Genomic DNA, 136,737 nt, shown 5'->3' with positions numbered 1-136,737 from the left:
CCGACACACTGGCGACGTTGGAGGAGAAGGAGGACCGAGGAGGACGAGGAGAAGCATATTCCATAACCAGCATGCAATTCGGTGTATCGAAAATAGATTATTCGCAGTAGATATATTCATTTAATATAATCATTAATTGTCTCCACCAGGCCGAAGGCATGTGGGGAGAGTATGTTTTGCACTCCGTCCGTCCGTGTGTCCGTCCGTCCGTCCGTCCGTGTGTCCGTGTGTCCGTGAGCAGCTAATCTCGGCCACCGTTAACCCGGTCGATGCCAAATTTTGCACACACACTCCCTGGATGCCAACGAACCTCTGCCCCAAACTTTCCAGAACGGCCTGTTATAGCGCCACCAGGAGGCCGCTTTGTGCAAAACAAGTTTTTGCACAGTACACCTACAGATTTTGTCCAAACATCACGCAAATTGGTACACAGTCTCTCTAGAGCCATTCAACGAAACCGGTCTTTCAGATTTCTCACACTCCATCCTGATTGGTTAAGATTGGCTTCCAAAGTTCACAGGAGTGCTCAGTTTCAAACAAAATGCTGCAAATCATCAACACATCGCGTGATTTCCGTGAAATTGTGCACCCACATTCCCACTAGGCCGAGGACAAAATGCCACATCAACAATTTCAACTCAGCCTCAAGGTGGCGCTATAACTGCCCGAAAAGTGTTTTACCTCTAACTGCACGGATCTGTGGATAACTTTGTATGCCAACTCCCTAGAGGCCAAGGAAAAACCTTTGCCTGGAATTTTTCACATCTGCTCTTTATAGCGCCACCAGGAGGCCGACATATGTAAAACACATTTTCTATTATTACTCCTTCAGATTTTATCCAAATTTCACGCAAATCGGTACACATGATCTCCATAGTCATGTGATCAAGGCAGGTTTGTTTGATTTCTCATATTCCATCCTGATTGGCCACGATTGCCTCCTACAGTTTTCAGAACTAGACCGCTTTGTACAAATCGCCACAACTCCTCAACGCAGCGTCCGATTGCGATGAAACTGTGCATGCATATTCCCACTAGGCTGAGGAAGAAATCCTGGTGGAGACCTGTGCCCAGAAGGGCACTTTTTCTAGTTATATAATCACTTTTCCACAGTGTCCACAATGTATTGTAGATCAGAGTTGTGCATCACCGTTAGAAGGATCTGTAGTTTGACAAGTAAGACGCGCAAACGCGGGAAGCGAACGCAGCTCGTGTGTGTGTGTGTGTGTGTGTGTGTGTGTGTGTGTGTGTGTGTGTGCTACAGCTGCGCCCTGTGTGTGTGTGTGTGTGTGTGTGTGTGTGTGTGTGTGTGTGTGTGTGTGTGTGTGTGTGTGTGTGTGCTACAGCTGCGCCCTCTGGTGGCGGGCGGGTGGTGTAACAGCGGGACACACACACACACAGACATTCAGCCCTTGCTGTCATAGTAAGTGGCTCACTGCGTTCGCAATAATTGAGATGGTTAGAGAGATCATATTTTCAGCAAGAAATTTAACTCTTTTAGTATTTCTCCAGTAGGTTTCTAATAATTAGAAGCCCCCCAACAATGTTGAAAGTAAACATCACTCAGATGAACATAATTCAAGATGTGCAGGCAACATTCATTGTTCAGCTGAACTTTGAGATTTTTTTGATTCGGAGTGAAATTAAGCATTTATGTGGAAATAAGTAGGCTAAGACTGTATTATTTATCATTGCATATGCATAATATACTTTGTCATTTGAAATGTATATTTTACATTATCAACATTACGGCAGTCATAATACAGACGCCTACTGTCATAGTGACAACAGCCCCATGAATGAACTGTTATAATTGTGCCTGCCTAGTGCCTACTGCCTAGACCTACGTCAATGCTTCTCAAACGTTGTTACGGGTTGCTAATGCTTACACTATTTAGACTACTGATATTCGGGGTTTTTTTACATTCAGAAATTGGGACGCCAGGACAAATGATCACTAGCAACCCCAAGGTTCAAAAATTATGCTTCCGAAATCTCTTGATTTCGATTCCGCAAAAAGGTTGGTTATTCACCACCCTCTCTGTGCCAAACAAAGCAGAAGCCCTTTTTAACGATAAGTCTACAGTCTTCAGTAGGAGCATAGTGAACATACTATCCAAGTCATGGTTGTCGAAAAGGTGTCATTTTCCTGTTTGAGCAAATTTGACATATATCTACTCTTGAGTAGGCTAGTTCACAAATTATTATTTTTTACATTTCCATTAATTCAAGGCTTCATGGGGTGTGTAATTGATAGAAAATAAGTAATGTTTTGGGTAAACTACTCCTTTAATAAAGAAAAAGAATATAAGGAGAGTATAACATGATGCTCTCTCCAGAGAAAATAAGATGGTTGTAACAAATTGATAGGCTACATTTAGGCCTATATAAAACACATGAAATATAAATAACCTTCTTTTCCAGTGGTCTGAAATAACGCTATTTAATTATTTCACACTTGATTTTGTGGTTGTCTCATATGAATAGATCTCACGTAAATGGATTCTGTACTGTCTCTATTTCCTACTCTGGATTGCCATCTACTGGTCAAATCAGATCTGTGCCGACAACTAACCAGCATGCAATTCGGTGTCGTAATTGAAAATAGATTATTCGCAATAGATATATAAATGTTATGTTATATACCGGTAATCTCTTTTTTTAAGGCCTATTATGTTTTACCTGTGTGCGTAGTTATAGTGTCCCAAAACGCACATGTAGGTCAGAGTTATGCAACACCTTTAGTAGCCTAGAATCTATAGTTTGATACGTCAGATGGTTAGAGAGATCTTCTTTTCAGCAATCTCTTTTAGTATTTCTCCAGCAGGTTTCTACTAATTAGAAGCCCCCTAATAATGTTGAAAGTAAAATATAAATCAGACAAACATGATTCAATTAAGAATTAAGATGTGCAGGCTGTAACATTCAGCCAGGGATGATGAGGGGTCCCTTTAGGACTTCAGTAACGTTAGTAACTTTTTCTTTTTACATTCGTAAATTGGGACGCCAGGACATACGATCACTAGCAACCCCATGGTTCAAAAATTATGCTTCCGAAATCTCTTGATGTCGATTCCGCAAAGAGGTTAGTTATTCACCACCCTCTCTGTGCCAAACAAAGCAGAAGCCCTTTTTAACGAACCGCCCTCATTTCCCCAGTAGGACAACAGTGCACATACATCCCAGTCATGGTTGTAGAAATAGTGCGATACAATACAAAACTATTTTCAATATACACACGTGTAGGAAGAAAAAAAACAAACATAGGTCATATCATGCTATTTGTTTATGTTTATCGCTCGGTATCGCTTCAGAAATGTAAAATGTTTGACCAGCACAGCAGAGAGCATCCTGGGTAATGCGTTATAAGGTGTTCATTGGCTGTTTGTTGTGCGGCTGCGAATTTCCAACGTATGCCTAAATTAGCCTTCAAACTAAACACATGACAGTGTAAATTATGGAGTCAGTTCAGTCTCAAAAGATTCACAGTAAATAATACAGATTTGTAACTCACAAATTCAGATTTGCAACTCACGTGAGTGAATTTGTGTTTCACATTTGTCTTTTGTATCCGTGTTTCGCATCTGTGTTTTGTATTTGCGTTTTGTATTTGTAATCTGCATCTGTGTTTTGTATTTGTGTTTCAAACACAGATGCGAAACACGGATACAAAACACAACTGAACTGACTCCATAGTATGTGGGCTAGCCTACTCTCGTAGATGTATTTGATCGATTTTGACATTTTCAATCTACGAGAGTCTAGGCTTCATGTCCCTGAGGGCGGAGGACGGAAACCAGCTGAGTTTAGTTAGGGCTTTACTGGGCTTACCTTAGGGCTGTACAAATGAAAAATATAAGGTGCTTATCCTGATGCTGCACATGTTAGAGAGGCCTGCGTGGTGATCCCGCAATGTATCAGTCCGTAGTTTTCAATAAAGAAGTGTTTTAATCCCGTCTGTGGCCGAACGCCATTTCCCCCCTCGTTTACTTCCTGTTTACGTTTACCGTAATTCCGGTTTTTAACAGATGCGCCCCCTCACTATCGCTATTGTGAATTCCCGACAGAATCGGCAACAATGCCCTCTCGTAGATTGAAAATGTAAAAATCGATCAAATACATTTACGAGAGTCTAAATCTTAGGATATATTTGAGCTGCTTTTTTCACTGACTATTAAAACTAGTCCAATCTGACTCCTTCAAAACCGCTCTCAAAGGGCACCTACGGATGGCTGCAATTCGAAACTGGCCTCTGTAAAATCTGAATCCCCCCCCACCCCCCCCCACCCCATTTTCCCTCACTGTATATTGTATCTTTTCCCTTTTTTGCTTCCCATATGATGAATTTAGCTTCATAGAAATGTCTATTTGTATGTCTCTAAATGTTTGTATGTCTTTAAATGTTTTGATGAATTGAACAATGTGGACCCTGTTGTAAACAAGTGTAATGCTTAATTGGGTCGTCCACTCACAGTTGACAGTCTTTGTATTGAGTTTGTGCTTAAAATGTACTGTAAATTCTACAAACTGTTAATAAATATTTCAATCAATCAATCAATCTGCATGTGTAAAATATCGCAGCAAAATAGATTAGAATAGTTATACATCCTAGTACAGACAATCCTGGTCTCTAAACTGCCTCCCCCTGGCCAGCCGGGGCGCCTGATGGAGGGGAAAGGAACTGGTTGGAATAACGTGCTCCTTCCACGCGCTACGTCCAACCAGGGAAACTCCCCCCTGTCATAGTCCAGTACCTGCCTGTAGACCCTATCGCAATTTGGTGTTGGGGGAATTTCTCACTTGAACTGAGTCAATGGGTCCCTAGACATGAAAAATCAACGAGGTGCTCGTCCGCCATAGTGCCACGAATGGCGCAATGGCCACATCAAAAATGGCCGCCATCGGCTATGATGAAAATCCAACCTTTTTGTTTTTTTGTGTTTAAGCACATGTAAAACATTCATTTTGACTAATTGGTGTGTGGAATTCATTTCTGATATTGTTTTGATGATGTGGGGTGATTTTGACCTTGAAAGGTCATAGTCAAGGTCATTTTGCTATTCCACAGACCTTGACCATAACTTGTCCATTTTTAGGAGTAAGAACAGGAACAATAAGTCTATTTCAACTAAATCTGACTCTTAAAATTAATTTCTGATATTGTTTTGACCATTAGGGATCATCCTGTCATTGAATTATTGATGTTAATGTCATTTTTCAATAATTTGATTATGATTCTTTAGTCGCTTTTATTATATATTTTCATGATTTGTTTTCTTTACATAAACAAAATACATGGGCATGAGAAAAACAACAACAGCACCATATGTGCTGTGTGAATAAGCCCATTGTACAAAAGACTCTGTCCATGGCCCAAATGAGCCAATTCATTGCTATGGCAACCCCATAGTGGAGGATATTAAGTCAATATATCATAAGAATCGTTCACTTGATGGTACAAGCACCAAATTTGGTACACAAGTGCTTCAGAACCTACTCTCTCAGAAAAGTACGTTGTCCACTTGAAAAAACTAAATGGCCACCATTTTTCAAGATGGCCGCCAAATGAAAAGGGCCTTTTGTGGCGGTTCTGGACAACCGTGGGTCCGACCAACTCAAGACCGGGCACTGCACTCCCTGTGGGTGTGTGGAACGTGTATGTCGAATTTGAAGTCGGTGGGGCGAACGGTTCTCGAGTTACGTGGATTACAGACGTACAGACACACACAGAATTTGTGCAATTAGCAGATCATTGGAACGGTTGTTCGCTTGGTGATACAAGCGTGACATTTGCCGTGAACATTCCTTTGGTCAACTCTTTAACTTTTTAAACCGAGCCATCCAAAAATCCAATATGGCGGTGATATTTCAAGATGGCCACCAAAATTAGACTGGTTTTGCATTTCTGCATATATTTGGCTATACCTTTGTGATGTACTGTACCATACTGTATAATACTGTACGGCACTGTAGGGCACCATACTGTACCATACTGTACCGTACCGTACCGTACCTTACTGTATGGTATCATACTGTACCATACTGTACCTTACTGTATGGTATCATACTGTACAATACTGTACTGTACTGTACTGTACTGTACCGTACTGCATGGTACCATACTGTACCGTACTGTACCTTACTGTATGGTATCATACTGTACCTTACTGTACTGTACGGCATCATACTGTACTGTACCATACTTTATGGTATCATACTGTACCATGCCGTACCGGACGTTACTGTACCGTACTGTACTTTACCATACCGTGTGTGTGTGTGTGTGTGTGTGTGTGTGTGTGTGTGTGTGTGTGTGTGTGTGTGTGTGTGTGTGTGTGTGTACGCACAGGGAAAAGGGGAGGACCCCTTTTGGTTTTGTTTTCTGCATCTTCCTCTGTGACCTGCCACCTTCATGTCATCTCTCACAGCATCCTTAAACCTCGTCTTTGGCCATCCTCTTACCTGACAGCATCCTTCTCCCAATGTACCCTCATCCCTCCTTTTCACATGTCTAAACCATTTCAACCTCACCTCTCTTGCTTTATCCCCAAACCTTCTAACCTGGGCTGATCCTCTAATTTAGTCATTTCTGATCAAGTCCTTCCTTTTCACTCCTAATGAGAACCATAGCATCCTTAATTCTGCCACCTCCAGCTGTGCCTCCTTTTCATCAGTGCCACCGTTTCCAACCGTACGGCATGGCTGGTCTCACTACCATCGTATACTTCCCTCTCACTGGTAGCCTTCTGTCACAAATAACTCCTGACACATATGTCCCATATTCTCAATACACTGGCTTCACTTGCTAGAACATTTCCATCTCTATACTCACCTTAACCTGTTACACTACTGTCTACTGTCTGGTCAATTGGTACAAATAATTGTCTCCCTCCCTCACCATCTCTCTTTGCACTTACTGTACATCTCATATACTTTATCTTAGCCCTGACCACTTCTTAGCCCACACCACCTGACCACCACCTCACCTCACATCTCTCTCTTCTTACCCATCATCTAAAAAAAACCCAATGGGCATTGCCCATTGACATATATTCAAGTCTGTGTGTGTCTGTACATCTGTAATCCACGTAACCCGAGAACCGTTTGCCCCACCGACACACACGTTCCACACACCCACAGGGAGTGCAGTGCCCGGTCTCGAGTTGGTCCGACCCACGGTTGTCCAGAACTGCCACAAAAGGCCCTTTTCATTTGGCGGCCATCTTGAAAAATGGTGGCCATTTAGTTTTTTCAAGTGGACAACGTACTTTTCTGAGAGAGTGGGTTCTGAAGCACTTGTGTACCAAATTTGGTGCTTGTACCATCAAGTGAACGATTCTTATGATATTGACTTAATATCCTCCACTATGGGGTTGCAATTTACAATTTACAATTTAGGCATTTAGCAGACGCTCTTAATCCAGAGCGACTTACATTTAAGCAAGAACAAAAGCATGGGAATACATCACATAAAAGCATTTATCATGAAACATGCGTAAGCTAAGAAAGTAACAGTGGAATATCTAAATAATGAAACTATGCATACACTATACATATAAACTATACATATTTACTACTATGCTATACATATGTACTATGGCGTGCTATGACTATATACAATACAATTATATTGCTGTCTACATAACATGCTATAAGTCTGTGTCAAATGCTATCTAAGCCAACAGAAATGCTATCTAAGGGGTTAGGGTAAGTGCTATGGGCCATGATGGAGTCTGAAAAGGTGGGTTGCCATAGCAATGAATTGGCTCATTTGGGCCATGGACAGAGTCTTTTGTACAATGGGCTTATTCACACAGCACATATGGTGCTGTTGTTGTTTTTCTCATGCCCATGTATTTTGTTTATGTAAAGAAAACAAATGTGGTGATCCCGCAATGTATCAGTCCGTAGTTTTCAATAAAGAAGTGTTTTAATCCCGTCTGTGGCCGAACGCCATTTCCCCCCTCGTTTACTTCCTGTTTACGTTTACCGTAATTCCGGTTTTTAACAGATGCGCCCCCTCACTATCGCTATTGTGAATTCCCGACAGAATCGGCAACAATGCCCTCTCGTAGATTGAAAATGTAAAAATCGATCAAATACATTTACGAGAGTCTAAATCTTAGGATATATTTGAGCTGCTTTTTTCACTGACTATTAAAACTAGTCCAATCTGCATGTGTAAAATATCGCAGCAAAATAGATTAGAATAGTTATACATCCTAGTACAGACAATCCTGGTCTCTAAACTGCCTCCCCCTGGCCAGCCGGGGCGCCTGATGGAGGGGAAAGGAACTGGTTGGAATAACGTGCTCCTTCATCATCATGAAAATATATAATAAAAGCGACTAAAGAATCATAATCGAATTATTGAAAAATGACATTAACATCAATAATTCAATGACAGGATGATCCCTAATGTTCAAAACAATATCAGAAATTAATTTTTAAAGTCAGATTTAGTTGAAATAGACTTTCTGTTCCTGTTCTTACTCCTAAAAATGGACAAGTTATGGCCAAGGTCTGTGGAATAGCAAAATGACCTTGACTATGACCTTTCAAGGTCAAAATCACCCCAAATCATCAAAACAATATCAGAAATGAATTACACACACCACAATTAGTCAAAATGAATGTATTACATGTGCTTAAACACTAAAAAACAAAAAGGTTGGATTTTCATCATAGCCGATGGCGGCCATTTTTTATGTGGCCATTGCACCATTCGTGGCACTATGGCGGACGAGCACCTCGTTGATTTTTCATGTCTAGGGACCCATTGACTCAGTTCAAGTGAGAAATTCCCCCAACACCAAATTGCGATAGGGTCTACAGGCAGGTACTGGACTATCAGGTGTAAAGGAGCAACTTGGACACTCAAGCATGAAGGAAGCATGAGTTAAGTCCGTTGCTCCCCCCAGGTTGGCGGAGGGTGTGTAGAGCCCAGGATCACATTAGATGATTGACACAGGGGTGAAAAATGGGTTACAAAATCGTGGGATAAAAAATATATAAAAAATAAAAAAATAGAATAGTTATACATCCAGGCTCCGGAAGAGGGCACCAAATCCTTAATCCTAAATAAAGAAAGCATTTATTCAGTCAAACAGTGAATACCTTCCTTAGGGCTTAGCCTTAGGCCATTGGTTCCCAACCTTTTTATATTGAAGTAGCCTACCACCTAAGAAAATATTTGGCTCTCCAAGTACCACCAAAATAAATAACATTAATTATGTATTAATTTAGTTAAAATACAGGAGCGTATACGGTATACCTGCCCTTTTTGTTCCATTCCTAAGCTCTGACAAAACTCAGTCTAATCACTATTCCGACAAATCTCAGTCTAATCACTAATCAGCACAACTGATGATATTTCTAATGTGATTAATCAGTTTTTCATCTTCTATTAACGGATAGGTGTGCACAATTTCATTGTGTTGCTGATGTCTGAGGCGGTTGGGAAATCAGAGTTAGGCTTGTTTCCAATTCCCTGCCCCCATCCCTGGTTTGGGGGTGATTTACCTACGTTAGGGATAGTGTAAAATAAATTTAGGTGGGCTCTCCCACAGTTGTCAGTCAGGCTCACATTCCCAGTTCCATTATAATATCTTTTTTAGGAATTCAACTCCCACATTTTCTACTGATTTTGCCTACATGGACTTATGGTATTGATTTTTTTTTAATAGTGCCCCCAATGTTTTTAATTTGTGATATTTTATATAAAAGACCTCAATTGGCCATGTATTGTTGAATTTATGATTTATATATTTTAAAAATGTAATATACCCAATGTTAGTGATAATATTGAACAGGTTTTTCTTTTACATGGCAGAGTGGCCTTGAAGTTAGCTCTGGTCCATATCCTCAAGGACTTAAGACCTCAGCTCAGACCTCAGACCATTCCACTTTTGAATATGCTCATTTGACAAGCGAGATTCGATCAGGACTTACATGTCCAGGTGTTGTTTGGCAACCTTTAATTTTATCCCTCATCTCCTCAAAGACCACCAGTCTACCTACTGTAGGCAACATCAGATTACCTGATTAAATCTCATCTTTTTAGCCATTAAATGGTGCTCAAATATTTAGGGAACCACCAAAACGTTTAAGTTGACATTTAGATTTTTTTTTAAAACAAAATTCCCTTCTGGGGCTCCCCAGCACAAAACATTCAGATGAGGTGCAAAGTTTGAAAACTGATAAACAAAGACAGCCGAGGACATGCATCTCACAAACAGGACTTTATTCCATTTCTGAATGCAGCACTTTGTGCACCACAGACAGAACAGACCATCACACCACACCCTTCAAATTTACACAAGAACAGAACAAGGGACTCTTATAATACAAAAAAATATATATATATATTGGTCATCAATTTAAAGCCAGGTTTTGTTTGTGATCTGTGGGACCTTCCTCAGGTATGGTTAACGATCTGGCAGTGGAACTCGGGCAGAGTTATAGAGAATACAGCTTCTTCATTGTATAACTCCAGAAATAGGAGAATGTAGGAGATGTCACATAGTACAGTGGTTGTGCATTGACCAGTCATGTTACTCCTTGGTAGCCATGTGGGCCATCAGGTCACAGACACGGTTGCTGTAGCCGTACTCATTGTCATACCTGAGAGAAGCAAAGAAAAGTAAATTAAAACATTGCAAGTAGTCATGTTCCGTCAGTCTACATTACCATTTCGGTCTACTCAGGATATATGATAATCTACGAGCCATGTCATGTCTCTACCGGAATAATGTCAGTTCACTATGTCAGCACTGTCATAGAAGTTTCATGTGTGTGATGTGACAGGAGCCTGTGACAGGCTTGAGTTAGCGCTACTGCATGTTTGCATAGTAAGTGTGTGTGTGTGTGGGGAAGGGGGGGGGGGATATGGACGTTTCTACTCTGCCACAATGTTATGCTGCCCACACAGGCAGATGCAAAATATACAAAGATGCTAAGCTACACAGAGTCAGACACTGCATTTGTGGCCGTTAAGCAGCAGGACGACGTTGTTAGCAGCTCAACCACTGAAACCAAAACAAACGTCCAACACAGATACAAAATTAAGTGCGTGTGTGTGATGTGACTACCACTGCTGGTAGTGTAGTACTCAATAGTCCATCAGATGGAGCCCTCTAACCGTGTGTGTGATGTGACAGGAGCCTGTGACAGGCTTGAGTTAGCTACTGCACGTTTGCATAGTAAGTGTGTGACCTTCGGTTGCAAACGTATAGTGTAGGCAGGAAAAGGTTGGTCATGTTCTGTGCCTCTAAAGCGAGCAAGATAACCAGACTTCGGAGAATAGACAAACATTAGTGTAAACATTGTGACATGTAGCGACGTTTCGCACGATTGTTATGAAAAATGATTTTACCATTTTAGGGATTGCACTTACAGCACTTAGAATTTGGGGAATTAATTAAGTTAGAATTTCAGGAAATTAGTGTAAAAAGCATGATTGTTTGCGAGGGTCATACCATGAGACCAACTTGACAAAGTGGTCGTTGAGGGCAATGCCAGCACCGGCATCAAAGATAGAGGAGTGAGTGTCACCGTTGAAGTCTGAGGACACCACCTGGAATGAGAAGAAAGAGTTACCCAAACATTAAAGTCTGTAAATTGGTCATTTCAGCAGCATGTCTGTTCTAGTCATGGATGAGGGCCACAGCACAAAAATAAGTGCTATTCACATATAAAACTGGGCTTTGTTGATCCTTTAGGAAAGTAGACCAAAGCAAACCAAGAACAAGGACTAGTCGCAAAGTGTGGGTCAGCATGTACCTGGTGGTCTGTGTATCCCAAATATCCCTTCATGGGTCCCTCAGCAGCTGCCTTCATCACCTTCTTGATATCCTCATACTTTGCCTGCCCAAAAAGAAAAAAATCATATTGATTAGTCATTTTGATCTGATGACATGCAAAATATGATAGGAATGCGTTGTACAACCGTATGGTTAGAACAACAAATCCAAAACACAATTAAATGTTGCCAGCATCGATAACCATGTTAGAATGTAGTGGGTGTCATGTGTCCTGCAACTCACAGGCTTCTCAAGACGGACAGTCAGGTCAACCACAGAGACGTTGGGGGTGGGGACACGGAAGGCCATGCCGGTAATCTTGCTGTAAAGTGTGGAGATGAGACACGGTTAGTTATTGGCTTACTATAGTATGCACCATGTTTTACATTTTAATATACACGTTTGAGTCTTAAATGTCTTTGCAGAAATGTGGAATCTGAGATTGTCCAATATTTTCAAACACCAAATGGTTCCATCAAAAACAGCCATTTCAAATAATTAATTTCATAATTGAAAGTAACCCCACAGTATTCTTATTTCCTACCAAGAGTCATTTCAAAAGATATTATAAACTACAGTTAGCAATATGTAGTACTACACATTTCTGGTAACCAAATTAATTTGGTACTGACCCATTAAGCTCAGGGATGACCTTGCCCACAGCCTTTGCGGCACCAGTGGAAGCGGGGATAATGTTCTGGGAAGCACCACGGCCATCCCTCCACAGCTTACCAGAGGGACCATCCACGGTCTTTTGAGTGGCAGTGACAGCATGGACTGTGCTCTGAAATTAGGAAAGAATCATTGATTTACAGCATTTCTTACTTACTATACAATGTAGAAACGAGGTCTGCATGAGCGACTGGCATAGGTGTCAAAGCATAAAATTGGGCTTCAGTCATACACTTTGAATGGAGACAGTGCTAGATTCATGGGTGAGTGATAGTTCACATTGGGATAAGTCTGCTTTGTAATGCCATGCGTGTTTGGGCAGCATGTCCATTTGGTTTTGGCTCCGCTTACTGCCCCTTTTCTTCTGTGATACGTGCATGCATTTTAATCCTTACCATCAGACCCTCAATGATGGTGAAGTTGTCATGGATGACCTTGGCGAGGGGTGCCAGGCAGTTGGTTGTGCAGGAAGCATTGCTATGGACAAAGAAACATACAATGTCACATTGTAACTGGTGCGCTTATTCAGATGTTATACTGTTCATAATGTGTATAGTGTTCTCTAAACTAAAATTTTTCTCATCAACATTGACCAGGCTGTATTTTATTTACCATTGATATAGTTTGGTTCATATTTGATTTGCCTGAACCCCAAGAAGAATAGTCTCCTCTCCACTAAGCTGTAGATTAGTGGGGCTCCTGACCTTAAACATCTTGTGCACAAATAGTCAATCTAAAAGAAAAAAAGTTTCATTCCTCACCTGACCACCAGGAGGGAGTTGTCATACTTTTCGTGGTTGACACCCATGACGAACATGGGGGCGTCAGCGCTGGGCGCAGAGATGATGACACGCTTGGCACCACCCTTCAAGTGAGTCTGGAGGATGAGGATAAGATGGAGAACATCAGGAGGAGATTTGTGTGTTCATTTTGTCTCCCAATTCTGGGCTTATTATACATGTCGAGTGCGACACATGGCATAGCTAGACCAAACAAACGTGCATGAGAGGAGGAAGTACTTACGGAGGCCTTCTCAATGGTGGTGAACACACCAGTGGACTCAACCACATATACGGCACCAGCCTCACCCCATTTGATGTTGGCAGGGTCCCTCCTGAAGAACAAGTAGAAGGCAGGATTTACAGACTTGACACAGCATGTGGATAGTGAAAATATCTTTATTCATAGAAACCTTGGTGCACTGCAGCAGTATGCCAGTTTTAATGTAGATTACTTGGCACAGTAGTTGCACTAAATTTCATCACTACTCAAAAGCATGTTCAAGCAAGGAGGGTGAACGCACTCGTGGAAGACTGTGATTTTGTGTCCATCGATGACCAGTTTGTCACCCTCAGCCTTGACCTCACCAGGGTAACGGCCGTGGGTAGAGTCATATTTGAACATGTAGACCTGAGGGAGACATAAGGAATGTATATTATACACCTAAATTGTTGTACAATGAACGTAAAGAACCTTCTCAAATTTTCAATAGACTGATAGAATTTTTAAAATACAGTCACCAGTTAAATATATATCAGAATTTTGTTTGAGGCCAACAGTCATGCTGACATGGCTCATGATCTCGCATCTTATTATTTTAGAGTCATGCAGGCTTCCGTGTTATGGTTACCATACACATTCATCGAGTAAAAGATAGTAGAGCTAGGTACACCACAGACATGCCACATGGTCTTCAGTGTTTCTCTATCTTATCTCAAGTCTTACACAACCATCCAAAATACATGAACGGAACTCATTGTGGAAGAGCGCTGTAGAACATAATAAAAGAGGATATCTTGTGAAAGACTTTGTTCAGGTAGACCCATTTGTCTTTGTCAATTGTAAACTTAAATTTCAACTACATCACCAGTGCCACAGGCATGCTGGTTGACTCACCATGTATTCCAGGTCGATAAAGGGGTCGTTTATTGCCACAATCTCCACCTTCTTGGTCAGGAAACCAGCGCGGGTGACCAGACGACCAATACGTCCGAATCTGTGTGGGGAAAAGGCAAGCAATTAACATGTTCCTTAGTCTGCCCAGTGCCCACTAGATGGTACTACAGTACAATTTACACTGAAGCACTTTGAAGTGCATTCAGCCATGTTTTGTTTCTCACGCTCCTCGATCATTTCATGCCAATAAATTCTCAAATTCAAATTTATTTCTGCTGTCAAATACATTTTCCGTAGATGCCAAGGAAGCCAGAGGGGCACACTCATGTCTGATTAAACCCCAATAAGACATTACAGACCGAATTGAAAGATCAAACTTTAGCTGAAACTGGACCGCGCTTTACACATGTCTTTTATACAGGAAACATAAGTTCCAAGGTGACCTAATAGCACATGCAAAAAAGGAGCAGGGTCCAGGGGGAGTGGCGCAGGAGGGAGGTGTGTCCATGTTTCAGAGGGAACAAGCAAGCAACATTCTGTGGGGCTAAAGTCTGTATGAACATCTAATGTGGTAATACTGCCTGTGACGACAGCCAACTGTTTGATCAGTTTGGCGAGAGTTACTATTTAACTGTGAGCCAAAGCCCCTGTTGGGAGATACTGTGTCCTCATAGGAGGACAGAGGAAGGGGACAAGGAATTGGGGAGATGGGCAGAGAGATAAGAGATTACAAGGATCATATTGTCTCAATAGTAGTCAGACACTCAGGGTCATGTGTGCAAGAAAGTTGTTCAGACAAACTTATACAGTCCTGTTCAGCTCCAACATAGACCTGCTTTTCCACTTGCAAGAGTAGGAAAAAAAAGCAATGCCCCCATTAACAAAAATAACTGTCCACAGGTCCATCAGCTGAGGGCCAAAAGTTCAAAGATCAGCTAGAACAACAAGTTAACAGTCAGCTAGGTGACTGCCCCCGAGTTTGTGTATGCATGAATCATGTACCCTCCTCATGCAAAACAACTTAAGGACAGTGTCAGATAAGGATGACTAATTAATTCAGATCCGACACAGCAACCAGAGGGCCTCAAACAGTCATCAAAAAGTTACTTAGCTAAAGATAAAGCACTTCTACACAAGGTTGGCTAGGTGGCAGTCCCTGGATTTGTGTATGCAATCCATGCATGTACTGTACTAGCTCTCCTCAAGATTGAATTATTACTAAAAGCATTCAGAATGATAAGAGACCTGTAGTCAGACAGTGAGCACAGGGCCTCAAACCCTTCATCAAAAGGTTACTTAGCTAAAGATAAAGCACTTGTACGCAGACACAGAGGAGTGGGGACTCGTGGCCAGAAAATGTCTGAGCTAAGCCATTATCTACACTGTGAGCCATTGCTACATACCAACGGGTGTATAAATAAATCATGACTTAAAGCCAGCAAACCTTAACCCATGATATAACTAGCAGGAGGTTTAAGTAGCCATAGCAGCAAAGCCAGTGTACACATCCTCCTTTGGTAGAGTTCAACAGGTGCAATATTGATCCAATCACCATAATAGTCTACAGCCCAGTGGTGTGGGTGTGAACCATATAAATGTGAACTGGTAGAAATGTAAAGTTAGAAACGCTCTTACCCATTGATACCGACTTTGACCATTTTGCCTTGGTTGGTATAGTCCTCTGAAAAAGTAAAAGGTCATAAGAGGATAAGGGGGTGTGAAGACATGGAAAGACACCATTTTAAGAGTAGGCCTACACATTTTTTAGTTGATGCATAAAGAACAGCAGCTATAGCTACAAAAAGGAGAGGCAAGGCAATTAAAGCCATCCGTCAGCAACTGCAATAATCAAATAAAATGGATTTACAAAGATAACTATACAAAGTTGCAAGTTTGCAACTAGTTCCAATTAGGCCTAGATTTGTAAAAGTTGTACAAGTGTGTATTTTGTCATTGCAACAAGTCACTTGACAGTAAATCACTAGCTAGCTACTCATGCTACTTTGAATGAAGAGTTCAATGACACTTCTTTTTAAATTAGATTGCCTGTGAAACACATTCAAAACCTTTCCAGCTCTTTTATAACCTCGCCGTTTCACCAATCAGCCAAAAGATCAGGGTGAGTTCTTCATAGTGATATCGAAATGCAAGCCATTTTAATTAATTAATTACCGTTTGCGAGATACTTCAGTCTGTCTTGGGACTCCGGGTGTGAGTGGTGAAGAACGGGGAGATTCCGTGTGTTTTTATGAGCAACACCGGTGATGCCACGCCCACCATGACCCCGCCCCCTTTGAATGTCAAGGTCGTCAGCCAACACGCACACACACACACACACACACACACACACACACACACACACACACACACACACACTTCTAGAAAGTTCATTTGAGAACAAATTAGGCATATTAGATCTCTTTAAGGTCCCATGTCCTCTGATTTTATACAGTATGTCTTTTTATGAGTCCAAAGTCTTCCCAGCATTTCATTCAGCTGACAATTAATGCGGTGAATCCGGGAGTGTAGTCACAGTGGCCTGACTTCACTGTGACTTCTATTGCAGTGGAACACTGACAGTCATCACATATAACACTGTTTCTCACAGAGCTCTGTGTGCACACCCCAAACATTTACTGCACTTATACTGCCTCTGCACTGTATGTGGCCGGCTCTCACATGAAACAATTGCACCCACATTTACTTGAATGTGTTGATGCTTTGCAGCATATTTTGGTATTAAGGTTGAGATGAGGACACAGACATGATGTAAGTCATGGGGGGATCTGGGGTAACATATTATGGGGTCCCTGAATGACCTTCTCACTATAAAGACAGCCACAGAGAGACGGATCAAATCGCTGTTATGAGGATGCTGACATTTAATGTCCAAAGACCATGACCCTTACAAACTTAGACGCACTCTCTCTCTTCTTCACTGAGTCTACCATCTCCTTCTCAGAATATTGTTGACATTGTTGTCTTATGACATGTATAGATACAATTCACTACTCTTGGCCAGGTCTTTAATAATTCAATTTTTTTATTACAGAAAGGTGCCGTTTATTCCTGCATTGCTACAGAGTATGCTGGGTTTTAGTTAATGAGATAATGGTCTAAGTTTAAACCACAGTGCTATAATGAAGCATATTGCAAGTATCTCCCTAGTTACATCCGTGGGATAGCCAGCCTCACAAGCTGCAGGTCCCACCTCTCGATTATTGAAACATTATACCAACAGCTCAATACAGATTCACATCCCATTATGCACTGGGCTGCAGTCAAACAACTGTTGCCATCTGAAGTGATGGAAGGACTCAGTACTCACATTCTTTACTTAACCTGCAACACCCGGATATATTTCTACTTGCAAAAAAGAGATTTCAAACGTATTACTACTTTGTACTACTAGGACTTATCAAAGGAAATTGTAAAAAAGAAAAGTTTATGCACATGTATAATAATTATTACAATAATAATAATAAATTAATAATTTACATTTGGGGGATATCTTTCACAATAATAAATAAAACATGTTCTAGACATTCTAATGATCACAACATATATATATTACAGGCATTTTACTTACTTTTATCAGGGTTAAAGGTCATTAAAAATTGCAGAGATTTTGAAGTTGTGTGAATTTCTGCCTCTGGGGGCAAATTATATGCAAATATCATGACCAATGGCATTGCAAGACTAAACAATGAACATCAATGATGATGTTTAGGTGAAAAAAATGTTGCTAAAAAGCATTGCTGGGGTTTACATACTCATTATGCAGAAGGTCCCATGAACTTGTGAAACAACACATCATGATGCGACAAGTTGTGAGATTGTAGATCTGCTATTTTCAAATAGCTTAAAGGAGAATTCCATACTAAAAGGCTTTCTTACCTTTCTTTGTAGTTGTTACGTCCCCACCAAAGAGGTCCAGGTGTTATTTTGTGCAAAAGCTCCTTATTGGCTATTTCCCCTACCATAAGCCCTAAATGAATTGCATTGAATTGAATGGGAATTGAATGGGGCTATGGGGTGTTGTGCTAATTCGCTTATTTCCATCGCTCAAAATGATAATTTCTTTGTATATATCCTCTCTTCATAATGTAAATAATATCCCAAGCGGCACACTTTACTACTTCTTTCGATGGAAATAAGCGAACTAGCATAACACCCCATAGCCCCATTCAATTCCCATTCAATGCAATGCAATTCATTGAGGGCTTATGGTAGGGAAAATAGCCAATAAGGAGTTTTTGCACACCTGGACCTCTTTGGTGGGGACGTAACAACTACAAAGAAAGGTAAGAAAGATAAGAAAGCATTCTAGCATGGAATTCTCCTTTAAGTATAGTATAGGGCTGAAGTGGTTGATGTATGTTTAGTAATAATAAACAAAATCTGCAAAGTAATGTGTTACTCAAGCTTTCAAATGATTAAACGTACTAGGCTATTAGTCACTGAGATGTATGAGTAAAAGTATTTTGTAGCCTACTTAGTGCTTGGTTACTGTCTACTGTTACTTCTGTCTTAATGCAGACGACATACAGCGACAGGGTACTGTTTCAACAAAGCATAACATGCAACAGATGCATTCTGCTAAGCATGCTCTCTGCACAAATATTTATCAGAGGGGGTCTGCTCTGTGGATACCCACCATCACCCTGAACATGGCTAAACATACCAGTCTTGGCCTTGTGCCCCGCAGCTTAAGGTCACAGAGGGGACGAAAAGGTCAGGCTAAGATTAGACTCAGGCAGGCTGAATGTCTGGTGACCAGTACACAGTACACTTGTATGAGTGTATAATGTACATGACCTGGCTTTACCTCATGGAATAACATTACATTCTGTGTTCCTAGGACATATGAACTAAGCTGAACTATGCTGAAACTGCTCTGCCTTCTACTTACTCCATATGGAAAAGGAGATAGGGCAGAATCTAATATTTATCATTGATTAGAAAAGATTAGTGTTTTTGTTTCCTGTAGTTCAGTGTAAGGGCAATTGTGAAATACTGGTGTGAATTTGCATATATTCCTGTAAAAGTCCTGCAACTATTGCCGCAAAATGTGCTCAATCTGAAGGCGAGTCTTATCTCTGAAAGCGCACCCAAATTCACGAACAATATCATGTGATTCAGTATTGATTTGTGACGATTTAAATGTCCAATCACTTTTGCATCTAGGTGGTAGCCAGGTTTACAACTAGATTGCTCCTTGTTACATGTATCTTTAAAAGTCCAGTAAAGTCTAGAAACTTGTCTCATTATAGGAGGACTCAGCCATGATAAACAGGCTTAGACTGACATCTAGTGTGCAAGGTTCAGAGCACAACAATTCTCACACGAATAGCTCCCTTGACATTTAAATGAAAAAGGGGTACTGTGGTGGCTGGATTTGGTACCAGCATGACCTGCCACCAAAACCAGCCTGTAGTAGCAGATGGACAGTGCCATAGGCTACCCCACTTTTCACCATTAGATGTCAGGCCTCACACAGACTTTGGTTTGGGGTAAATAAGAGTAGTCTAAGAGTAGACCTACAGAAAAATGTAACAAGAATAAAACAACTGCACCCCAAGATTTCTTCCAATAGCACATAAGGACAATGATCCATCTCACCTATCTCTTAATTTACATCATCCTTAATTTATTTCCTATTCACCAGTAATGCTCTAATGCTCATTCTTGTCATTGATGTTGATGCAGTCCCTGTGTTGCTCAAACTGACTGTGTAGCTTAAACTGACTGAGTTTGTCCCGGTACAACGAACAGAACACCTTACTACCGGTATAACATGTTTGAATCCATAAGCTTTGCTATGGTATTTTTTGTAAATATTGGGTGAAGGGCTGAAAAATATAAAACATTTACCGGTACTCCCAGATATCTCATTTGTCCATAATCAGCCCTAGAGAAACCCGTTTTGAAAGGATTGGTAGGGGTTTGGTTTGATTATTATTGATTATTTGTCAAATAATCAGACATACTTTAACCTCCTCGAGCAGTCAGAAGATTTAATAACAGCTCAATAGTAACATGGGTGAAAAGGCTCAGCAGTAACAAATTGAGTTCCTATTATTTAAGACATTTCTATTGTAATGAACAGTACCGTCTTGCTAGGCAGAAAACAGAGTGGAGAGAAAGGGGATGGCAAAATGGAATAAAATTCACCACTAATATTTCTATGCATGTACGGGCCCCTATATTTCTACATGAGACAAACCAGACTAAACACAAATGCCAAATGCATTTATTCATGCGAATTATGAATATGTATATCTAAAGTATAAAACAACAGTGAAGAGAAACAAAAACTACAGATGTCATATTCAAATACTCAAAATACATTACACATTCAGTTACAAACAAACTACCCCTGGCCTACACACAGTTAACATTTATTCACCTAAACACTGTTCTAGACAAAGTCTGAAATACTTAAAGTGCAAACGTACCATGAAAACTCGAATGGATGGTCAAGTGTGATAACAATTTGTTGTAAACATAGCTCCCACGCTCTTAAGATTCCGTGTTGATACTTGGATGGAGTTGGTGTGTGTGTGTGTGTGTGTGTGTGTGTGTGTGTGTGTGGGGGGGGGGGGGTATGCTACAGGCTCTTAGAAGTGCTTCATCGTGCTTGTACGTATGTTTATGTTTATGTGTGAATCTGTGTTTCCTTGTCATAGATCCTATGGAGAATGGCACTGCAGTCTTATATTTATCTTGCTTTTCTGTCCACTTAACAGCCCAGTCCGCTCATGGAGCCGATCCGGTCCAGTTTCAGCCCGAAGCATCCTCGGTTCCACCCACCCCTCCGTGACCTCTCCGCCGGTTCCGCCCGCTTCTGATTGGCCAGGGCCCCCTTGAGCAGGCGGAGCCACGGGGTCTCGGACTGCAATGGCACGTCGGCCCATTTGGGGTACTCCGCTACCTTGACGCCCCCCGTGGAGAACATGGACGGAGGTTCCTCTGATTGGTTGCTGCTGCTGCTCAGCATGTTCTCCAGGTCATCAAGGGTCAGAAGGTCATTGTAGCGGTCCAGGAACTGCCCCATGAACTACAATTTACAATTTAGGCATTTTAATAGCAGACACTCTTAATCCAGAGCAATTTACAGTAAGCAAGAACAACAAAGCATTGGTAATACAAATACATAGAAATAGTCATCAAGGATCATAAGTAAGTGAGAACCGAACATCCGTCTAACAGTAGAATATCTGTATATGCTATCTAAATGACATAAGTTTATCCCTTGCATATACGCCTGCAAGGTCGTCGAGGCAAGGGCAAGTGCTACGGGCTGAGGTGGAGTCTGAAGAACTACGCAGCGGAAAACCATAGACACACATAAACACAACCACACATATACAGTACATACTGTACAGAAACACAACCACACAGACACAATCAGACACACACACACACACACACACACACACACACACACACACACACACACACACACACACACACACACACACACACACACACACACACACACACACACACACACACACACAGTCAAACATAACGGCAACAAACACACTGTGCAGAAACATACAGCTATACATACAGAACAATCTCATTGGGAGCATGCTGATTCAATCAACGATACATTTCATTACTACTCCTCTCTTATCCTCGGTCTCTCCCACATCCTTCCTCCATTCTGCCCTTTTTGATTCCTCCCTCATACCATTTGAAGACATCTCTACCTGATTAGAGGGCAGTGGGGGCAGGACTTTCAGACAATTTGAAGAAATTTCTACTTTATTAGATGGCACAGTGAGGGGGTTTGGGGACGGGGTGGTGGTAGGGTGCCCGCATTATTTTGACTCGAGAGCTACTTTCAAAATGACCAGCTCAACAAGATCTACTGACCGGAAGAAATATTATAACATTGCTGAAAATAGTTTAAATATGGTATAGCGGTGCTGGCGTTACATATAAGACAAATGCACTTGGAATGGGAAATAGAGGGGGAAAAATGGAATAGGTAGGGTTTATTTTTATTTTTATTTGTAATGCTACTGACGTTTGTGCACAGCAACTCTTGAAAACAAAATATTTCATTGTGGGTTGGGTTGTGCTGATCAGGCCCTTTTTGATGTCAATCAATCAAGTCACCTTAATTCAAAATGTAATATTCTTTAGTGTCTTGTGGTCTACTTGCACAGCCTTTGTGATCTACTGGTAGATCGCGATCTAACTTTTGCGCACCCCTGTAATAACAGTATCATGCACACAGACTGTTTGATCCACCTGTGCATTCTTCAATTTGACAATTTCTTATTCTTATATTATAGCCTTACCCTTAAACTTATTTGTCATTTACCATTTTGAAAAACCTTTTAAAATAGTTCAAATAGCTGGTCTACATCGACATGTTGTGAGCTTGCAGATCGGCTATTTGAACTATTTAAGAAATGTATTGAAAATAGTAAAACAAAAAAGAAAAGTTCAGGGATAAGGGGCAAGGGGTGACGCAATATATAGCCCATAGTCTTTTAATAATCTATGAGCTCAAAACACACCACATTTTGGCCTGTAGATCTGCTATTTTGGCTGAATATTTGCCCCAGATTAGCTTCTCTATTCTAGGGTCCATATATGGTTAAACTTAGGCGATGATGGCATGCGTTATGCCAAAGATCTGCTGCTCGTTGATCGCATAACGAACGCCCATTGCCCATTCTACATGGCTACAGTCGTGCGTATGTACCTGCACAGCATCGGGGGACGGGTGCAGAGCGCGCGCCTCTGTTCTCTCCAGCGGTGCCAGCAGGAGTAGAATGGCACAAAGCAGCACAGGGCACAGCATGGCAGCGTAGATCTAGGACAGCCACGGATCACTGGCGGGGGTCACAGAGCCTGGGCACGACTTCACACAACACTGGCACCACCCACACACACCAGACACAATAGTTATGAGTGTGAAAAGGACAGCACTTGTGACACTGATACAGATTAATTGGTATACATGCGGCACAATGTTCTTTAATTCTGGAAGTTATATTTGATATTCTATTCTTGTGTGAAGACACTGTGTTGGAATGTTGCCACAGATACATCAAGGACATGATGTCCTGGATGGAAAAAGCTCAGCATAAATCAGAGTTTTTGCAGAATCAAAATTTCACGTGGCAGATCGGTCCACCATTATCAGTGGCAGCATCAAGGCATTGATACTGATGTCTGGAAAATGCCACAATAAACTTGGCAATGGACTTTCTATACAACTGCTGCATGGTTAGTTATGAAGGTGAATGAAAGGGATATTGATTCAAAAGTTATTAAAACGATTTACCTCTTTATCACGACTAAAGCATGCAATGTAAGTGACAAACAAGTCTGTGTATTAAAGATTGTACTGCTGAAATTCTGAAAAACTGCTCGTTATAGGCTATGTTATTTTATATTTGGTTATAAAATACCATATTACACCTGAGTCTGACCGTACAAAACAATTTGGCTCATCATAATAGTGCATAATTCTTTGAGAAGGGATATAAGACACTCACCTTCCCCTGTGTGATACGTCTTTCCCGACAAGTCTCTCTGTGTGTGAGTGTGTTGCTCTTACAGGCTCCTCTCCATCACAGTCCCTCTTCCTCCCTCAGTTACCTCTCACTTGTTTGCACCTGCTGAGAGCAGCATCACGATGTTTCTCTCACCAGGCCCCTCCCTCTCTCCTCCTCCTGATCTGTCCGTCTGTCTGTCACACTGATGGAAAAGCAAAGGATGAATTTGCACGCTTTGTTCACTTGGCAGAGGTTGAATGTTGGGGCATCAGGCCAGGGAGTGGGTGTTGTGGGGGGTGGGGGCTTTTCCATGCAGTGCCAGAGATCAGCCCCACCCACTGCCACCTCTTGTCATGGGAATGCCGTCATGGCGTTGAAGTGACTGTTATTTCCCAGGGTGACTATACAGGAATGCTGGAGAGCCTGTGCATTTCCCTGCATCCAGGGAGCTGGCAAGGAGGCCGAGTGGCCCCACTGACATCTCAAAAATAAAATAAAATAAACTGTGCTCACTGTACTTGAGCAAGGTCTGCTCAAGCACAGTGCATACCCAGTGGTGGAAAGTAACCTTAAGTACTTTAATCATAATTTGAAGGTACTTATACTTTACTTGAGTAGCCTGTCAGTTTTTCAATACTTTACTGTATATACGCTTCTATTCCACTACTTCTCAGAGGCAAATATTGTACTCTTTACCCCACTATAATTATTTGAAAACTAGTTACAAGTTACTTTGTAGATTTTGATTAGTAAACATATTTTATCCAATTAAGCCCTACTTTATAGGTTATTTGACAATAGCTGATCTACAAGCTCACATGCCACATTGCAAAGCATTGTGAGTTTGTACAATGCTTTTTAAACTTCTTATAGAACTTTTACTTGAACAGTATTTCTACATCGTGGTATTGCTCATTTTACTTGGCAACAAATCAGAGTACTTCATCTCCCACCACTGTTAAAATGAAATGTAGTTTGATCATGATTCATGGTCCATGCCACTGAAGAGCACTTCTTAGCCTACTAAATTCAAAGGGCAAATGACTGCTAGCTGGAAATGAAGGGTCCCAGTCATGTGCTGCAGCGCTCTAAATTCATTTAGGTAGTCATCACATTATGGTTGCTGTCGGGTGATAACCTTGTATGTACAAAACAGATCTGTTTATATTCCCTGTCAGCTACATTAAGGTTTCTACCCGAGTGCAATGTTAGGAAGGCATTAGCTGTTGAAAGACCTGTGCCCTCCCAAAAAAAGAAACCCACTATGACTCACCTGCACAAATAACCAATTTCAATGATGTATAATTTTAGAACTGTTCCAATTGTGTTGACATACTGTTTACTAGTACATCATCATTGTACCCTCTATGGCCCGCTCTCCCTGAGACAAGACAACACTACTGGTACGTTGTGTGTTCCTTACAAAGTGCTCCTAAACAAATTACCAATTTATATTACTTCACTATTAAACCTCCGTGTAATAGCCTCTCTCTCTCTCAGGACAAAATTTCATTACATGTTCCTCGGGTCAACTCCGAACTTTGTAAGACTGCATTTAGTTTTTAGACATGTGGAGTAATCGACAATGCACTTTATATTTATTCCCAGATATTGTATAGAGTTGGTTTCAATGACAAAACGTCAGTCTTTGCCGTGCCCCATACAAATATCACATGTTTATGTTAAGCAATTCACTGTGCCTCAATATTGCATCTTTACCTAAAATGAGACCTTAACAGTTTAAAGTTAAAGTAGTGTGATGTGAATTGCTTTATACACTACTTTAATATACATAAAATATCACAATTCAGTAGATATGTCATGTTGAGTTGATACATTACCCAGCTAATATGATATACTAGCCAGTTTTACTTCCCATACAAATGTTCACAGCTGTGTCTGGATTTCCCGTCACTGCTTTAAACACACCAACTTGTCTTATTCACATTAGCCTCTCCATCTCATTTGTCTCTGGTCCTTCCCAGGGCGTGTTGACCGCTCTTCTCTGCTGGGTAAGTTACAGTCTGTCAGAGCCATCTGCTCCCTGGACCCCCTGAAGCCAAAGTGCCACAGCTCTAGCGGGGTTACATACACACACACCAACACATGACCCAAACATATTCAGAAATAGACAACCATGTAATCCCCAAAAATGTGCGTCACACATCAAGGCACAGATTAATGTCTCTCTACATCACTGAGACAAGACAATAAATAGATTCAGTGTCAGAAACAAGAGGTAAAGACAAATTAAAGCTCACAACCGTGTGGAGGGAGGGGCGCTAATATAAAGTCTCTCATGTTGATTAGGTGATGTAAAACAAACTGTGAAAAAACATTAAACGCCATTAACAATATGATGTAAATGACACATGAAGTAATATTTCCCTTCATTGTCAATGAACAAACATTGAACTAAAGACAAACATTATACCCGTGTATAGGAGGGGCTCATACCCCAAAATATGTTTAGTCGAGGAGTGTATTTTGAAGGAATAGGTTTAGTTAATGGGAAACGAATGTTTGGGTAATTAAATAATTTACAAAACTATATATATATATCCCCATCTCGACACACATTAAGGGTTTTTGTTTTGAGTCAACGATGGCCATGGAGGCACAGGGAAAAAAGACACAAGACCAGTTAACGGTGGATAGTGAGGTCGTTAAAGGTTATTATTAATCTAAACGGAACAAAACAGCATTAAATATACATGGCCACCATGACTCAGTGCACGATTATTATCCTAGGATTACATCGGATTGGTGATGATAAGTGGTACAATTGAGTAGATAGTCAGCAAGGGCCTTTACATAATCAAATGCAGAGTGCCCCCCTCTCGTCTTTTGGGAGAGGAGCGTGTGGGCGAGAGCAGAGAAGATTAGCAACTAGGGTACGCGCAAGGAGGGTGAGCATAAATACATGTGATGTCAGCAAAGAGTGGAGCCTTTTTGGAGAAAAGTAGGCGGATGAATAACTGAGGAAGAGACTCGAAAGAGACCGATTACAAAAGGGTGGAGGAGAGCAATGGGAGAGTGAACATGTCAGGGTTGACAAGAAATAACATGCTGCCATGTTCAGCAGCAGGGAACAGGAAAGTGAATGCATTTTACATGAGATTGGTTAAACACTGACATTCAATGTGACAGAACAGGCAGAGAAAGAGGGGGGCAGGAAGAGAGGCAGGGAAGATTGGAAGAGTGAATTGAGGCAGTAACAGTGTCGGGGCAAGCTGTTGCTGGCCAGAAGGTGCACACCACAGCTGTCCAAACACATACTAGTGGACTTTCAGTTCTCCTGCTAATGAAGGTGTAAATCTAGCTGAACTGACCAACCCCCCCCCCCCCCCCCCCCCCCCCCCCCCCCACCCCTATGAGAAATGTAGCTTCAAAGTTGACAAGGATTTTCACACTGAGCTCAAAATATGTTTTATTCAGCTCATTACAATAGTGACAAAATGTTTAAAAAATATTAAATGCTAGGAAAAGGAAGTACAATACGTCAGATACTACATTGACAGAAACGGAGACAAACGGGTGAAAAATGTCAATAAATGACGGAAAGAATGACAAAAGCCAGCAGCTCAGGTTCTGAGACGAGCTCGTCGTGATGTGCGAGCTATCGGTGTGGTCACTTTGGGGGTCTCGCTCTCCGTCATTACGGCATCTGATGGCAAACAAGAAAATATCGTAAATATTTAGATTGGTTCAGTATACAAAACACCAGCATGTATCGCCCAACGGGCCACTAGCGGACAGGGCACCTAGGTTGCAAATGCAGATCCCGACGACCTTTGGTGCAGGTCACTCCCCATTTCCTGTCAGTCTACTGTCCTATAAAGACATAAAAGCCCCAAAAACAAATTGTTGTGCACTCACCTTCATCCTCCTCTTCGTCACTGCTGAAAGTGATGGCTTGCTTCTTGGACTTGCGGGTCCGTCTTGGAGTGACAAAGACGTCATCGTCACGTTGGGAGACTGAAGACCTTGGCGGACCTGTGTGACCGTGGGTAAATTAGACTGTCAGATCAAAGTTTCATGGCACAATAATATCCTTTAAGTACCTCAAATCCCCTGGCTATGAATTAGTTTGAACTGTAGTGGGTAGGTACCAGTACATGTATGCATGCATTGATAAAATTAATAATCAATGAAACATGTTCCTTACAGACAAACACCAGTTCAATTTGGCGGATCATAGGATTCAATACAAAAGGGACACCGACCTTTCTTGGGCCTCCCCCGGCCTCTGGCGGCTAGTGGTGTAGCACAGATGGACTTCTGTCCGGAACCGGAAGCCCCCTCCTCGTTGTCCTCAGGGCTCTCTACGTTCTCCAGCCCCCGCGTGTGGACCGCCGTCAGCCGCTTCTCAAACTCATCCACCTGGGCCTAGTGGTGAAGAGAAGCATAACGTCAGCATCATACACATGCACGATACTATGCAGCCAAACATTTGTCCAAAACAGTTACCCTTCAGGAAATGTGACTAAATGACTACATTGGAACACAATGTACAGTAGTCTCAAGCTCTTTAATACTTTATTGGTTTGATATGTATAAAACCCACAGACACTTAGCCACTTTCTCTCAGACATTTTAATATTGTGCAACTGTAGTACGTAGGGATAAGAAAAATAAAGTGAAAGGAGCCCCACACACACACACACACACTAGTGCTGCGTTTCATGAACAATTGGAACAATATGTAAAGTTAGCTCAGATGTTTTGGTAGTGATACAGACAAACAGAAATTGCTGATTTAAGCTTTAACCTTTGCTTTCATGAAATATCAGAGATCAGTTGGGTTTCCTAGGAGATTGAACATGTATACTATTGCTAGTTTGATCACTTCAAGTAACCACCCTAGGATTTTCAATGCACAACATGCCAATTTCTATTAGAATCGAAACGACGAAATCGCGGCGACTGAACTTTAATTCATGAGAGAGCAATAGTATGTGAAAATTGGCATTAATTTACAGCAGCAACAATAATTTAGGGGTGGAAAATTACAGTCTTCTGCAGGCGCATGGTGGATTGCCTTTTGTAGGAGTAATTGCAATTCTTTACACCTACACAATTTCCCTTGGCAGGCTGAACCTCTGCCGCTCTGACCTCTAACTCCAATAGGACACAAACAGACATTATCACATTGTCCAGTGCCCAGCTCTGAATGTCAAGCTTAAACCAATCAGATCGTCGTTTAATAGCCGATGGTGTGGTGCAAGAGGGTGAGCAAGCCACCTGTCAGATGATCTTTGCATGTTGAATGCATCTGTATACTTGTATTGTACGCAATACACATGTCTGTTTCATGAGAGTCCCATGGGACCCCCTTGAAAATGAGACAGCAAGGGGGCCATGCCTTCGATACAAATCTGAAAGAAAAGCCGACCCGTCTTTTAATTCTACTGGTACAGTTGAAGAGCTGGTGTGTTGTGGTACCTTAAACAGGGGTTTGGCTCCACGGCGGAGCTTAGCGGTGATGGAGAGCAGAGGCTGGTAGACGCCAGGCTCCGTTAGCTTGTCGCTGTAACACTCCCAGCACTCCTGCAGTCTCTTCAGGCCGCGCTCACACATGGACAGCAGAGACAGGGCCACAGCCACATCACACCACTGGCGCTCAGTCCTAAAGAGAGTAGACATGTGCACGTTAATTTGGGCACGCGGGTGGGTGCATATGAACGCATAAAGGGCTTTGCAAACGTGAAGCGCGGAACACAGGCGTAACGCAAGCGTAAAGAAAAAAAAGCCAAACAGAATCCAGGTCTGCTGAGTCACGGGCGTGTGCACGTAACGAGCACAACAAATTCACGGGACCGCGCTCACGTAAATACGCTTGCATTGTCGCACCGCTCATTGAAAATGAACTATAGGCGTGTTTTATTGCTCCCCGTTTGCAAGGCCCTTTAGTCAAACGATTTGTCACACACACACGTGACGTTACCGCAGTGATATTTGTTCTCTGCATTTGACCCATCTCTTGGAACGGTGAGCCGCAGGCCACAGCCGTGCCGCACTCGGGAATCATTTGATTTGACACTCCAATCCAAGCCATTGATGCCGAGTGCCAAGCAGAGAGGCAGTGGGTCCCATTTTTACAGTCTTTGGTATGATTAGAGTGGTTAGAGTGTCCCGTTTCAGGTCGGACACTCTAACCACAAGGCCACTGTCGTGGTTCCCAAACTGGGAGTCATCAAAATAGTGAGGGGGTACTCAGATGTCTTCTCACTCAGCATTAATCAAACCAATATACAGGTGTATACACAGTATCTGCACATTTCTAAAGGACAATTTAAATGCCAAATTGTCAAAACGTTTGGGAACCATTGCATTAGTGTGCCTGGCACACAAGTAGTCTTGACTGGAGAGAAACCAACTGGAGTCAATGATTTGACTCAAAAGGGGGGGAAAAACTGCATGAATTACATGCATAACGGTAACCTAGTCTGTGATGTCCATCAACCATTCATAAAAACTTGGGGGCGGAAGGGAAACCTGATTAGAAACATACAAAAAATATGGGTACAGTAATTGAAAAACCAGGACAGAGAGCCCCGGGCTTTCACCCATTTCTCCCGCCCAGGAATATGTCATTGAAGCAGCTATTGTGTAATTCAGAGACGTACTCGCTTTGTGGTCCAGGGACGGATTGGTGACGCACAGCCGAGCGGAAGACCCCAAGCAGTGGGAACTGAATTACAAGGCCAATATGGAAGGCGGAATGATTGTCATGAAAGCGGAGGGGAGGGGGGGGGGGGGTATGACTTTGAAAGGTTAGTGTGATACTTATGGATCATCGTGTGGGAATTCAATGTCTGACACTGGCAAGTGGATTTTATACATGACTTTGTTTACTGAAATCTGGCATCCAATTACGGTGTAAGATCAGCCATGGAGAGAAGAGGGGACATGGATAGAGTTTCCTTGTCTTTAACTGGGTCAAAAATTCAGCCATGATCACAACCGGCAAGTAGATAGCAGATACTCTACCGCCTGCTTTGGCATATGCCCTGTACGTCAAGTGGCATTGTATGAAACTACAAGGGAAATGACCAATATTACCATAATGGAGAATTGCAATAGATTGAATTTGACCAAGAGCTGCTGGTTTGTGGATACAATCACCTAATTTAAGTGCACAAATGTAACCAAAGATTTACATTTCTACACAGTCAGAGTTAAACGATGTTACTGTATAGTGACCATGAAGGGAAAGACAAAAAAAACAAAACAAGGGCAAGAAAGATTTGCTCACTTTGCAGTCCTGAAGCGCTGACACAGTTTCTCAACCAGAGACTCTGTCTGCCGCTCTTTGGTGATGTATGAAAACAGCTGCCTGAAAAGCAAACAATTTGGTACATTGAATCATGGCGCTCTCATATCAACAAGGTTTCATTTGGCATTACTCTCAAAAGTCTTGCGACTCAAGTCTGACAAGTCAATCTCACAGTGAGAACTCCTTAAACTGAGAGCCACACACACACACACACACACACACACTCACTTCATGATGGTATTGAAGTCTTCTGTGCTCATGCCTCTCTCTGGATCAGACAATCGGCTGATGATGTCTGGCAGCAGGTTGTAGATGGCGTTATCCTGAGGAAGGGTTGAAGGCCGTTAAGGAGACAAGTACTTTAGATACTGAGCAATGACAGCGTAATATATCGTGCCTCTTGTCTTTAATAATAAAGCTTTATCACCTTTTAAGTGATTAAGAAACATGCATTGATTGAAATACCCAAAAAGTAAGAAAGCTCATTTGTTCTGAAAGAAAATCTCTTTTCTGTTCTGCATAATAACACTTTATTTGTATAGCACCTTTCATGACATGAAATGCAGCTCAAAGTGCTTTACAGAGCAATAGAGAAAAAAGAAAAGCAAAGGCATGAAACCTTAAAATAAAATGGATTTTGGTCAGCGTGTACTGTGTACCATGTACCTTAGAGGCCAATTCGTTGAAGAAATTGAGGGCCAGACTGGCGATGTGAGGATGGGGGTCAATGAGCAGCACAGCCACCTCGCTGACCTGCCCCTTGACCTTCAGCACGTCTTTAAGCACGAGCTGGGTCAGCACCGTCACAGCAGTCTGTCTCACTGACGGAACGTCGTCACTCAGCCTGGAGAGAAGGAGGAGAAAAGGTTTTTATTGGCAGGGCAATTTAAAGTGGACTTTAATCATATTGCTTTTAAGTTTCTGCATGTCGTATAGACACGCAGCTCCTGCATGTTAATGTATGTTACAGAGACATGCAGCTTCTGCATGTTATGTTAGACTTTAATCTGCTCTGAAGAACGCCATTGCCGAAGACGTCAGTGTTCTCAATATGAGAAGGCTGTTGCCGAAACGTGTCTGTGTTCAATATGAGGAAATTGCATCTGAGCCAGTTTTTCCTTTATTTTGGAGTGCCGCTTTTTTCACTTTGCTCTGTAACATAACATGCAGAATCTGCATAACTCATAAACCAACAGAGACACACAGATTCTGCATATTATTGTCCCAGACATCAGTTTCTGCATGTTGTGTCACAGAGGCCAGAGTGGCCTGGATTGGAGACAAGATCACAGCACTTTATGGATTGGCATTTAGGCATCATGGAAAAGTATGGACACAGCCAATAACCATGAATTAGTTCAATTTTGTTGTGGTAAATTAATAAAAGTATGCACAATGCTGCGATGTTGACGAAACTTACATAGCTACCCTACACAGTCGAAATAAGATGCTCATCAATAAACAAAAAATATATTGACAGTACTGTACAAGAAATTTCCTGTTACCAGAACAATTAGCAATTCCCGTTGAAGAGTACTGCCACAAAATGGCTATCGTTGGCTCATTTAAGAAGACAATGGTAAATAAATGGGATGTACCAGTAGTGTGGCATTCTGAAATAAGTTTTAAAAACAAGCTTGGCATACAGTACAAAAGAAGCTCATTAACCGTTTGAGTGGCAGAGCAGGGCTCCTGGCAGAGGATCAAACACAAGACCATGGCCTGTTAATGTTGACGTCCGCCAATGCTTGGTTACAGCCAAATCTATGGCTACGTTAGAGAAAGACTCAGCCATAAAGAGGGCAATTAGTTTTAATGCCCTTATCAGGAGACTCCAGGGCAGGCGGTTGGAGAAGTGTGGCCTGACGGAGGTGTGAGCGTGGGAGACAATTAGAGAGTACCGTGAAATGCTTATCGCATAGAGAAATGCAGAGGACGCCGCCAGGTGACTAATACTGAGAAAGCACAAAACGTTTCATACATCTTGAAAAGCCTCAGCTACAGAATATAAGCTGCAATTATAATTAAGAAGCACACACACACACACACCATAAAAAGGAAAGCAGTAGTTCTGTTGTTCTGTGTGGCGTTCATGTAAAGCGGGAGGCGAAGCAGACAGACAGTCATTATGCGTTTTTTTCCTCTCATTTGAAATTCCCTTCCCAGTGTGAGCCCCCCCCCCCCCCCCCCCCCCCCCAACCTTCACCCTCAATTATTCTGCCCACCCATCCACGTATAATTACGCCAGACTACACATTATTTTCAGGAACAATGTGGAACACAGTAGTAATTACGCAGTTGTGTCCAATTCTTAACGTGACGATGGTGGTGTATGTGTGTGCGTGTAACCATTGCGACCACACACATACATGGAGATCCCTGAACTCTCCTGAGTTGGTGAATCATAGATGCCCATCATAGACGTCAACTACCCTGACAACATACTGCACTACTAGTATTAATAATTTAACCACTCCAACACATCCATTTTCAAAATGCGACCAGCTGTCATTAAAGAGAAGGGAGAAATAAAGGAGAGAGATAAAAGAAAGGGAGAGAATGAGTGAAACGAGGGAGGTACGTACTATAATGTATGTTATATTCTGTCATGGTTGTATAAGATATGAATTTTTTTTATCATCATCTAATCACTTAGGTATCCAACACCCCCTTGATCGTTCTAGTCACGCTCTCTCCATTTAACCTGACCCAACAGCGATGTGTGTGATATATACACACACACATTTGGTGCTTCATTGTGGAACATGACGCACCAAACCTTCGCTGCTTATAGTATGCCTGTATTAGTGAGTGGATATTAGTGAAGACAAGAGTGGTTTATTTGTCAGACAGGTGGAGCTGATCACAACACAGACCGTCCGAGGGGGCACGACTTGCGGGTGTGCCGTGTTTACAACAAAGCTGGTGTCCATAGTTGATTTCCAAGAGTAATAAAGTAAGAGAAAACAGACAGCAGGCCGACAGCTGTCTGAAGTGGCCATTACATTATCAGGCTTTCCCCAAAGTAATTTGTATGAACTGTGTCACTCACGAATCACCATAGGTTCATAAGATTATTTTTAAGCACAAATTTGTTTTCGTGTATACTTTTAGATCCAATAAAAAAATTCCATAACATGCGTGGCTCTCAAAATGGGGTCCTTGAGGGGGTTCCAAACGGACCCTTACAGGTATGCAACTCTGAGACCCTTTCCACAGGTTCACATTGGCCGGTTCAGTTCTTTCATATTTTCCATTTTGTCTACATAATAACCATTTGCATATTTAAAAATGTAAAATTTGTAATACAATAAATCATTGTCTTCGTGAAAGTAATCAATTGGGGAACAATCCAATAGAGGTATGGTTTTGCACACTCAATTCATAATTAACGTTCCAATTTTGGAGCTCTGGCTCATGGACTAAAAACCAAAAAGAACTGAACCGGTTCCCATTGGGAACCAACCGGTGGAAAAGGGGCCAGAGTGTACAATGGGAACTAAATGAAGCCTTCTGTGAACCAAATGAACCCTTCTGTGGCGTAAGGGTTCATTTGGTTCACAGAAGGGTTGGTTCATTTGGTTCCATTTGTACATAACTCTGAGTTATGGAGGGGGGAATGTAGTGTAGCTACAACTCAGTAAAATAATGTAAATGGTACAGTATAAAACAGTAGTAATCAACTGAAGCATACAAAATCATTTCCCTAAAGGAAGAGGGGGACCATCTCTTCCTAATCTGAGGGATTATTAGGAGTCACAATTAAGACGATGTTGGTGTGATGATGAATGAGAGGCAAAATGGAAAGCTTTGGAAATTAAAAATCAATCAACATCCCTTTTCAGTCTTCCTACTATTTTGGACCCATTCACAATATTTACTTTAAATATCTGGTTCAAAGTGGTGAAACAGTTCAGAATGGAGAGGACAATCAGGGTGTTGAGGTGGCCCGCAGCCCGCTTACGATCCAGGTCTTAAGCCTGGTGTGTATGATCAAACTTTCAGGCGATGGGCTCTGTATGGTTTTTCCTCTTTTAGTACTTCCATGGATGGTAATGTGTTTTTGAGTTCTGAAAAACTGATAAATATGTGCACGTGTATAGATAAGGACTTTTTTAGATACCTTCAAGTACGAGAGTACTTCATGGGTGAGGTGAAAGCTTCTGAGCTGGTGGCCTCAAACAATTCTCATACAGGTTTTTAATACAGGCATATAAACATGAGTCCAAAAGAGCTAGTGTATACAATGCCATGGTTTCAGCTAGGACTAACTCCACAGAGTACATTAAAACCAATTGGGAAACTACAGAGGAATGGGAAAATATGTGCAAAATAAAAATTACGTCTACCAACTCAAGAATGTGGAGAGAATTCTGTTGGAAGAACCTAATGAGATTTTTTATAACATGCTGGAGACAGTGTGGCCGGATACCGGAGAACTCGTACAACAGGACCCACCAACGAAAGAACATTGGATGGACATTACTGAGGAATCATATGCGATGGAAAAACAAACATTCATACTCAAGACTGCAAGAGGATAAGTTCTATAAAAAGTGGGATCTCTTCTTCCAGCCTATCGATAATGTATGAGGAATTCAATGAATGTATCCTGTAATGATACAGAGATCTCCATGTGGGACACAGTGGTTCCCAAGTAGGCCGATGGCCGCCGGGCACGTACAGGTCTAGTATGAAAACTGCAGCCTTTTATTCTTTAGTTTCCTTTGTCTCTTGCTTCGTTTTCCCCGTTTTCTTTTTTGTATAGTCTGTCTTTTTTTCTCTTTCCCATTTGTTGTAGGTCTTTTTATCAATAAAAATTAAGTGATTTTTTTTTGATGACTGTACAATACATCGTAGCGGCATTGACTGACATTAAATGCTCATTGAACGCAGGTGCAACCCTCTTACCTGGCATAGAGGTTCTGTGTCCAGGGCTCCAGGATGTTGGGGAAGCGTACAGTCAGGTCTCCCAGGGCCACGATGGCGTTGGCCCTCACCACGGGAAGACTGGATCGCTCCAGCACGGTGAACAGCAGACGGATGTGCTCCTCGCACACAGACGGACTGATCGAGGAAGGACGATAAACATTTTGTTAGTATAGCAGTCCGTTTTATGTGTGACTGCAGTACAACACACGTCATGATTTATTGTTAGACTTGTGCATAGGTTCGAATTAATTATATTTATTAGGACAGAACTAAAGTGAAAAAAATGTAGGTATGTAAGCAAATTTCATATTTGAAAGCATTTCTAAATACAGGTTTTGTCCAACCGTAATTTAAATGTTTTTATTTGCATTATTTCACCTGATCATCATGAACTGAGAGAGCGCCAGGCAGGCAGCAGTCGTGAGTTGTGGATGGGAGTAACGTCCAGGTGAGCTGCACACTCTCACCAGTAGGGGCAGGAACTCAGAGAGCAGGTTCCCCTCTAAAACAGTGAAAACACTTAGTTTTTAATAACAAACGGGAACACACACAGCCAGTAGGTTCTTCTTTAAACAGTGAGAACATTTGCGTCTTATACCACAGCAGAGAACAAACTGTTACAACACCAAGCAACATTTTCTAGAAAAAGCCAAGAGCATGGCTCGCTGGTGCGTGTTAAACCGTCATCAGGCAGAACAGTGTCCTTACCAGCCAATAGTTCAGTCTCACATATCTTCCTGATGAGCTCTGCCTCTGCGTCCTCGGCAGAGGCGCCAACCAAGCCAAGCTCCTCCTCCACAGCACTATCATTGGCCTCCTGCTGTTGGCACAACACGCATAGAACTATTACTAAGACTACTCCATCGACCCATCCCATACACTGCAGCTATTCATCCTTGGAATGCTCTCGATATTTCATAGTGATAGTACACAGCTGCAGTGCATCCATCATTCACCACGCTGAAGTGATGAGCCTAAACACATCCGCATCGTATACCAAGTCTGCCTGAAGGACAGAACGCAAGTGGTGCTGCCTGGCATCATTCCCTTTTATGAATGATGCCATACCAGCTTCCCAACACCTCATACCCCCAATTCCTCCATCTTTAATAGTACTTGGCCCTTACATTGCTGCTACATTTTGTTTGTGCCAAGTTACCTTTGATTTCCTGGAGGGTCCCTTTTCCTGTCTCTCCTCCCTCTCAACCCTCAACCTCCTCAACTCCATGCTGACGCTGCGCTCTAGGTGAGACACCTGCCAGAACGCTACGCAGCCACTCAGGGACAGCAGCTGAGCCAGACACACCGAGTTCACTGCAGGGGACAGAGGCACAATGATACAGGAGATTTAAAACAGGATTCGCATGTACCTGTGCCATGGACCTTTCAGTCACTCTAGCTTCAGTTAGAATTGTGCAATAAAAAAAAAAAAAAAAGCACTTCACCTTCACTGGGGTCATCGTGGTCCTGAGATCCACACTGCGATTGGTCACCATCCTTGTCGTTTTCCCCGGCAGTCTCTGCGATCTGATCCAATAAGAGGCGAGCGCACCGATGGAGAAGGTGGGAGCAGATCTGGTCGGGGGACTCCGCCAGGAAGTAGATGAGACGGACGGCCTGTTCCATGAAGCTCTGCCAATAGGGGTCCTCCATCACCACACCTGGAGGACGCAGGGAGGGAGTGGAGACAGTCTTTTAAAATTACCAAGTTGAAGTTAGTTTGCAGCAAGGAATAAAACATTAGCCCATGACTGATGAAGACCGCATTAGGTCGAAACGTTAGTCGTTTTCTATACTAGCACCGAATAAAAAGGCTTAAAATGTCCGTGCTGCTCCAGTGTCCTCTCCTTCTGCAACATGTGTCCTTGTTCCTGTGATGCACCAGACCAGCCGTTCCAGGCTTGAGGCATGTTGGACTCCCTTTGTTCTAAAACATTAGCCCATTAAGACCCAAGGCCGATTCTACAAATGTTGTGGATCAGTGGACCCCCACAATTATATGCATTTGGCCACAGAACCGCATCTCAAAAGATTGTAAGAGCTGCATGAAAACTCCTTTATATTACCGCTTAATGTTCACACCTGCCCCGGCCTCCCTAGTAGTGCGTTTTACCTTCAGCAATGGCCTGTGTGAGGCACGTGAAGAGCTGGTGGTCCTGGGGCAATCTGAACGGGGCAGCTTTAGATTGCTGGAAGAATGAAATCAAAGTCAAACATCTACACTGTATTGAGAGATGCATGAATTACAAATGACATAACCACCACCGGAAAAGGCAAATTCTACAAAATTACCACACAACGAGTTTCCCCAACAGAGTCTACATTTGAATATAATCAACGATGAATTTCCATGTCATTATTTCTCCCCAAAAATGAATATAGAAATGGTCATTAATTGCATGTAGTGATTCATCTCTTCCGTGTGTAGCAGTGTTAATGTGTCATGTTCTTACCTTGACATGATCTGTAATGCTACAGATGGTGATGACAGAATCTCTGGCCAACAGGAAGTCTTCAGTCACTTTCTCACCCAGAGCCACAGAACACAGAGTGTCCAGATTACTGAGGACAACCTCCCTCTCTGCCCTGTTAATGGACAAGACATCAAGTCATTCAGCAATGATGGCGGCCGTTCTGACAGTTTAGGTTAAGTGTTACTCTCTGCCAACATCCGCTTACACACGCTGGCGCACAGAACCTCCTACACCACAATTAACCTCTTTACCTTCAGTTTCATTTATCAGTGAAAATGACTGCTTTGAAAAGGGTGCACTCCATAATTAACCATACAAGAATATTGTAAAATTGTGTGATTCAGAAAGAACTGGCTGGAAATATCAGACACCACAGTGTGCAGTTGACTCCCAGCGCATTTACATTTGTCTTAAAGGTTTACCAGTGTAGCAGGATGTGAATGAGATTGTGTTCATTTCAGGATGGACACTTCAGGTACTGCATTGACACAAAATTGACATCTATTCAATCTTCAGACCTGCTAAAAAAATTAAATGAATCAAACACCAGTTTTAAAGGTAGAAGATGGAGTTACAGTAGGGCAAATTTTCTGTTTGCCTCATGCATTTGTACACGTATAAAGTATAACCATAGCCATTTACAAGTGTACATCTTTACAACACCAAGTGCCCACACAACCACACGCCATGGTAAGGCTGGAAATTTCTAGTCTAGATTTTCATGCATCAACTGCATGTCCTCTGTTGGCCTTAAGTTCCCAGCCCCAGCCTGCTGCCCGAATAATGTGTGTGGGAGGCCCGGTTTTAGCAGAAGCACACACAGATAAACGGGTTATAAATGTTGCCTGGCTAGAAGAGAGGCAGCACAATGTGGGAAGACTGCAGATAGTTCCCCCCCTCCACCTCTCTCATCACTTTTCCCTCCAGAGGTGGCCGTCTTTGAGAGGATTTTTAAAAGAAACAGTTAAAAGTGCTGGCGTCCAGAGTTCTGGTTTTGACTAACCATATCTTTTTCACTCAGACAGCTGAGGCTAGGGGGCAAGCAATAAAAGGTTCACAGGAGTAAAGCTAGACGTGCTACCCTCTTCGAGCTGAAAATACAGAAGCCGTTTTTCCCTCAGAATAAGGCAGCTGGCAGCCATCAGATTATTAAAGTGTCCATAGCCAACTGAATCGGGTGTCTTCCTGCCTTCATTAAAGTGATGTTAAAATCTTTGGTTTGGTAGAACCTTGGGATGTATAGCTTACTGGCCATGAGATAAGTCAAAAATAATGAGTCAATCTATATCGATTACACCTAGTCTATTCTAATTATAGAACATTGTGTGAGGAAGGGGGTCCAGTGGGAAGGCTGGACAGACACGCATCTATTATAGAGCATTGTGGTGGGGGGTCCAGTGGGGAGGGGGTCACCCCCTAACCCCCTGGACACACATCTATTATAGAGCATTGTGGTGGGGGGTCCAGTGGGGAGGGGGTCACCCCCTAACCCCCTGGACACACATCTATTATAGAGCATTGTGGTGGGGGGTCCAGTGGGGAGGGGGTCACCCCCTCCCCACTGGACACACATCTATTATAGAGCATTGTGGTGGGGGGTCCAGTGGGGAGGGGGTCACCCCCTAACCCCCTGGACACACATCTATTATAGAGCATTGTGGTGGGGGGTCCAGTGGGGAGGGGGTCACCCCCTCCCCACTGGACACAAATCTATTATAGAGCATTGTGGTGGGGGGTCCAGTGGACACACATCTATTATAGAGCATTGTGGTGGGGGGTCCAGTGGGGAGGGGTCACCCCCTAACCCCCTGGACACACATCTATTATAGAGCATTGTGGTGGGGGGTCCAGTGGGGAGGGGGTCACCCCCTAACCCCCTGGACACACATCTATTATAGAGCATTGTGGTGGGGGGTCCAGTGGGGAGGGGGTCACCCCCTCCCCACTGGACACACATCTATTATAGAGCATTGTGGTGGGGGGTCCAGTGGGGAGGGGGTCACCCCCTAACCCCCTGGACACACATCTATTATAGAGCATTGTGGTGGGGGGTCCAGTGGGGAGGGGGTCACCCCCTCCCCACTGGACACACATCTGTTATAGAGCATTGTGGTGGGGGGTCCAGTGGGGAGGGGTCACCCCCTAAACCCCTGGACACACATCTATTATAGAGCATTGTGGTGGGGGGTCCAGTGGGGAGGGGGTCACCCCCTAACCCCCTGGACACACATCTATTATAGAGCATTGTGGTGGGGGGTCCAGTGGGGAGGGGTCACCCCCTAAACCCCTGGACACACATCTATTATAGAGCATTGTGGTGGGGGGTCCAGTGGGGAGGGGGTCACCCCCTAACCCCCTGGACACACATCTATTATAGAGCATTGTGGTGGGGGGTCCAGTGGGGAGGGGGTCACCCCCTAACCCCCTGGACACACATCTATTATAGAGCATTGTGGTGGGGGGTCCAGTGGGGAGGGGGTCACCCCCTAACCCCCTGGACACACATCTATTATAGAGCATTGTGGTGGGGGGTCCAGTGGGGAGGGGGTCACCCCCTAACCACCTGGACACACATCTATTATAGAGCATTGTGGTGGGGGGTCCAGTGGGGAGGGGGTCACCCCCTAACCCCCTGGACACACATCTATTATAGAGCATTGTGGTGGGGGGTCCAGTGGGGAGGGGTCACCCCCTAAACCCCTGGACACACATCTATTATAGAGCATTGTGGTGGGGGGTCCAGTGGGGAGGGGGTCACCCCCTAACCACCTGGACACACATCTATTATAGAGCATTGTGGTGGGGGGTCCAGTGGGGAGGCTGGACAAACATCTATCTATTGGGGGGGCAGTGGGGAGGGGGTGACCCCCTCCCCACACATCTATTAGAGCATTGTGGGGGGGGTCCAGTGGGAAGGCTGGACATTCATTATAGAAGATTATGTGGGGGTCCAGTGGGAAGGCTGGACATTCATTATAGAACATTATGTGGGGGTCCAGTGGGGAGGGGGTCACCCCCTCCCCACTGGACACACATCTATTATAGAGCCGTGTGTGTGGGGAGGTCCAGTGGGAAGGCTGGACACATCTATTATAGATCATTGTGGGGGGGTTGAGTCCTCACATAGCACAGCAGATGATAAAGTTTGCTGATAATATCTGGATTAATATCATAGTCCGGTCACTATAAAACCCAAGATTCTATTAAAGTTCAACATAACTTCCACGACAGATTATATGACACACCACCATCCTACATCTTTCCAGTATTAAAAGACAATTTCAATGTGGGTGGGGATAAGGCAAGAACACTTCAATGACAGCCACCAGCAGCACCAGTTAGTCGAGAAATATACGACTTTCTGATCCTGTGTACCCGCGCCTTTTTCTCATCACAGGGCTCAAAATGGTCAGCTTTTACTTAGTTTTATATATATATATATATATATATTAAAAAAAAACGTTGAAAGGGGTTCTAGGGTGGCAGTTTGACCTCCATGTACAGAGGGTGATCCTACACTATGAAGATGAGGCATGTAAATACTTAATGTCTACCAAGTGAGAACCAACAGAGAGAACAGCAACAGTCCAAATCCTACACGGGTTGTGCTTATAACCACGCACCACTTCTGTGGCCAACGCAGTTGTAGGCAAGTGCCTCTTGCCTACAACTGCACTACTCGTGTAGGCTTTCAAAGGACGCGAGAGAGCACCATTTTATGGCTGCTAAACGTACAACAAATGTCTTGGTCAGGGTTAGAAATAAAACTCAATATCATTCCAAGTGCTCTGTGTTTCACAGTCTCTCAGCAGCATTCGTGACACATGCACATTTGCGTTAAGACTCTTACCGTGCAGCCATGCCAAGCAGCAGGACCGCAGCTCGCCTGTGCAGGCCGGTTGTGTCCCGCTTACCGGTGAATCTTTCCCACAGAAGCTGAACCACAGTGGACTGGAGAGCGCTGCCACTGCCGAAGAACTCTTGTACCTACAGAGACGGAGACGGAAGGTTCAGAACAGTGAGCCGTCTGTCAGAGCCAACAGGTTATGTGCATTGTACGACATGCTGCAGAAGAGACGTAGCACTGCACGATTTACCCATTTATTAATGAACACAACCTGTGTCTGTCTGCATACTGTGACTAGGGATGTGCATGACTGCCCAAAATCAAAGTAGATTAATCAGATAATTAAGCAGAATAGTCTACACCTTGGAGTCATGCATCTGCATCATGCCAGTTATTTTTCGACACAAAAAAATAACTAGGGTGATCATTTTAGCCATTGTGCAACTGGCAAGCAATCAAGCGAGAAAGGGTGTTACAACTTACAATCTCATCTAGACACTGGATAGTCCCCAGAGATGCATCCACCATGAGCACAGAGAGACTGTCCACCAGAATCTGAGCTTTGGCCCTGTGGAGACAGGAGACTTCAGTAGTGAACAAACCTCTAATAAAGACACCAATATTAACACAGGGCTGTCAACCCAAGGAAGTCGAAGATGTGAGAATCCCTTCTGTGACTTTTCAAAACTTTTCTTTTTTTAATGACACCCTGTTAACGGGCTATAGAGAACTGCAGGATGTTCCAGGCTATCCCAAGTGTAAATGTATCTCGTCTGGCTCTCTATTCAGTAAGCCAGTACTCATCAGTCCTCTATTCATCGCAACGAAGCATGTCATTGAAGACAGTCTTGGTTTACTTCGACTTGATTTGAAAGAGTCACGATTCATAGTTAGGACTCTGTGTAGATAGATTTCTCTGCTTCCCCCGGGAGCGTCTGTTGAATAACTAAATCATAAATATCTAAATCATTCCGTCCCAATTCTAAGAAAAGATTGTGTTAGACGGCCCATCACGGTCCCGTCGCTAGTCGTGTTAGAATTAATCATACCTCCCGTTGTCGATCGCATCGAGAGTGTTTTGGCTATTTCAGCTACATCTACAAGCTAATAGTTTGTGCTGTGAACTATTTTTGAATAACCAACCAATGTGATATACAATAAAACATAAAATTACAGATACTTTCCCAGTTTGAATGGGTTAAATTCTGTGATCATAGACAAGACACCCAAATGCATACTACCGTAAACATAAAGCCAACAGGAAGAAAAAAAAATTGATTCCTTGAGCTTTTGGGCCTGTGGCTCCCCGGCTAACACGTGGACGTGGGTTTTCAAATGTTGGCATTCCACATAGGCATGCCAAAACAAAATAGATATTTAATTCTTCCTCTCAATTATTTCACAGAAGGGTCAGGTGTTGCATCTGAATGTAGCCCTCAGATTACCAAAGAAATTAAGCTCATGGCTGACTGAACCTCAGTGACAGCTGAGCGAACTCTTTGCCTCCAACACACACACAAACCCTGTCGGCATCCACCTGGTCATTTCTCCACATCAACTTTAAATTTAAAATGGAGGAACAATTTGGGTGAAGCCAAGTCACTGTAGGCAGGCCCATACAGCAGAGCAGCAAATCTCAACTACACTGCCGAGATTACCAGCCAGTAGAGGCAAGGAGCACTCAGCCATCTTGTTCAGTCAGCTCGCATTCGCCTTGGTCTCATCATTGGGCAGGGCCAGGTATTGAATTCAGTGGATAGGGATCTGAAGCAGTAGTAAGTACGAGGCAGGAGTTACAGTAGACACTATGATTTGTAAATGGATTCAATCAGTACACTTTAGATATTTCATGTATGTAGACAGACACCAGACTCCCAGCCCTGCAGCCCTTTCTGAATTCTGAGTGTTTTGGCTACATCAAGCTACTTCAGCTACATCCAGAATAGCATCCGGTCTGTCGCAAAATGTGCTCTGGTGTTATAAATCGCTGGTCGCTATGATTTAATGGATTAAATAACCCCAGGGTTTGGGGTGTTAAATATGATATAATTATTAATAACAACATTTTCAGCAGTCTAAATCCAGATAAGTACCTGGTGGAGTCTCCCTGCGGGTTGAGATAGAGGCGCTTGTAGGCTTGCACCACAACATCTTTAACGGCAGCATCGGCCGACCACACCAGAGGAAGCATCTTCCTCACGCCGGTGAGAGAGTTGGCCACGCCGAACTCGCACACCGTCACACAGAACTGTACCGCCTCCTGGACCACTGCAGGAAACAAACGTTCACATCATTGCCAGAAGATGGTTCATATTAAGCAGCACCAGACATTGTTATTTGTCCACTATCTGTATGTATGGCATGAATGAAAACGCTCAAATACATAAAGGTTTACCGTAGTTTAGTAAGAAAAGTTTCAAGGTTTTACATAGTTTGCTGAGGCATAAGTGGACCATGTGTGATGAGACTCCCCTTACCAGAAGTGGTTTTCCAGTACAGCATAGTGTTGATGACCGAGATGGCCCTTTCCACCTGCAGGGCGAAGCTCTCCGTGTCCTTCAGGTACTGCACCAACATCTCCTGTTTCTTCAGCTCACCGTCCCGAGCGTCCTCTCCCTCCTTCTCTGGTCCTTCCTTCTGGGGGGTAGGGGGGAGGTTCTGACTCAGCTCAGCAGCATCATCAGGGCCTGAGATGGGCAGACACATGTGGACATGGGTCTTCAAGCATTGAAATTGCACATTAGGCATGCCAAAAAATATATATTTCACAGAAGGGTCAGGTGTTTCATCTCTGACTTTGGCACTCAGCTTACCAAAGAAATTAAGCTCATGGCTGACCGAACCTTTGACAGCTGAGAGAACCCTTTGCCTCAAACACACACACACACACACACACACACACTGTCAGCATCCACCTGGTCATTTCTCCACATAAACTTTAAAATGCAGGAACAATTTGGGTGAAGCCAAGTCACTGTAGGCAGGCCCTTACAGCAGAGCAGCAAATCTCAGCTACACTGCCAAGATTACCAGCCAGTAGAGGCAAGGAGCACTCAGCCATCTTGTTCAGTCAGCTCGCATTCGCCTTGGTCTCATCATTGGGCAGGGCCAGGTATTGAATTCAGTGGATATGGATCTGAAGCAGTAGTAAGTACTAGGCAGGAGTTACAGTAGACACTATGATTTGTAAATGGATTCAATCAGCACACTTTAGATATTTCATGTAGACAGACACCAGGCTCTCACTTTGCAGCCCTTTCTGAATTCCTATGAACCTAATTGTAGAATAAATAAAACACACATCTGTGCTCGTGGTTTTAGAATATTTTCTCCCGTCCTGGGGGATCATTGCTTGCTTCCCTTAACGGCACCGGCATGTAAACTGGAAGAAAAGGCTGTACCTTTGAATAGCAGAGCCAGTGTGTCCATCATGGTCTCTGGTGTGAGACTGGACAGAGCAGAGAAGTGCTCAGACTCGGGGAAACGGCTGTGGGCCTTTATACACAGACGTACTGCGTTCCTGGAAGACACAAGAAACGCACAATGTCAGCCTGGCAGTGAACAACAAAACAAACTCAAAAGAGACCATTATTCCAAAGTGTCAACAGAGAAAACCTACATTCCATGCACTGATTTGAGTGACTTTTCGCTTGTGTATCGGCAACACAATTTGTCTGCTCTCAAGTTATACATTAGACTAAAATCACACCCGTGTGAACTGAGTGTTGCAACTCCCCTCCCCTCCCCCCCCCCCCCCCTCTCTCTGTCTCTCTCTCATTAGCAGGCAACAGTGCAGCACTAATATTATCTCTCCCTCTCTCCGTTTCTGGCAAAACAGCACCCCTACTGGTACGGTAGTCATAGTGGTGCTCATGAACCAACACATAGGTGAACACTGAGATTGCACCACTCAAAAAGATACATTATTTTATTTTCAAATTTGTAGTTGTGGGATATTATTGGGTCACCTGTATTTGTTGATGCGGAGGAACTGTGCGACCTGCACAGCAGTAGTCCTCTCATCCTTTTCTTCATCTCCCGCGTCGTCATTCTCTTCTTCCTCATCCTCCTCCTCCTCGCTGGTGGGCTGCAGTTCAGCCCCGACAGTGACCCGGAGTTCGGGCTCCATGGCTGCCCACAGCTCGGATGCTTTGAGGACGGCCACTGATAGGGCGCGAAGACCGACAACAGGAAAAAAAAAAGAGGTAAGAATGAATGATTTACATAGGATAACCTATAATTGACATTTTCTGAGGAACAACTTGACTTTTTTCGGATGGAGGAATGTCAGGGAGAACATCACATTCACACATGCTGCACAGCATGTTCTTGTACAGAGGAAGAACTGGATTGGAGGGGAAAAAAAGTCTCAGTTGTCTACAGAAAAGTAATATTTCTTGTGGGTGCCTGAAGGTGACCACATAATCGCTGGTTAGATTTTTATAGGGACTGGTGTTTAATTTCTTTCCCCTTCCCTCACCATTATCCAGTGTATGTAACATAATACATTAGTTTGTCTTTTGGCAACGTTTTTCCTTATTAGATTACGCAAAATGTAACCGATGTCTTGAACAATGTTCATTTAATGCCATGCCCTGGTTTGTGTATTGTGGACTAAAATTTCACAACACAAACAATAGTGGTTGTAACAATAAATTATAGTTTATTCTGGCAATTTAGTTACATTTCGTGTGGCATCATTCAAAATCAACCACATCATAGCTACTCCGATGTATGGGGCAGACTCCTGGTAGGATAGAGATACACAGCAATCTGAGAACCCATGGTCAACAGTCCATCTCGAGAGACTAGATACAGAGATGCATTGCAAAGTAAAATAACGGGAAAGGATTTATCTCAGAGGTGACCTATTTTTTCCCCATCCCATCTCAAAATGGCAAATTTCACAGAAGGTTCAGGAGTTTGCATCTCTGACTTTGGCCCTCAGATTTAAGAAATTAGCTCATGCTGACTGAACATCAGTGACTGAACTCTTTGCCTCCCACACACACACACACACACACACACAGTCGGCATCCACCTGTTCATTTCTCCACGTCAACTTTAATTGGAGGAACAATTTCAGTGAAGCCAAGTTACTGTAGGCAGGCCCTTACAGCAGAGCAGCAAATCTCAACTACACTGCCAAGATTACCAGCCAGTAGAGGCAAGGAGCACTCAGCCATCTTATTCAGTCGGCTCGCATGATTGATTGATGATAATCATCATCGGGCAGGGCCAGGTATTGAATTCAGTGGAAAGGGACCTGAAGCAGTAGGTAGGCGTTAAGACACCGTTCTGTAATTTGATGGCGACGGGGGGCTTTTGAAGTGTGTATATCACATACCGGGTGCTTTCCCTTGCAATTTCTCTTTCATCTCTCGAAGTTTAGCAGTCTCTTTCTCCAGGGGTTTCTGCAGGTCAGCACTGCTCAGCTGACAAGACACAAAAGACAATATGGTATGGCATGTTCAAAAGAACAAACATCTACACAACAGCATTGACTCCCAAGTGTTTACTTTAAAAACACATTACATGGTACAATGTTTAACCACAGCTGAACTTCAACAGGTTTGTTCAACCCACTGAGCATAACAGACAGTATACTTGACATAATGTGCTGCATGATATACTGCTGAACATTTTGAGTACATGTATTACACACACACACATCATAAGATCTATAAATACATGCAACAAAAGTTAGTTTAACTTTCACACTAGTGGTTCTCCGCCCCTGCTTTTCCACAACACCATTCTTATTTGCCACCAGTATCTGTCTGTCTGTCACCAACACAACAATCTATTTATTTCATCTGTTGAATGACAGTTAAAATGAACAGTAAGACTTTAAAATGACGTAGGGCGTGTCAGCTCCGTATCTGTCCATGGCGATTTCTCTCAACTCGCCATGGTCATCAGAGAGCAGGGATGCTATAGGGAGGACTAGTGCCAGACAGAACACAGCACAGAAGACTGCCTGGGAATCTGCCTCCCAAAAAAATAAAAATAAGAATCAATTTACTAAGAGCCATGCCTTGTTAATTCCCATGTTGAATTACTCAGATATGTTCAGCAACTATGGAGAATGTACATGAAAATGTTTGTTGAGTTTAGTACATTAGCTGTAAATAGACAAAAACTGACAACTACAGTATGTTTTCCAATATTTCCTTTTTGGCACTTGCTCGCTATACACATTCTAAATTTGTCACATCATGGCTGAAAAGGATGTGACTATTTCAGCTACATGTGGATTGGTTGTTTTGTTTACCTTGCAGCTGTAAGGGTTGTGTGCGATGAAGGCAGCCAGCAGCTGAATAGCACTCTTCACCACATGGATGGATTTGTCCATCAGCCGTCCCACAGCCAGGCCCATGACCTCACTGTATCGACACAGAGGCAATGCCTGGCAGACAACACACACGCAGCTGAGGATGATTAACTCATTAAGACACTTCTACAAATGTCTAGACTTCTACTAAATCCTAACACGTTTCTATATCAGTGGTGCTCAGAAATGATATGCATATGATCTACAAGCTCATAGTTTGTGCTGTGAACTTGTAGCAGCTATTTTTGAAAAGCCAACCAATGTGATAAATAAAACATAAAATGACAGATACTTTCCCAGTTTGAATGGGTTAAATTATGTGATCATAGACAAGACACCCAAATGCATACTAAACATAAAGCCAACAAGAAAAAGAAAATCTATTCCTTGAGCTTTTGGGCCTGTGGCTCCCAGCTAACACATTAGCCGGGGAGCTAATGTGTTAATATTTTATTTTTATCTCAAAATTATTTCACAGAAGGGTCAGGTGTTGCATCTGATTGTAGCCCTCAGATTACCAAAGAAATTAAGCTCATGGCTGACCGAACCTCAGTGACAGCTGAGCGAACTCTTTGCTTCCAACACACATACATGCACACAAACACACTGTCTGGATTCACCTGGTCATTTCTCCACATCAACTTTAAAATGGAGGAACAATTTGGGTGAAGCCAAGTCACTGTAGGCAGGCCCTTACAGCAGAGCAGAAAATCTCAACTAGACTGCCAAGATTACCAGCCAGTAGAGGCAAGGAGCACTCAGCCATCTTGTTCAGTCAGCTCGCATTCGCCTTGGTTTCATCATTGGGCAGGGCCAGGTATTGAATTCAGATAGCAGTAGGTACTAGGCAGTTACAGTACTAGACACTGTCATTTAGAAAGTGTCAGTTGATTTCACATACCAGCTTTTTAAAGGAAAAATATAAAGCTTTTATAAAGCCTATATAAAGTAATACACTGAAACAATCATTCAAATCAGATTGAGAAGCAGGATCTGTAATTGCCCAATTATGTTCACATAATTAATTTGATTTGGCTCATTGCTCTGACAGATAAAGAGGAACAAAAGATCAGACAGCTGATGAGAAAACAAACCCTACAAAATAGATTAATTCAGTTTAGAGGACACACTCCATCATCAACCCACGATGGTACCACTTACAATTGTAACCCCGTAACCAATCGCATCAGAGTAACTGACCTTGCTGTTGACAATGCGGGTGTAGCCTTGTAGTACTCTGTTCCGGACGTGAGCATGCGTGTCGTGGAGGTGTTCCTGCAATGTGTCAAAGTAGCGGTCTCGGTCGGCTTTCCCGGACTCGTCCAGCCCGTCGCCACACAGAACGCGCACTAGAATCTCTCCCAGAATCTCACACACGGCTACACGCATGTTGGGGCTCTGTAGTGCATGAGAAACACTAGACATGAGAACTGCATTTATTCCACCAAAGATTTGCCATGTTGAAAGATGTGATATTAAGCAGCATTGTGTCATGAAGCAAAAACAAACAGACAAAAGAGTCCATTCTTTAGCATGAGGCCACATGCATTTCAGTAAGACAGAAAATTGTAAGACACTTTAATCAATACATCAAAAGTTCTATTGTTTAAGCCATGAAGTCTCAAGGACCTGTATTGCACTACCTAAAGTCAGTTAGACTTGCAAAACTTAGCTTTAGTTACCAGGCAGGCTGGCTTCATCAAGGTTCTTGTCAAACAAGACTTACTGTATCAATGTCTTATTGATTATGCTTATAGAAATTAGTTTATTCATGCCTTATAAATTACCCCTAGTCAATAAGCCCTGGTCTTATCCATCAAATTAAGGCCCATTCCTACTCAAATAGTTTGACTTAGTCCTAGTTCTTAAAATAACACCATTTAGTCTTCTGAAATCATTTAGTCTTACACAAAGACTTAAGATTTAGATATTTAGTAGACTAATGCAATGTTAACTTTGCCAGAAAAGCCCCAAACCTGCACCAAATGGTCGGGACAAAACTGTTTTTATTAAGGTCAACCACATCAATGCAACTCAATGAGTTGCATTGGTGTGGTTTAACTTTTTTTTCCGTCCCGACGGTGTGGTTTGGGCTTTAGTCCGATTTAGTCTTCTGAAATCATTAGTCAGAAATCAACAGTTTGAAGGTAAACCACACCAATTCAGCTCATCGGATTGCATTGGTGTGGTCTACCTTAAATACAGTTTTGTCCCAACCCGACCCTTTGGTGTGGTTTGGGCTTTAGTCTAGGCTTAGTCGACTTTTCACCGTGGGATGATGTCATGTAGTTCTTGGTGGTCACCTTATTATCACCTAAAACTAGAGTATAAATAGGCCTTTAGACAGCAAAACAGGAGTGTAGTACCTCTCCCTCCAGATGTGTGACGAGAACGCTGATGTACGGGATCATCAGTTCTGGTACCAGGGAACTGAGCTCCGACAGGAAGGAGGCAAAGGATTTGACACCCGACCCCTCTCTAGCCAGCTCCTCACTTGACCTCCGACCAATCTCCCTAAAAAGATCAGGAGACAGACATTTGAGTTCCAAGGAAAAGAACGACCTGAGAGTTTTATGAAAGAAACACGAAAACTTTCTGCAAAAGTACAGAATTGAATCTGGAAAAGTACAAAAAAGACTACAAGGAGACGTGCACACGGCACCTTGATTGAGAGATGAACACTGCTGTGGCAGCCAGTGGGAAAGTAACGTGGCCACGGCAGCCATGATGAAATTGTCAATCCTTTCAAGACGTATGAACCTACACAATATGGTTTGATCTTCAATGTGCAGCTACACAAATTAAAACTAAATCACAGTGGAACTTAAGCTTACTGCCCAGATGTACAGTCTTTAATCATGGTCAGTCAGAAAACTTTCTGCAATAGTCAAGGTATTTTTCCACATGGATCCTTTTCCCTTTGGTCATGCACGTTTGAAACAAACATACTACTGGACAACAGAAATAATTAAAACAACTAGACCTACGGATCAGATACATTTTTATTCCATTTGCCACTTTGATCTTGCAGCATCATAAATGAACTTAAGCCTAGTCTATTACGCAGTCATGTATTATTTCCAGTCTGACCGACATATTCTTCCTCCGACAGTCTATTTTCTAATCCAACGCATACTTTGTCAGAGAGCAGAAGCAGATGCAGCGCTTCAGTCAGATCATCCAGGCCAAAGTCAGTCAATTGTCTACAAAGTCATAGCTACTTTGACTTGGACAAGAAATAATGTTTCCTACCATTATGGACTTGGGGAAAACAAATTAATATGGACTTATTTTAGACGATTGTCCGGCCTTATATTAGGTTTAAGATCTAAAATAAGTCTCTTTTTTTTGCAATATAGGTAAACCGAAAACTAAATAGGAACAAATATGTCCTTTATATATGATATTCAGGAATTAGTGTCCACTATTCAACTAGTCCCCACTGTCAAACTTCGTATCGTTGTAGATGTGAAATGATTTGGAGACTTTACAGGTGAAACTAATGGTTACTTTACAGAGAGATCGCCCTCAACATTGTTATTATAGCACTTGATTAGTTTGTGACATCAACATCACATTATTCACTCAAAGCACAACAGTGAACTGGCAACAATAAAGGGGAAACCACTGCAGCGCAGCAGGGCATTTTGGACAAATCAGTCCGCCAAATAGGTCACACTGACCTTATGACTTCTCCTACGACAGCTCTGACACCATACTCTGTGCTCCACACACACACAGCCTGGGCACACACTGACGACAGCTGTTCAAAGTGCTGGAGCAACTGAATGACCCTCACACTGGCACCTGCAGACATGAAGGATGGAGGGTTACAACAACCGTAGCATAAATATAGAGTTCTACGACAGATTTTCATTGTGAATATTCCATTGATTAATCGAGAACTGCATTTTTTCCTGCATCACTTTACCAACAAAATTAACCATTGTAAACGCTAGTATTTTACCATTTTGATTTGTGTCGCACAACGGTGCCATGCAAACAGTAAAAAATAGCTGATCTACAACATCACAACACGATTTTATAAATGCGATGAATAACTTTGTACTAGGTCACAGAGGCAACACAACTCAGAACTGTGCATGTGACAAAACACTTTGAACAAAACGGTTGCCCAGAACAAAGCAAACAATGACCTTCAACACAAAGATTAGAGTTTCTTGCCAGGTGACGGACACACACATGCAGACTGCACCAGTCACAAGGCTAGAGCTCAATATTTTGGCCCGACTGGCTCATAACTGCGATCGTCTCATCACATGTTAAAATGATTCCTTGGTCATAATCACCTCACGCCCCATCATCAGAGCTGCCAACCTGCACACATTTTGTGTACCAACCACGCAATTCTAGGCGTATAGACACCTAGAATTGCGTGGTTGGTACACAAAATGTGTGCAGGTTGGTAGCTCTGCATCATAACTAAAATGGTTATCACTACTATACATTTCTGCCCGACAATAGCCCATTTTCGGGTATGCGACCAAACCTGTGCATATAGGTATAGTCCGGCAGCCGAGGTAGACAGGTGGGAAATTTGGTATAGTCTTTTTTTTATTGGCCTAAAATATTGTCTATAGACAGTCATCATGACAAATGTGATGAGGTCAGCACATTTTGGGCAAGTTGCTATGGCTGCTTTTAGCCCAAGTAGTGTATTTTGTGCAAAACTAATGCTTGGAATGGATTCAGAATCATGAAAAACCCCTAGTTTGACATGTCGCACTACTTAAAGCAAAAGGAAAATTTGACATTTTTGCCAGCCATAGGATTATAGGTTAATGGTACGGTCAGCAAGTGGATTCATGAATGTATGTATGTATATAGACAATATCTTAGGCCAATAAAAGACTATACCAAATTTCCCGCTTTAAACAAAAGAAGACTGTCGGCTGCCGGACTAGTAGAGGTGTTGTGCACGCATTTTGTTTTGTTAAGAGTGAGAGACGGGAGGCATACTATCATCCGACAGAGCATTGCTCCTTCGGGTCGGGAGAGTGTTGCGGTTAGGTTTAGGTGTCTGCCCCGGGGGAGGTTAGGGTGAGGGAGGAGGTAGGTTGTCGTTCGGACCAATGCTCCGTCGGATGAAAGTACTGCAGAGAGACAGCAGCATCAGAGCAGACTGAAGGCAGTTCCACTATAGCATTATTGGGGCTGCCAAATCTTTTTGTCATAGGGAACTTTAGTCATCAGCTTGCAGAGCTAATCATGTATCAGGTAGCGCACACATTTCTCAACACTTTTTGAACATTGGCTATCCTTTAAGCCAATCGGGAGACTCTCCCCAGACTCACCAAATACCATAGACTGGGAGGACGTTTTCCCATAGCCTGAGAGGACAACAAAAGCTGGAATGATTGTTAATCACACACACACTACCCACCTAGTAAATTACATTTCTGTGGAATTATTTTGTTACTTTGGAATTGCTGCAAACCGATATAATATGACAGAGTCAGTGACTTTTTTACATCAACTCCTTGGCCGCCAACGGGAGGCAGAGCTCTACCGTAGAAAGTGCCAGACCATTTTGCAACATGAGGCCCTCTTTGTTTTTCTGCGGGCACCCGTATAGGATAGAGAGGGGAAGTTACTGAGGCCTAGTAACGCTTCAATCACCGTTTTATCAGCATGCTATAAAACATTATCATTTTCTGGATAAACAACAATAATTCAAATCTCAGGCAAGGCTTCCTGTGCAAAGGTACGTTTCTCGTTCTCAGTATTCAAGGAGTTAAGTTAACCACTTGACCCTCTGGTCTAGTAGATCAAGGATGCATGATAGTGTAAGTGCTAGGGAAAAGACACAACCACACTACAGTATATCTCCACATAGTATGGTTCTCCATCTCCAGAAGCACTTTTCAACCTCTGGGCGAGTTTGTGTGCTGAAAATACCTCAAGTTTTAGCTGCATATGTGAAAGAGTGAAGGCACACTAACCCAAGAGGTGATTATATCTCTTGATGAGCACTCCCAGCAGGTGGATAATTGCATCTCTGGTGGGCTTCATCTTCACATGGCTGATGGTGGGGTTCTCCATCAGCTTGTAACAGCAGAATGTCACACAACTGAGGATCAGGACACACACACACACACACACACACACACACACAGAATAGCCCAGTAGTAGTTAGCATCATTAGGATGAAAAGACCGTGTCCATGATGCCATCTTCCATTAAGACGACAATGCCATCAACAGTAGACAGAGCTACGGCTCTCCAGTCGATCAAGAGCAGAGAGGTAAATCACTTATTCTGTAATCGAGTTCAGTCGGCGATGGAAGATCCTGCCCCCCCCCCCACCCCTCAGTACAGTAGTCTGCTGCATAACCTGACGGTGAAGGAGCCAGAATAACTTTTGGACTGTCTACAAGTTTAATATTTCTCAGGCAGTTTTTTATACCAAAGCTCCAAAATAAGAGTTGGAATCACTGAAGCCCCATCGTATCAGCATAATCCACAGTTAGCCATGAATATTCAATAAATAAAAAATACACTTGATTTAGCATGCCGTGTCCTCCCAGTACCTGATGAATTCCTCCTCCACCAGGGAGAGGCTCCAGAGAGAGCGAATGTCCAGTTGGAGGAGCTGGATCAGAGCCTGGAGAACCCTCTCCCTCTCAGAGTCCCACTGCTGCGGACCGTCTCCTCCAGTCTTCCCCTTCTTACCGGACTGAACAGAGAACAAAGAAACCCCACCAGTCACAAATGGAATAAATACAGTTCACTGTGGGCTTTTGGCTTCACCCAGAGCCATCTAATAGAAGAGTTGCGAAATTGAGGGGGCAGAAACCAAGCACTCGAGCGCTATTCATGCAGCCTGAACTGAGACAAGCTGGAGTTGGAAATACATGTTTTCAACAAGGGCGGCGCAAATAACAGCCATTTTAAGCATGTGTGTAACATGAAAGCGGTATTGTACGGTACAAAAAGTATTGTACAGTAACAACTAAAGTCTCTTTAATGTTTATGTTGTACCATTACTACAAAATAAAATAAGGGATTTAAGCTCATTAAAGCTGGGCTGTTGCCCGAGTCCAACAATGCATTTCTGCCTACTTCCGATCGAGGATTCGTCCCAGTCTGTTGTCCTTGTCCACATTATCAATAGAACTCTATGTAGGAGAGCCGCCATTGGACTGGCCCCATGAAGTGAACGCAGTTTGCGTAAATCTGTCTATATCTAAGGCTCTGGCTTCACCGTGGGAAAGATCTCAAACACAGGCAGAAAACGGTTAATTTGATTCATCATGACCAGTTGGTTTACTTAGATGATTAATATGAGAATTATATGTTGCGTTTGCTTTACGAATTGCGATTGTACTACTTTATCATGTGATTAATAGAGGGTATGTGCATGCATAAAGTGAGTTGCAAATAGAGTGCCAAAGTGAGTTTAATGTCATTTAATGCAATCAGATACGTCTTCTGTTTGGAAGCATGGACTGTCAAGACCCGGAAGAGAATTTCCCATAGACAGAAATTAATTAGAAAATGCCCCCAGCTTGAAAAAAAAAAACTGAAGTGAGTGGTGCAACCCCCTGTTGGTACTCTAAACATAGGGATGGACATAGGGACATTGCTGGTCCACTAAAAATACATCGAATCACTGCAACTGCTCACTCTGAGTCTGATGGGTTCAGCAAAGTCCTGAGAAAAACACTAGAAACACCAAACTGATGCCCTCAGATTACCAAAGAATTAAAGATCATAGCCATCAAATGGCCTTCAACACAAAGATTAGAGCTTCTTGCCAGGTGACACATACACACACACAAAACATATTATCCACACACAAACACTGTCTGCAACATCCCACGTGTAATTTCTACATTTCTTTAGGAGAAAGACAAGGTGTAGGAGGTTGCAAGTTTGACTGTGGGTGGGCCCTTACAGCAGTGCAACCGAACTCCGCCACACTGCCAAGATTACCCACCAGTCACAAGGCTGGAGCCTAATCTTTAGGCCTGACTGGCTCATAATTGCCAATGGTCTCATCATTGGGCATCAGTTTAACATGTCATGATCACCACTTGACCCTATAAATTAATTGTATTGAAAACATGTTTCTCTGTAAAAATTCAAATACCTTGCCAGTAACTGTGACAACGGACTGTCTGTGGGAGTCACTCTCCAGGCTCTCTGTGAGTTTACAGAGCAGGAACACGCTCATTTTAACTGCATTCAGGTGTGCCTTGCGGTCTGGACCTGAGAAGGTAGTGGAGGCCAGAAGCGACGGCAGGGATACCGAGAGGCCACTGACCACTGAAGGGAGAGAGGATTGAGCAGATGGTGCATTCATGATTTTATCCAAATAAATGGTTCAATAAATCAAAACAAGGAGAGTGAATCAGAAATAAAAGCCCATTTCTTGTTTTAATTTGTCCATGAAAGCCAACAAAGGTTTTCGGCTATCCACACTCCATTGGTATGAATCTAAACTGTGTTTGCTCCAGTCCCTTTTTAAAGAGAGGAAACAACAAGACCAGGTGACCAATCATCGTTAATGAAGGTATGACACCACCTCACACCTGAAAGAGGTCTAGAGTGATGAGACTAAATATTAGAAGATACTCATTGAACTTTAAGTTGGAAATGGAATAAACAAAACAGTAAATACAACCACATGCCATGGACAATGATAGTTATGCTTAAGCCCTTTTTGTTGGTTGGTAAACAAAGCATGTAGACAGACTTATATGGAAGACAAAGTATGGCACCGTTAGATTTATACTGAAGGCTGGATATCCTAAGCATTAATGATTTTACAATTGTTCACTTACATGCAACAATATATACACAATCAACGTATATTATACAATTACACTTCAATCTAATTCTATGATCACATCAGAATGTTTTTATTTTTTACCTTGGACAAGTAACTCAAGAGTGTCCTCTTTGATGTTTAAGTCCACTGTACGGCAATGCCTTGAAAATAACCACACAAAAAAAAGATCAAGCAGCTAGATCCCCATAAGCCATGATTTGATGATGGCAACTACACAGTGAAAGTTTAAGTGCCATTATTCATAATTACCCATTTGTATTTCTGAAGCGTGTACACTTGCAATGTGTAGAGTACATTCTCAGTTAAAATTAACACTCAGGAATAAGTGCAGGACATTGACATAGTACTTACTGTAGCACACTGTAGCCTGTGTCAAAATGCTCCAGGATACACAAAGGTCCCTTACTTCTGAGCGCTGCCTTGAAAACTGCATGTGATAAATAAAGAACATGTGACGTTCAAGCATGATACACAAAATATGTGAAAGCCCCAATAACTCTAGTGATCCGAATTGATGGAGATTTCTTGAACATTGTGATTGTGGGTCAAATACAATAATAAAACCTCCAATTCATGACATATGCTCATATGATTTCATACATTCATAGACAGTGTTGTGAAATAAATGTAGGCCTACGCATAATAATCGTCACGTGAAACAGTATACCCAGTAATCAAAAAGGTGTACTTCTCTCTGCCCTCAGATTACCAAAGAATAAAGATCATAGCCACCAAATGGCCTTCAACATAAAGATTAGAGCTTCTTGCCAGGTGACACACACACACACACACACACACACACACACACACACACACACACACACACACACACACACACACATTATCCACACAAACACTGTCTGAAACCACCCACGTGTCATTACTACATTTCTTTAGGAGAAAGACAAGGTGTAGGAGGTTGCAAGTTTGACTGTGGGTGGGCCCTTACAGCAGTGCAACCGAACTCCGCCACACTGCCAAGATTACCCACCAGTCACAAGGCTAGAGCCTAATCTTTAGGCCTGACTGGCTCATAATTGCCAATGGTCTCATCATTGGGCATCAGTTTAACATGTCATCTAAAAGGTGTCTGCTACTAACGCGAAAGAAAATAAAAGCCTGGGTACCGAGGCTACTCACTGGTGAGATGTGGAGACAGCTGTTTGGGAGAAAGGACATCTTGGACAACATACTGGTTGATGCCACCAGACTTGACCAGGTCACCCACGGTCACTGGCACGAAGAAGTCCTGAGACATCCCTGAATTATATTAAATTGTTATATTATTAAGAGGATGAATATTAATTAGACAAAGGCTGAGTAAGTAGATTTTCAAGCACAACAAATGCAACAAGGTGAAGATAAACAGTTACATTTCAATTACTTCTTATTTCTACCGCTGACGACTGACGGACGTAGCCCAAACATTTAGATTCTCGTAGAGGGTTTTTTCGATTCTGACGAATCTCTCTACGTAGAGAGATTCGTCAGAATCGAAAAAAACCTCTACGAGAATCTAAATGTTTGGGCTATGACGGACGGTATGTATAAATAACGAGCTTAATTGCGGTAAATACCATAGTAACATAGTACTAACATAAACGTAGTAATCACACGACAGCATGTCAGGCAGCACTTGTTTAAAATTATGTTTGCTGCAGTGCGGACAAGCAAACATTATCATCTTGTGTACTAGTAGACAATAAACATCGTGTTATCATGGTAGTAGTAGCTATAATGGTAGTAGCATAGCGGACGAGAGCTAATAAGCTAACACGAGCAGAATATGGTTTGAATGAACGATATGATACATATAACATGTAATTAGTGGTGGAAAGAGTACATAATATATTCTCACCGACGCCTTGTAGTCCGAATGACCGCAATAAGTTGAATGGGAAGGTGGACAACAAGTCTTCTGCGCTGTTGTGATACCCAGTCTACCGCAAACAATTTCAAACTGAGAGACAAGTTCCACTTTTGAAAGCGCGCCCAGGAAGTGCAACGTATTGGACCCACCCATGGCCTTTAGATGACCAATCACAGCAACCCAAACCCTCATACTCTCTTGGAAATAGAGCGACATCCACTGGTGAATTGTGAACATAACTCTGAATCTGACACTGTCTACCCACTACAACAAGTAAGACGCGCAAACGCGGGAAGCGAACGCAGCTCGTGTGTGTGTGTGGTTGTGTGTGTGTGTGTGTGTGTGTGTGTGTTACAGCTGCGCCCTGTGTGTGTGTGTGTGTGTGTGTGTGTGCTACAGCTGCGCCCTCTGGTGGCGGGCGGGTGGTGCAACAGCGGGACAGACACACATACACAGACATTCAGCCCTTGCTGTCATAGTAAGTGGCTCACTGCGTTCGCAACTACAGTAGTCTAGTCTACTATGGCTGTGTATCTGGAATACATGAAATGTACGTAATATCAAAGCCATTCTAGGGCCCTCCTTGATGTCAGCAACATACTATTTCTCCCGTTCTTCAATAAAGCCCAATATAATATAGAAGCAAAGTTACAAAGGACAACAGGCACGATTTTGAGGTAGTAGCTGTATTGAAATAATGGAAAACACAATCATCCATCCCATCTCAGTTGTACCAATGTTTCAGCTACAGAAATTGCTTTTTTTTTTGCTCAAGAAACAGCTTGCTCTGTATATATCCATCAAATTAAAATCTAAAATGAAATATGTGATTATGTGTCAATCTACTACCACAGATGAGTCAATACTGATGAAATTCATAGCCTTTCACTCTGCTTTGTTATACTTTGAAAATAAAAGCTATTGTTCTAAGATTAAAGCACATGAACATAACTACCTAATAAAGCGTTAAATTATCCAGGGTCAAATGGGGTATTTGACCTGAAACGCTGTCAAGTAAATTATCCCAAACTTTGTAGTCTTGTAGGCTATATTAATGCAGTATACAGTATTATGGATGCTAGAACCGTCAAACCATTAGGGGAATTGTAGTGTTTATTGTTCACTTGTAAAATGAAATGTAAAATAAAACATCAAATAAAAAAAGATAACCTCACACGACGAGAGCACCAAAAGTAACTACAAAAATGTCAACCATTTCAAAAATCAATATTTAAATACATTAGTAACCGTCTGTCTCCTTCACACATTACATCAAAGCAATGCAATCAAAAATGTAAACCAAAATAAAAAGCACCAAATGTTAAGGAAGATGAAAAAAAACAAATTACTAGTAACTAATGTAGAAAATACTATTTTCTTTACTCCCGATTCCGATTGGTGACCATCCATTTTAGTTTCACGTATCCAGGTGACTTTATTTCCTCTTTCTGTCTTGAGAGCAACGTGGACAATACCTGCATGGAATCAAATGGAAATTCAACAGGCAGGTTAATTACAGAACTACTTTTTTACTGCAGCAATAACCTTTATTATGACCTTTATGACCTACAGAAGAAAGAAAATCATGAATCACAATGTGTCAAAAGTAATAAACAAACTATACTATAATAGTGGTCAAACATTGGCCAAAAACAATAAGAAATGCTTCGCAAAAAAGCTTTGCAAAGCAATTTTATTGGGCCATGCACCACGTTTATGGGGCATGTACTGCATGTTTGCTCCGTGTTTCGGACGCGCAGCAAAATACTTTAAAGTATTACATGAGCAGTCAGTGCTCCCAATGACTGCTCATGCTTCATCCCCACCTGCCTCTGATTGGCCTACCGACACTGCCCGTCTTGCCTGTCCTCCGAGATGCAAGGGTACGCTGTGGTGGGAAATAATACGTACAAGAGAATGGCAACACGCGAAAGTAACTTGTAACTTACATTATTGTAGAAGAGGCAAACTAATATTGTTTGTGCCGTTTGCTTTGATTGAATAATTTATTGAGCACTTATGTACTATGATTTGATTTGGCTGTGTTCTAAATGAAAGTGTTAGTGTTGATTATCGTGTATTAATCTAATTATAGTAAACTAATACTTATACTAAAAAAGATAAAGATCAAGGAAAAATACTTTTTACAGTACAATAATGTTTCAAGTTTACACATGTATACAAATACAAATACAGGCCAACGGCATAAACAATATTAGTTTCTATAAAAATAAAAGTTACTGTCGCGTGTGCCAAGCTGTCATTCTCTTTTATTATATCGTACTTGTTGTATTATTTATTTATTTCTCACCACGGAGTAACCTCTCGGCAGACTATCCAGCATGTATCTTCCACCTCGGAGGAAACTCTGGTAAGGCCGGCAGTGTCGGTAGACCATTTGACTGGCACTGGTCTCACGATCCCGCGTAGTGTAACGGGAGGTAATGTGTTAAGCTGGTGTGTTACAGTAAGTGTTGCAGTGTGCTCATCTTACCATTTGCCTCTTGGTTTGGTTGTCAGGCCCACACAAGCAAAATGGAACCACTCGATTGAACACTGAAGAAATGACAACAGCTAAACATTAGATGAATGCTCTGAATAGCATCAAACATTTTATTATGTCCACTTGCTACATAAACTGTAAACATGTGTCAATGTAGTCATATGACTAAACAAAACACATGACTTATATTACACCACAAAAAGTGTATCTTTGTCCTGTATTTCTCTCGTTGTCCGTTCACATGGACATTATGCAAACAGTGGAACTTACATCAGTGTTGTCACAGCCTATCATCTCGCCATAGGAGACCTGGTGACACAGACAGTAGGTGGGCTCGTTGGGGTCCACCGGCATGTCCAGAACGTCAGATGGGTGCACATTCCCAAAGTTGGCAGCAGGGGTGTTGAACTCTCCTCTGAGAACAGAAGGGAGAAAAAAAAAGGTGCGATTAAATGCGATTTTTTTTAACGGGATACATTTTCAAGCATTATCAAGAGCGACTAAAAACAATCACAGAATGAATGCTTTCCATCATCACTTGTGTTACATGCAACCTACAGTAAAAAGTAAAAACCTAAAAATAGTTAAAAGCAATTAGTAGCTAGACCAGGGGTGGGCACTTTGACGATGGAGAGAGCCAGAATATTTCCACACTCACTGCAGAGGGCCACATTGCATATTAATGTCATAGCAAAAATATTTATATATTTATATATTTTTTTGTTGCCAATTATTAATTGAAATCCTGAAGTAATTTTTTTATTGAATTTCAAATGCATTTAGTTAGTTATGTTAACTTTATGAATTAAATACAAATACATTGGACATAAAAAAATAAGACAATAACATGTTAATACTAGTAATTAGCTGAAATCAATAATATAATCAATGTTCAGATATTAACCTGAGGGCCGCATTACGTGATGGTGAGGGCCGCATGTGGCCCCCGGGCCGCCAGTTGCCCATGTATGAGCTAGACAATAATCTTGTGATTATCTTCTACAATCCCTCATATTGACTATATCAGTGCCACCAAATGATGCCGGTGTGAACACAAGTTAGTCAACAATCATGATGATGCAGAATCATGGCAAACTCACGGTTGAAGGAGTTTGACTTTCTTCTGTGTGCTTTTGGGACTTCCGTCTTCATCTGAACTCTTCACTTTAGACCTGGTTTTAGCCACCTTCTTCTCCTTCTGCCTGGAGTCACCTTACATTATAAAAATGCAATATATATTTTATGATATGATGAAATGTTGCATTATACATAATAGGGGGAGAAAAGAGATAAGAAACCAATCTCAATCTACTACATATCAGCCCTCACTGGAAAACAAAGACGTCAAGCAAATACAATGGACACATGCCGTATGTTTTCCTTTTTTTTTTTAACATACTTTTCTTTCCCTTACTGGAGGTGGAATCATAGTCTGTGCTCTCAATCTGCTTCTCCTTCAGGTCAGCCTCAAACCGGGCGAGGTCTGTGTCCAGACGCCTAATGTGCTTGTCGACCTGCAGAAAAGGTTAATCAATCAATCAAGAGAGCGTACCTATGACGCGCATACCTATGTTCCCTCAGGCCTCAGTCCTATGTTCCCTCAAAACTTAACACTAATCTCAAGCCTTATCCTAAACTGAAGGAACATAGGGCTGAGGGAACATAGACATTACCCCATTAATGTTACATGTTCCTGAAATTTCATCTGATTTGATATTTTTTTTATTAATTGTCTGATATTGTTGAAATATACCGAAAATAAAACATCTCAATGTAGGACATTTTAATATGATTAATTATCAAGCAATGGCATGTGTTACATTGCCCAGCAGTTACATAATGTAGTATGATGGATACTATATAGGGCATAGGCAGTAGTAGTACTAACCATTTCGTAGGTCTGCATGGCCAATTGTACTTTATCATCTCCAAACTCCTTGCATTTGCTGTACGACTGCTGAATCTGTCTGAGTATGGAGAGTTTCTGCTCAGAGGAGAGAGTCCGAGCATTGGATGTGTACTCTTTAGCCAGGGAGTCTATCTGGCTCTTCAAATCTGCAGGACAGAAATGCAGAAACCTATCAGCACTTAGCCACTTGAAGACCGCATGACATTAAGACCTTAGGTCGATCGATTCTACAAATGTCTTCTAAATACAGTTTTCTATTATCAAACGTTTTCATGTCAAGCACTCCGGGGCCACCAAAATTATATGTATTTGGCAAGGACCACCATCTAAAGCTAAAATGACAGATGTTTTCCCGGTTTTAGTGAGTTAAGCCCTATATACACTTGGTTGAAGCTTGTACATGTGCTATTCAAAGTTATGTTGACACACATATTATGATTAAACTCTGCTATGGACAATAAGTAGCACTTTCCCTAGCCTTGACGACCTTGCAGGCTTATGCAAAGGCTATAACGGTAATTTAGATAGCATGTTATGTAGACAGATGCCAGGTCATTATTGACCTGGCATCCTATAGAGTTTATAGTTTCAATGTACAGAATATTTGGGGGGATATTGTACTTAGACAGATGATAGCTTCTTACCCTGTGTTGTCCTTGCTTACTGTAAACTTCTGCTAAATGCCTAAATTGTACCTCTAATGACAGATTAGGAAAGTGCATTTTAGTGGCCTGCTACACTTTCCCCCTTTCTGTAACATACCTGATAGGCCAGGGGGTATGAAAACGCTTATGAATGGCATATTACACCATTAACTTTACTAGATACATAACATGTGGAATACATAGGCCATGTTGTAAACTCACTCTCTATCTATTGACACTATAATTATTAATATGAAATAATAATATGAAATATTTGAAGACAATCAAAGTAAAAAATCAAGTAATATGAAGGCACATATTTGAATGGTATGTTGAGGTTGTGGTCTGTCAAGTGGATTGTGAGTTCAGACTGCCAGTTGAACTTTCATTTTCACTATTCTATTGTTCTTCTCACCTTCTGTGCGTTGATCTAGGTCCCTCATCAAATTAAAGTTTCTCTGGAGTTCGAACGGCAGATTTTCTATGCCTGGTGAAGTGAAAGAAGTCGTTCAGTTTGTCTGGGAAAACAACTGTAAAATTACACCCAAGTTGCCCCGTTGTAGCAAGGCACTGCCGTTTTATGTTGAACATAATAAGCAATTGAAAATGTGAATTGCTGTTTTAAGAGAACACACATGACAAATTCCGGTTTAGAAAGAAACAAAAAGGGAAAGGGCTATGAGAAATATCATTCAGTTAAATTGATGCTCTGTGCTGTGCGATGGAGAACTCAACGGTTTTCATGTGTCGGTCTATTTACTGAAGACGGCTTTACAGTAATGCATTCTTCCAGTAAATAGGCCGACCCCCGAAAGCGATGACTACAAGCTACTACACGTCAGAGCGTTACTGCTGATTGCGCGAGTTAATCACCAATACATCTATGCATTAAATAAATGACGTGCGATTACTGTATGCTTCATTTTACCCAATAACAAGATAATAAATACACATTTCTTACTGTCCAAATAATGCTCCAAATACATTCCCGCCGCCATCTTGGAAAATGTAAACAACAAAACTTCCGGTCCAGAAAGGAGCGTTCCGATTGGCAATCACACGAGGGGGGGGCGGTGCTACACAAATGCGCGCGGCGCACATACACACGTGTGCGAGTGTGCGCGCACAAACCATACAAACACAAGCACTGCACACATCCCTACATACTACATATCTATAGTTTGACAGGGAAATCAACTCTAAATACAATGATTGTTTTTTGGGATTTTTATGCAAGTTGCATTAAGGTTTGTGTAGTTCAGTCCAAGACTTAAGATATAGTGTAAGTGTCAAAGTATAATGTATTGTTTATACAACTGTAAAAGCTCTATATTTAGATAGTATATATCTACCGGTATATACATACTTACATTTTCACTTGTTTACAGTGTAAACTAGAACTGCACTCTGTCGAGTGCATACTTGCTTGTTGCCACCATAAGGATGGATCTGACTACAGGCATTACCAGGTTCAACGGCGCCCCCCCCCACATTCCACCGCCCCTCCCCACTCACACTTCAGCCACGGACATTCCACCGCCCATCCCCAGTCACACCTCAGACTACTTCATCACCGACGAAATTAACACAATCGTCGCAACCAAAGGCCTTCACCTGTTCCATTTGAATGTAAATAGCCTCAGCCCTAAACTGGCTGAAATCAGGCATCTCTTTCAAAACGGTAAGGCAAATATCCTGTGTTTCTCTGAGACAAAGCTGGACCAATCCACCAAGGATCCAGAGATAGAAATAGAACACTATACTATCATTAGGAACGACAGAAACAGGCATGGTGGTGGCGTGTGCATGTATATTCACAAAGACACTGAATATGTTACTCGTACTGACTTACAGCATGATGAAATTGAAACTGTGTGGGTTGAATTAATTTTCAAAAATGCTAAATCAGTATTAGTTGGCACCGTCTATAGACCGCCCGATCAGAATGGTTTCTATGATATACTTGAGGGGTGCTTGGCTGGGGAGGATTGTGTAGAGAAAATCCTGATTGGCGACTACAATACGGATATGCTTCGTAAGGAAGCACCTGTGTTTAAGTCATTTAGTCGTTTTTGTGATCTGCACGGTGTCAGTCAGCTAATTACCCAACCCACAAGAGTGTGTGATTCTACTCAAACTGTCATTGATCTCATTCTGACCTCGGACAAATCCAGAATCTCCAAGAAAGGGGTTATTGTATGTGGGCTCAGTGATCATTTTATGATTTTCTGTACCCGCAAAATACAAAAACTAAAGTATGACTGTCACAAAACAGTCATATCTAGGGACCTCAAAACCTACTCTAGTGAGGCCTTTAACCTTGAACTGGAGAGTCTGGATTGGTCCGATGTGCTCAGGAGCTCACTAGTCGAAGAAGCATGGCTTGGCTTTAAAACCAAATTTACATCAGTACTAAACATCATGGCTCCTTTGAGAACCATCAGGGTCAAAACCCGCTCGGAGCCATGGATGAATTCGGACATTCTGACTGCAATGAAAGCCAGAGACAACAAATGCTCTGAACTTCTTAAATGCAAGTCCATGCTAGCCAAGCGCTTCGACAGTAATCTCCAAACCAAACTGTGCAACCTAAAAACCCAGTGTAACAAGCTAAGAAACGGTGTAATTGCCATGACCAAATCTGCCAAATGTAACTTTATCAATGATAAAGCCGAGGAAATCAAAAACAATCCTCGGGAACTCTGGAAGTTACTAAACAACCAACTAGGCTGTGGTCAGAAACTAAAAACCAGGTTTACTAACATAAACATCAAATCGAATAACACCCTCATCACTGACAAGCTTGATGTAGCCAACCACCTGAACATCTTCTTTACAAACATTGCAACAAAGCTGGTTAGCAAACTGCCCTCCCACTCTGGGCGTTTTGGTGTAGAGCACATCAAAGCCTTCTACAAAAACCTTGGTGTTTGTAAAGATGATTTCAAAATGGCAATGGTAACAACCGAGGAGGTACTTAAAAAACTGAGTGCCCTCCAACCCCACAAGGCCACTGGCCATGACAATATCCCCTCCAAATTTCTCAGAGACTCAGCCTTTTCCATAGCTCCAGTCATCACCCACATAGTTAACCTCTCCATCAAACAGGGACAGGTCCCCCAAGATTTTAAACTGGCCAAAGTAACCCCCTTGTACAAAAAAGGGAGTAAATTAGAACCCGGCAACTACCGACCTATTTCTATTCTAAGCTCCATCTCGAAAGTGATGGAAAAAATAGTCTATGAACAGGTTGAAAAGTATCTTGCCACTAATAAATTGCTGTACGAGTTCCAATCTGGCTTCAGAACATCCCACTCCACTGACACATGCCTCCTCTATTTGAGCGACCACATCAAACACGAGGTGGACGCTGGAAAATACTGCGGCATGGTCATGCTGGACCTCCAAAAGGCTTTTGACACCGTGAACCACTCCATACTGGTTAACAAGCTTAAAGCTATTGGTTTTGATAGCACATCAGTGAGCTGGATGCAATCCTACCTGGAGGGGAGAGAACAGATGGTGGAGGTGAACGGAACACTGTCCCCTCCCCTCCCAGTGAGCTGTGGCGTCCCACAAGGAAGCATACTAGGGCCTTTACTGTTCCTAATATATGTTAATGACATGACTTCTGCTTGTGACTGCAACTTGTTCCTGTTCGCAGATGACTCAGCACTGCTGGTCTCGGACAGGAACAAACTGCAGGTTGAAAAGACCCTCAGCTCTGAACTCGGTAGAATCTGCACCTGGCTCGCTGATAACAAACTATCCTTACACCTGGGAAAAACTGAATCCATCCTCTTCGGATCAAATAGTAATCTCAGCAAGGCAGATGGCTTCTTGGTTAGAGTGGGTGACAATATTATCACACGAAAAGATCAAATTACCTACCTAGGTTCCATCCTGGAGGCCAATCTTTCCGGTGATAAGATGGCCACCAACGTAATCAAAAAAGTCATTCAAAGAACAAGATTCCTTTACAGGATCTCCTCACTGGTCAGCAAAAACACCTTGAAGACCTTAACAGGAGCCCTCGTACAAGGTTTCTTTGACTATGCATCCACCTCTTGGTACCACAGCACCTCAAAGGCCCTTAAAACAAGGCTCCAGACCTCCCAAAACAAACTGGTCAGGCTCCTACTTGGCCTCACCCCCCGAACCCACCTCACCCCTGCCCACTTTGACAGGCTGGGATGGCTTAGGGTCGTCGACAGAGTACAGCATCTTGCAATGGGTCTGGTCCACAAGATTCGATACACCACCAAGATACCCATGTACCTGTCTAAATACTTCCTTAATGTAAACGAAGTCCACACCCACAACACCAGAGGGAGTGCAACAAACCATGTACAACCCAGATTCGGCACAAACAAGGGACTAAATTCTTTTCGCTCCTATGCCACCAAAATGTGGAACGCCCTACCAACAGTCATTAAGACATGTGAATCCCTTGACTCCTTCAAAACCGCTCTCAAAGGGCACCTACGGATGGCTGCAATTCGAAACTGGCCTCTGTAAAATCTGAATCCCCCCCACCCCCCCCACCCCATTTTCCCTCACTGTATATTGTATCTTTTCCCTTTTTTGCTTCCCATATGATGAATTTAGCTACATAGAAATGTCTATTTGTATGTCTCTAAATGTTTGTATGTCTTTAAATGTTTTGATGAATTGAACAATGTGGACCCTGTTGTAAACAAGTGTAATGCTTAATTGGGTCGTCCACTCACAGTTGACAGTCTTTGTATTGAGTTTGTGCTTAAAATGTACTGTAAATTCTACAAACTGTTAATAAATATTTCAATCAATCAATCAAAGCACACTAGTAGGCCATAAATGGCCAACTAGTGCACAAGCAGAGCGGCGAGAGCGCGCAAGTACTTTTGACCGTTGTAGGTGTAACTATTTGTTACCTACCTACTTTATGCATATAAACACCTAGTATTATTAAGTATGGTTCAAGTTTCTATCTATATAAGAAATACAGTTTTATCGATGTAGATATATTCTGGATCCCTTTTTAGTTTTTTTAAGAAAAATAAATCATTGATATGTGATGAAAAAAAAGGTATATAAATTGAATTAAAATATGTGGAATCTCAATATCTCTGTGAAGGAACGTTTGAAATGTCTAATTATTAGGTGTAACTATTTGCTACCTATCTACTTTATGCATGTAAACACCTAGTATTATGAAGTATACTATTCCTGAATAAAGTGCCTGGTGCTGGGAGTCTGGTGCAACGCACAGGGCCTGACCTGGTGAGAGCAGGAGTGGACCTGGTGAGACGTAGGAGGGGCCCGGACAGGTGTCAACCCACAGAGCCTAGTCCTTCCATGTGCCAGAATGGTACCTCCCAGTCCCGGCAGAGTAGTTCAGGAGGAATGGATTGTGTGGCCCTGGTTTTTCCCTAATGGGACTTATCGAGGGTAGCTACTGGGACGTAAGTCGGGACTTGATCACTCCCGGCTGGGTCACCTGAGTGAGGGGTATGATGTTGCGAGACCCGAAACCCCGATGACCTTGGGATACATCACTGAGGATACGTCCCAGGTGCATCCATTTATGTATGTATTTTGTTATAAGTATGGTTCAAGTTTCTATCTTTATTTTCAAAGAAAAATAAATCATTGATATGTGATGAAAAAAAAAGTATATAAATTGAATTAAAATATATTATACAATATAATTATTGTATTACTTATTGTAAATTGTCAATTGTTTTAAATGTATTTCATGTTGGACTATAGTGATATTAGGCCTAATACTAAATCATGATCAGAGTAATATGTGTCTCTAACTTCAATTTCTGTAATAATACTTTCACATTTGTTAAAATATACATGATCTAAAATACTTCCGTAATCTGTAGTTGGATTTGTATTTAATTGTTTGCACACTACACTAACGTTAACATTTATGGTTAACTTTTTGACACTTTTGTTACTTTTATACACCCCAGAAACATAATGTTGTATTACTTACGTCATCATTGAGAGCAGTTATACAATAGCAAATTGTCCCTGATCTGTCTGATATACTATATGGAGTATGTAGTTGTAAGTTGATTAGTGGTATACTGTCGTTACTTTGCGCCAAAAAACGTGACAGATTACACAAATGACCATATTTCTTACGTCATTATTGAGAGCTAGTCATACATATACACACCACGTAATCTGGTCCCAGCAGATCAGGCACAATTTGCTATTTTATTTTTTTACTGATTATGTATGTAGTATACATATGACTAGCTCTAAATGATGACGTAAGACATACGTATACATATATATACTATATAGAGTGTATAGTTGTAAGTTGATTAGCGGTATACTGTGGTTACTTTGCGCCAAAAACCGTGACAGCCGTCCCGCCATTTGATGTTTATGCAAGAAAACAGCAAATCTGTGCCTGGTTTGCTGGGACCAGATTACACAAATGACCATATTTCTTACGTCATCATTGAGAGCTAGTCATACATATACACACCACGTACTCTGGTCCCAGCAGATCAGGCACAAGTTGCTATTTTATTTTTACTGATTCTGTATATAGTATATGTATGACTAGCTCTCAATGATGACGTAAGACATACGTATACATATACGTATACATACATATACATATACTATATAGAGTATGTAGTTGTAAATTGATTAGCGGTATACTGTGGTTACTTTGCACCAAAAACCATGACAGCCGTCCCGCCATTTGATGTTTATGCAAGAAAACAGCAAATCTGTGCCTGGTTTGCTGGGACCAGATTACACAAATGACCATATTTCTTACGTCATCATTGAGAGCTAGTCATACATATACACAACACGTACTCTGGTCCCAGCAGATCAGGCACAATTTGCTATTTTATACTGATTATGTATATAGTATACGTATGACTAGCTGTAAATGATGACGTAGGACATACGTATACATATACATATACTATTATAGAGTGTGTAGTTGTAAGTTGATTAGCGGTATACTGTGGTTACTTTGTGCCAAAAACCGTGACAGCTGTCCCGCCATTTGATGTTTATGCAAGAAAACAGCAAATCTGTGCCTGGTTTGCTGGGACCAAACGACCACAAATGACCATATTTCTTACGTCATCATTAAGAGCTAGTCATACATATACACACCACGTACTCTGGTCCCAGCAGATCAGGCACAATTTGCTATTTTATTTTTTACTGATTATGTATATAGTATACGTATGACTAGCTCTAAATGATGACGTAAGAAATATGGTAATTTGTGGACGTTTGGTCCCAGCAAAACAGGCACAGATTTGATGTTTTTCTGCATAAACATCGAATGGTGGGACAGCTGTCACGGCGGAAGAGACGGGGCGAAATTATTACTTGCGCAAGTAACAAGAGAACTGGAGAGAAGGGGAGACTATAAGATTATAGAGAGCTCTGCTCTATCACAAGGTACACCTAAAAAAGAAAAAAACCTTTGATAGATCAATAGACAAAAAAACAGGTTGAGAATATTCATTGATTTATTATGTCACACAGATTATTTATAACATTTGATCCAATGACAAACAAAAGCAAAGATACTTATTCAGTGAAATTTACAAATAAACTCAAGGAAGAGGGCCCTATTAAAATTGCTGAGAGGGCGACAGTGAATAACTCAGCATTCTCTGGACCAGTCCAATTAACCTGCACATGGTTAGTATTATTCAATCAGATCCAAAACTATGGCTTGTGATGTGAACAATGTGCTTTAAACGGTGTTAACATCAAAGAGGAATATCCATTCATTGAAAGGTGTCCTTTGACCCCCATTATCTCGTACAATACAATAGACATGCCGCTTTAAGAAACACTGGCTTAAGGGCCGTCCACACCAAGCACTTTTTACTATATCGATTTAGAAATCTGAAGTGGATGGCAGATTCCTCACCACAGCTATAACAACAACAGTAGTGAACAATATGATGTAATGTACAGTAGTAGTTCTAGTGGTTGGCGTGGATGGCTCTTTAGACTACAGATTGGAAAATATCTCAACATAAGGGAAAATATATCTGGCTACTTTTAAGACCAGGTTGACAAGCTCCACTAAAGCCCTAGACCAAAGCGTCACCATGCAACTCTTTGGGTTCAAATGGTTGCAAGGAGTCAACACTAAAACAGTCTTGACCCTTTGGTATGGTTGGGCCATTGAATTCCATGCGTTGAATCACTAGGGTCAACGTGAGTCAACGTGCAACAAGATATCACACCGCAGGGACACTAAAACCATCTTGACCCTTTAGTGTGGTACTGTGGTTAGGGCTTAAGTCCTGAGATATAATGAACACTGTATACACTTCTCACTTTTTCGCAGCCTCCTCTTTTCTCAGCAATTTCTTCAACTTTTTGAACTTATTCTTTCCTAGTCTGTTCTTTTTCTGATTTGGTGATTTGTTGCCGCCCTTTTTCTCAAACCGGCTTCCGTCTTTTTTAACAGCTGGTGTCTTCGTCTCCGCCGTCATCTTCACGCCGGGCGTCTTGCTCTCAGCTTCTTTCACAGTCTCTTCCTCCATCTTGGCAATCTTATTCTTTTTTGGTCCAGTGGGCTGTTCCTTTTTCCCCTTTTTCTGGGTACTGGCCATTTTCTGGCCCCCCGTTCCATTGGTCTGGACATTCACCTTTTTGGCGCCTGCTTTGCCAGGGACAATCTTGCCCTTGCCTTTTTCTTTAGTGGATGGTTTCTCTGCAGCAATGCCCATTACATCATCGAGAGTCTCATCTACCTCTTCCTCATCTAAAACAGACACAAATACCAAATATTAAGTATTAACATAGATTTCTGTTGCATGGAATCTTTGCCATGATTAAACTGCACATGGAATAATCATATACAATTATATTCACCTTTTTCTGTTAGTGCAGAAGGCATTGTGTTTGAGAACTTCTTCAGCTTGGCCACAAAGAAACCGTCCATGTTGTGAGAATGAGGGTAAAACCGCCGGGTGAGGCGGAGAGAGGGATGGAATCTACGCTCTCTGAACCTAAAAATAGAATACAGGGACATGAACAAGGTGGCGCAGAGACACATTATTTTTGTTTCATGGCACACAGTCTACTGGACACATTACAGGGATATCCATGTGTCTTGACACTGTAAAATACAAAAAACTATTTACCTGGTGAAACCTTCGCTGCCAAAGTCAAGTCCAGTGGGAACTAATTTGACATTTCTTTTCTTCAGGGCGTAGTCTACAACCCACTCATTCTCCTCCACCTAGTGGGACACAGTTTGGTTGTGGTTTAAGAGGCAGCTTATACCACTTCAGTTGACATTTCATGACAAACCGGCAGTACCTTAAAAGGTCCATAACAGTGTAAAGGGCTGAAATCTAACAAATAGTCTTGTCATCCCTTTCTCCACACACACGCAAGCAACTGGCGATGGCAGCAAGAACCTTCAAACAGAACATGGATCTAGTTGGGGGTCCCTCTGCCTTGACCACTACATACTAATATTAAATAAATACTAGTAAGACGCCTGAGGGCAAGAAGGTTTGATGAGGTCAGATCAACATATGGAATGTCAGAAAAGGTCAACTCCATATATGGAGATCTAAGGATGGCAGCGGGGGCAGTGTCTTGAGTGTAAAGGGTTACTTTGATTAGGGCCCAGGTAGACCTGGGACTTAATTTTCGGGGCCTGTTGAGAAGTCTAGTTTTCACCGGCTGCAGCTGCACTAATAACTTTGGGGCAGGCCCGTCTAGAATTTAAATGGATAGGTATCAGTCAAAAGGGAGACATCGAAGAGGAAGGATGGATGGGGAAGGATCAACATATGGAATGTCTGACATATATCAATAAACTAATATTGGTAACATCAGTGATCTCCATATATGGTCTTAATTGGTACAGCAGGTCGCATTTACTATGATCCCTGATTTACTATCAACCCTGAATATGTCATAGTAATGTCACGAGACCTGGGCACAATATATGGGGGCTTTCCCCATGTATGGGGATTTTGAGTGATACACTGACGGACAAAAAGTGCACGATTCTCCATAGTTAACTTTAGTAATAACTGATAACATAACTCACATCCATGTTGGAAGTTGGATGTGAGGTGAAAATACTCCTCACGTCTCACATACCATGATGGAACACGTGCAGTAGACCAGGTATCCTCCTGAAGCAGAATCAGCATTGACCGAGTCGATGGCAGACAGGATCAGCTCCTTCTGCAGGTGGGCTGAGCGCATGATGTCTGCATCGTCCTACCACCAACCAGAATGACGACAGGACGTTAGGCTTGTATTTTGGAACTCGTGTTTTTTATAGACCATTGCACTTGATGAGTAAGTACCGTAGTCTTTACATAAATGTCTGTTCTTGAACAATTAAACATTGTAGGGGAGCAACACATCTACAAGCCTTATGAGTACATTTTTGTACATGAGCTTGTCTATTTTATTTTTGCTATATTTGCATGACAATGTAGTACAGCAAAATAAAAAAGAGGGCTTAGAGGTTAATCAGACTAATTGATTTAGCCAGTTATTTAAAAAGAAAATCGATTTGATGTTTTTCGTGTTGATTCATTGATATAAAATGTTTTATTACAAAACACTCGCTTCTCGATTATTCAAAAACAATCGATTGCTCAGAATATTTAATCGATAGTTACAGCCCTAAAACATTGGATAACTCAGTGATTCTTGAGTTCTATTCTTTTGATATCGTCAGCACGGTCAACTGTGTGGTACCTTGCTGGTCTTCACTGCCGGATCTTTGGCGATGACTCCTGTGCCTGAACATGGAGCATCAAGCAGGACCCTGTCGAATCCAGTCATTACCTGGAAGCAAACATAATCCTAGTCACTCACCACTCTATACACGTCACTGTAATAAATACATGACACTGTAGCTGCAATTTAGAAAAGATGTGGATTAAATCCTTGTGTTAAATAGCTTTGATAGCAATCATTGCTGTATAGTGTTTGTTGTTTCCCCATCTTCCCAGCTCTTTGGTAAACAAAAGTACATTTTCAGGTTGGTCTCGGGACACCAATTTTCAGGAGCAAGAACTCATGATACAGGATACATGATATACAAGTAAATTCGAATGGAAGGCAGGCAACATTTTAACTGGAGCACTAGAAAACTGAAGCTGATAAATGGCTACTCTCTCCTGATTGACTGAAAGTCGAAACCCACCTGAAAAGGTATTTTCTGTCTCTCCATCTCTAGAGAGACGGGGAGACCCCTGTTATTGAACAAACCCTCTAATGACTAGTGATGACGAGCTTTAACTTAACGAAGAAATATCACCTAAAACTGGGCTAGGCCTCTGGACAATTAAACATGTTTAAATGAGTGCACTGCATGTTACCCTTGGGAACTCTCTGCCGTCATAGTTGCAGACCACAGTGTTGGTTACGCCCAGGCGGTGGATGTTGCCCACCACAGCCTTTAACCGGTCAGCATTGGCATCATTTGCCACAATCATCCCAGTGTTCCTCATCAGCTGAGCTGTGGACCACGCACACGCACGCGTTAATTGATTGTTTAGACAAGGTATCCATCATAATCTAGTACAATAGCACTGCAGATACAATATTCATATTCAATTCATTCAATAGTGGATAAGAAAAGTTAATCTATGTTATCTTATAGTCTCGGAATCGAATGGTTCCCAGTTTGATCCCAGGCTCCACATTGTAAAATCGCTTTGGAGAAAGGCACTCTATAAATGCACCATTTATTTACCTCTTTTATTTACCATTTAGACAAACGAGAATATCAGTGCATATATTATAACTCACCCATATATGTGGTTTTCCCTCCTGGAGCTGAACTCATGTCCAACACCAACTCCCCCTCCTGGGGAGCAAGGGCCATGACAGGGAGAAAACTGGAGGCTCCCTGCAGCATGTATTGGCCGGACAGGTACTCTGGGGTTGCACCTGGTGAAAAGATTGCTTAGGATTAAGCTATGGCACTTTTCTAGCAGTGGTGTATATGTCTGCTATTAACACATTTAGACCGTAAGACGTGTGGAAACGTCATAGCTAATCTAACCGATGGATTGCGAGGACGTGTACACACATCCTAACGCATTTTCATTTATATCAAACGAGAGAATTTTTTTATGTTTTTCTTTTGTTTTTTTGGGGGGGGGGGGGTTGGCCTCTCCTTCTACACCATACTCTTTGCTGTTCACGGATGCACGTTGCCGTTCACGGCTCTGAAAGAATATTCAGGACACTCACCTATAGGTACCGAGGAGTCGAAGATGATCAGGCCAACTTTAGACCACTTCCCCAGAGGATCCAGATTCACTCCTCTGTTGATCAAGGCCTGTGGATGGAAACACATTGATTGGTCAGTCTGACACATCGCTTTACTGTGTTTTAGGCCTCTGTAATTATGCCCGAAATTGATCTAGCGGACTCACAAAACCATGCTGACCCTTTAACTAAAATGTGTTTCAATAACAAATAACAATCTTGATATTTAATAGTGGGAAACAAAAGTAGAAATGGATCTATAAACAACTAACTCCCATTAGTGTGAAATGGAGAGTAAAAAGTGTTTTACCTGCGCGAGGTCCCGCCTCCTTGTTTTCAGTGTATTGGTCCGAATAGTGACAGGTCGCTGAGTTTCATTGGCTTCAAGGAACTCAATAAGCTGCATTAAAAAAAAAGAATGTAGTAAGTGGCATAAGGAGTTCCTTCACTTATTTACATAATTGTTCTGCTGTTAATTTACATAAAATTCTGCCGTGACCCACTTATACATAGTTGACCAAAGTCCTGTCAACTCCGGTATTCTAGACCTCATGCTGTTGTTGATCTAAACTAAATCTACAAGCCCACAACACGTTGCCACTTGTAGATCTGTTATTTTCACCAAATGTTCACACCCAGAATAGGGATGCTAGGGACCATGTTGTTAACCCATTTAGACCTGAGCTCGATTCTACAAAATGTATATGTATAAATCTAAATCATGACAGTTTTCTGAAAAACCCATGTTTCTATGTCAGTGGTTCTCAAACATTGTCATGTCAAGGACCCCAAATATATGTATTTGGCCGCCGACCCCCATCTGAAAACATGTTGTTCCAGGGACCTCCCCAGAAGAAAAGATTTTAGTTAAAAACGTTCGCTCTGAAAGAATATATGCAAAGATTTGTGCCACATTTTCACGATAAAAAAAAAATAGCAGACCTACAAGCTCGTATGAGCTTGTAGATCTGCTATTTTTCAATAGCTAAAGTATAACATAATGCTTAAAACACCAAAAGGGGTCCCCGCAATGAATGGATTAAAGGAACAAACACCAACCTCTGACAGTGGGAAGAGGTCCATGAGTTTCTCGATGAGGAAGAGGTTGTAGCTGTAGTAGCTGCACAGGTCATGCTTCAGGAGGCCAATGTACTCAGACCTCTCTTTGCCTTCCTCCCTCTTCTCTTTGAAGTGAGTCAGAACGTCCACATTGTCCTTTATTCTCTGGTAGATCGTCTTCAGGTCGAATGATAGTAGCCCTCCTGATAAGAGTAAATAGTGATTGGATTTAATTCTACCATGGTGTTCCCAAATGTACATTATCCAATATGTATGTAGCCTAATATTCACCGTCTTTTGACAAATTAGAAATATCACATTTCCAGCTTATAACAATTATTAAGTGTGAATAACTAAATAGTCCTAAATTAATTATTTGCAAATTGCATGTAATGGCATCTCGTCATGAAGACATTGAAGAGCGTTGGAAACTTCTTATAGTTAATGGATGGATGAAGTGAGATGCCTGGCTGTGCCTGGCTGTCTATTAATCATGTCATGTCCATTTGGCAAAAATACTACCTGAGACAGTCACTCCCACACAACAAGGGCCAAAACACACACAAGGCGCTGACAGCAAATTCAACGCAAAATCAAGCATTTGATTATTGAAATTATGTCAAAATTTCAACCTGGCGTCAAGCGAGTATCCGCATCTGCTGATACAGTATTTGAGGCCAGCCCCAATGGGCAACAATACATAATTCATTCTATTCTAGAACCACAGTTGAGAATGTCAAAGAATTAACTCACCCTCTTTTGCCCTCTCCTCTGCCCCTGGAAGTCTGAATTTATCCATTTCATCCATGTGGGTTTGAACGGTATCTTCCTCTTCGTCCATGTCTGCATCATCATCACCCTTCCCTTTCTTTTCAACCTCATCATCATCATCGTCACTCTCGCTCTCTTCACCCATGAGTTCCGCCAATTTCTTATTTTTCTTGGCAGCACGCTCAATGGGAAGCAGCTGAAGAAAGAAAAATAAACTTAAATTTGTTGTTTCTTTAAGCTTGTTTAGAGGTAAGATGCTTTCATAGGAACCTTTTATCACTTCAGCTATACAAATGTATCAAGAACATAATTTTACGTTATACAGTAAAAAAAAGCGCTAGCCAAAAAGACCAGAACAATCTTTGTACATGGACACACTTCATCTACAACACCAGATCTACATTCTACAAGCTGACTAAACATCGCAACGCAAACGTTTCCAACTACTAGTGCGGACTAGATTGTGGAAAAAGTACATTTGCACAGACAGATGGTGGAATCATTTCACTCACATCTTCGTCATCATCTTCCTCTCCTGCTTCCTCACCACCACCGTCCTCAACTGCACCATAGTCATCAACCATATCGTCGTCATCATCATCCTCCAAGCCTTCAAGTCCTACTTTTGCTCCCTTAACTTGGGCCTCTCCTCCCTCCTCTAAATCCTCCTCATCCTCATACTGACTGTCGCTGTCCTCCTCGTCTTCAGGTTTCTCCAGTTTACGCTTACGTGCTGCTGGTTTCAGCCATGCACTGTTTTCATCTGTGAATCCTTTTCCTGGGGCTGGACACAATGACAATAATTAACATTTAAAACAGAAACATAACCAAAACAAAGTGTGTGTTTTTGAAGATAGAAAGACAACATCACTAGCAGACTCATTGAGGCTTATTATTACCTGCAGTCTTCTTATCTGCAACATCTTTCTTCTTTTTAGTGACCTGGACTTTGGGCTGGGCTCTCTTTGCAGCCCTAGAAAATGACAACATAGATGATGAGCAAGACTGGAAGAGTCAGGTCAAACTTCAGACCTGTAAAATATAAATTACTAGGAATAATGTACATGAAGTATAAAGAAACGTCACTATCTGAACACAAATATAACTGCATGCACAAAAGCACACACACAAATGGTTCTACAGGGTCGCATCATGTCACGTCACGTGAGCAACCACACATTTACCGTTTTTTGGCTCTACTTGACAGACGTTTTGGTCCGGCAGCTGAGTCATCTGAAAATCACACGAAATATGAAACTCAGTTAACAGTCGCACATGCAGACGACATTTCTTCATGTGCCCTTGTTCAAATAATGAACAGAACAATGGCAAAAGGCCTACAAGTTCTCTGCTTAAAGAGCTAGGAAATAACATTATCAAGTCCGGAAAAACACAATTTCTCAGTGGAAAAACGCATAGGCAAAAATGTAATCAAATGTACCTCGCAGACTGATGCCACCAGGTAGAAACTTCACCAACTCTGTCTCTGCTCCCTTCTGCTTCCTGGATTTTCTCCCAGGTCCTTTCTTCACCTGGTTGGTGGGATCCAACTTCCTACCCATGACTGACAGCTACGCAGGACGCAGGAACACCTGGATAGAAATCGAGGCAGACAAATGTCAGCCGTGGTAAGACTTGTCCATGTCTGTGGCAAATCTTTGATTAAACCAAAATATATTAAAAACCTTGTTTGTTTTCTTGCACTATAACATTCTTATTGTGTCCGTGTACTCTAGTGAAAGCACTGACTACTGATAAGATCACACCTGTTTATTGGAATCCCACAATCCCACATAGAACAGACTTGGACCATATGCTGCACTGATGCCCGTGTACAGTTGTCCCGCTACCATACAGTTAGAATGTGTAGTACATTGCCATAGACATAGCACATCACATCCACTACATTATAATACATTTAAGGCCATTATTGACCACTGATTCTGAAAAATAAAGTTGGACGAAAATGTCCATTACAATGCTGGCATGGTGATGAGTGATGATGGTCCCTAGCTCTGCATTAGAGCTATGGACCAGAGCTAGATGGTCCCCTGATAATGATAGATTGTGAATGAATCAATACGAAATCAAGATGAATCAAGACAACTTTCGTGGATTAAGATGTAATGCAAATTAAATTATACATATAGCACAAACTGTGATTACCTGACGTTGATCAAATTATAACATTTAAAACATGATTTAATCAACGCGAATAACGCCAGAAGAGAAGATTAGTTAGTTGGTGGGGGGAAACAATGACAGACATGCAACAGAATTAACCTCATTTTGCACAAGTAGAAGAACTAGTTTAGGTGTAAACATAATGGATAAGGGAAACATTGGATTATACTACGCACTACGTTAACTGGATTTCACAGCAAGTTTGCGAGCAAATATGAAATAAAACCATATAACAACACGTTAATAGTTGACAGTGGGATTAAAATGAACAACATAGGTCGTCGTACTCACTATTCCGTCTGCTGTTTATTGATCCAACGTATTGTAATTATGTTAAACTGGTCAGAAAGAAAGCCGCACATGTGAAAAATCTTCTGCTCAACACGTTGCACATACACATCCGTCGCATGGAAAGGACGCGATTCCTCGCTGTGTGCACACCACGCACGCGTTCGCCCACACGCACGCCTGTACACACCAATCTAGAAAAAACACACACGCACGCGCTCTGCTGACGTGACGCACATGTCACGCGACGACGAAGCCAGACCACCACCAGCAGGAGGAAAGGAGAAGCAACATGGCAGACGGCAACGGAGTCAAACGTGGTCTGGACTTTTTAGACGAATATGAACCCAAACAAGCCAAAATTCACCACAACCACCGCGGCCGCATGACGGAGAAGAGACTGGTGGTGATCCTGGAAGGGGCGTCCTTAGAGACAGTGAAGGTATAAGAAGAAAAGGATATAAGTGTTGTGTGTGTGTGTGTGTGTGTGTGTGTGTGTGTGTTTGAGTCAGAGAGAAGTTTATACCAAGCTCACCTATATGGATGTAAAACTATTTGTGACACAAAATGCACAGATCTTTCTGATGAAACTTTGCAATCAGACAAAATGACATGTTGCTATTTATGTTCTGCAGGCTGGCAAATCATTTGAACTCCTCAACTGTGACCAGCACAAAGGTATAATCATCAAAAGTGGGAGGAATCCAGGGAAGATACGACCAGACATCACCCATCAGGTTGGTATGATTTTTTAAAGATATTTCTTGGGGGGCCTTTCTTGATAGGTTGAAAGTAATTTGACAGGAAATGGGGAGAGAGATGGGGCATCATGACACACGGCAAAGGCCATCGGCACGCCGTCAGGCTGGCTCAGCACTCAGCAGCCTAGGTGGGTGGGTGGGTATCATTTGTATCAAGTACCAATCACTAACAATAACATAACATAATAACGGTATACTTGAGGGAAGTGTGTATTATTTTTTTCTTACCAGCGTGAACCCTGGCATTCCTATTCTGGGCATGTCATCACACGTTCTGGGAAAATAGCAGATCTACAAGCTTGCAGAGCTTGTAGAACAGGGGGTTGGCCAAGTACAGACTCCTGGGTGACCCCGTCAATGTAGGGTTAAGGCTCACATAAACATAAAAGTCAGAATTGCTATGAAAGCTATGGGAATGCTTGAGAATGTATTCATATTATTAAATTGATTTATTTATTACTGGAGAATGAGAAGGGGAGAGTGTTCTTTCAACCAAATTACAATTTAGCACACACAATTGCTATTGGCATAATTCAATGATACAAAAGAAAATCAATTTCCCCTCAGATAGACTTGGAGCTACTGTGTGTTCACCTGTTTGTTCTGCTCTTCCACCAGTGTCTGCTCATGTTGATGGACAGCCCATTGAACAGGGCAGGTCTGCTGCAGGTTTATATTCACACAGAGAAGAATGCCTTGATAGAGATCAACCCACAGACACGCATTCCAAGAACCTTTCCACGCTTCTGTGGCCTCATGGGTATGTTGGATATATGTTTTTTTTTAAACCATTACTAACGATGTGGTGCTGACTGTGAAAGGTGTCTTAAAACCATCTATACTACTTTAACCAGTCAGAGTAACCCAAGGTCTATAGTACCCTCTCCTTTTTTTCTAGTCTACTCTTGACACCAAATATCACTTTGTTGAAAAATAGCCGCTTTAGCAGTCAATCAAGTAAATCTAGCGTTGATTGACTTTGACTTTTACAGCACAACTGGCCGTTTAACGTATACGTTGTTTTACCTTTCATGCCGGCTGCGCCCTCTGTGTCACATTAATACATTATACACCTCTGTGTCTCGTATATCAATTTTTTTTATATTTTTAAAATTATTTAAAAGGTTTTGTTTTTGGAAGGTTTTCAGAAAACCTTAGGTTAGGTTTTAGGTGGCATTTTTAGAATCGGCCTCGGGTCTAAATGGTTTAATGGCAAAGTGTCCTGAACTGAACCCCAACTGTTTCCCGGGTGTTGTTCAATACTTGCCCCCTGCTCCTAATAGATGTGCATTGTGCAAATGTACTTGGTAAATACATAGACCACAAACAATAAGATAGTTCCATCTTTCTGTATTTTCTTCTGCACAATTTGTATGTTTCAGAAATGTAGTATGATAGAAGTTTGACTGTACATAATTCCTTTGTGCCTCACCCTCCTAGTCCAGTTGCTGCACAAACTGAGTGTGAGGGCTTCTGATGGACCCCAGAAGCTGCTTAAGATGATAAAGAACCCCGTGTCGGACCACCTGCCCCCCGGCTGTGTTCGTCTCTGCACGTCCTACGCTGCAGGAGAGGCGGTCAACGCCCGGTCTGTGGTGCCTCAGGATGGACCTGCGGCTATCGTGGTGGGAGCCTTTGCACATGGAGCGGTGAGAACCGGTTCTCTCATGCTTACGAGACAATGCTAATACTCATGCTATGTTAGAAGTAACTTACAGATTACAAGCATATGTTTGGGTTATTTGAAGTGCAAAGAAAATATTGCATCTTGAGTGAGTATATTCAGTTACAGTGAACGTATCAAATTATACCACCCCTACTAGTGTTGTTGACTTTGTCCATCCTGGATAGGTGGATGTGGACTACACAGAAAAGACGGTGTCCATCAGTAACTACCCGCTCTCGGCTGCGCTGACCTGCGCCAAGATGTGCTCTGCGTTCGAGGAAGTGTGGGGAGTGTTGTGATGGACATCTTGTACAGACTGTTCACTTGCATGGACAGTTGACACTATTTTCTATGGACTAAAGCCTGATTTATACTTAGTTGCACACCAGTGTCGTGCAAAAAAATAGCCCATCTACAATCCTACGTGTCGTGAGTTTGTAGATCTGCTAGATGTTCGTTGTGAGACACGGCCGCGTAACCAAGTGTGAATCGGGCGTGTTTGGCAAGTGATACCACATGGATTGGATGCAGATTTGAGAATATAATTTATATCCTGTGGTTCACCAGTGCTTGTTCTTTTTTGTGGCATGTGTATATTTGCCCAGTTTTCATTTTCCTTTGCAGAATAATCATTTTTGTACCATTAAATTGTAAAGTTGAGTTATTGGGTTTTTCCTCAAACTGCTGACATTTGTATGCATTAGACCAGTGGTTCCCAAACTGGTGCGTGCACCTCTTGTGGTGCTCGACATGAAATGTCTAATGGTGCTATGGTTTTATTTTAAATATTAACATTATGCCAATATATGGCAAGTAATGCAGCATATACTGTAGCCTATGCTGCATATGTCATATTCAGCTTCATATGTGCATGTATGTGGATAAAAAGTGTCTCTAGATCGCTTATGCAATTAATATTTCCATGTGAGGGGGTGCATCAACTAGGTCGAGGTAACCGGGGGTGCATGGCCAAAAAGGTTTGGGAACCGCTGCATTAGACTATTAGAAATGTTATATTTGGAACTATGACACAGTAGTACCCATACACAATAAATCAGGTTAATTGGGGGAAAAAATAAAACTAACTGATAGGTTGTACAATTCAGTACAATTTAATAACACTAATGCTATGGACCAGAGCTAGGGCTCAAAGGTCTTTTAGCCGAGTAATGCTCATGTGTTTCTTGGATGCTGGAGCAGAGCAGCAGGTGATCAAATACAGGATTTAATTTGCAGGGCGGGTGCTGCTGGCATCAGCTGGAATGTGCTTGGGCAGAGGGTTGAGGGGTTGAGGACAAGTGAGACAAGACGCCAGGAATTGGATTTGAGCCGGGTCCTCACAAAACCACTAAACATGGTCAGTGTACCAACTGGTTGAGCCCCCAGTCACCCATACTTTATTTATAGAAATAGCAGTCATACACATGAATGTAACATAACAAAATATATACTACAAGTATGTAGCATTACAGAGCTTCGGACAATACTGAAACAACCCTAATTATATATAGTTTTAGTATATTTTAGCAGCAAATTACATTTTGTTAGGCAACCAAAGAGATTGATGTGGAATCTGGCTTTGTTCAGACTTCGATTCATATCTCAAATCCGATCTTTAGAACCGACTGTCCACGCTGATATATGCAAGTGATCAGATTGGATTTTGTATTCAGACTTCACAGACCTACTGTATGGGCATTGGTTGCTGTGGTAACATCTGTTTTTACAGTGAAAAGGTTTTTCTCCAGTGTGGATACGCTGTATCCTTCCTAACAAGGTACCAATGTGATAGGATGTAACCTTCCTAACTACAGTAGGAATGATACGTATATCCTTGTACCTTACACATGAGACAATGACAGGCATGAGTAATGCTTATGTTACACTGTTACATGATGGTGTCGCTTGCCGAAAATAGAGTCCCTACAATCTCACAATGTGTAGCGTTGTGACATTGTTAGATCGGCTATTTTTCCTCTGTTTTCCTATTCTTTGCCATTGAGAGTTAAGAAAAACAATCTGGTTTCAGAGACCAAAAATCTGATTTGGGCTGCTAGTCTGAACATAGCCTAAGATTCGGTGAATAGGGTTAGGGTTTAACTTTGCATTCAACATTTCTGTAAATGTTGCTGAGTTCTATGCGGACATTCCAGTGTTGTGGGGCACAGGTCGGATTTGGCGCAGAAGACAGTAATCAAGAAGGAGGGCTCAAACGGCATGAATTCACGATATGGATCAGAGTCACAGTTAATCTGAAAAATAATGGAAGCAGTGGTGAAGAGGAAGAAGACAAAAAATGTTAATTAAAAAAGGAACATTCATTAGTTCTACTTTCAACCATTCAAATCTTCCAATGGTCAAAATAACTGATCTTCAAGTAGGCCTACACAACACCTCAATGCTTGAGTTTGTAGATCGGCTATTCGAGCTATTTGATTTGCCATCAGAGTATTATTAAAGTACCTGAGAGAATGAAGTGAGGAATAGATGAGTGTGGGAGAGACCAGAGAGAGAAGTGTCATCTGGGTCTTTATTTAGTCTTTCATAATAAGCCTGAGAAAACAAAACAGATGGTTTTATGCACAAACAGCCCCAGCTTGGCCGGCATTGCTGGGCTGTGGGATTGTGCTGTGCGGTGAACAGCATTTCGGCACCCAGCATTGGCCAGGTTATTGTGCACTCACACAATAACCTGGCCAATGCTGTTGAAATTATTTTATTTTATTTGGGAGGAGAACTTTAATATAACTGGATATAAAAACTGTATAGCCTTATGGGGTGTCCTCGCGCTGGGCATGGCCTTAGACACTCAAGTGGCCTCAAGGGAACCTTAGACTCTAAGGTTCCCTTGAAATGTAACCAAATCAAGTACAGAGGTCAGAGGATTTCCTACCAATACTATAACTAAGGATTAGGAAGCTCCCACACCAATGTTATGCAAGGCAGTTATTAAAGACAGAATAATAATAATGACGGACTATCACTCTACTGACCTGTAGTGCCACCTGGAGGGCAGAGTACTGCACCCAGATCTCCCTCAGCTGCGCTGCAGACACAGTAAATGCTCCAACCCTCCCCGGTCCCTCAGTTACAGTGAGGTAGTGATCCATCACACACTGCCCCACAGCCTGCACCGTCTCACTCTGAGAGTCAGCTACAGTACAAGCACACAATTAGTCCATTTTCACAAGAGTAGAACAAAGTAAAGTGGGGGGGGGGGGGGGAAACGAAAATTATATAAAATAAATACTCTTATAAATGTATACAATTATGAACTAACATGAATTAATATGTAGAATGATGAGGAATAATTCATATTTGTACAGATTAGATTCTAAACACAAAACTTTGCACACCTGTAGACTGACACAGAGAACCGACAACAAAGGACTCTCGCAGTCTTGTCAATTCATAAATCATATAGAGAGAATTTATCAAGTTCTTTCCCAATAAATATCAATTGCATGTGAAGACTGTGCGAGTCTTTTGTACTACAGGTACAATAAAACAGCTTTCAATGTCACAGGTCATAAGAAAAGTTTACTCGTATACATAGCTAAGAATGATCCACCATCAATTTCTTTCCATCCCTAAAATAGTTTGGTCTGCATAGGATGATAGGAGATAACCTTGAGTGCTGTTTTAAGGTTTTGTAGTCTTTGATATCGTTGACAGTCTACAGAAAGGATTGTTTCACTTACTGTCAGGCAGAACAAGATGGAGGATATCTTTGGCAATCAGAGAACCCAAAACTCCATAATTCATTGCCCTGTTTCAAAACAAAATGAATTGCTAAGTGTTGCGTTATTCAATGCATACGATGGACCACTGAACTGTGCTCCTGGTCTTCAATAGATAAATACAGTAACACCACTTACTTGGGATGTGTTGGGTGGAAGAGGGGAGGGACAAACATTCCCATGGGAAAGATAAGCTCATTGCCCAGGATTAACGGCGAGACAGATAAACTGAAGAAAGAAAAAAAACTAGATAAAATGAATGCTAAATGTATCAATATAACCAACAATTCACACAATAAATCATAGAATGAGCCTCAAATCCTTGCACAACCAAAAGTGTCACATCATAGTCCACAGACATTAGACCATTTTCGCAGAGGTGTAGGATGAACACAGCTGAAAGAACTAACAAGCAATGACATTATTGATTATCGTCAGTGTTTTCTCTTTGGCATACCTAATTCAAACATACTATACTATTTAACTACAATTTATGATACATCTGTGAAAAGGGTCCATGTTCATTTGGTGCCATGCCATGCCAAGAACTTATTCTGAAGCACCATTGGTCCAACAGTATGTTATCACTAAGGGCGCAGGCACATAACACAGACGGCAAGAAAACACAGAGAGCAGGTGTCTCTTCCTGTTTTCCTGTCCACAGCTGGTGGATGGAAATGTTTGACAAAAAGGGCTTTACAGAGGGCAATATGGGAGACAGATAATTCAAGGAGAATGGGGGTATAGGGTAGTTCTTGAAGATCATAGTTTTCATTTTGAGATGTGATTCTTCTCTTCTGACTGGAATGAACTGAACTGCTTACATGTCAACCTCCTCGCCCTGAGAGAAGAGTTTGATGCGTCTCTTTTGCTGCAGGGACAGTAGTTGGATGTAGTTGGCAAAATAGCTTTGTTCGCCGATTGTTACCTAAAATAATGCAGAGAATACATGCAGTATCAGCAATGAGCCCCTATATAGCCAAGCCTGTGGCGTTACAGTTTTGGAACAAAGTGTGTAAAGATGGCAGCCTCCTGGTTTGACAACATTGAGACAACAGTGCATGACAGATTCCAAACTAAAATTTGAATACTGTGCAGTGCTGAATGCATCAGTGACTTGTAATTAGTACATAAACCTATTTTTTTTTTAAATAAAAATAAACTTCTGGCATATTATAATACCTCAGAAAAAAGTTGGTCAAGTTCAGCTTCACTCGGGATCTGAGGTTTAGTCCAAAGTCGTGCGGTTAAAGAGTGAACCTGGAAGGAAGACAGCTGTTGAATATTTGATATAGCAATAAAGTACAGTCTCAAAAATCTCAACATTTCAACTATTACCTTATTCATAACAAGCAGACGGGACTTCTCATCTCTCCACTTGAGAACAGACAATTTGGACTTTATTGCGTAAAAGATACTGTCAATCATCTCCTCTGCCTGTAGGATAACAAAAGTCAATCTCAGCTGAAATTTAATTTAAACCCTATATATAATTCATTGACCGCAGTTCCCCCATGGTTAAATTCTTGGTCCCCTTCGTTTTCCCCCTCTACAACAAATCTTGTAGTGAGCTCTGCAACATTTTGTCATTTCTGAAAATGTTTAATTGGTTGCACTATTGTTTTGCCTATAATGAGTACAGTACCACTCACTTCAGACGGTTCTGATTTTTGCAGAATGTTTGCCTTAGCCTGGTTGGCCACTGTGAGGCCATGTTTGCCTATGATTGAGACATGCGAAGAATAAGAAATATTAGGACGACACATGGCCGATCAATTTTGTGTGTTACTGTACCTCTGTGTGTGCAGTCCTCTCACTGAGTAGGTGTGTGAGGATCGTGTCAAATCCTTTCTCCGTCTCCAAAACACAGCTTCTCCAACGAGGGACGGCCTGGGGATGAATGAAGATTAGACGTAAGTTAAGCAAACCCAATATCATTCATGTCCACATACAAATAAATGTAACCACATTCATTGGTTACCTGAGAACATAGATAGCGCTACATCAAATAAACACAAGCTATCAGATTAACCGCACCCCTGCCATCCCTATTTTGGGTCATTACAGGCAAAAACATAAGAAAAGAAAATGAAACCAATTAAACATTTTCAGAAATGACTAAATGTTGCAGAGCTCACTGCAAGCCGTGGCTCACAGGGCTTAACTGATTAAAGCATTTATTTACCCGAAAGCTTCCAGTCTTCCAGATGCTGTGCTACAGCTGCCTAATGGACTGATTTCATTCTGGAATAATATGTTTTAAAAAGTACCTCCTCTGTGTTTCCCAGAGCCACAGACAGATTATACTCAGTCTGAATGAATCTGGAGTCCAGGGCAGGTATGAAGGTGTGAAGGAGATTGAGAACCATGTAGGTATGAAGGGGACCACTAGAGGGAGCAAAAGGTACAGTAAAAATAAAATGCAAGAAATTCCTTGTGAGTGGGTGTCATAAATTATGTCTTGTCATAATCATACCTGTTACGCAATTCATGCTTGTTCAGCCATTTGCTGACGATGCGGGACATTTGCTCAATGTAAGGCAAGTTATGCAGTAGGACAGGGTCCTCTTCCCTGATTGGATGAGGATGGAACACAGTCTGTAGACAGCCAAGCCAATCAATGGCAGGGGCATGAGCCTGTGCACACAGTCGCATAGAAATAAATGTATGTAGTTAAATTATTTAGTCAGTTATTTAGTTACAGTATACTGTATGTACTCCAATTCCAGGGGGTCCTGGAACCCCCAGGGGTCTTTGAGGGATTTCCATAAAGGTGTCCACAGGAAAATGTGTTAATGTATCAAATCAGTTTAACCACTTTAACACTACATTATATATTTCAGCTATTCAAAAATAGCTTATCTTGAAACTCCCTCACTCACATTGCATCGCATCAATGCCTTGTGAGCTTAGATCTGCCATTTTTCTGAAATCTTGGAATAAATATGAAAAATGTCGACTATAAATTCACAAAATCTTTTCAGTCCTTTGAGAACCACTGCTATAATTCATTGTGGTTTAGGTCTGAACACAATAACTGAGTGGAATGCACCACCTGCAGGTCTTTGATGGTCGTGCGCTGATAGAGCTGACCCTTCAGCAGACGATGGGACAGTGGGGCGGTGGCCACAGCCAGCTCAGACGACAGAGCCATGAACGTGCCCACGTGCTGGAGGGTGCTGGAGGGAGCGCCCAGCAGAGACAGGTACCTCTGGCAGGACGCCAGGAACAGACGCACGTTCTGGCCGATGGAGAAGGGACGTTAAGGGAAACACAGGGGTTGATAATATCAGTGTAAGATGGCTGGATATGCAATGGAAATGTGCTGAATTAATTCCTGGAGCTATTATGGGATACGGCCACCTGTGCATAATTCCGCGCAGACTTGCTGTTCCATTGGACAGGGATCAGCAGGTCTGGCTGGTCAATCTGTCGACAAATACACTTGTGTTTAAGCAAACTAGTAGCTTTTTATTATAACCACTTATTCTTTAGTTCAACGGCGTCCCCCAGGGCTCTATACTACTAAGGTCCATTAGCATTTCCCTATACACCAAAACTCTTTGCTGGAAATAGCCGATCTACAAGTTGTGATGCATTGTGAGCTTGTAGATCTGCTATTTTCACAGAATGTTTGTTAATAGTTAGGGATACTATAGGGTCCAATGTAATGACTGAAAAGCTTTCTTCAAAACACACACACACACACACACACACACACACACACACACACACACACACACACACACACACACACACACACACACACACACACACACACACACACACACACACACACACACACACACACACACACACACACACACACACACACACACACACACACACACACACACACACACACACACACACACACACACACACACACACACACACACACACACACACACACACACACACACACACACACACACACACCAGAACAAGAGTTTTCCAACGGCCTCCCACAAGAGTTGGCAGATCAACCAAGAAAGCAGAGATTTCTCAGAATTAACAGCACAGTTGTGAACATGGTTCTTGGCCACTGTCTGGAACCACTGGTTTGCTCTAACCTGAATGTATTTCTTCGTGCTCCCACGGTCAGGGTCATTTGGGTCTCTGCCCACATAGAGGTTGAAGAAAGGGAAGGTGAAGTAATCTCTCATCAGCAGGCTCAGGGTGGAGTTGACGTCGCTCTGATTCCACTGACCCGACACCGACCAGCCGCCCAGCTACACATGAAGAAACACAAAAATAAATAGGCTGAAAACAGCAGCTCTACAAGCTCAAGTTAAAAGTATCGTAGCATTGATGCGTTGAGCTTGCAGATCGGCAGGTCAGCAGACTTTCCACACGGCAGAAAGACTGGTTTTTATTCCAGTCCAGGCCACGTCTACTACAGAATTCTAGAAAGTGTTTTCTGGTTGAGGTTTCAGCTTTGGCCCCGCTTTGTTTTTGTTCCCCAGCGTAAATGTCGAATTGAGTAATCAAGTCTTCGTCTCCGTCGTGCTACCAGATGGAATAAAACATAAAAACATGGATATAACAATATAACAAAATAAACTAAACAATTATACCAAACGAAACAAGTCATGACTCTGGCAGATGTAAATTATTTTGGAAGATCACAGGCGCTCTAGGTTTCCGCCATGGTTTCTGCCCGCCTGATGGCACGAAGTTATATATCTGCTCGAGACTGGTTCCGAAAATTGTAAATGGAGTTGATCCCAGTCTGGCAGGCAGATAGAAAGATGTGGCACAGAACAGAACAGAGTCAGAGGTTAGCAAAACAAGTTTGTGGCTGAGAACATCTCTCATGTCCTGAGCAAGGCACATTATTTATTTGCCCATGTTAAATGGGAACTGCTCAAAGGCCAACATAATGGTAGCGGTGTGGAAAGTCAATGAGAAAATGAACTGTTCCAAGTACTTGAGTATTGACTTTAAAAGGGATATTATACTTACAAATAAAATGTTAAGATGTAAGAGTAATGGAAAAATCATCCTCTCACACATTAGAAGGTCACTAGAACCAAGGACGGGTGTTTTCAATGAATCCATCATGGTTAAGATTTGAGTTTGAAGTTAAACATTATTTGAAAGTGAAATATCCCTTTGACGCCTATCTTCATCAGTTGTGCTACACAGATGAAGGGCAGCTCCTTGGGGCGAGTGAAAAGCACTGCCTCAATTGTTTTATAAATACATTCATGCTATGTTTTCTTTACCTGGATGAATCAAGGCACAAATTAAGGCACTTTCTGAGTGTATGGGAAATAAATGCACTGATAGCTGAACATATCCATGGTGTATAATGTGCTCACCTTCTGGATGAGTGAGAAGAAGGGCTCTGCTCCAGCAGTCTCTATAGACCTGCTGTCCATACAGGAACTGTAGAATCCTCTGGCTTTGAGCACAGCTGAACCAGACGAGCTCTCTTCCTCTGACAGGGACACAGTGAGACATGGAGACAAAAATCAGTTCCCTTTGGCCTCAACAACTATGAAACATGACGTACACAAAAGGTTGTGACCAACAAGACCACACAGACCACAAGGAGCTTTTTCTTTTACACAAATTAGTGTGAAGCCTGACAATCAGGCTATTAAAAATTGTGGCACCACACCATCAGCAGTTGGCCAGTATAATACCCTGCTTTTTTATGCTTTTTTTACATGCTTCACACAATATGGGATTACTCTTTAATAAACGCAATTGCAGACTTGTACCCAAAATCTCCCTGAGATACTGCAGCAGTGCAGTTCTTCTGTCCAATCTTTTCTCCCGAGTCTTCCGACTTGTGTCTTCTCTCTCCTTCCTTCCCGTCCTTCTCTCCCGCTCTCTCCGTATATCTCTCTGATGATGCTGATGCCCTCCCTTGCCTCGCTGTCTCCCCTTAGCGGTTGGTGAGGGTCTGTCCGAGCCACAGGTGAACAGGAAGTAGGCACATGGCTGACTGAAGGGGTCGACCAACAGGCCGGCTGAGGCCCTCTCACAGGCCAGCGAGAGACATGGAGTGACTGGGGAGCAAAGAACAAGCCTCATATTAGATGTGCTGGGATTCAAGCTCAAATAAATGAGTACTAGATTAATATATATGAGTGTTGAGGTACTTTTTTTTTTTTTTTTAATTCAAATATTTGTGTGCACACCTTGGGTTGTGCTGGGATGCTTTGCGTCTGGGTAGCTTGACGTACTCGTTCCACCTTGTTTGATTGCTCTGCTGTCCGTTAAGACTTTCTGCTGGTGCTGGGAGTAGTACACCATGCCCAGCATGGAGGCACAGAAGGAGGATCCCAGGAGGAGGAGAAGGAGTCTTCGATGGTTTGTCCACACAGACTTGGCCCGCTCCGCAGGCTGGGGAGGATGGAGACGGGTGCGGGGCCGGAGCGCCGACTGATAAGGTGGGAGGCCTTGAGGAGGTGCTTGCTGGGAGACGGGCTCGAACTGTAGCCGGTGGTGTTGCTGGGACTGCAGGCTGGAAGGTTGGGGGTGGGATTGTAGCTGAAGAAATGAGGTCTCAGCTTCTGGCTGTGACGATAGCTGGACTAACGGCTGACGCTGGAAATGAGTAGGGTAAACACGGCAACTATCATACATTGTAGCACATTGCAGAGATCATTATATGCACCTGCTGATGGTATATCACTTTATGCAGGCATTTTGGACGGTGGAGTTCAGCTACTTGTTACAATGTTCAAGATTTTATCAAACAATTAAACTAATTGCAATTTGCATTATAGAAAGTTTGGCAATATGAAAATCACATACATAAAATGCAAAGTTATGCAAATATAATTGAACGAATAAACAAATTAACTGATGGAGTAAGAAGGGACCCATTTGGGTCTTGCTTCTTGTGAACAAAATCAGGTTTATCTAGTCTTTTATAAGAACCTTGCCTCAGGCTGGAGTTTTCACTCACTTTAGATTGGGACATCTGAATTTCTGTCGGTTGCATGCTCTGGTGGCTTCTTTTTTTTTACTGCTGATGTTTTCACTTTGTCCTCTTTCTGCTCCCTCCGTCAGGCAGCTGTCACTAATCTCTTTTAATCACTCACTTCTCTCCTGATAAACAGGAGGACCAGCCTGGGTAATAAGTGGGTATGGCTCAGGCGCTCCTCTCCTTTAAGGACCCCCTGGCCTACACCAACACCATGCTTCTGTTTCAGATGGTTGTTTGGCTTGTGTGCTGTATTCAGCGTATTGTCAGGAGACACTGCCTTCGTTAACTCAAAAGTAGGCTACTTAAAGCTGTAATATTCAATGTTTTTTCTCAGCTTATTTAAGGGACCCACATAAAGTGCTGAACTTTATCAAACAATGTAGTTGTCTCAATATAAATATATACATCTATAATGTTGCACTTTGGCTTGAACATTGCATTTACAAGGGCTCTCATGAATTCTACTTTATGAGAGCCCTCTTATTTTGCTGAAACCAAACACACACACACACATACGTCTGCTGTAGTCACTATCAGTGGAACGCGTGGCTGGTGTGAGCTGATAGGGGGGACGGGGGTCGACTCGTGACGGTCACCGGGTCTCCTTCCTTGACACTTGACCTTGAACATAACATGTTTTGTGAGGAGAGGAAGACAAAATATGGTGACTGAAAACACCACCACAAATTTCCTATGCTTTGTCTATAATTCTAATCTCACACAGGGTTACATTTAGCTAACACGTGGGTTTAATTAATTTAAGAAAGACAGCAGATATTTTGGCAATTAGCAGTTTATTTTTAAAATGTCCTAATACAGCCCAACGAAAGGAGGGAGGTAAATAATGAAGGCATGTTTAACCGTAAACAAATACACATTCACACAAATGTAATGGGAATTTATAATAAAAAGAGAACTATATGGAAAGACAAGGCAATTATAATTAATGTAATACCACTTGACAATTTTAAATAAATGCAACTGTGAAGGCCCCATAAAATGTGAGCACGCTGTGATGATAAAGGCATGGTCACAAATGAGTTTGTGCAAAAAATTAAAAAATAAAGTTAACAGTGATATTAATACTAAAAACAGGATATACCACCAACAACAGAGCTAACATGCAATGCTAAGTCACATTTGGCCATAGGGTTCGGATGTTCTGTTAGCCATCCTAAATGCTGTTTAATCAGGATTAATCCGAGAAGACATAGGAATTTTTAATTTTAAAGGAATGAATAACTATGAATGCACAGGCTCAATACAAAAAAAACAACAATGGAATACAAAAGATGGAGAAGGCACATTGCCAATGTAACCGATGAAGTACTGATGAAGTAGAACGGATGAACACACAAAAGTACAATAGATGAATGGAAAATAGTGGTATTCACTAGGATAATATCAAAAAACGAACATGACCAATATACTGTGCACAACACAAAATAAAAAAAATAGTATACCAAAAAAAGAAGAAAAAAACATAGTGAGTGAATGCCACAAGAACAGACAGTGGTTTTTACATCCACTGTCAAATTTGAAATACATTTTGGAGGGTTTGATCACTGTATGTTTACAATAAATGGCTGACACATGTGGGAATAGAGCTCAATGCTATTAGACTGTGCTTCTCTACCGTCAGGACAAATTGTATTCAACCGATTCTGGTAACCATGGAGCAAGGAAAACAAAACAAAGGTTCTAAGTTCTAAGGTGACATTACAGTAGGTTTTTCAATTATGTACTTAATACTAAGCTCCAAGACACTGACATAATTCAGAGCCGTAAATGCCAGCAAAAAGAAAAACTATTTCCAGCAAGTCATCGATACAGCATACTGTATTCCTCCATAATGCACTCTTTGGGCGCGTTCGGAAATACCACACCGGAGCGCACCTATTACTTTGCATTGCACAGTGCGCTATTTCCGAATGCGACCTTTCACAGAATGCATCTTGTGCTGTGACATTAGCATCATTCTGAGACTAAAGCGATATTAATACATTTCCATACATTATTTCACCAAAAAAGGCATTAATATGGAACTGTGCAATGATCTATTTAGGTCCTGTTTCCAGCCGGGCAGCCAACATTTACAGTACCACGCTTACATTTAACAACATGAGCTCATTGGAATGGAATCTGTGCTTAACTTTGTTCTTTGTTTTTAATGGCAATAACATGCAAAAATACTTTAAAGCGCTTTAAAATCAGCATCAGATTCTTTTCACAAGAGAACCATCAGTTTGATCTCGGCTTTCCCTCGGGCTGTGTGATCATACGACGAGGGCAACAACAACTACAAAGTCATTTGTCACCAGGGCATGCCTACTGTATAATAAATCAAAAAATGCACATCACACAAAGATAAAATACTAACAAGAGCGACATTCACTGTTTTGGTCAGTTTCTTTCTTATTCTTTTTTGCAGTCAGGTCATAGAATGCCATGCTGTGAGAGCAAAGCGATGAGAGAAAGCACTCTGTAGGCAGATAAGCAAGAGGTTTGCAGGCACTACAACTGGGCTATTGCCTGATTTTGCGCGCCATGTCACACACCAAAAATAGACGGACAACAAGACACTATGTAGCTTGTAGATCTGCTATTTTCGGTGCACAACACCTACCAAGTATAAAACTGGCATAAAGGTGTACTGTCCTACCAGCCAACCAGAGTCGAAAAGTCTTGTGCCCTGTTATTTAGTATGGAAGCCCATTTGTCGTGTCACTAAATAAAGTTAAAAGGGTCTGTATTGAGACTTGAGAGACAGTTATGACTTCATACGTCAGAATTAAAAACAAAACTCTAACAAATATGAGTAGGACATTTCAAGAAAAGACAAACAAGTCACAGCTGCAAAATAAACACCCATTAGAGACATGAAGTTGCGTATGGGTTAACCCATTTTGGGCGGGAACCCCTTTTGGTGATAGCTTGTAGTTCTGCTATTTTTGAAAAATCGTTAAAATGTGCCTCAAATCTTTCCGAAAATTGTCATGGTTTAGAAGATTTTTTATTTATTTCGACGTCAGGTCTAAATGGGTCAAGAGGAAAAAGATACATATACATTTTATTCAGTGCCAGAAATGGGCTTCCACACTTGACTTTAGTATAGGTTAGTGATTACGAATATTATTTTCCCCCACTTTCACCATTCATAACACTGACAGGCAAGAGAGGGGATGGACAAAAGTACACCTCAACATAAAGCCGCCGTCTATTGGGGTGTTGAGGCGACAGCGAGTAGGAAAGGACACTGATGTGGCTGCTCTTTTGACAAAGCTGGTCTTGTGCAAGTTCTGCTGGGAGATTCAGCGTAAACATAGAACGGGCCATGGAATTATTGGCTGGTATGAGAAACAAGAAGGCCAAGCAGAAGAGAGATTTGCGAGGAGAGGAAAGTCTGTTTTCCGGTGCAGTACATTACCTCTGCACCGAAGAGGGGAAGGAGAGAGAACATTACAATGTATCGGCATCATGCAAACGCGCTCTTTTTGCACTTGCACCCTCATATACTCGGTCAACGTGCTCACTCACACCTGCGCACATGTAGAAAGCCCTGTCGCAAAGGCAAAAATGGCAGCTGAATGGATCCTGTGCTCTTGAGTTTTGGTTCATATAGTTTGGACTTTGAGTGATGGCCGCTTCCGCTAATCACTGCATGGCCTGCCTGGCTCGCTGGGTGTGGCACTTCATGCAAAGGATTCTGCCGTCCAATGGGTAGCAGCCGTCGGCATCTGCTTCTATGGAGAGCGGGCGCGCGCAGTCCTACAACAAAGCAGGGAGAACGACTTATTGAGTTACACTGTTGCACACTGGCACACATTGGCCCTCATTTATCAATCGAACATAGAAACCAGCACAGATCTGAACGCAGAAATCATCTCATGACATGGTTTGTGTATGATTTATGAAATTGTCGTAAACATCTCATTCTTATACTCAAATATACTGTATATTCTCCTTATAGAGACCTCGCCTATAAAGTTTACAACTTGCAGAATGAAATACGGACAAGAAGAATAACTATCTGACGTGGAGATATTTTAACGACACAAGTCCATCCAATTAAAATGTTTTATTTTGCAAGTTCAAGGTTATTGTTGAAAACATTGTGTTGACTACCGGATACCTTTCATGTTCTCATTCTAAAATTGATTAGGCTTGTTAAATAATGATAACCTCACCACACCAGTCTGCGGTTGTTAAAGTTTAATGAAGTGTTCTTTTTCAAGAACTAAAAGGCTTTTAAAATATTGATCTCCCCTCCAGTCTGTAAGAGGAATTCAAACAAAATGCATAGAGAAAAATATGTTTTTAGGGTTTTATGCTTCTCTCCTTTAGCCGGAAAAAGAGGAAGCTGGACTGATGAATTGTTGTATTACATTGTGAGCTTGTAGATCTGCATTTCTTTTATTTTTTCGATCTATACATTTTTTGAAGGATTTAGTCTATAATGACATGCCCAAAGTAGTGGTTAATATGATTGTGATGAAATCCACACCCACATAAACCTTTCTACAATAAAATATATATATACAGTATCTGCTCTAGTCTAGTATACTAGACTAGAGCAGTGGTTCTCTAAATGATTTTCTAACCAAATGGACCCTTATACAGTAGATCTTTAACTCTTGAGTGTAAAATGATACCAAATGGTCCCGCAATTTTATTTTACGCTCTCAAGAGTTAAATTATTACTTAATTTACAGTCTACACAGCCTGTTGTCTCTCCTATGGTACCACATCAATACAGCATGGTGGAATTGTGGGCAAAATCTTATCCGACAAACTATTCTACGTTTTGGCCTGGGAAGCTAAATCATGGACTTCAAACATAGACTTTATGTCGGAACATTTGATGTAGGCGAGTTCCCAGTCAAGAGACAGAACTCTTGTAGTGTCATGTCTCTTGTATGTGGAATGTATCAAGATGGTGCCACCATAACTGACTACTCTTAAAGAGACTTTGTTCAAAAAGACTTTCCAGGGCAGTGTGGTAACTGTCTCACCTCACAGCGGTAACACTTAAGGTGGAAATTCTTGTCGAGGGCGACCACTCTGACCGTCTCCTCGCTGCCTGGAGCAGGAATGATGGGTTCATTGCAGCTCACACACAGGGGAGAGAAACGCCTGGAGCACACAGGGAGACAGAGAGGGGTGTGACCTTCCATTCACATATTCCCTCTCTCTCTCTCACACACAGAGTAGAAAGTACGAAAAACAAAAGGCGGGGAAGGGGGATGGGTCCTACAGTATATATTTAGTCATATGACAACTAGAAAAGATAACAGATCTGCAAGCGTCAAATTGCGATGCTTTGTGAGCTTTTTTTTATGTGTGTGTGTGTGCGTATATATAAAAGTATTTCTGACAAATCTGTCCAAAATAGGGACTCCAGGTTTAACATAAATCTTAAATTGAATCATTAAAAACTAAAAACACGTGTATTTACTTCAGCCTGACCAAAAGCAGATATAAAACATATCCACATCGGTGATAAAAAAAAGTATGAAAAAGTGAAATGCAGCCAAGAAGAGAAACTTCTCCAAAGTCAAAGTCAATCTTTGGGGGAGGGGGGGGGTTACCTGTGGTAGTCCTGGACACAGTAAGGGTTGTTGTTGTCGTCGGTGATGAAGGGCACCCCCTCCAGGCTGCAGGCACAGGTGCTGCAGCGGAAGCAGTGGGAATGGAAACACTGGCCCACCGCCTTCAGCACGCGGTCTGTGATCTTCTCGCCGCACCGTGAGCACACCACCAGAGAGTTCTGTACAGGTTCAACAACAGGGGGTGTTGGGGGAGTGCATTAGGGTAACAGTTACGATCTACAAGATTTTGTCCATTATATACACAGGAGAACGCCACAGGAGAACGCCACAATCGAAACAAGTCCCCAGGACTTTTGGTTGTTATGCTTTTAGCCTTCATTTCTGACTGACTGTACCTCGTGACTATTTAAGTATTCAATCAATCAAAAACCAATCCTCATATTTTAGATCTTTTTTATTAGATTATTGTTTAGATAATTGTTTTTTATTTATTCATTCGTTCATTCTGGTATATGTGGGATTTTTTGTTAATTTAAACACTTGGTAGCGACGCTTTTACTGCAATCAGAAAAGCGATTCAGTGTTTTTAACAACAACGGACCGGCGATCATGCGGGAAAGGTCAATAAACGATGGAAACAAAATACACATTTAAGTGCCATGCCCGATAAGAAAGTAAATCTAGCTGAACCCATTATCCCAGTTGGTGTGGGCCTGTAGGGGAAAACACTGTGGGTTGTTTGGAAAACGATTACAATCCTCCAGGGCAGTGCTGCTGAGCCCAAGGTGCCAATTTAAAACTGTAGTGTGGTACTAATACTACTGTGGAACCCTTGTATTGAGTCTGCATTAAAATGGAATAGTGTGTGTGGGGGCGAGAGGCCGCAATTGTTAATTGAAGATAACTACAAAGTAACACGCACACCACTTACTTATCTCTTATATAGATAGAGAACCTCATCGATCCCGCCGGGGAAATTCAGTCCCCAGAGGCAGAACAGCAGATAAGGCACAGATACTAGGAGCACACCATCAGCAACGAACGACTGTATACAGTACAGCCGATACAGTATACTGCACTATGCACAACCCTAACAAATACACACAATCTCAGTGCCATTGCATTATCCTGCAGTGTGCACTGAGCATAAACGAATACCGTACAGACAATCAATCACAGTGTCATTGTATTATCCTGCACTGACCGAGCATGAACAAACACACACAATCACAGTGTCAATTCCTTGCACTTTTTTCTTCTGTGGTGCAGGGAATCAACCCCCTGCCGTCCAAGTTTGAAGAAAACATCTGTATTGGATTTGTGAAATACTTAAATGTTCAAAAATGTTCTGTTCTCTTTTATTTTTTTCCCCCTTCTTTTTCATAGCAGTTTTACAAGCTCACGCTGACCCGTTGTGTGCTTGTAGATTTTCAAACAATTGTTGGACATTTCAATTATAATTTTTTTCAAACTTGTATTGCAGCGGAGTGGATTTATGCGTTTGTTTTAGATTTGTTTGACTGCTGTAGGAATTAAATAGATGGACATGCGGGCTCATGTCAATGACACTTTCAGTGTGTCAGGGCCTTTGAAGTCAACATTTGGGTCTCAAGACATGTCTGGAGAAAGCTGAGTCGGATTAGGAGCCACCAAACCTACAGTACATAAAGTCTGGTGACTAATAGGCTTCTATGCTAGGAAGAACTTAAGCAACTTCCTGCAGGTTAAATAAACCAGCATGAAGCTTCCTACAGTACGTGTTCAACAGATACTAATAAATTCCATGCATTTATTTAATGACTTTGTCCCATTTGCCTCTATAAAACAACATTACAGCCCGACCGATGCCAGATTTGTATTAATCAAACTTAATTTAATTAAATATATCTCAAATAATTTTAAGAAAAACACAAAAAACTTTTTGATAGATAGAAATGTCAAATTAAGAACGTACTGTATATGAAAAGAACATTTACCCACAATTATAAATGTAACAAGCAAACAAGTAAATGTAAAGTCATCCTTAAACTTTATTTCATTTAACACCTTCTTAAGCCCTATTCGTATTTCTTTGAAAGTTTTGATCTATATTGACGTGCCCTGATTTGTAACCACTTTCAACCTTGCATGCCTATTTATTTTGGTCATATCGACCGCATACTTGCCAATAGTGATGTGGTCAACAAAGTCCAACAATGAAAGAAAGTGTTGGACTGTCGCCAAGGGAAAGTGCTGTTCTGTGTACTTGCTGCAAACCGAATGCACCCACTTGAAGCTGAAACTAGCTGCCATGTTGGAATCACAGATGGGGATGACGGCACTCTTAGGATATGCGCGCGCGTGTGTGTGTGTGTGTGTGTGTGTGTGTGTGCGCGTGCAATGTGTATCCTCACCACATAGCAGTCCTCACACTGCGGTGAGCTGTCCCTGTCATAGAACTGCATGCCCTGCAGGGGGCGATGGCACATCATGCAGCAGAAGCAGGTGGAGTGGAAGAGTTTGTCCATGGCCCTCACCGCCGGCTGGGTGCGGGACAACGCCTCGCCGCACTTCCCACAGACCTCTGGGGGCGACAAGGGGGCGAGTGAGACACAATGTCCACTGACAGGTTTCAAGCACTTTTTTTTATATGCCACAGATGATCACAGAATGGTTGCATTTGACAAGTGAACGTGGGAAGTTGTTGACAGATTAAACACATTCAGCCGGATGTCCTCTAGTATTCCTCTAAATGTAAAAAAAGAAAAAAGAAAAGCGTCTTGGTGTGTGTGATATTTTGTGAGCTTGATTTCATTTAAAGGACAGCTCAGCCGCGGCCCAGGCCAGCTTGATGTTTTTTAATAGGGTCTTATAAATCCCCACCATGATTATTTATTATTTATGGTATATAGTATTTTACTGCATTTGTGTATTTTATGTACCGTTAATGTTGTTTTTATTGTTGTATACTGACTGCCAGTGTGCCAAATTTCCATTTTATGCAAGATTTAATGGACAATAAAGTTTTCTTTATCTCTATGTGATTAAAAGCTTTAAAGTAATCTGGAAAAATTAGTGTGTTTACTGTGTTATAAAAACATCTGACATCATGCTGTTTTCCTGATTCTTGCTGGTGGTTTTCTGGTTGAGATTTGCCCATCACTGACATAGTGGAGAGAGTGTGCATGTGGGTTGCAATAAAATTACTGATTAGTAATTAAGATACTCTGCGAGCACAGGGTGGATTAACAATGTACACAATGGTTGGACCAAAGGAGGGCTGTGCGATTATTATGGACAGAATGATTAGCCTGATTATTATGCTACATAATGTCATCAATCTTTTCTTTTTTTTAGCCTTGGGGAAATTAGCTGCGTTTTGTTTCAATGTCTTGACTATTATTAAATGCAGTTCGTGTTCAGAATTAAATGAAAGATTTCAATAGCTCTAAACTGCACAATCACACACACGCACTATACTCTGTATGTGTGTGTGTGTGTGTGTGTGTGTGCATGCGACTGTGCGTGTATTCCCCATGCTGTACATGTTTTTTCCTTTTTTTCTTTAACTGTATATAGATTTCTTTAAATGTTGTGAAGAATTGAAAATGGAGGACCCTGTTGTAAATAAGTCTTAGTGCTTTTCTGGTTTCATCCTCGCAGCAGTTTTTGTACTGACCTGTGCTTTTGTTTGAAATGTACCCATTCTACATACTATAACATTTTCAATCAATCTGTGCACCTGTAGGTGGCGAGGTGATGACTGGCGCATGTGTGTCCATGTCTTTGATAAAGTCCTTGGTCATTCTCTCCAGCTCCTCCACGTCCCTCATGGTGAAAGGAACACCACCACCTGGGACCGCAACTGGACCAGGGGGAGAGGGCTACACACACACACACACACACACACACACACACACACACACACACACACACACACACACACACACACACACACACACACACACACACACACACACACACACACACACACACACACACACACACACACACACACACACACACACACACACACACACACACACACACACACACACAAGAATAATACAGCAGGTGTTCCTTATTGTGAGTTCAGTAAGTACAACAAGGCAAGCAGGTTCACCGACACAAGCACTGAAAACCTTATTTCAACTTAAGGCAGGATGCATGTACACAAATAAACAGGAAACAAAGAGGAAGGGAAATACACTGCAGACATAGTAACTGGTGTTGAGTTGATAATATTACTAACGCGGTAAAATCCTCTCGTGTTTAACCCTGAGGGTGTACAGACCCTTAAAGGCAGGGTAACAGATACTTTTCATAATTAAAATTCAATTCAAATAATTTGAAAACACAGTACTTGTAATTCGGAAGTCACATAAACAATAAAAAAACAAAAGAAGATTCCTCTACTGTGCGGTTCCATTCTCCTACCACTGATTAAGGTTACCGGTTCAAAACTTAAAGTAATATCCTTATAATCCCACTGCCAAAATCAGAATAGCATCAACGTGGTGTCTAGTTGCTAGCCTCCACACTTCATTCAAGTACTCTGCCAAGGTTCTAGCCTTCTAGGCTTATTTATTATCACTTTTATCTGGTTCCTAACTATCAATCATTTACCTGGAGAGCCTTCCACTCCCCCCCCCCGCCCCAAGGACCAGTGCTTTACAGCAGCACAGATGGACCTATTTGACCTGCCAGATTGCTTGGCTGTGTAAGTGATGTGGCGTGTGCAATATCCATTATTTATACCAGTTCAAACCTGCATACTGAGGCAAGTGCATTCTTCTGATGATAGAGCTGTGTTGGTTAGTTACGGTTGGACAGATGGCTTCTGAAAACCTTTGCACAGCGCATGACCTGTGTTTGATGTTTTAAAATATGGAGTACTGTAGCTCTCCTGTTGACTGCTACCTACTGTACATTATAGTTATACTGTACCTGCAGTCATACAAGATGCAGAACATACACCGCTCTCTGTATACAATATCAAAGGGCAGCAAAGTGTGACTGTACATTGTTTTACAGGATGCTGGCAACGGTAGTAACTTAAACCTATAAAGCTGTTTGCAGCATTTGAAGCAGCTTGACTTTGTGTCCCACTAGAGCAGTGATTCTCAACGTTTTTAATTTCAAGGACCACCAGTTTGATATTAGACCGAAACGAGTTTCACATCTGGGATCCCATCTACACCAAGATCCTGAGTGTTTATTTAACTGAGAGTGCACGAATAGAACCAAATGGACCTGGGTTCCTACCTATAAATCATTTAGCTGGGGAGCCCCTGGAAGCCCTCACCGGCTGGAACCCACATTGAGACAATATCTACTAAATGCCCCCATGTGAAATATGCAGGACCGTACCGTTGATGAAGGAGGGCTTTTCGCTGGCTGTTGGAAGGAGGAGGATGAAATCATCTTGGGCTGAGAGGTAGGCGGGGCCACATTCTGCTGACCGACGGGAGCAACAGGAGGACTCCTGATGTGGTTGGAGGCTGGGGGAGGCGCCACGTTGGTGGGTGGAGCCGGCGGAGCAGCGGGCGGAGGAGGGAGGGAGCTGGCGGGGGCCGGGGGAGCGGCGGGCGGAGGAGGGAGGGAGGCGGCGGGGGCCGGAGGAGCGGCGGGTGGAGGAGGAGGGAAGGAGTTAGCAGAGGCAGGGGGAGAGAACGAGCTGACGGGGCCGGGCCTGGGCGCCCCACTGCCGAACGGCGCGGGGCTGTGATTCAAACTCTGGTTGAGTTTCTGGGCCAGGGCGGCGGCCGAGGTGGCTGGTCTCCCTCCAAAGGCGGTCTTGGGCACCACGGGTGGGTTACTGCCCTGTCGGTTGGTTCTGGCTCTGAGCTCCTCCGCCCACGGCGCCGGCGGGGGCTTGTCTCCCATCTCCGGGGGAGGCAGGAAGGAGAGGGAGGGTTTGGGTGCCGTGGGAGGAGGGGCTGGTGGCTTGGGTGCTGGTGCTGAAGAATACTGGCTTGGTAGCTGTAAACAGAAACACTTCTATGAACGAGGAGTCAGCGTTTACAATGATGCAATTTGTGATATTATATTAATCTCATGCATTCTGTAGCTCCCCCTGAAGTCAATGGGTCAGATAGAGTATGCAATATGTGAGGCTGTTATGGACAACACAGCAATGAGGTTTTATCAGAAAAGTTATTAAAATTCCATCAATTCCTTCCTCAGTGCTAGCGTGCAGCGCTGGACGCCAAGAGGCTGCAACCAGCCAGCGCTCCTTAATAACATTGAGCAAAGAGGCACTTGAACTAAAGCAAACAATTTGGAGGGACTCCACGGTTTGAGCTTATCAGACGTGAATGTGTCTTTCTGGTGGTTATTTGGAGCAGCCACAAACCAGTTCCTCCCAGTTGGATAAAAACACTCTCCTTTTATGGCCCTCTCTCTCTCTCCCCCCCCCCCCCCTCCCTCACCAGATCCCTGGCAGTACAATCTGCCCTCATCACACACATCACAACACTCTCCAGTCAGTTGTGTATGCATCACTCGCTCTCACTGAGCATTTCTTCCCCGTTCAGCGTTGAGTCACTGACCGCCTAGCCCGCCCTCTGCCTTTGTTCGCTCTGACCTCCTGCGTGTTGTGTTTGTGGCTCAATCAGCACAGAGTTTTAAACGCTGATCGGAGACAAAAAACCGACCAACCCTGGCACCTCTCCGAACTATTTCCACTATTTGCTTTCTTTTCTGTTCTCGCCCTCTCTCTGACCACATCATTCCATTTCTGGGGGTGCGGAATACCTACACCGAGTCTCCTGTGACTCAAAAGTCTGCAGTGGTTTCACCCTCTGCGTTATTCTGCGCTGCTCCCTGGCTCGTCGTCACTCATGTTCTCCTGTAGCTGTTCTCTGAAACCTGTCATGGTTTTGTGTCGATGCAGCTAATCTTTGAGCTGTGCTCCACAGCCCTGGCTCATTAAATCAGATTTTCTTTCCTTTCCTTCTCTTCTTTACAATTTATTCCCCCCTCTCTTTCTTTGCTGCCATTAATTTTCTTGCATGTTCCCACTCTCTTCTCTTCTGCAGTGCTACCTTGGGGTTGAAGGGTCCTCTGGTCTCCATCTCAGTCAGCAGGTCAGTCAGTGAGTCCAGCTGCTGGTCAAAACTGGTCTGCTTCTCCATCCCCCTCTGACAGGAGGAGCAGAAACACAGGGATGAAACAGAATCACCACACACACACACACACACACACACACACACACACACACACACACACACACACACACACACACACACACACGTGTCCAAAATCTGTTTTCCAATGTAGTTATAATTTAGTCACTTTTCACCGGCTAAATATGTATAAAATATAAAACCACTGATTTACAAATGTAAACTAGTAATATGACAAATAAAACTGATTCTGACCTGTCGTACAATTTTGGCCTCATCTCTATGGGCGAACATTTTCTGAAATATTAAATGTCCAAATTGTTCAAAAATGTGCAAAAATACCAAATCTACATTGTGAGATTGTAGATGTAGATGCGCGTTCGAGTCCCGTTCATGACAACATTTGCTGCATGTCTCTCCCCCTCTTTCCTGTCAGTTTTCACTTGATACTATCAATAAAAGGCAGAAAAGCCAATAACAAATCTTTTAAAAAATTTAATAAAAATCACACACGTGTGAACTGAGTGGTGCAATTCCCCCCCCCTCCCCCCCCCCCCCCTCTCTCTCTCTCTCTCTCATTAGAGACACAGCACTACCCCTCTCACTGTTTCTGGCGCCCCCTACTGCTATTATTAAGTCACATACTCGTGCTCACTTATACATACAAACAGGTACACACACACACACACACAGGTACACGGACATTGCTGCTACTACCCCTCTCACTGTTTCTGGCGCCCCCTACTGCTATTATTAAGTCACATACTCATGCTCACTTATACATACATACAAACAAACAGGTACACACACACACGGGTACACAGACATTGCTGCTTGTAGGAGTGGTTGCACCACTCAAAAAACAGGTACACACACACACACACAGGTACACGGACATTGCTGCTACTACCCCTCTCACTGTTTCTGGCGCCCCCTACTGCTATTATTAAGTCACATAATCATGCTCACTTATACATACATACAAACAAACAGGTACACACACAGGTACATACACACACAGGTACACGGACATTGCTGCTTGTAGGAGTGGTTGCACCACTCAAAAACATAGATATGGAGATAACCAGGTTTCCGCCCGGAAGAGATGATATACTGAACACACAGTGGTTGCGTTCTGTGACTTAAAGGTTTCAGGATGAAAGGAAGCAGATGCCATAGGAGTACAAAGGTGCAGGGAAAGGACGATGACAGATGGTTACACTAAACCTGAATCGTGCCTTCGACTGCTTTTTCAAAAATACACATTACATTTATATACGTGTGACTGAAGCATAAACCAGGCTTACAGTTGCATGTATAATCGGGAACACTCTGTTCATTTCCGAATTCAACAAAAAGTGATAGAATATCGGTGTATCTTACCGGAACATAGCCAGTGTGAGCAGAGTGAAATGTTCGCTGAATTCATCAAGAAGAATAGTCGAGCATAATTGGTATTATCATTGAAGCTATGATGGTAGCAGTCCTAAGTAAAGTAATAGAATAGACATTGTACATTGAGGACACCTTCACACACCAGTTTGACTCACATTCTGCATCGTTTGCCTTTCTGAAATTGAAACAAGCTCTTCTTGTCCGACATAATTCTGGTCCCTGTTCAATGGGTTGGTCCTGTCACTGCTGCAAAACTGAGCGTGCCGCTTTGATGGATGTGTGCTGTATACTTGGTTGTGCAAGTACTGAAAATAGCTGAGCTTGTAGATCTGCTATTACCAGTATAAATCAGGCATGCATTATGCTTTGCAACCAAATGAGAAAAATTGAGAAAAATAAGAACTTTGAAGTTCAGATTTTTTGAAAAATAAAAATAAATGTAATTATTAGTGTGGCATTTATAAAGAGCACCAGTATGTTTGTTTATGTTACTCCAAAGTTCAACTAAGTTCTCTAAATCAGAAACCACATAGCATCTTAATTTATTTCCCCTCCCTTTTCTGAAAAGGCCCAAATTTGTTCCATGGCACTATGCATTTTCATTCCAACAAGTCAAATTAAATTAATGCAACACTTAAACTGCAAGTTTTATCCACTGCCAAGAATGCCTGTTATGAGTTTCACACAGCAGAACTCCCATTAACATGAATAGTCTTCAGATTTTGGCACTGCAGTACTGTTTCTTTACCAAAAAATGGAAGTCTACAAAAAATCTTCATGACATGGATGTGAAATATTCCGTTTGCAAGTCATTAACATCCAATAACTTCCTTTTATGCTTTATCCTTACAGTAGACTATTCAGTATTTCCACCTATCAAGTCCCATAAACTGTGCAAGCCAAATTCTAAGACGTTCTCAAGCCGATCCTGAAATGTGTGAAAACAACCGTTCCTGGCCAGATGACGACACAGTGGTTGACCCACCGTGGTCTCTGGGTGCCGCAGATACTCCCCCAGCTGGCCTGGGATCAAATCCCGCAAGAACCTCACAACCGCTATGCTGTCTCCATCTGAGCTGTCCTATAGAGCGTCGCAGACCCACCCCCTTACAAGACGACGCCAGGCCCAGGAAATGATTCCCAATGCATTTTCCCCATAGACATTTCAAAAGGTATTTATTTAAAGACGGTTATGCCGCGGACAAAGCCAACTCGAGTCGTGACAACTCATGACAAGAAACACAATATTTTGGACAAAACAAATAATTACAAAGAAGAGAAACAACAAAAAAGTGTTGTAACCTGCCGTTTTTTTCTTCTTTCTAATTATTTTTCGGCCCAAAAAATTGTGTTTGTTGTCATGATTTGTCACAACAAGAGTTGGCTTTGTCCGCGGCGTAAACGTCTTTAAATAAATACTTTTTGAAATGTCTATGAGAAAAATGAACGGAGAATCATTTCCTGGGCCCTTTTAGGGGGCGGGACTGCGACGCTCTATAGGGGCCTATATCTCAACGAAGCAGCATTTCCTGCAAACTCTCTGGTGAGTCACAAAGGGATGTGTGTGTGTGTGTGTGTGTGTGTGTGTGTGTGTGTGTGACAGTGCCCTCAACTTGTCCCCAAATTGAAATGATGCTGATGATAATGTTGGCATCGTAAAACGCAGGGTCAGCGGAAGCCACATGCAGACAAGACAGACAGACGAGAGCGGTGAGCCACCTTGTGCGCTGCAGATATATCTCCAACTCACCTGTGCGTTGCCAACGGCAGCATTGGGCACGGCGCCACCGGAGACGACGGAGGGGGGTGGGGGAGGAGGAGGAGGGGGAGGAGGGGGTGGGGGGGAGGGGGCTGCGGGCAGACAGGCAATATCCTCCTCGGGAGGGGCGGGGAGGGGCAGGTCGTCGGCCACTGGAGGTGGGGCGGGAAAGGCGGGAGGAGGGGCGTCAGGAGGGGGGGGCATGATTTGGCATTCAGGGGGAGGGGCCGGCAGCTCGTCATCCAGCGGAGGAGGAGGAGGGGGCGGGAACAAGTCTGGCAGAAAACGGGGAGGTTTTATTGGTTACGACGAGCTCTGGCAATTATAGCACAACGTTATCTTCAAGGTCATTGCACTCTCGCGCTTCTCCGTCCGTTGTCTTGACCGGCGGTCATTCATATTATGAGACATTTTATCATGTTAATTTATCATATGATGCATCGCCTTCCATTTGCTGGGAATGTACTGTATATTGTGTAACTTAAACGGAAGCCAACAAGAAAATTAAGTCCGGTTACACAACTGTCTGACTCAATTTGCTGACTATGCACCGTATACAGCGCTCACCTACTACTACTGTATGTACAGTACAGTACAGTATGTATGCCTACAGGCTACAGTATTATGCTCCCAAAGGAGCTGAGAGCAGCAGCCTGTCCCACCAAAGATACACATGCAATGTCAAACGTTTAAGTTAGTATTTTAACCATAGTATTTTTGCTGATATGGAAACTAAAACCTAGCCTGGCCCATATCGTTTTGCATTTAAAGCACATATTTACTACGGCTTGCTTTTGGGACCCATCATAGAGATCTACAGACACTAACTGGGGAGGTTAGGGTTTGGAAGAAAAACAAAAAACATAATTTTAGAGCTGATCTTTTATAATAATGTAAGATTTGCATAATAACAACAAAAAAGTAGCATGGGTACCTTCACAGAGTGAGGGGGGAGGCGGAGGCATCTCTCCGACCCGACCAATCACACCCGAGCCGACCGGCGTTGGCGACGGGGCGTCGGGAGGAGTCATGCTCTTGGGCCGCGGCGGAGTCACTGAGGCAAACTTCTTGGGCTGGTTGTAGAAGGAGGGCGTGGTCACTTTGAAGTTCAGGGAGGACGTCACCATGAAGGGCTTGCTGCCATTGGACTCCTCCATCTCGTTGCTTTATCTGAGGCGAGGACAGAGCAGAAGAACACAATGGTCAGTATAGCCCACGCTATTAGACTTAGACCACATGAATAGGGTGCCTAACTCTGGGGTGAACGTCTCTGGGAGGAACATTCGGCAAGCTCGCGGTGAGTAGAATTGTGGTGATTAGTACTGCTGCACGATTCATGCTCAAAAATGTGAATCTAGATTTTCCTCCACAAGAATTGAGATCTTTTCCATTAAACTATTTATTGTCTTTAGTCTGTAGTTGCTGAACATTACTACATTCAACATGTGGCACCTGGAGCCAACTACTGTGGCTTTAATAAAAGTGCTTGACGTAAAACTTAAGTCTCTCTTGTAGCAAAAACACAAGAGTAACTAAAATGAGTTGGACAGCCAACTAGTGCTGCACGATTCTTGCTCAAATTTAGAGATGAGATAACATAGGTGTCTGAATCTAGATCATTTAGATTGCAGTGCAGCACTAGTGAATTGTGAGCTTGTAGATTGGCTACTTTCGGCAAAGAGATTTGGCGTAGAGGTTAAAAAGGAGCAGACCTGAATTGACCGTTCAGTTTCAGTCATATCATCAGGAGGACACTACGAGTATTATATTCTTAAGTTATTTATACATTTATAATAACATAATATAATTATACATGTCATTATATTATATATAATAATATGCTCAGATCAATATGAAAAGACATTGCTCTGTCATTGTTATGTCATGCAATGAGGTACAACTTAGCCTTCATTCCTTGTAAAGTTAAACATAGCTCAGAGGAATAATGGATTGGCTTTTAATGTCATTTAATGGCTTCTTACTGAGAATAACCCATGGCTTGGGTTGATGAAGTAGAACGTCTTGGGGCTTTTTAGGAATTCAAATCAAAACAAACCAATACGGCCAAAACTCTAAGCCGCATAAGGAAAACAGTCCAGATGTGTATTACGGATGGGATTTCCCTTTAATCAGCCAACTGTTTAAAGTTCAAAAGAAACCTGTTACATTACAGAGTGCAGTGTTGAGTCCAAAACCTCCCCTTGTCCCCCATATATGGGGGACTAGGTTGGTGGAGGGTGTGTAGAGCCCAGGATCACATTGACACAGGGGTGAAAAATGGGTTACAAAATATATTTTTTTTTAGAGTCCAACAGCTCCCATTTGATGAGGCGTTCCTCCAACCCACTGACAAAGCAAATGTCAGAGTGCAGTACAACTGCCATTAGGATGGCATGATGTGTGACGTCATGTCTCTTGTGGTGGTGACACATGCAGAAAACATTCTTAGCAAGCTTAGGGATGAGTAATTAAAGGACAGTCTTATTCAGTGTCTTTCAAAGTTGTGGTTTGGGGCATTGGATATAACTAGTTCTAATGCAATTGCAGCCAAACAAAATCATATTAACGCACACGCACGCACACACACGCACGCACGCACACGCGCGAGCGTGGGTGTATTTCTGAGACCAACCTCAGGCTATGTAAAAAAAGAAAAACACTGGCATTCCATGGTGGCACTCAAAAATTCCAGAGATAAATCACCATATTAAACACATGATGACCTCGCAATCGCTATCTCAGAATTCCGCACAGTTGGAACACATTTCCCACACGGCCACACTGGCCCCCGCCCTGGCCCCTGGCGACCGCAATCAAATGCTTGTTGCCCTTGTCCTCCACCTTTAGATATTCATAGCCTACTTCAAATATGATGTACTCACTCACTACCACAAGATATTCTCTTTGGAAGCTACTTCAAATATGATGTGCTCACTCACTGCCACGATATATTCTCTTTGGAAGCATCACCAGTCCCATCGGCACCGTACATGAGCTGTTTGTACAAAAGAATGGCACGTTTTCAGTCAGATCAATAATAATGCAAATGTGTGTTGCATGATCCACATGTTAACTTGTGGATGCATGCCGGTTATCTGTTAAAGCCAGACCGCACCATGGTCTGGCCTTCCTGAAGAAGATCCCAGTGATCTAAATGTTGAATTAATAAACCAGTGGAGCTGAGTTATTCCTTACCAGTGTTGCAGACTCTATTTCTTTCTCTCAGAGTACCAATGCAACTAGTCGCAGGATCGCAACTTAACTGTTTTGTTGCAAGGAGTTGTGACTAGCCATACACAAACACATTATGAGTGTTTCATGTTGTGGAGAGAGACATTGCTTTCTTTTAATTAGCTTTTCAATTTTAGAATTATCTTACTAGTACTTTTCTGGGTGTTTTATTGTATTTATTTTGTATATTTATGTAATGTCCTGAATGTATGCATTGACCTGAGCAAAACAATTAGCACTTGTGGATATTAATAAAGACATCTAATCTAGTTGCATTGGTGTGGACAGTCTCAAGCCTCCTTGGTTTGGGGGAACATACTGATGTTTTTGATTCATTGGTTGAATCATTTATAACATACTTGGGCTAAAAGCATAACACAAACTTGTTTCAATTGTGGTATGTATAACTATATTTCATGACAAAAGAAAAGCATTTACACCCAATTCACTGTTCACCAGCCAATAGCCATAACAACATGGCTTGGCTGGTATTGTTTTCTTCTTTTGAGTCTATGTGGTGCATACATACAGTACATGTCTGTGGACAGATTGTTTCAGCACAATAGCGCAATCACAAAACGGTACAAAGGTGTGCCTACATAAATAATGTAGGCCAAGTTCAAATACGGGTGTGGCCTGAGCATGGGTGGTAGGAGGTCAACAAACAGTTACTGGCTCGCTGGCTGATACTATTCCTTTTCATTGGCATTGCTACAACACAGCTGGCTGTGGACATTTCTCAGTAGGCCTAACTGTAGTGCCAAATGCCAATTAAAAGATTTTGACCCCCCCCCCCCACCCACACCCGTCACCCACCCACCCACCCCCACCCCACCCCCACCCCCACCCCCACACACACACACACACACACACCCTATTTGACCAGAATTGGAATTATGTGGTCAAACTCCATTCTCTCACATCATGTGTTGCAGTTGACCCTTACATAACTACAGTACATACACACACCGCCGTGACGGCTGGTGTTAAAGCATCGCAAGAACATGATCACACTCTCTCTAAAATGGTTGCTGCTGTGTGTTCTTAAACCTTCATTCATCTGTCTGCCATAAGGGCTCATGGTTTGGAAGACCAATTTTTCCTCATTACACATAAATAGCTTACATTTGCTAGAGCAAGTGGAGCCCGACTCCCATATAACCTTTTAATTAAGATGCAGAGTCTAAGAACAGTGTTGTGTGCACTAAAGCAAGACATGTCATGTTCAAACAGTGTCAGTTTGTACTGTGTTACTTAATATTGATTCCTGACTTGATGATCAACACAAAAATCCATGTCCCTGACAGTATGAATCAGCTGAAGGTTTCATGTTTCCTTTTGACTGTAAGGCAGAGTCACGTTTTCGAGTTCTGACAAGACAAAGACCTAGAGCAATTTAAAAGTATTTGTGATCTACTGCTGCTGATATGACCTCAGCTTTCAACAGAACGTCACTTTCCTTTAGAGACGAAGCTGTCTTGCTGGAGCTTGCCATTACATGTTATCATTCAAACTTTAAACGTTTCAGCACTCAGCAGAAACCAGGGTGAGAACGGAAAAAAATGTCCGGTTCACACCCCAGTGCCCCCTCCTAAGTGCAGTTACTAAAAGCCACAAACTGGCAGCACTTTTAGCTGTGTTTCCCTAGTGGAGTTAAATAATTCACAAAATTGCTGAAGTGAAATACTGGCAGAGGATGGTCCGGGTCCAAAGGAGAGAAGTGAATTACCTAGCTGCCTGCAGTATAACAAGAAGCAGATTTTCCCAAGTTGAGGTATGGCACAGGTAACAACAAAAAGAGCTAACAAACTATATAATAGAAGAGTACTTGAGGCCCCTGTACACGGAGCTAAGTGTACTGCTTGTCTGTTACTGGCTTACCATGGTCCCCTATGTTACATGATAATACCCCCAAATCTATGCTGTCTTTCTGTCTTGATGCAGAAAAATAAATAAGAGAAGGCCAGAGATGCCTGTCACTCAAGTGGGATTTAACCTATAATAAATTAGAAACAGGCTTAATCAACTCAATTCTGCCCAGACTCTTCATTTAAAAAGAGACGTTTCTTCAAACAGCCAAGAGCCAAGATAAACCTGCTGCTTTTAATCAGGTTCACATCACTGAATATCAGCAGACTGCTCTGCACGGGGCATTACCAGGCAGACTTTCATCAATATAGGCTAATGGCTTTCGTTTGAGAATCTGTACTTTGACAAAGAGTGGGCAACAGCTTTGATCTAGACGAGTCTAGCCTATTCATTACAGCACATGCTTGCAACCCCTTCATTATAAGGAACGGTTGAGAGCTACCTTGGGGGATCACTTCAGAGAAATCACATTGCAAAAATCTTTTCAATAATTCAGGAGTGGCAATGAGAACTCGAGGTTCGATTCCATTTGCTGCATCTAATGATATGGTCATGGGGATTCAACACGATGAGATCAGTCCTACTCCTATATGACGACCACCCCCCCCCCCCCCCTATGGACCCTGCAAAACCATATGAAACCCGATCCCAGAGATGAGAGAACGCTGCTGAGGAACACATTTTGGCACACTCCATTGCAATGACATCACCTGGCTTCTCTCTGCCTCTCTTTCATTATATCGTTCCTCCTTTCCTCTTCCTCATTTTTCATCCTGTTCACACCGCCCTGTTGCCTCTTGTGAAGCTTTTTATATACTGTATGTATATGGGGGGGTTGACTAGTGCATTTCTGCTTCGTTCAACAGGAACGTGTGGGCAGATGGAGAGAGATGAGAGATGACGTGCAATAAAAGTCATGAGTTGGAATCAAACCAGCGTTGTCACAACTCACAACACACTCTGTGCCTCCGCAGAATATGCACAAACTGGCTGAATCACTACTAGCACAGTGCACATCCCCCCCCCATTCTTCTTCCTCATTGTCTCCACCAGCCGAAGGCATGGGGAGAGTATGTTTTGCACTCCGTCCGTCCGTCCGTGTGTCCGTGAAGGCGTGAACAGCTAATCTCAGCCACCGTTAACCCGGTCGATGCCAAATTTTGCACACACACTCCCTGGATGCCAACCATGAACCTCTGCCCCAAACTTTCCAGAACGGCCTGTTATAGCGCCACCAGGAGGCCGCTTTGTGCAAAACAAGTTTTTCGATGCCATATTTTGCACACACACTCCCTGGATGCCAACCATGAACCTCTGCCCCAAACTTTCCAGAACGGCCTGTTATAGCGCCACCAGGAGACCGCTTTGTGCAAAACAAGTTTTTGCACAGTACACCTACAGATTTTGTCCAAACATCACGCAAATTGGTACACAGTCTCTCTAGAGCCATTCAACGAAACGGGTCTTTCAGATTTATCAGACTCCATCCTGATTGGTTAAGATTGGCTTCCAAAGTTCACAGGAGTGCTCAGTTTCAAACAAAATGCTGCAAATCATGAACACATCGCGTGATTTCCGTGAAATTGTGCACCCACATTCCCACTAGGCCGAGGACAAAATGCCACATGAACAATTTCAACTCAGCCTCAAGGTGGCGCTATAACTGGCCCAAAAGTGTTTTTACCTCTAACTGCACGGATCTGTGGATAACCTGGTGGAGACCTGTGCCCGGAAGGGCACTTTTTCTAGTTTTTAATTACATTGCAGCCATACTCTCTGAAGTTCTGACCAACCACGACGACACGTCATGTTTTGTTTAATTGAAAATGTACTTTTCAGCGAGCAACACTTGACATACAAGGAAGTGTAGATTACTACATGACGAGGGTTTTGGCTTATGGCATTTGAGTCCACAAACAAACGAGCATCTCAAGTCTCTCGGCCTTCAGCTCAGTACGTCATTCCAACTCATCATCAACCTCACCTCCTACACCTACCCCTCCAATTGCTTTCACGTCACGGTCATGGCTGTGTTTCATCAGTCCTGCCTTATGGCCACGACAGCGGATGGTATGGGTGTAGTTTACAGAACTGGGGCCCCCCCTGCATAAATAATGTACTGTAAATAATACGCCAGAGCTTATTAACTGTGTTATGATTTCCACATGTTTGGGCAGTCTGTATACCCAAGAGAACTGGAAGGCTACTTGAAGAGTCCACACATGATTACGGAATCTCTGTCGCGTCGGCTGTAGGTCTCGCAGATTTGTATCTAGGAATTAACACAGCACTATTATGGATCAATTTAATTCGATGTTTCAATATTAATTTAGTCCTAACTGCAGTATATGACAACATTCAGTATTGTCTCCACCAGGCCGAAGGCATGGGGAGAGAGTATGTTTAGCACTCCGTCCGTCTGTCCGTCCGTGTGTGGACAGCTAATCTCTGGCACCGTTGGCTTGATCGCAGCCATACTCTGCACACCCACTTCCTGAATGCCACAGCTGAACCTCTGCCCCAAGGTTTTCACATTGGCCTCTTATAGCGCCACCAGGAGGCCGCTTTGTGCAAAACAATTTTTTGACAGTAAACCTACAGATTTTGTCCAAACATATCACGCAAATTGGTACACAGTCTCTCTAGAGCCATTCAACGAAACGGGTCTTTCAGATTTCTCATAATCCATCCTGATTGGCTACAATTGGCTTCTAAAGTTTTGTACCCATTTTGTACAAATCGCCACAACTCCTCAACGCAGTGTCCGATTGCGGTGAAACGTGCATGCATATTTCCACTGGGCAAGAAATGAGTTGACACTTGACAGTTTTCAAATCAGCGTGACAGCGTCATGGTGGCGCTACAACAGGCCAAGTCGTCTCTCTGTAGCCCAACACACACCGGCTCCGTCCAACGCGGCGCGCCGCGTTGCCGCGAGGCGCCGCGAGGAAATATAACTGGTTCTATCGCCGCGCCAGGCGAGGCGCCAGCACGCGTCGGACGCCGCCGGTGTGCGATAGGTTCATTGAACATAATGGAGGCGGCTGTTTTGGCGCGCGGCGGTCGCGGACGGTGTGTGATGGGCTACACACACACACACACACACACACACACAAGTTGACACAACATGTTTATATTACTCCTAAACATTTTGCCAACCATCACACACACTCCTATCCTCCTGGTGGAGACCTGTGCCCAGAAGGGCACTTTTTGTAGTTGAATTGTGTGTGATTCTGGTGTTATTAGTAGTAATTGAAGCCAATGGTGCAAAATGAAAGGTGCAATTTGTGTGCACAGAGCACAGATAGTCTAAACATAAACAACAGTGGATCACATCACACAGATCAGCTAAAGCCGTATGCTATTTGGCCATGGAAAGTACCTCAAAGTGCTGTAGTAGTACATGCTGTTATTATGTGTGGCTGGCTGTTTGGTCTATTTCTGGTTTCACATGAACATCTGAGTCTTTCCTGACAGAAACCACACGGGCAGCAAAGAAAGGTGCAAAATATCCATGAAACTGTGGCCTAATACGCTCTGAAAGAAGCCAAGAAGGGCAGCTAGGATACCTAATGGAACGAAAACTGCCTCTTTAATTAGTGTCTAATTATAATTGACCTGATTTTGCTGCTGTGTGATGGACCTAATTATATCTACCGAATGCCATTCTCACATGGCCCAACATGGCGCCATCTTAACATGAAACTGTGCTTTATTCCTTTCTAGTTCAAACTGCAGTTAAGCGGTTTTCCCAGAAATACATGGTACTTACAACAGTTATACTAATATATGTCCCATTAAAATAACAGTTATACTAATATGTACCATTCAATAAATAAATAAAAAGGTGAAAAAAAAATATATATAAACCAAGTCAGTTTGTTTACTGCATGTGCCAAAGCAGGCCAGTCTGGTGTTAAAACCAGCTCGGTGACCCCTATTTGACCATATGGATTAAATGAATGAACCAATTCCATATTAAACATCACCATGTTGCCATTGTTGTTCAGACAGACTGCAAGACAAACAGCATTTTCTGGCCCAGGCCGTAGCGTAACGGTCTGGGCACCGGACTGGTAATCCAGTCGCAGTGTGCCGCGGGTTCGACTCCCGGACCCGACACGGCCTTTACTGCATGTCATCCCCCCATCTCTCTCCCGTTTCCTGTCAGCCTACTGTCTGTCCCTTCAAAAATCAATAAAAGGCGTAAGCCGCAAAAAAATATCTTAAAAAAACAAACAAAAAAAAAACAGCATTTTCTGACTTCCAGTACTTCCAGTAACTCCTGACATAGCCATTCATTCATTCTATCGGTGTGACTGGCCCATTGTTGATCCAACTCCATTGTAAAGATTTAAATGGCACACCCACTTTCAGGCCAGGGAAAGCGTGTCAGTCTGTCTGGGCCGGGGCTTACTCATGAGGGACAAGCGACGTAATTGAGTCCAATCTTACAGGTCACTGGCCATTCATTGAGCTCTCCCACTATCAACAGCAGGTACAAAATGGCCAACATTCGTTGCAATATTGCTACAGTACAATACAGTAGCGTGACAATTACAGACCCCCCCCCCCCCCCCCTGTCAGCCCCCCCAACCCCACCCCTTCTGCCCGGCCGCTGAACCCATAGAACTGCTTGCCTGTTTATTATGACCATGTGCAGTCGTGTGAGCTAATGAAAAGTGTCAGGAAAGTCAAAGACAATGTACATGATACAGCAAAACATGGAATGACTGGTGAGAATTCTCTGGACAGACGTGTTGGCTTGCACAATTTTCAAATTTCGGCAAAATATATACCGGTAGTCTTAACTTCAGAAGTTGTGGAAAATGAACAGAAAATAAAGTGAAAGTCCTGCCACTTCCGTTTCGCCCCTGCAGTTGTGAAAACAAGTCTTAGGCCTAGCTAGATAGTTGCTAGATGGCAGAAACATATTTTAATACCCTTCTGGTCTATAGTAGAGCAGGTGACAGCTTCCTGTTCTGAACTCTTACGGGAAGGAGTTTTAACTTTGAAGACTGTGGAAGAGATAGCCTGGCTTTAGAGACTAAATGGCGAGGGAAAGAAGGAAAGAAGTTGCACTGAAATAGCTTGACTTATGGAGGCTACAATTAGGGAGACCTTTCTGTGACACCCCAGTCATAATGGGCAGCCAACACATCCATTCAAAGATGTTCACCCGCAATCTCCAATTTACAGAGGCGTCAGCAAAGAAGAGTAGAAACATAACCTCAGCCTTCTCACACGGAGAAGAAGACACCAACCAAACCCCAAACTAACACTCAGCCGAGCCGTCTCACTTCAAGTTACTCTTAAACGCAGGTCATTATGGTGTTGGTGGAGACTGCCCCACCAGACCAGACCCCCACAAGTATTAAACTGAAGGAAGGAGAAGTCGGAAATGCATTGCACAACAGTCTGCCTGCCTGCTTGCACTTTTAATCACAGGATTTGCACATTCTCAAAAGTTGTGGTCTGTTTTAAATGGCATACCGGTATATCTGTCTTGACTGGTAGACACATCCATGAGTGCAACACTCAACGCTTTTAAGCCTGAGCCTAAAAGTCCTGACACAATCACACAACATGCAGACATCACTCATAATTGCCAGAGAGAAAGAGTGCTGCGCAACAAGCCCACATGCTTCCTCCATCACACATGTCCTTATAGGGAGCAAGTCTTCATAAGAAGCTACAGTACTAGTACACATATCATGATTCATTCCTCAATGTAAATGCTGAGCTAGGACACCTAGAGAAAATATAACCTCAGTAATATGTATCTTAATATTTATGTGTCATCTAGAATTAAGAATTTAGAATTTCCTGGTAAGTAAGTTCAACTTCAACTATAAACACATACAGAACTATGTGAAAAAATGTGGAACACCCTACAAACAGTCATTAAGACATGTGAATCCCTTGACTCCTTCAAAACCACTCTCAAAGGGCACCTACTACGGACGGCTGCAATTCGAAACTAGCCCCCGTAAAATCTGAATCCCCACACCCACCCCTTTTCCCCCTTACCGTATACGTTTATTTTCCCTTTCTTACCTCCCTACACGATTTCCAGATTTTTTGTATAGATAGTGTATATTTGTACGTCTCTAAATGTTCTGATACATTGAAAAGGGTGGACCCTGTTGTAAACAAGTGTAATGGTTTATCAGTGTGTCGTCCACAGTAACAGTTTTGGTATTGAGTTATGCTCTGTGCTTTTTGATGAATTGAAAATGGTGGGCCATATTGTAAACAAGTGTAATGCTTTATGGTGTCGTCCACACAGTTAACAGTCTTTGTATTGAGTTGTACTTGAAATGTACTGTAATTCTGCAAACTGTTAATACATCAATCAATCTTTCATGTGAAATGTACCCATTCTGCAAACTGTTAATAAATACTTCAATCAAATCAGAAAACACAAGTAACCTCTCCCTACGGCTACACCACATACTAAAAACTTCTGGTATATATTTAAATACTACAGAAATGTAAATTCCTGGTCATTGAATGGGACCAGAGCCTTAGCTCTGAATGAGACATCATATGCTGCCCAGCCCCACCCTGGCATCATGTCACCCACTGGTAACATCATGCCACATTATGGTTCATGGTTAGCCTAAGACTTAGACTCTCGTAGATGTATTTATCGATTCTGACGTCGTCAGAATCGATAAATATTAAATACATCTACGAGAGTCTAAATCTCAGGCTATAGTTCATGATGGTCAACTCAACTGCAGTCCAGCACACTCACTCACTGACAGCTGACAACAGCTGGAGACAATAAGTGCCAACAACCGACGGAGGACAGTAACATAACGTAGGACAAAATAACAGCACGAAAACATGTATATTATGACGATGGAGATATTATTTCAAACATTTGGCTAACGTTAGCCAGCTGAGAAACAAGGCTAACGCTAGTACTACACACAATAAACTAGCTAAGCGGTAAGAGTAGTTGGGCTCAAAAAGTACAGATTTAACAACGAAATGTCCGAAGACTGCCATCTCTATTTTAAATAGTTTAAATAGATTCATGATGCTAAGAGAAGCGGCTCATAAGTTCACTCACCTGCGAGCTTGAGCAGCCTGGGAGTGTGTGTGTGTGTGTGTGTGTGTGTGTGTGTGTGGGTAGAGAATGAGCATACCAAGGACACGATAGTGACGTCACAAACAAGCGGAATTTCCACGGAGCCCTGTCTGTCAACGCGTCACGTTGTTTTGACGCGTCAACTCAAAGCCAGGAGGACAACCTTTTTTCATCAACGTTTTGTTACTTGGGCGACTTTAACTTGACAATTAACGGTTAATAACGGACTTAACGGTGCAGTTTTGCACATCAAAAGGGCAGGAAAGTTGCCAAAGTTCCCCATGGTGAGTCTGGAGAGCATTTCTGCTGGACTGGATGACGCATATTTATGACACCACTGATGAATCCTTCCTTGGCACACCGTCATTCAAGCAAATACATGTCAAGTCAAATGTATTGACAGATTTGTTTCTCTCTCTCACACTCACTCACTCACTCACTCACTCACACACACACACACACACACACACACACACACACACACACACACACACACACACACACACACACACACACACACACACACACACACACACACACACACACACACACACACACACACACACACACACACACACACACACACACACACACACACACACACACACACACACACACACACACACACACACACACACACACACACACACACACACACACACACACACACACACACACACACACACACACACACACACACACACACACACACACACACACACACACACACACACACACACACACACACACACACACACACACACACACACACACACACACACACACAAAATAATATTAAAGCACCAAAAACTATTATGCTATTAGGGTTTGTTGCAAATTGCAATCAAATGAAAATGTATTAACAATTAACAGGCCTATTCAGATCAAAGCTGTTAGCAGTTGAATATAGCTAGGACATATAGGCCTATATGCATTTAAACCAAAGGAGTGTATTATATATAGGCCTAACTTTATTTTTTATCAGATTGTGACTATCTCTCTCTCTCTCTCTCTCTCTCCTCCCCCCTCTCCCCTCTCCACTCTCTACTCTCTCTCTCTCTCTCTACCCACTGTCAAAAGATATATTTCCTAATCAGATCCCTGTGGTTATTCTTAAACGCCAGATCAGGTGGGTAATCTAATTGTGACAGTGCTCAGTGACAGATAGGTCCCTGTTCTGTTCTGCTCATAGAACCTTAGAGTATATATAGAACTTGTAGCTTCTGGACTTCCGGCTGACGCTTCCGCATATTCCTGGATACTCTGCCTCTCCTATCTCCACTATCCATCTCTGTTGGAGAGTACTAGGACGCTTTGTTCATTTTCACTGCATTCTCGTGCATAGTCAATCAATGTCAGGCAAAAGGCAGGCCAACACCCACTTAAAAGGCAGCTATCACTCTGACAGGTCTACAGTATTGTAAAAAGCTGCAATACAAGTATACTGTCATGATAGTCCTATAGGCTATAGGCTATCACATGACTTATTCCACTCTTTGTGGCTTTGTGTCAGTTAAAAAATACATCTATCTTCATAGATTAAATTATAAAGCTGTGCTGCCTGTAACTAATTGCGATACCATCATACCATCATAAGTAAAAAGAGTAGCTTATTAGGTAACCGATGACAGTTTGCCTCATAGGTAAAGAAAGCTTCTCTTAAAATCTTGTCCTTAAAATTCATATAGCATTTTATTTTACATAAGATCATTACCTACTTGTGTGCACACTCCAATCTGGACCTTTCTGAGTTCTCCCTTCTCGTATGTCCTTTTCTCCTGGTCCAAATTTGAGTCAGAGTTGTCTATAATAGTAACTTCTCTTTATTTCCTTCTCCCCCTTTCAGTTCCTCTGCAGCTGTTAGACCCTCCCCCTGCCCCTCTGGAAAAGGAGTGACACCATTCTTCCAAACAAGTTCCTTCTCGTTTGACTTTCGATCGGGACGTGTGTATTACTATGTAAACACCACCCTCTCTCTCTTTCTCCCCTTCTATCTGTCTGTGTGTGTGTGTGTGTGTGTGTGTGTCTCTGAGTCTCTCTCTCTCTCTCTCTCTCTCTCTCTGCCCACCCCTCACACGCGTGTGTGTGTGTGTGTGTTCTCAGACTGTCCAGCCAGACCCCTCCTCCTTTCTTTCCCCCCTCCGACTCTCTTTCTTTCTATCTCACTCTCCGCCGAATTCTTGCAACATTCTTCATTCTATGACATCAACCCCGCTGCCTTTCCTTGTAAGGTCAGAGCAAGGGAATGAAGAAAAGAGAGGGAGGGAGAGAGGGAGAGATAATGGGGCTAGAGAGGCTTGATTAGATACAGACACTTAAAGTTGGTCGAGGCTAGAAGCAAAAGAGAGAAACAACACTGTAACAGTGCTGACTGCTGGAAAAAGTTGTCTGTTAATTGCTCTATTTACTTTCAAATGGTTCTGAAGGGGAGAGAAAGAGAGAGAAACATTTTCCTTCAAAGCAGGTTTAGGCATTTTCTTTCGCTTGCCCCGACAAGCCATATTGAAGACCAGATGTTAAAAGCATTAACGTGCACGACTTGCCAGTGAAATAAATGCCTGATCATTACTTCTTTGGCATTGACGCCCTGAACATGCAGAGGCATTAGAAAGAATGCCACCATGTTGCTCATTATGTTCAATTGTCGGAGAAAGAGATGGGTCATTTTCACACTTAAGCCCCGTTCAGATAAAAAAAAGCTGTTAATTCCAAGCTTCAAAACGCAAATGCTGCTCTGCATAGAGATAACATGGTACCACAAAGCTAAAGCAGAAGCTAGCTTCTGCAATGTGAATGGGGCTTTAGGCCTACTGTTGGTTTTTGCTTTATCCCGACAATAGGAACTATTGAGCTAAACTAAACTATTCGAGCTAAACAACATGATTCAACCAACTGGAATTCAAGCTCAGACCAGCAGGGGTACCGACTGTACATTGGTCCACTACAGCAATGAGGAGTCCCAACCACTACATCACCGCTAAGCCACATAATGTTATGCCTCGTTTCCTTTTTAAAATAACTATTTGTCCCTTGTTGAGAATGACAGCTGGAATGTTCCAAGGGATACAGCATAATGGTGACACCGGAGGGAAGGCTTTGTCGATTCTTGGCTGACAGACTGTACCTCATACCAGAGACAGTCTCAACCACTACGCTGCTATCTCCAGGCACATCATTTTATTTCAAACCCCCAGCTGTTCACATTAAAACTGAGGATATGATATGACTCAAGCTGTATTGACCTGGCGAGGACAATGACACCGCCCATCCTGCACATCTGCCACCTCTATGACACAACTTCCCCTTGTGTGTGTGTGTGACACACACACACACACACACACACACACCCCTCGGGGAACACTCATTTGGGCTGCACCTTCTGGTCTTATCACACATTCAAGGTGCATTGTGTGCACTGTACACCTGGTGTAAATCATGTGGCCTGACAAACGACAAGTCATTGTAATTGTTATTGAGTTACAAAATCTAAATGACCTCAAAGGTTGGTAGTAAGACGAGGAGCTGTTTGCATTTTATTCAGCTTGTTTAAACTACACGAGGGCTTTATATTAACTTACAGTGCGTATTTCATTCCACACACCAAAAGCAAGATTCCTCTTCTTAGTCTTATGTAACCACTGCTTGCATGAAAGCTAAAGACATCAAGGTCATAATGTTATGTTATGAGTCATCAATTGCATGCTTAAAGAGAGTTATGATAGCTTATGACTTTCACTACACTCCATTTCAAAGACAAATATTGTACTTTTGACAAAATCACATGTCTATGAAGGGAACTGTGGGACCTACAAAAATACAATATTTTAAACATTGTGAAAATAGCTCACAACGCAATATTACATCGCAAGCAGTACTTGTAATTTGTACATTTGAATGCTTAGTATTTTAAAAGCATGTAATTATGAATACTGAAGTATTTTTTAAAGCAAGGACATACAATACAAAGACAAACAAGGTGGACATAGTCGGATAGTCCACATAAAACCCTACATTCATATACAGGCTTACACACAAGGTTCTGTGTAAACATGAGGTTCTGCAGCACTTCGGAGCAGACGAATATTTGGCTTGCATGGCTGCATACATTTTAAGCAGCAGTCGTGCCATCATTATAAGCCACATTGAGTTTCTGCATACTGCTCTTTCTGTAGCGCAGCCACAAGTGGGCACATCTTTCACTTGTAGATTTGACCAGGATGTCTATACTGTCACTCAAGTACTGGTGCTGAGTAGTTTATCTACCACTGACTTTAGATAAAGCATAGGAAGGTTGACATAGGAAGCTTTAGATTGTATGTGTGGTCATAGACAGACTTCATAGTCAACACAAATGAATATCAGGTCCTGGGGGGAAACCAGTTGAGAACTAACCAGTACAGTGACAGTCTGACAGAGGTGTTGCTCTGGCTGTGTAACCTGCTGTTCTAGATTGAAGGTTCATGAACTGTGAGGAAATGTCCTCTGGGGGTCTTTGATGGCCTATTGTCCCCCTGTGGAATGTTTCCAGGCGCCCCCCAACATCCACCAGGGGAAAAGAATGTCACATTTCCACAGATAGCCTTCCACAGAATAAAAAAACTGGCACTGGGCCGCATGGAAAAGGTGTGCCCCCGCCCCTCAGGGGAGGCCCGGACACATTTACGCGAAACGCTACGTAGCCTTATTTTGTCGTTCTCGATGGTGACATAAAGAGAGAGAGCCTCAGCGTTCGCAGGCTTGTCCTCCACTAGTAATTCATCAAAGGAGGGAGTGGGGAGATCAGAATGAAATCTGTGATATACAGTCGTCTTGACCTCTAAAAATGAAATAAATAGATGCAGAGGCCACGATGGGTTGAGCTGTGTGCCTATAGTTTGTGATCAGGCAGTTTAAAGGGGCAGCTGTGGGGCCCAACAGCCAAGTCTGGACTCTGGAGGTGAGGCTGAAATAACAGGAGGCCGTCACAATCAGTGCCAGACAGCCTGGAATCCTGCCAAACCCCGGCAGTTCCTTTCCCCCTCCCTTCAGCTACGTCTCTCTGTCTCTCACTCTCTCTGTTTGTCTCACTCTGTCTGTCCGTGTCTGTCTGTCTCACTCACTCTCTCATTCCAGCTCCCACCTCTCTCTAGTGTCTCTCTCCCAGTTCGCCACTCGATGTCTCTCTCTTTTTACACACCTTTTTACACACCGCTGCTCTCCCCAGTCTCTCGTTCTACACGCTCATCATTGTCCATAATCCATACCCCACATTCCCCTCCCACCTCCCGCTCCTCACAGGAGACTGTGAGTCAGTACTTGCTCATATCTCCTCGTTGCACAGTTAATATCCTGCAGGATCATTCATGAGCCCCCCCCACACACACACACACACACACACACACACACACAGTAATCTGTGTGTCTTTCTGGCTGTCTGCCTCTTTCTGTCTGCTCCATGTGTTTCTCACTGTCTGTCTCTCTCTCTCGCTGTCAATATTTCCCCCTAGCATAATGAGCAACTAAACAATGACCATTGAAAATGAATTGCCTCATTAATTGGACACAGCACCTACACACACACACACACACACACACACACACACACACACACACACACACACACACACACACACACACACACACACACACACACACACACACACACACACACACACACACACACACACACACACACACACACACACACACACACACACACGTCGCCAGCTGTTCCATGCCCACCACCAAAACAAATACTGTGAAATATTTGTTTTCACAGAAATCATTAAGTCATCGAGGTGAAATACCAAACAGTCTCTAGAGGACGGATGAGCACCTGCATATTTTGACAGAGCATTCTCTCCTCACACGGGCAGATTGAGGGGAAAATTCCCTGTGATGCCAACTGGCATTCCATTAAATGCCACTGCCAGACCGCGATACCACATCCTCGCCAGCAGGTGTCAGTCCAGCACAAGTTCATCTAGCTCGGCCAGACCAGACCTGGGCCAGACAGTGCCATGGGTAAGAAGATGATTCCCCGGAGAAAGGGCGCACACTCCCAGGCAAAAAAATAATAAAAAAATAAAATGATGAGTGGTGTGGCATCTGTGGGGAAACCCTGGGCAACGTCATGTCTCACATTCTGACAGAACAACAGTGTGAATATAAAGGGAACAGATGAAGACAGTGACACACATAGAGACATAAAGCACAGAGGCACAGTGGGTGAATAATAAACACCAGCCCATTAGGGGTGGTCTAGACGAGGAGGGGGAGAGAGGGAGAAGATGAAGAGAGTTGTGGTGAAATCCATAGCAAGAGAGGATGGAATCGAGCAACAAGATTGTTGTAAATAATAGAGGAGAGCTGCCTGGGAAGCCCCTCATAGTTAACGCCTGCATGGATTTGTCTTGCAAGAACTGGAGTGTACAAACACTCCCCGAGGCACACACCCTGCAGCACCACCCAGGCGCCAATGCAAATCAACAGAGAAAAATAAGTCAACATGCAGCCTGCCAGCTCACAAACAGTACAGTACATCCATGCCCAGCTGGCTGACACAGTCATAATGTCATTCCATTGTTCCACAGAACTCCTTGTTCTGTTCTCTGTGTGTGTGTGTGTGTGTGTGTGTGTGTGTGTGTGTGTGTGTGTGTGTGTGTGTGTGTGTGTGTGTGTGTGTGTGTGTGTGTTGCCTTTCATGTCAGTCACGTCAGTCCGTCCGTCCGTCCATCCGTCAGTCACATCTTGTGACACGCTCCATATATGGCCGTCTCCTTATATGAAGATCACGACAATGACCTCATCAAACCCTGGATAGCCATACATGGGGAAGACTTTTTGGCGCTGCACTGCGGCGACATGGGCATAAGGGCTACGCTTATGCGTGCCCTTTGTCTAAGACAAATTTCTTCCTCGGGAGACAAATAATAAAGAACCTTGAACCTTGAACCTAGATCATCACCTAGATCTGCATATATGGAGCCGGCCAGCAACTCTACATCTGACCTCACAGACACCATGTTGATCTGACCTCATCAAACCCTTAGATCTCCATATATGAATGGTTTGATCTGTAATGGTTTGATGTGTGCTGCATAGGCACATGATGTGCTGCATGTGCCAAATCCAAAGAAAAGTGTTCTCACATTCTATGCCAGCCAATGGTGGATGAGAATTAGGCAATGGCCTAAACAGTTAAAAAAAAAAAGTTAAATTGACAAATTGCTGCAAAATCAAATAAAATGTACCTTTTTATTTAAAAGGCTAGCCCCCAATTTACTGCAAATTACCGTCTGCATAAGGAGAGCTTATAAGAAGCTGCACAATTTGCTGAGCTCAATTCCTCAGTACCGTTATATCTCAGAGAAGATGAAAAGGAGGTTTCTGGACTAAAGAATGAATCAATGCCAACCATTCCTGACTAACATTGAAACATGGATTCAGCCTACAAAATGTGATAAAGAGGTGACACCAATGTGACATCTTATGTGTCAAAAGTGTCATCTGCCTCCACGTTAGAGATGAAAGAAGAAGCCAAGAACTTGATTTCTCAGGCAGAGCAAAGAAGCACAGCTTAAAGCAGAAAGGGATACATTCGAGATTAAGTGTAAGGAGAATGTAAAGAATACCAGAAGCAAGCGAACACGAACAACTGGAGATGATGATAATGGATATGGGTACACACATAGGGCTCCATTTTCGTCACCGCTAAACCCCCCATCCATAAACTACTTTGCCTTTTTTTACTATTATGCAAAACATTTTTGAATAGTTAAAATGGCCAGTCTACAAGCTCACAACGTGTCAATGTAGATTGGCTAGTTGAACTATTCAAAAATGTTTTTCAAAATAGTAAAAAAAGGCAAAGAAGTTTAGGGATATGGGGTTTAGCGGTGACGAAAATGGAGCCCATAGCCTCCCACCGACTAAGCTGGAAAGAAGAGAGATGTGTGCATTTCCTGTCTTACTGTAGCTGACCCAATGTGTGCCATATGGTGCTTTGCCCAAGCAGAAGAATGCTTCGTAGACGTAGATTGGGCCAGGACCCAGAGACTGAGGATGACAGTGTGAAAGCGATGTATCAACTGATGTAACAACAGAAAAAGGTTACGAAGATGCTCGCAAAGACAGATCTGACAGTATTCCATGGAGACCCTCTGGAGTTCAGATCCTTTATGAGAGCTTTTAATCATGCCATTTGTTCGATATAGCCAACAGCAGAGCTGTCACGTTTTTGGTTGGTTTTTGGAGCAGTATACAGTACGAGAGGAGAACTACAGTACTTGTGAAGAGCTCCCATATATGCTTGCAGATGGATCTTTCAACCATGCCTTTATGAAGCTGTTTTGATGTCGCAAGCTCATAGAAAAAACACAAGGACTGAGTGGCGTTTCTCAAGAAAAACACATTTCGCTTCGGCTTCTTGTTTAAAAGGTCACCGGAGCAAATAATGTAAAAAGAGAATGACATGATACAAGCTGTCCTCAGTAGCATCGCAGCATGCTGCACATCTCAAAACAAAACTAAGGTGCAAAAGAGAAGACATGGAGCTGATGCAGACTTGCAGCCATCAAAGAAAAGAAAGAAATGCTGCTGGTGTGTCTGCTGCACTCTTCCATCAGATGAGACAAGGGTTGGAGAAAATTGTGTGCTTTGGTATCAGGCCTGTGAAATCCAAGAAGAGCAACAAAGCAAGGCCTATACAATATGTGTTCATGGACCCGGGTAGATTCTTAATGGTTTACTTTTGTGTACTGAGGCATCTGCAAAACAGCTGAAGATTCAAAGCAGAGAGACAGAGCTTAAATAAGTCAGTGGTTGTTGAGAGGACCAGGATCTTCAGTGAGATATCCACAGAGTACACACAGAGAAGAACGTACGCCTATTTCCAGGGAGCACATTCCTCTAAAAGATGTTGATAAATGGCCATACCGTACCATACTGTTTCACTATAACCAAAGAGCACAGTCTGAAATCCATGGAAAATGATCTATAGTTATAGGGCAACGGACCATAAGTGGTATGTATAGTTAGAAAGGGATGACTCTGATGAAGACCGCAAGGTCGAAACGTTAGTCGTTTTTGTATACTGAGCACCTAAATAAAAGGCTCTAAATGTCCGTGCTGCTCCAGTCTCTTCTCCTTATGCAACTGGTATGTATAGTTCCCTGACATTACAGTATGTTTCATTGGTGTTATCAATCAACCACGGCTAGCTTTGTGAGGATTATCATTGCCTGTGCACATTTTGATAACTGATAAGACGCTATCATCATACCCTCTCCGCGTCATGACAAACTTGGCAGCTGGGCCATAATCAAAACACCTCTGTAAAACTAGGCCGCTTTCTTCAGAACAACGATGAACTGTTTTGATGAGGCAGACAGGAGGAACCCAGGCACGATGAACACAGATGATTGATCTGATGTCCAGAACTGTGTTCTAATTAATAATATTATGTACAAATTTGTAAAGGTGGATTAGCAATGATCCAATTTAAGATATTTTGAGCTTAACGATAATGTGCTGGTACATTTTAGGCAATACTTTCCTCAGAGATGCTACATTAAAACCATGAGAGCAGCCTGCGTACTGTATCCTTATTTGTGGGGTTGAATGTAAACAGCGAACAACACTATAGCTTTGATGAATGATGAATTGAAAATTGAAGGAGGCGACAGCGAGGTGAGACAAGTGTCTCATTGACTGTCTGGCTCATGTACTAAGGCTAAGTTTAGCCTCAGCACATGTCCCGCACACGGTTGAAGACAGATACTACTGTGAGTCAAGCTGAACAGCCATTACTCCAGGTATTGATTGAAAAGAGTGTTAGCCTGGCCGGGGCGCTTAAATTGAAGGATCTGCTTCTACAGTGCTGCAGGTTAGAGAATGGAGATTGCCAGAGCATGTGAAGAATCCAGCCATTATCCGGAAGCAATTGCATGTCGCTACAATGATGATGAAAGCAGTCATGGCTCGTGAGAATATCGAACACAGAGAAAGGAACTATATGTTCTACTTCTCACACGTCACGACTGTCTCGGTCCGGCACGGAGTCTGGCACAGAAAACCCGCACTAGCATTTGTGGTCTTCACCGGCCCAAAGACGCCATCATGTATTTTTTCCCCTTTTCTTTGGCTCAGCTGCGGCCCCAGAATGCCCAGCCATTCTGGCATCTGCTAGAAGTGCCAGACCGGGCCTGGTGTCTGTGGTTGCAACCCGGTATTAGTGTCATCTATGTCAAACGTGGAATCTGATCAATAAGAACCTGCATGGTGCCTGGATATAGTACAGTATATTTGTGTATTATAATTTAGTATTTTATTCCTGTGAATATGGTGAAAGAACAGTGAATTAAATTGTTTTTTGGTTTGAAAAATAAAACCTCAATAGTATTCCTGAAGTCTGACCCTGCATCGTAGCTCGTGGATAAGAAATCACGGATAGCCTATGGCAGTGGTTCCCAAAGTGGGGTCCGGGGAACCCCAGGGGGTCCCTGAGGGAGTTCCAGAGGGTCCCCAGCTAAATCATAGTTTGGAACCAAATGTACCCTTATGGGTCTGTAACTCAGAGAGTGTACAAATGGAACCAAATGGACCCGTTAGGCTCCATTTGGTTCCATTTGTACACTCTCAGAGTTAAATTAACATTGATTTTACAATATAAATTGGGGGTCCCAGAGATAGAATTGCCATTCAATGGGGGTCTGTAGACTAATATGCATGTCAAACTGGGGGTCCTTGAAATTAAACAGGTTGAGAATCACTGCTAGAGCCATACAAATCTTCTCTCATGGGGGATCCTTGGTATATCTTTTCTAATAGGGGTCCGCGGGCAAATTAGTGTCAATTTGGGGGTCCTTAGAAAGGAAAGAGGAAATCCGCTCACCTTTTTAAAAGCTCCCAAAGCAAACCTGACCTACCTATACCCTGAGTATACCTGACGAAGGCCCCTGAGGCCAAAACGTTGTATTGTTTTACGCTCTGGTGTCAATAAATAGTTTTGGGAGCTTTTAAAATGGTGTGCGGATCTCCTCTTTCCGTTCTTAGTTATTATTTTGGATCCTGCACCCGTTGTGCATGCACCTCTTGACCATTGCAATTTGGGGGTCCTTGACATGAGAAAGTTTGGGAACCGCACTGGCCTATGGATACAGTTACAATCTGTATTCTGCATATATGTTGTGAGAAGTATGGCCTGATTAAGAAACTAAATATTATACTGACTGACATTCTGTCACTACATGTCTCCTGGAAAGCATGCAGGGTGATGCCACACTTAACCCACATTCCCTTATGCCCTTTCATCTGACTGGCACATCTCTCTTAATCACCCTCCCCTCTCTCTCATCTCTCCTCCCCTCTCCTCCCTTCTCTCATCTTCTCCTTGTCTATTTCTCCTAATGACTTCATCCCTCCTTCTGCTAATCACTCTGCAGAAGGCACCTGTTTATTCTCCTCTCACCTCCATGCTCCCTATAGGCCCCAAAGCCCTCAAATGCGCACGCACGCACGCTCGCACATGCACACAGACATTTGGAAATGCGCGCACACACACACACACACACACACACACACACACACACACACACACACACACACACACACACACACACACACACACACACACACACACACACACACACACACACACACACACACACGTCACACACACACACACACACACACACACACACACACACACACTCCCCAAGGCTGTTGGTGGGTGTGTCCTGCTCCATTGAGCTTACTTGTGGCCTCCTCAGAGGACGACGGCTAGGCTCTGTGCTGCTGTGGAGACAATCAAACAGAGCTATTATGGGATGCTGAACGGTATAACACTCACTGTGCATTTCATGTCTATAAGGCATTATAAACAATAATCATAACACATTATAAAGCATTTTGTGATGACTTTCTTATAAGGTCAAAGAACAAAAAAAACATGGCATGGATGCACCTGGGACCTATCATTCATCCCAAGGTCATTGGGGTTTTCGGGTCTATCGAACATCATACCCCTCACTCAGGCGACCCAGCCGGGGTTGATCAAGTCCCGACTTACGTCCCAGTAGCTACCCTCGATCAGTTCCATTAGGGCAAGACCAGGGCCACACCATCCGTTGGAACAGGGAGGTTCGTTTCTGGCACGTGGAAGGACTAGGCTCTGTGTTTTTACTCCTGTCCGGGCCCCTCCTACATCTCACCAGGTCCAATTCCTGCTCTCGCCAGGTCCAGGACCTGTGCGCTGCACCAGTGTCCCAGCACCAGACACCTGAGCAGTGGTGCTGCAGGCTCCGCTTGCAGCTTGAATCACCCTCCTAAAGGCCTCCCGAGGGTTTGTTGGGTTTCCTCCTCATGGCGAACACAGGCTGGGGCGCCAACCCATACTGCTCCCGGGTGCCGTCTACATTCCGGCTGTCACCCGTCACCAGACTATTCCTGGTTGTCACGTAGCACGCAAACATTATAATATTTTCACAATTTTGCAAGGATCATAGTGTATTAAAATTACCATAGTCATATACACAACATTAAGAATGCTATAATTTGTGTAACGCATCACAGTGTGATTATAAGTCACTATAAAGTGGTCGTGTGGTGTTTTAAGGTGTAGGGCAGGCAGAAACATTTTGTGTTTTTCCTACATAATTGAATGTTTTCTTTTATGCAGTACTTAACTTAAAGCCCCAATGATCACTTATAGTAATAATCACACTACAGTGCATTATATCAGTGATTATAATGCATTCTATCATTATTATAATGTAATTATAATGAAACTTAGAATTATAGTAATTATTATACTCCATATAAAAGCCTTTGTAATGAGCAATGATTGCACAGTGCAGGCAAATGATTGATAGTCTAAATGTAACTCTGTACATGCTCAGTGTACATTGAGATTCCGGAGATTAAAAGAAGAAAAATCATCAAATGGAGCTCTGCAGCCTAATGCATATCAAACAGGGAGTCTTTGGATTAGAACATTTCACTGGCGGTCTAACATGTTCAATTCAGCTCTCCAGAGGACACGCGGGACAGAAAAACGCTTTATTTTCCAAAGGACGAGGAACGGGAATGACGTTTTCCTCCCCACACGATGGACACGTTAATGCTGACCTATTAGTTAGTGATTGAATAAGAGACGCCACGGAAGTCAAACCCGCAAGTCATTACCATGCAGCTCCAGCCTTCCCAGTGGCACCCAGAAGTAGACAGATAGTGACAGGGACAGGGACAGGGGGAGTCACTGATTATAATATGGATACGTAGTTTGCCCGTCTCCAGATAAGCTCCGAACAGGGACTATACCGCCTTTCTATGCAATACTTTATCACCCAGCGCTAGACGCAGACAAGACGAGTATCGACAGGAACATCATTCGTAGTCATCTGTGTTGCACGTTGCCGGGAAATTTCTGTGTTATTGTGCGTGTGTGTGTGTGTGTGTGTGTGTGTGTGTGTGCGTGCGTGCGTGCATGTTCAGTGATCAATTCTTAGGCTATCTGTGTGCTTGATGTCAATACTTTGGCGGTATTGCTCATGTACTGTCCAGCCAGCTATAGTACAGGAAGGTACATTGAAATGGAAAGACAGACAGTAAGAGAGGGACGCGTCCATGGATCACCGGTGAGATTACTGTCAAGGATTCCTTCCCTCTGTAGATGACCTTGCCTCACACAATGAGCCATCGCGTCATACATCAACTCACTGTCACAGCTCACACGTGAGTGTGAGTGCGTGTCATGTGTGTGTGTGTGTGTGTGTGTGTGTGTGTGTGTGTATTCCTGACATACTGTAGGTCACATTTGGGTACAAATGTTCAACATACAGCTGATTGAGGTCAGCATGTCTAATTGGGAACAAAATTGGTGTCCCCAATTAGATGTTACAGTGGTCTCATGATGAGAGTTGTGTGTGTGTGTGTGTGTGTGTGTGTGTGTGTGTGTGTGTGTGTGTGTGTGTGTGTGTGTGTGTGTGTGTGTGTGTGTGTGTGTGTGTGTGTGCATGCGTGCATGCTTGCGTGCGTACAATGTATTCTTTCCTCAGCTGACATAATTTGGGACCTTTGGTCATTATAAAGAAAATTTACTGAATGTGAATATGGAATATGGAAATTAATGATGAAATATGGCATAATACCATAGATGGAATATATTCTTAAGGACCACACCAAGTGGCATAACTAATGTTCAGCACTGTCGTCATTGTAGTTGTGGTGAAGACTCCATTAGAATGATTAATTATTTTTTTAAACAATATCAGTAACACATTATTATTTGATTCAAATGCTGAGATGATTACATTTTGGGTTGGAAAGGTCAAACAGCAAGGTCACAGTCAAGAGAGACAGTCACATAAAGCATGAGACGTGGGTGTGGCCTGCAGGGTTTCACCGCCCTGTGCATTAGTTTAATTTAATGCACTCTAGACGAGTTTCAAATTGTTTAACCAATTAAAGCCCATATATATGGCTGAGTCCTTCAGGGCTCTATGTCATTTTCAGTTTTCTGATATCGTGGGGAAAGCTTTCACTGAAAAAAGCGCAGGTTGTGCGCTTGTCGATCTG

The 136,737-nt window shown here is 42.6% G+C and overlaps 8 protein-coding genes across 11 annotated transcripts; 1 reads left to right on the top strand and 7 right to left on the bottom strand.

Moving 5' to 3' along the window:
• Positions 1-10,225: 10,225 nt before the first annotated feature.
• Positions 10,226-16,649, bottom strand: gapdh (glyceraldehyde-3-phosphate dehydrogenase). The gene is made up of 12 exons (XM_083762254.1): positions 16,542-16,649; positions 16,005-16,050; positions 14,370-14,469; positions 13,777-13,883; positions 13,497-13,587; positions 13,235-13,350; positions 12,869-12,950; positions 12,434-12,585; positions 12,045-12,123; positions 11,782-11,865; positions 11,478-11,575; positions 10,226-10,623 (listed from the first exon to the last, which is right to left on the bottom strand). Exons 2-12 carry the CDS (start codon positions 16,025-16,027, stop codon positions 10,554-10,556), a joined length of 1,002 nt encoding a protein of 333 aa, XP_083618380.1. The 5' UTR covers positions 16,028-16,050; positions 16,542-16,649; the 3' UTR covers positions 10,226-10,553.
• Positions 16,650-20,553: 3,904 nt separating this feature from the next.
• nppcl (natriuretic peptide C-like) lies at positions 20,554-24,020 on the bottom strand. The gene is made up of 3 exons (XM_083760502.1): positions 23,894-24,020; positions 23,095-23,265; positions 20,554-21,429 (listed from the first exon to the last, which is right to left on the bottom strand). Exons 2-3 carry the CDS (start codon positions 23,191-23,193, stop codon positions 21,112-21,114), a joined length of 417 nt encoding a protein of 138 aa, XP_083616628.1. The 5' UTR covers positions 23,194-23,265; positions 23,894-24,020; the 3' UTR covers positions 20,554-21,111.
• Positions 24,021-27,308: 3,288 nt separating this feature from the next.
• On the bottom strand, positions 27,309-59,534 carry ncapd2 (non-SMC condensin I complex, subunit D2). Its single transcript, XM_083760672.1, has 32 exons — positions 59,433-59,534; positions 58,715-58,834; positions 57,926-58,001; positions 57,656-57,714; positions 56,873-57,048; positions 55,311-55,456; positions 54,723-54,850; positions 52,443-52,566; positions 51,126-51,273; positions 49,960-50,157; positions 48,700-48,834; positions 47,773-47,860; positions 46,394-46,589; positions 45,827-45,945; positions 44,903-45,112; positions 44,519-44,693; positions 42,909-42,993; positions 42,429-42,565; positions 38,558-38,690; positions 38,218-38,293; positions 37,550-37,765; positions 37,264-37,418; positions 36,813-36,924; positions 36,483-36,606; positions 36,084-36,239; positions 31,839-32,016; positions 31,401-31,495; positions 31,152-31,232; positions 29,339-29,522; positions 28,120-28,282; positions 27,773-27,889; positions 27,309-27,560 (listed from the first exon to the last, which is right to left on the bottom strand). Exons 2-32 carry the CDS (start codon positions 58,830-58,832, stop codon positions 27,478-27,480), a joined length of 4,191 nt encoding a protein of 1,396 aa, XP_083616798.1. The 5' UTR covers positions 58,833-58,834; positions 59,433-59,534; the 3' UTR covers positions 27,309-27,477.
• A 586-nt stretch (positions 59,535-60,120) lies between these two features.
• Positions 60,121-65,507, bottom strand: ing4 (inhibitor of growth family, member 4). 2 transcript variants are annotated; one of them, XM_083761681.1, is made up of 8 exons: positions 65,462-65,507; positions 64,916-64,987; positions 63,836-64,002; positions 63,347-63,461; positions 63,048-63,159; positions 62,218-62,362; positions 61,939-62,000; positions 60,121-60,919 (listed from the first exon to the last, which is right to left on the bottom strand). In XM_083761681.1, exons 1-8 carry the CDS (start codon positions 65,496-65,498, stop codon positions 60,880-60,882), a joined length of 750 nt encoding a protein of 249 aa, XP_083617807.1. In that variant the 5' UTR covers positions 65,499-65,507; the 3' UTR covers positions 60,121-60,879. The 2 variants fall into 2 exon arrangements, with proteins under 2 accessions (XP_083617807.1, XP_083617808.1); XM_083761682.1 differs by having other exon boundaries at positions 64,916-65,018; positions 65,462-65,482.
• Positions 65,508-72,091: 6,584 nt separating this feature from the next.
• nop2 (NOP2 nucleolar protein homolog (yeast)) lies at positions 72,092-81,175 on the bottom strand. The gene is made up of 16 exons (XM_083760692.1): positions 81,061-81,175; positions 80,027-80,177; positions 79,770-79,818; positions 79,485-79,558; positions 79,098-79,369; positions 78,568-78,781; positions 77,815-78,017; positions 77,066-77,155; positions 76,738-76,825; positions 76,291-76,431; positions 75,858-75,997; positions 75,232-75,321; positions 74,620-74,742; positions 73,644-73,741; positions 73,372-73,508; positions 72,092-73,261 (listed from the first exon to the last, which is right to left on the bottom strand). Exons 2-16 carry the CDS (start codon positions 80,145-80,147, stop codon positions 72,828-72,830), a joined length of 2,274 nt encoding a protein of 757 aa, XP_083616818.1. The 5' UTR covers positions 80,148-80,177; positions 81,061-81,175; the 3' UTR covers positions 72,092-72,827.
• Positions 81,176-81,333: 158 nt separating this feature from the next.
• emg1 (EMG1 N1-specific pseudouridine methyltransferase) lies at positions 81,334-84,144 on the top strand. Its single transcript, XM_083761738.1, has 5 exons — positions 81,334-81,499; positions 81,693-81,794; positions 82,437-82,578; positions 83,259-83,467; positions 83,670-84,144. Exons 1-5 carry the CDS (start codon positions 81,350-81,352, stop codon positions 83,781-83,783), a joined length of 717 nt encoding a protein of 238 aa, XP_083617864.1. The 5' UTR covers positions 81,334-81,349; the 3' UTR covers positions 83,784-84,144.
• A 698-nt stretch (positions 84,145-84,842) lies between these two features.
• kel (Kell metallo-endopeptidase (Kell blood group)) lies at positions 84,843-94,363 on the bottom strand. The gene is made up of 18 exons (XM_083761403.1): positions 94,150-94,363; positions 93,377-93,785; positions 92,954-93,244; positions 92,549-92,667; positions 91,298-91,456; positions 90,588-90,653; positions 90,280-90,465; positions 89,701-89,861; positions 89,495-89,612; positions 89,019-89,114; positions 88,563-88,661; positions 88,407-88,484; positions 88,049-88,152; positions 87,363-87,452; positions 87,186-87,253; positions 86,478-86,638; positions 85,948-86,037; positions 84,843-85,736 (listed from the first exon to the last, which is right to left on the bottom strand). The coding sequence occupies exons 1-18, from the start codon at positions 94,183-94,185 to the stop codon at positions 85,593-85,595; spliced, it is 2,475 nt and encodes an 824-aa protein (XP_083617529.1). The 5' UTR covers positions 94,186-94,363; the 3' UTR covers positions 84,843-85,592.
• A 582-nt stretch (positions 94,364-94,945) lies between these two features.
• On the bottom strand, positions 94,946-124,198 carry zyx (zyxin). 3 transcript variants are annotated; one of them, XM_083761848.1, is made up of 10 exons: positions 123,896-124,198; positions 110,914-111,149; positions 109,971-110,254; positions 106,745-106,840; positions 105,069-105,680; positions 103,441-103,582; positions 102,113-102,282; positions 99,759-99,937; positions 99,183-99,303; positions 94,946-97,938 (listed from the first exon to the last, which is right to left on the bottom strand). In XM_083761848.1, the coding sequence occupies exons 2-10, from the start codon at positions 111,134-111,136 to the stop codon at positions 97,825-97,827; spliced, it is 1,941 nt and encodes a 646-aa protein (XP_083617974.1). In that variant the 5' UTR covers positions 111,137-111,149; positions 123,896-124,198; the 3' UTR covers positions 94,946-97,824. The 3 variants fall into 3 exon arrangements, with proteins under 3 accessions (XP_083617974.1, XP_083617975.1, XP_083617976.1); XM_083761849.1 differs by having other exon boundaries at positions 123,900-124,198; XM_083761850.1 differs by lacking the exon at positions 123,896-124,198 and adding an exon at positions 122,164-122,211.
• Between the last annotated feature and the right edge of the window lie 12,539 nt (positions 124,199-136,737).

The sequence above is a fragment of the Protomyctophum parallelum genome, assembly GCF_964188405.1.
Source record: "Protomyctophum parallelum genome assembly, chromosome: 3".
NCBI lineage: Eukaryota > Metazoa > Chordata > Actinopteri > Myctophiformes > Myctophidae > Protomyctophum > Protomyctophum parallelum.
Note: the sequence above shows the minus strand (reverse complement) of the source record. Positions and strands in the feature narration are given on the sequence as shown.

What these genes read in the sequence shown, in the direction of transcription:
- gapdh (XM_083762254.1), bottom strand. Translation starts at nt 16,027, where the DNA reads ATGGTCAAAGTCGGTATCAATGG. An exon ending in CCACCATTGAGAAGGCCTCC is followed by an intron (nt 13,351 to 13,496) that starts GTAAGTACTTCC and finishes CTCATCCTCCAG; the next exon opens with ACTCACTTGAAGGGTGGTGC. An exon ending in TGGGATACACAGACCACCAG is followed by an intron (nt 11,576 to 11,781) that starts GTACATGCTGAC and finishes TTCTCATTCCAG; the next exon opens with GTGGTGTCCTCAGACTTCAA.
- ing4 (XM_083761681.1), bottom strand. Translation starts at nt 65,498, where the DNA reads ATGGCGGCGGGAATGTATTTGGAGCATTATTTGGACA. An exon ending in CTCCAGTAAGGGAAAGAAAA is followed by an intron (nt 63,160 to 63,346) that starts GTATGTTAAAAA and finishes TTATAATGTAAG; the next exon opens with GTGACTCCAGGCAGAAGGAG. An exon ending in TAGGCTGTGACAACACTGAT is followed by an intron (nt 62,001 to 62,217) that starts GTAAGTTCCACT and finishes TCATTTCTTCAG; the next exon opens with TGTTCAATCGAGTGGTTCCA.
- ncapd2 (XM_083760672.1), bottom strand. Translation starts at nt 58,832, where the DNA reads ATGTCTCAGGACTTCTTCGTGCCAGTGACCGTGGGTGACCTGGTCAAG. An exon ending in CCGCAGGGAGACTCCACCAG is followed by an intron (nt 42,994 to 44,518) that starts GTACTTATCTGG and finishes CTGTCTCCACAG; the next exon opens with GGCCAAAGCTCAGATTCTGG. An exon ending in TGACGAAGAGGAGGATGAAG is followed by an intron (nt 27,561 to 27,772) that starts GTGAGTGCACAA and finishes GTTTGCCATCAG; the next exon opens with ATGCCGTAATGACGGAGAGC.
- zyx (XM_083761848.1), bottom strand. Translation starts at nt 111,136, where the DNA reads ATGGAGGAGTCCAATGGCAGCAAGCCCTTCATGGTGACGTCCTCCCTG. An exon ending in CTGCCGTTGGCAACGCACAG is followed by an intron (nt 106,841 to 109,970) that starts GTGAGTTGGAGA and finishes TCCTCCTGTCAG; the next exon opens with AGGGGGATGGAGAAGCAGAC. An exon ending in CATCACCTCGCCACCTACAG is followed by an intron (nt 102,283 to 103,440) that starts GTGCACAGATTG and finishes TGTCGCCCCCAG; the next exon opens with AGGTCTGTGGGAAGTGCGGC.
- nop2 (XM_083760692.1), bottom strand. Translation starts at nt 80,147, where the DNA reads ATGGGTAGGAAGTTGGATCCCACCAACCAGGTGAAGAAAGGACCTGGG. An exon ending in TGGTGGCATCAGTCTGCGAG is followed by an intron (nt 79,819 to 80,026) that starts GTACATTTGATT and finishes TGTGATTTTCAG; the next exon opens with ATGACTCAGCTGCCGGACCA. An exon ending in AGGAAGATGATGACGAAGAT is followed by an intron (nt 78,782 to 79,097) that starts GTGAGTGAAATG and finishes TTCTTTCTTCAG; the next exon opens with CTGCTTCCCATTGAGCGTGC.
- emg1 (XM_083761738.1), top strand. Translation starts at nt 81,350, where the DNA reads ATGGCAGACGGCAACGGAGTCAAACGTGGTCTGGACTTTTTAGACGAA. An exon ending in GACCAGACATCACCCATCAG is followed by an intron (nt 81,795 to 82,436) that starts GTTGGTATGATT and finishes CTCTTCCACCAG; the next exon opens with TGTCTGCTCATGTTGATGGA. An exon ending in ACGCTTCTGTGGCCTCATGG is followed by an intron (nt 82,579 to 83,258) that starts GTATGTTGGATA and finishes TCACCCTCCTAG; the next exon opens with TCCAGTTGCTGCACAAACTG.
- kel (XM_083761403.1), bottom strand. Translation starts at nt 94,185, where the DNA reads ATGCAACCGACAGAAATTCAGATGTCCCAATCTAAA. An exon ending in TTGACCAACTTTTTTCTGAG is followed by an intron (nt 88,153 to 88,406) that starts GTATTATAATAT and finishes GCATTATTTTAG; the next exon opens with GTAACAATCGGCGAACAAAG. An exon ending in CCCTCCAGGTGGCACTACAG is followed by an intron (nt 86,038 to 86,477) that starts GTCAGTAGAGTG and finishes TTGTTTTCTCAG; the next exon opens with GCTTATTATGAAAGACTAAA.
- nppcl (XM_083760502.1), bottom strand. Translation starts at nt 23,193, where the DNA reads ATGCTGTGCCCTGTGCTGCTTTGTGCCATTCTACTCCTGCTGGCACCG. An exon ending in CGTCCCCCGATGCTGTGCAG is followed by an intron (nt 21,430 to 23,094) that starts GTACATACGCAC and finishes TGTAAATTGTAG; the next exon opens with TTCATGGGGCAGTTCCTGGA.